General features: G+C 37.4%; 2 protein-coding genes and 1 long non-coding RNA gene across 17 annotated transcripts; 1 reads left to right on the top strand and 2 right to left on the bottom strand.

The window, feature by feature from the left end:
• Positions 1-11482: 11482 nt before the first annotated feature.
• LOC104585970 (transcription factor bHLH144-like) lies at positions 11483-15668 on the bottom strand. 7 transcript variants are annotated; one of them, XM_088901623.1, is made up of 6 exons: positions 15509-15659; positions 15297-15387; positions 15140-15189; positions 14700-14819; positions 14296-14506; positions 11483-13167 (listed from the first exon to the last, which is right to left on the bottom strand). In XM_088901623.1, the coding sequence occupies exon 6, from the start codon at positions 12841-12843 to the stop codon at positions 12127-12129; it is 717 nt and encodes a 238-aa protein (XP_088757749.1). In that variant the 5' UTR covers positions 12844-13167; positions 14296-14506; positions 14700-14819; positions 15140-15189; positions 15297-15387; positions 15509-15659; the 3' UTR covers positions 11483-12126. The 7 variants fall into 7 exon arrangements, with proteins under 7 accessions (XP_088757749.1, XP_088757747.1, XP_088757745.1 ...); XM_088901621.1 differs by having other exon boundaries at positions 15156-15189; XM_088901619.1 differs by having other exon boundaries at positions 15156-15189; positions 15297-15409; positions 15509-15647.
• An 18196-nt stretch (positions 15669-33864) lies between these two features.
• On the bottom strand, positions 33865-114502 carry LOC104585971 (putative callose synthase 6). Of its 3 annotated transcripts, XR_733382.3 has the most exons (44): positions 113632-114502; positions 112494-112594; positions 104501-104610; positions 104281-104368; positions 104062-104172; positions 103818-103958; positions 92881-92955; positions 92682-92773; positions 92434-92557; positions 91250-91384; positions 91095-91168; positions 90915-91002; positions 88553-88675; positions 88310-88427; positions 87596-87927; positions 87445-87497; positions 87304-87364; positions 79572-79653; positions 79437-79486; positions 79266-79352; positions 78922-79026; positions 78743-78811; positions 78205-78293; positions 78037-78118; positions 77757-77920; positions 77532-77655; positions 77335-77432; positions 77100-77250; positions 76828-76979; positions 71686-71795; positions 71482-71595; positions 71324-71392; positions 70995-71184; positions 70802-70904; positions 70304-70426; positions 70111-70229; positions 69880-69963; positions 67785-67897; positions 67484-67713; positions 37275-38072; positions 37128-37178; positions 35454-35639; positions 34714-35128; positions 33865-34358 (listed from the first exon to the last, which is right to left on the bottom strand). XR_733382.3 is itself a non-coding variant. In XM_010243036.3 (43 exons), exons 1-43 carry the CDS (start codon positions 113840-113842, stop codon positions 34820-34822), a joined length of 5889 nt encoding a protein of 1962 aa, XP_010241338.1. In that variant the 5' UTR covers positions 113843-114502; the 3' UTR covers positions 34504-34819. The 3 variants fall into 3 exon arrangements, 2 of the variants coding, with proteins under 2 accessions (XP_010241338.1, XP_088755734.1); XM_010243036.3 differs by lacking the exon at positions 33865-34358 and having other exon boundaries at positions 34504-35128; XM_088899608.1 differs by lacking the exon at positions 33865-34358 and having other exon boundaries at positions 34504-35128; positions 78205-78296; positions 113632-114501.
• A 10271-nt stretch (positions 114503-124773) lies between these two features.
• LOC104585972 (uncharacterized) lies at positions 124774-129705 on the top strand. Of its 7 annotated transcripts, none has more exons than XR_016083480.1 (6): positions 124774-125093; positions 125245-125362; positions 125724-125859; positions 125963-126020; positions 126148-126358; positions 129104-129705. It is a non-coding gene; the product is annotated as an uncharacterized LOC104585972 (long non-coding RNA). The 7 variants fall into 7 exon arrangements; XR_016083481.1 differs by adding an exon at positions 128454-128563 and having other exon boundaries at positions 124774-125366; positions 129119-129705; XR_016083479.1 differs by adding an exon at positions 128454-128563 and having other exon boundaries at positions 124774-125366.
• Positions 129706-131493: the final 1788 nt, after the last annotated feature.

The following is a 131493-nucleotide window of genomic DNA, read 5'->3' as shown; positions in this document are numbered from 1 at the left end:
AGCTGGCTATGCAAGCACCAGGCGATTACTAGTTGCTAGCGAAACTACACGATTTCTCTAGGAGAGAGAAAAGGTGGCAAAAATTGAAGAGGAAATCTGAAGAAATTCTGAAGTATGAATTGATTAATAATTCTGGGAAATAGCAGTATTTATAATATATTGAGAAATTATAAAAGAACTAGGAAAAGAAATTAGATTTGATCTAAACATCTCAAACTTGTAGATAGGATCGAACTCTTCTTGACTTGATCTCCACCGTCCGATCTCCTTTGACCTTATCCATGCATGAATCTTGGATTATCTAGAATTCTTGAATTCTTGATGAGTCTTGGATTCTTTGAATTCTTGATGAGTCTTAGAAGAGTCTTGGTCTATCTTGACTTCTTGGATCTTACTAATCTTGGATTCTTGGTTAGACTTATCCTTATCCTTGGGGCTACCGCCCCTAGGGGTGAGATGGGCCTTGTGATGGGCCTCCATCACACAACCTTATTGACCTTTTGGTTTGGAATTACAAGTTCCCTTGAAAATAGAGACTTGTTTCTTTTCATTTTTCTATATATTCTTCAAACTTCCAAGTCGTTTGAACACAAAAACTCGTGGCTTTATCTCCTCTTGGCTGAAAATAGACTTTTCATGTTTTATGAACATAAGGATTGTTGAGGTTGGTGCCGCATCACTACATGTAGGATTATAGTGGTGGCTCAATGGCTTGAACTTTTGGAGAACTATCATTTTATTCTTTCTTGCCTTTATAGGAAGGGAAGTTGACACAACCAATTGAGTGTGTGAGATGGATTGATCAATCTTCCTAAGTGGACAAATGTAACTACTTATCATCAATGTTGCCATTGTGGTCTCTTGCAATGATGTAAGAGCCTATTGCACCAATTTCCTTTGGCTTTTTGAAATGTACTTAAAGGTAGCTTTAGGTTTTGAGTCAATGTAAGGTTTTTGCTTCCTTTTGGTTTCCTGCTGTAATGATACAACAATCTTAATCTTTGAAGTTGATGGTTATTTGCATTCTTGAAGACTACTTTTAACATTCTCTTTAACTTCTCCCTTTGAAGAAGGGAAAGAATGAAAATTATCAAACTTGTAAAATTTAGCATCCGCATAATGTATTTCTTCTCCTTAAAATGAATCTGTATCTGCAACCACTTTTTTACCTCTCCATCTTTATTGAATTTAAAGCATTGATGACACAACTCCATATGTGTATAACCATGTATGTCCTAAAATGATATTATACAAAGTATCTACATCAATGACATAAAACAAAGCATCGGAATATAACTTCCCAATTTCAATCTTCAGAGCAATGGTACCCATTTCTTTCTGCCCCTCTTGATTAAACCCTTAAATGGTCAAACATGGGGGGACAATTGGCAAGGTGTCATACCCATAACCAATAAAGTTTTCAAGTGTAGAAAGTTAACAATAGATCCACAATCTAAGAGAATTCTATTGATGGGAGTATCGCTTATTACTCCTGATACATACAAAGGGTGGTTGTGATATTCCGTCCCAAGTTGTAAGTTTTCATCATAAAAAAGATATTCATGCCATATACGAAGCACAAACCTTTGGGGACTCTGGTTGTACTTCAATTCGATTAACTTCATTTTTAAATTGTTTAGGATTAAGCAATGCTTGATTTAATGCCTTTCTCAATTTTAGCGAAAGTTGGAGAGCATCATAAACACTTACTAATGCAGGAATGCACTTCAAATGGGCAAGAATGTCATATTTAATGTGCAATTTTGTTTCTCGCAATGCTTTCTAACTTAAGGCCGAACCTTGATTAGATTCTCTAATCTATGGCCTTCTTCCTTGTCTTGTTGAACTTGTTGAGTCAATTCTAACTCATTTTTCTCTCTTGGTTCTTCATTCTCTACTATGGAGATATGACCATCTATATTCTTTTCTTTCTTATGTATTTGGCTATATAGCAAAGTAATTTGATCCACCTCATTTTCAATAGTGGTCCTTTCGTTTTCTTCACATGAAGCCACATAACATAGTGCTACTTCCAATTCATCAAAACTTTATTCCAAGATTTCTTTTGGGATGTACTCTTTCAATGTGATCGAAAATCTTGGGGGTTATTCATACTCTTCTTCAAAATCAACTTGAACTTTTTTCTTGTGTCTCCTTTTATTTTTATTCTTATTGTTCTTTGTGAAGGATCTTTTCCCCCAAAATTTAATGCTTGAAGAATTGAAGAGTGTAATTTGTATGGGCTTGACTACCCCCTTTTGCCTCCTTGATTATAGTTTGCCAACTTTTTTCATCCTCAAATATAGAAGAATCAATGAAGCACATCACACTTGGTTCTTGCATCAATTCATATAATGGAGGGTAGGAGCCTTTTCCTTTAATAGAGAAACATTATTTACAACTGCAATAGTTTCCTTAGGAGGAGGTTCGTGATTTCAATTTCTCTCTTATTTATCATTAATTGGATGATATCTTTGAGAATGAAGCAATCTTTGATACTATGGCTAGCCATCCTATGATATTAACAATACTTTGGATCATTTATCTTGTTTACCTCAGATGGTCTCTTTGGCTCTAGCAACTTAATTGCCTTTAATGCTAAGAGATTCTTCAAAAATTCCTTCCACATCCTCATTATCAAATGAATATTTCTTTTCTTTCTTTTCTTTAAGGGTTAAGGTTTGAGATGGATTTTTCCCTTTTCCCTTATATTTCTTCTTGAGATAACAAAAGAGGTTTTTGCTTCACCTTTCCATGTAGGCTTCTTGTTGTATTTTTTTCATTTTTAGAAGTGAATTGGATTTCTTTGCAACACCCTTTTGCCTAGCAATTTGTCTTTTGACATTATTGACCTTGGAAATCAATGCATCAAATGATTGTGGTTCAACAATACCTACAAAAGTTGTAATCTCCTACAGAAGATTATTGGCACACATTTGTACTACTGAAATTTCCTTTAACTATTCAACACATTGAAGATTCATGTTTCTTCAACGTGTAATGAACTCATTTACACTTTCATTTGGCTTTTGTTTTGTTTCATCTAAGTCTATAATAGAAAATTTCCTCTTAAAACTAATGAATTGTGCTCAGAAAACATGCTACATATCATCCCATGTGATAATTGATCCCAGTGCCAACTATGTGTACCAGGTAAAAGCTTCCCCTTTTAATGATTGTACAAATTGTTGTATTAATAATAAGGCGTTAGACATTGTTGACTCACCGCATGCAAAACAAAATGAGCCAAGTTTTCATGAGGAGACCCATTTATTCCATTAAACTTCTCAAAACTAGGCTTTTGATATCCTGGAGGGAATGGGAGTGTATCATAATGGGTAGGATATGGTTTCTTGTAATTAGGGACTAGCAGTGTGAGAGATGCCTAGAATTCCTTTATTCCCTCTACGATAAATGTCTTTAGATTTATTTGAGGAGCAGGAGTAGAAGTTGATGTTTGTTAAGACTACTTTCTAACAGATGTGCTTGCTTGACCCGCTAACTGAGCAACCAGAGATGGAATTTCTGCATCTTTTTCTACCATCTTTCATTGTATCTCTTGAATTTTCTCTTCTAAAAATGAAGTACCAATCACCATGACCGTCATAGGAGATGGCTCTTGGTCTTCTCCTGAGGACATAGCAATTCATTGCAATTGGGATATAAGTTCATTCATAGATTCATCTTCTTGAATTGAAGATTTATGATCTTCTTGGATTAGATTAACTTTGGAAGTGATAGACTCACCAGTCAAACTTGAACTTCACATGCCTTAAGAAATTTGCAACAATTGAGCTCTTATTGTAGTGATATGGCATTTATAAGGCTTAAGTTTTTCATTGGGAATAGTATATGCCCTCGATGCAAAGTAAAAATATGCTTGTTTAGCAAGCATGTATTCAGAAATAAAAGCCCATGTTTTAGCTTCCATGTTGGATTTTGCTTTCTTTGATCTTTCTGCAACAAAATCAACAATGAAAATGGGAGCACTACTTTATCACTTTTTAGCCTTTGGAGGTCTCTTGAACCTAGGCTTATGATGGAAATTAGAGATTGTTTTGGAGATCCTTCAATTCTAGTTGAAGGCTTCTTCTGATTAAAAATAACCTGCTTCCCGCAAGAGGAAGAACCTTTTCCACTTGAACTTCCGAGTTCAATTACCCGAGGCTTCAGTTGTGCAAATGAAGGAACATTTGTTGCCTTTTTCTTCTATAGCCTCATCAAAGGCTTGAAGAGTAGATTTTTCTTCAGAAATAGTTATCATCATGATTGATGTTGTAGGAGGAATCATAAGATTCATTGGAATAGTTCCTATCATGATTTGGGTAGGGTAAATGACCTTAGCCCTTGTTTTACTGGACTTCTTTGGGGAAGTCACCATTGATTTTGTGATATTCAAGATTGACGAGTTAATCTTTTTGGAGGAATTTGCCTTGGGTAGCTTGAAACCTTCCTTCCAGGCAGAGTTGAACATGGCTTGAACATGTAGACATTTCCTCACAAGAGGGGTCTTAGTGACCTTCCTCCTTTTATCTTTCTTAATATTTTTCTCAACTTTAGTGACTGAAGACATAGTATTTTATTATTTTGGGTAAGGTCCATTCAGAGAATCATATGGATTGTTCCCCTTAATTACATTTCCACAAGAAAGTAGAAAACACCTTTTGATTCTAACTTGGAGAAATGAATGCATAAAACAAAAGAAAAGAACAACAGAATACTTAAAATGAACTTTTCATTTGCATTTCTTTTACATCAAGTGTACAAGAAAGAGAAGAAAAAAAGAAAAATATAATTGAGAAACTATACAATAATACATTTCTCTCTTTTCTTTTTGATACAAAGAAGATTTCCTTCTCACTCCTTTCTTCACAATAAATTGTAGTCAGACTGTAAACAACCTTAATCCTTTGTTTTTTTTTTTTTTTTTGCATACAAAAAAGGGAACCATAGTCAATCAAACTAAATATTTAATTGTAGACAATTATTATCCCTCTATTCTTCATTTTCATTTGAAGGGAACGATAATCAGCCCTTGAGAATTAGACTGTAGATGGTTTAATCCCTAACTTTATCTTGAAAGAATGACCATAATCAACCAAGTAGAGGCACTTGGTCATAAATGATTTGTTTCCCTCTATTTCCTTTTACAAAAAGTGAAAATAAAAGAGAGAAAAAGAATGATACATAGCAGAAGACGTGGACTTTTCTTTTCCTACCTATATTAGTGAGACTTCTTTTTCCTTCCCTGTCTTCTCTTGAGCAATTTCCTTTTCTTCTCCCTTTATCTTAGTTTTTCTTTAGAATCTCTTGAGACAATTTTCTCTGAAGAGTGTCAGTGCCTCTAGCTTCCCTTAAGGAGCTTAAATAAGGAGTGGGGTTGTTATGTAACTACTTCTTCCTCCTAGGTGAAGGACACTTGTCCCTCCCACTTAAAGAGAGGGAACTCCCATGCAGGATACATTTTTATAGTTTTGATGATTTGGCTAAGAGACTAACCAACCCACTTATTTGGATTATTAAATTATTAATATTATTTGGATTAAAAAAATGCCTTCAACACCCACAAGTGCCCCATAACACATCCCAACCGTGTATTGGGAACACCTCTCATACTTGCCATCGAGAGATACTCCCAATACATGGTTGGGATGTGTTATGAGACACTTGTGGGGTGCCCTGCATGGGGTGTAGAAGTGAATTCGGAGTCCACAGGCCCTTTAAATATGCAAGTGTGCCACCTATAATGGTAAGGTTGCCTGACTTTACATGGTCAATTTACTAGTACTGCTTGGGCTTGTAAATATCTCACTGCTTCCTTGCCTCAATCATCAACAACTATCTTGTCATTTGCAGATGTTTCTAGATGTCCCTTTAGGAGGTTTAAACACATTCCTCCTAGAGCCCGCTTGTTTTTATGGAAATGCATCATGAATTGTATTCCAAGTAAGATTGTGTTTGGTACCGTTATCACTTTTATTTGTAACATTTTAGGTTGGTCAATACAAATATATGAGAAATTATTTCGTTGTATCATATCATATAACCACTTCCACTAAAAAATATAGGCATTGGATTGGGTGTGGGCATTTATAGTAGAAACACCAAATTTGATATATGAAACATCAATGATACCAAATGTTGTATTGGTAATTCAAAACAATTGTGATGGAAAAAATATATTTATCATAAAATTTATACTGACTAACCTAAAACATTACAAGTAAAAGTAAGAGTGGTACAAAACACAACCTGAATCAAAGCTAGTTAAAAAAAAAAAACGTTTCAATTAACGCCCTTTGCAGCATTCGTGAGGAGGAGGAAGAAACAGTCCTCCATATCTTGGTCTATTGCCCAATTGTCCAACATGTGCGGGTTGCATCTCTAGTGGGATTGAGGGTCAGTTCCCATATAGAGTGGAACCTAGTAGATTGGTTGAAATTTTGGTCACAATTTGATTACCCAATAAGCACCAATTATATTTCTATTATTGCATGTTGTTGTATTGTTCTTTGGACCATCTGGTAGACTAGATGTAAGTTTGTCACGGAAGGGGTTGCATTTGATCCTTTGCATGTATGGTTAATGCCATTGCTTCCCAGATTAGAGATCTATAATGTTCACTACACTTGGCTCATAATGTTACAGGGTAGCCCATGCCATGCCTTGTCTCTAAGGCTGTGTTTGGCGGGGTTTCTTGCCTCTAAATAGAAGCGCTTGTAAAAAAACGCTTAAAATCCACTTGGTAAGGTGTTTTTTTGGATGCTTTTTTCTAATGAAAAAGGCACTAATTTAACAATATTGCTTGGTTCAAAGTGGGCTTTCCAAGGGAGTTTCAATCATGTATAAACCTAAAAAACATGTATAACATTGTTTGGTTCAAAATGGGCTAATGGCAAGGGAGTTTCAATCAATCCATGAATAAAACAAGAAAACATATGAATTATACTTGGTTCATGGCAAAAATCACTGCTGTAGTCAATGGAATCGGAATCGGAATCAAAATTCTTTAGAATCAGAATCAGAATCGGAATGGTCCATTCCCATAGTCTATTTGGTTCAAATAAGAATGGGAATAGGAATTAGAATCAGCAAGAATGGGATTTCATTCCCAAGGGAGGGAGGGAATGGCCATTCCCTCAAATGGGGGAATGTCATTCCAACAAAAATGGGAATGGCATGGGATTCCAATTACGCCCGTTGGAATCGGAATAGCCCATTCCGAATCCGATTCTAGACCTCTATTCCTGCAAACCAAACAGGGCCTATTTTTCTTTTAAGCCAAGTACACACACTATAAAATTAGAAAAATGTTTTTACATAAGTAAAATGCACGTGTGTATTTGTACATTTTGTGCGTGGATATTAATTTAAATTAATCATATACATGTTGGAAATAACTAGATATAGCTTGGGATGTATGTGATAAATAGGTAATATACATATATATGTTATAAATACACAAAACTATATGTGTATGATTAGGGTGGCTGGGCTTGGACTATTCAAGGCCTCAATTCAAATACACCATGGTTTTTAAAACTGGACCCGACCAGAAAACCAGAACCGTTCGAGCCATTCAATAGTTTTGATTGTTTTTAATTTTTTTATTTGTTGTTAAAACAGGCCGACCATTCAACCCGGGAGCCGAACCCCTGACGATTTCATTATCCGGGTCGAGGGGTTCATATCTGCTTCAGGTAGTGCCAGATCTGCCTAGGTTGCGTTCCTACCTCAAGCTCCCATAAAACTTTGTAACCTCTCTCTCTCTGTGCGTGTGTGTTCATGAAGAAAAAGCAGAGTGAAGACTTTCATCCAATGCATAGGATCCAATCGATTGGTGCGCAGGCAAATAAAGATTCTGTAAGACAAAACAAACATGCTTGTTTCTCATTATTAGCATACTTTCTATTTGTTGGTTGCATTTGATCTATTCCTGTTTCCTAACTGGATTTTACTGCTTATTTATTTTTCTGCATATTGGGTTTATCCTGCTTCTCCACTAAAAGGCAATGATTCCTCTCTCTGTTTGAGATAATTCTTACCTTTTCATTCCTCCAATTCTCCAAGTTACACCTAGTTGTAACTTATATCAGAGTAAGAATTTATGTTAATTTGAGCTAAGTACCTCAAGTAACAACCTTTATGTTACAGCTAACACAGTACAACCTAATTGTATCAGTTTCTGCTTAGATGTTTGGGAAAAAAAAACAACCTGGGTTGTTTTGGAGCTCCCTGTACATGATGACGCATTATCATGGTGTGGGGTAAAAAAGGATATTTGCAAATTGCAACCAATATTCTTTTAGTAATAAACGATAAGGAACTGAAATAACATGTGTGCACAAAGCTCATAAACAGTTCAGGCTGTTTTTCCCCAACTGCTAAAGATTTTTCATTACCGTTTGCCTTTGATTGGGTAATTTTTGGGTTGGATGCTTTGCCATGTGGCAACTTGTAATTGGCAAATTGTAATGATAGATTCAACTCCACGTGGCAGTCATTGACCTAAAAGCCTTGTGCCATGTGGGCATGCAAAAAGGTGGGATGCATAAATTGTGATGGTGTTTGGCATCGGAGCTGTTTTCTCAAGAGAATGCCATTTCAGTGCCATGTAGGCATTTCAAACAGCTTCTTATTTGGTTGGTTGATTTCAGGTAAAAAATGGTTACAACTTACAACTCTTTACCTTGATTCTATGAAAGCAAGGTTCAAAATATTGATACGTCTCTATGTATTGGCAAAGGCGTACCAGTATTTAGATACACGTGAAAACATAGTCTTTTAGTTTTCTTTTTTAATTTGGTTTTTGGGGAGTTAAATAAAGGTATTTTTTTATTAAAAAATAATGAATCCCGAAACACCTGTAAACAGACATATTGGGACCCAAAAGATACCATAGACTTCGTATCAAAATTTTGAACCTTGTATGAAAGTGATTACAACTCCATGTGGCATTCATTGCCTTAAGAGCCTTGTGCCATGTGGACATGCAAAAGAGTGGAATGCATTAATTGTGATGGTGTTTGGTATTGGAACTATTTTCTTGAAGAGAAAACCATTTCAGTACCATGTAGGTGTTTCAAACAGTTTTTTATTTGGTTGATTGGTTTCAGGTGAAAAGTGGTTAATCCTTTACCTCGATTTATGTGAAAGTCATTTTTCTAGAAATAGTCTTTTTCATGTTTTTGTTAGAAGACATTTTTTACTGTCTCAATGTGTTTTGAAATGAGAATAAACAAAAAAGTCATTTACTAAAACACCCTTATAGTTTCATGGATTTATTAAAACCTATCTTATAGACTATAATTTTCATTAGATGACTGAAAAATGACAAATTTTTCGTTAATGTCCATTTAAATAAATTTAATCAAAAGAAAATAAAATCGAAAATACCATTTTTCCTCTAGTAAGACACAAATAAACATTCTATTCCGCTCTATTTGATCAATTTTGTTTTTTATACGAAGTAAGTATTAGGGGTACTTTTGGAATATACAATCACGAGCCCATGCTCTTGAACATTTTCCACTATTTAGATGATCATGTTACTATTTTCAGATGGCAAAACAAATACTATGATACCTTAAGTAAATAGGCTGCAACCTATTTAAGGGCCCATTTGGCATGCCTTTTCGTATGGTTTTTCGGCTGTTTTACAAGTCGAGTAGTTCGATTTTTGGTCTATTTCCTTTTGGTTCACAGAAGATCTAGTTGCCAAAATCTGGAGCACTAAAAAGACGGAAGAAACCCATTTTGGGCTGATTTTGGAAAGCTTCAAATGAAGTTTTTCGTGTTTTATTCTCGTGTAGAAAGATACGGAAAGACGCACAAAAAGACATGCATATACTAAACAGCTTCAGGCTGCTCAGATGTTCATGCAAAAGCTCAATGTGTCTTGACTGTCAGAGCTACCAGAAGATCTTTTCAAAAAGACTTACCAAACGGGCCCTAAGTAAATAGGTTGCAACTTGCAATTCCACCCAAAAAAAAATAAATAACTTGCAAACTATAAGGGGTATTTTAATAAAATAAAAACTATAGGATTCAAGTGGTGCCCAGTTGATACATTAGCTGGTAGTCCCGGCGTATATGCAGATTGAGTTCCGCTATTACCACCTGCTTTCGTGAATTATTAATGTGTTGTGTTAAATAAAAAAAAAAAAAAACGATAGGATAGGTTTAAGTAAGTTTGTAAAATTATAGGTGTTCTAATAAATGACCCAATAAAACTTGGAAGCTGATACCAGATTCAGCTTTTTTTTTCCTGATTTTTTAGGGAAAATCGTTGCCTCCAGCAATGGTTTAGATTCCAAACACCGCCTATAATGGCAGTGGGAGAAAAGGGCAAAACAGGATTGGTGAGAGGTGGCCCATTCTCTAATGTTGAGTGTGTTCCATCTTCCATGAGAAGGGAACATTCACCCTCCCATCCCCAATATGATGAAAAAAAGATTCCCAATAATCAAAGAAGACAGAACTCTGTTCACACGGTGGAGGAAGATGGCGGAGGGGGAGTCTGCACTGAGACTGAGTGCAGAGTGACAACCCGCCACCCATTAAGTCATAACGTTGCTGATTGGTCTTCACAACAGTGTCGTAACTCAGAAGTCAGAACCCATCAGATTGGTACAAGGGGATCCCACGCCCGAAACGAAGGTTGGAGTTTGGACATAGTTTTAAAGGTCCAAAGTGGGGCTCCAACACTGCACGCGAGTGCACCCAATAATAATAATCCACATCCACTTTAAATTTGGCGCTCCCAGCCCCAGGCTCACGTCCTCTCGGACGGTCGGACCTTAAAAGATTAAAACAACCCAGCTTGGCGTCAAACACTCGCACTCACATTGCTTTGTGGGGTGGTCAAAACCCTAAAAGGAACTGAAGCATTGAAGAGAGTAGACAAGTGAACATGGTGAAACAATCCCAAAAGTCCATAGGGAAATCTCTAGTGGGACCCATTGGATGGCCAGTGAGATGATTGTCAAAGTCTACCACCAGTAAGAAGAAAAAGGAAGGACCTTGCGTATCCTCCACTTCCAGCTGAAAATATCAACTCTCTGAAGGTCCAGGTCCAGGTCCAGCATATCCAGCCGAATACAGAGTTTCAGTTGAGGAATCAGGACATGAAAGAGCAGAGGGGACCCTTGAATCACTGGGATAATGGACATGCATAACGTTCCAAAAGCTCAGCCATTAATATCCACCAATTTAATCAAATCCAATCGGAGGGTTTAGGATTGGAGCAGTTGATGCCCGTGAGGGGACAGCACCATGCATGGCATGACCCATAAGCCATAACCACCCTGTCTCTCGATTTCCAGCATATGAAACATAAACATATAATACTTGCAAAAATGAATAATCACAAACAGATTTCAGATTTGAGTAAGTCATGCCCACATAAAGCAATTAAAGTAAAATATCTATTCAAGATAAATTATGAGAAAGAGAGAGAGACAGAGAGAGAGAGACGCCCACATAAAGTAATCAATTCTCATTAAAGCACTTATTAAATTAGTATGGATTTGGATTCCAAACACCATAAAGCGAGCAAAGGATATTTAATTTGGTGAATTGCTTAAGAGATTCCTTATTTCCTTGTCCTAAAGGCAGATAAAAAGAAGAATAGAGTCTGCCAGAAACTAAAAAGAAAGATATTTAGGACATCATGGCATTAAAGGAGATAGTAGTAGTGGCAAAAGTCCAGAAATGAGATTTGACAGAATGTAGGAAAAGCATTCACATTACATTAACTCCCTCAACCCACCCCCACCCCTTCCTTTAATTCAAAGGACCAATAACAACAAACCAAACAGAGGTCAGTGAGTAAAGTCTAAAAGTCGACAATTCCCTCTCAACCGCACCCAACCCAATTGAACCTACCACCCTTACGTCTAGCAACGGCACCCCACCACCAAAAGCATCATAAGCCTTTGTCGGACGACCTTGTGTACAACCGGACCCCCAGTCATCATCATTCTCCCAAAACCTCCATGCCATAAAAGGGGTGAGAGAGAGAGAGAGAGAGAGAGAGAAGAAAGAACCTAATAGGACGGTGTTTATTGATAATCATAAGGAGAAGAAGGGAGAGTTTAATCTTAGTTACCGTGGTAGAGATATGGCTCAGTTTTTGAAATTCCCTATCCCTAGCTTCTTTACTTCTACCTTCAGAGATTTGAGGTATCTAACAGCTTCATCAAGAACAGCAACTGTACTCATCTGTTTACCACCAGGTACAATTCCCTTCAGTGCCTTCATCATCTTCTTCATTCTCAGACGTTTACTTTCACTGTTGCAGCTGCTACCACTGCCAGAAAATGACTTCTGGATGGATGATGACAACCTTCGCTTGCTTGTTTTTGAACCATAAGTTGAGCATGAATCAGGAGAACTGCTTCCGCAGCTGCCATTAGTTCGTGCAGTGCTGACATCATCCCTATCTTCCTCTTCTTCCTCTTCCAAGCTTAACAAAACATTGATATCTTCTGTGTCCTCCTTGAGGGGAGTGGAAAACTCTCCGTTGTCCCTGTTCCTCACCCCATTTTCGTCGGTGTTAACCCCACAGATATCAAATCCAGGGCAATTAAATTTGTTGGCAAGTGTGGGATGGAACATGATCCGGCTTCTGTTGTCAGTCTGGTCAAAAATGATGAAGTTCTTTGGAAAGACTTCAGAAGGTTGAAATTCAAACCCATGAAATGATGTTGTCTGCTTTGCACCCGGTGGTAGAGTTGAACCTAAGCCAGGTGCAACAGGGGCATTATACATATAGCCACTGCTCACTTGATAAGCGAGCGGTGCTACCACCTTTTTAGGGTAGATGTGTTGGTCACTCTGCATGAATGGTCACAGTAAACAGTAGAATACAGGATGTGAATGGATGGATGCAAGGATTGTGTTGAGAACACAGTAGTTTGGTTTCGAATAGAGCAAGGTTTCCTAAGCTAAAGAGAAGACTAAATTGGAGGGGCTTATGCCGCTTATGCTACTGCCATGGTGGCGAGACAACTGCCTATTCCAAGTTAACAACTAATACAAATACTTCATTTTTGCTACTGCCTTCTAAAAAACTAACAAAGCAAGAAGGCAGTCAATTCCTCTTTCCCAGAGTCTGTAATATCTGAACTACGTAACAGGCTTAAGCAGCTGGCGGAAGTACTCAGCCTGCCATGAGAAAAAAGAAAACACATGAAGGTATTGCAAAATGACATCAAAGTAATAAAGATCAGTTAAGAATGCAAGAGACAAAGGTTAGGAAATTGCAAATAGAAATACTCACAGATAACATCCTCAAAAAATATTACATGTCTAGGAACTTTGAATGTAGAAGAATACCAAATTTGAAGTAACAAAATCAATTAAAATTACAAGTAATGGTTGAGAAGATGCAAGTAGAAACAATCATGATAACATTGTCATAAATTCTGAAAATTTTGAATTTGGAAGAAAACCATAAAGTGTACACACTTTCTTATAACATAACATCATCGGGATAAATTCAAAATTTACAATTCTTAACCCAACAGAAACAATTTTTTCTCTGGCGACCAATAAAAATGCCAAAACAAGCTTCCCTTTAGCCATTGCATATTACATATGATATCATCCATTAGCAAGACAAGGTGTAGGCTCACCAATAAAACCAAGACAAGGTGTAGGAAAATGTGGACAACAATTTGCATTCTCTTGTTTTCAGTCCTGAACATTTACTCACCTTCCTACACCTTCACTCTGGTCTCCAAAATAATTCTTTTGATGGTCAACAGGAATAAATTGTATTAAATTTTAAAACCTTGAATCCAAAAGATAAAATAGCAACAAGTACAGAACAGATTAAAGCTGACCATTAACACAGTTTCTTTCAAAAAAATATCTAAAATAGCATTTGCTTAACCAGATAGACAAATGTCATCACCTATAAAGAGGAATAAGAATAACAAAACGACAACAAAAATAATAGGACTATAGAAGTGCTGTTGCATAAATTTCCATTTATTGGCTCATCAAATGACTATTTATCCTAAAAGTACCCATCTTCATGTGACAATCCACCAAAAGCAGATAGGACTTGCTTTGCATGAATTATCAATTAAATGATCCACTTCAAAGCGTTACATGTAAATTGAAGAAAAAATCCAACCAATATACTACCAAAAGGCTAAATATCAAGCATAATTAACACATAAATTGGAAATTAAATTGACTGAAAATATCCAAGGGTTTTTCTCTGAGAGTGCTAATCAGGAAGAAGAAGAAGAGCATTTCAACATACAGACAACAACAAACAGTTACCTGACAAACTTGCATTAATTGGTAGCACGCAATGATCCTCACATTCATTGTAATTTTCCCGACTTTCTTTACTGTTCGATATCTCTTCAGGTTAACCACAATGTACATTCTCACTCCGCCCAAACCGCTTTGTAAATAAGATCGAAATGAGTGAAAAACAATCCCTTCAGAACTCCAAAGTATCTCACCAGCACCAGTAATCCAGAAAACCCTTTAACAGAAACGAAGAGAAAAAGGAAAATGAAGCAGATTGACTGAGAAAATAGCTAAAGCAAATCTAACAACTTGACCATGGAGAAGGCGAAACTTCATAGTTCACAGGTATTAAAATTATGATCGAAATAAATTAAGAAAAAGTCAGTCTGATGTCAAAAACGGGTACAAGTGGGAGAAGAGGATCTTACGACAGGAGCCCTAATATTACAGTATGACACGGAAGAACACCACCAAGCGGACACAGTTCCTGCTGTAATTAACAAAAGAAGATGTCCACGGCATACTGATCAACTCTTTCAGCTCAAACTCTGCAGCAATGACGAAACCAGAGCAATTCAAATTTTGTAGAAAACCCGAGATGATAAGAAATTAAGAAAAGAACGAAGTTCAGTCATTAACTTAAATAAGCAGAAAAAACTATAAGAAAAACAAAAATAAATAAGACAACTGTACTATAATGTTATGTTTAATAAAAACTAAACCAAAAACAATAATAATAATAATAATCAGAAAATCAACGGCACAAATCCTTGAAAAGAAAACTTAAATGAAACCACGAGCGATCAACCTAAAAACGAATTAAAAATGCGAAAGCTGGTGAAATTTCAAATAAATTTAGACCAAATACACATTCCAAGCGCAACCTAGCAAATGGATCTTTTAGGCACCAAAAGAACCCTACAATCATAAGTAAATCATCACAATTAGCATAACAATTCATAAGATGACATGAGAAATTTATCAAAGAAACCAAATCCGAGAGCACTACTAAAAAGACAGCTTACAGAAAATGGGTACAAAAAGGACCAACTTAAAACAAATCGACAGCGAAATATGTTAAAATGAAGCTCGACTCCGCCGTAAAACATGCATATTCTGTTGAAATCCAATAGAATTCCTTCAGAACACAAAAGAATAGTAAGCTGAACGCACTGAAAGCCCTAGAAACCCGGAGAAACTCAATAAAACCAATGAACGAACAGTAACGAAATCAAACCTAGGGTTCCTGAGAAGATCTCGACTTAGAGAATCCAAAAATGAAGCTCAAATCAACATAAAAATCCAAACTTTTTCGTTATGTTCCCGCGAATTTGATGGCCCTTTGACTGTTAGAGATCGCGAAAGCAAACAAGCAAAACACACGCAGCGAGAGATCAGAATAGGAAAAAGAAAGACTTAAATTAATGAGAGAGAGAGAGAGAGAGAGAGAACCCGAGGTTGGGTTAAGATCTAACTACGGTTAGTTATTTAATGCAGTCTCGTGATGTGTGCTCATACAAAGCCACAACGGAGTCAAACCCGGAGAACGTCGGCCGTCGATTATGGCCTTGGAAATGCTTTCCGTTTATTGCGGATCAAACATCAACCGTTTGATCTGGCGCGCGTGACGTGCCAACGAGGCGTTTCTTCTTCCGTGTTTTTGTTGCCTTTGTCTGATAATTTTGACTCTCGAACTATCACCACCCGTCACAGCCAGCCGCTTTTGCAGTCGCATTAACTGTCAAAACTACTCGCCCTAATATGATTACACGTGTAATGGATAATTTAAATTATTTTCTTAATTGCGAAAATACCCTTAAGCATCTAATGATCTAATCCATATCTCTCGCATCTGGAAGAGAGTCGTTGGGCGACTGAAAGAGCGATTGTGGCAGCTTTGTAAACCTTATCTGATGTCTATTAAACGCAGTTAATAGACAGAAAGTGACACGAAAAAACCCAGAGTGGAACATCAATTTGACTGATGACGTAAAGCACTGTAGATCAAGCGGTCACGATCAAATTTCCTGTTGACTTTGCAAAATCTCCCATGTTTGGACCTGGTAGAGATCTTTGATTCTACGATCACAGTAACCAAATGATGGAGGGTACTGATGAATGGAGATAGGGGTATATGATGATCCACGGTAGACAGTGATTTGGAGTAACTTAGTACAATGACCCCGAAGTGGGGAATCGAGGCTAAGCTAGTTTTGTAAATGCGAATAGGATATTCAGGCTAAGCTTCCTTTCCAACGATGTCTTTCAAAAAGCGTGTGTAGGCGTGTTACGCGTGCCAAAAGCACCATGCGCGTACCATTCTTTGGTGGCCCCACCGATCAACGTGACGGGTTGTATAAGATGGAGGATGGTGGGTCGTGTGGGACCGACACCATTTATGTGTTTTTTTTTTCCCTACACTGGAATCAATTCTAGGATAAGCCGAAATCACATCATGGACAACAAGGTACATCAAAGAAAACAAGATCGCGATCCAAGTCGCCAACAAGTACTGTTGCACTATAGCAGATAATCACCCTCTTCTTACCGTGCATCGCATTGCTGTCAGTGGATCGGGTTACATGGGTCGGGTTGAGGTGGGCTCAGCCTTAATTGGATCTGGGGTGGGTTCAAATCCAACCATCCCATGTGTAGCACACATATATTCAACCAAACTTTTATCTTCTATTCATTTAGCCACATCGGGTCAGGTTCAGGTTGGGAAGGACGACCCTGACCCACTGGCATCCCTATTCACATCCTCTACTATGCTATTCAATCGGGTTCGGGGCACAAGGCTATATTTGGTTTGAAGGAAAAGGTAACGAAAAGAAGGGATGATATTGGAAGAGATTTGACCAATTAAAAAAATACTGGTTCATTGTTTACAATTTTTTTTGGTATAATTTATTTTTTAATGCTATAATTGGATTCGTTGGTTATTATTTTACCCCTAAATATTTCACTTATTTTTTCAACATAAAATATAGAATTTTTTTTTTTAAAAACATTTGAACCAAAACGAGTTAGAATGGATGAAAAGAAGGGTTTTCATTGCAACATATGTGGAAATAGTAGATAAAATATTCTAGTCAGAGAAAATTACCTTGAATATGAAGGAGAAGTAATTAAACTTGGGTGTATTTCAAAAATTTGTTACATATTAAATGAAAGTTTCAACCAATCACATTAAAAATATCGTATGGTCTGCTTATTTTTCCTTGGTGCACGTTACAAAAGGAAATTCCCGTTTCACAAAGTGTACTTAGCATTGAAGGCTTTAATAAAGTTGAAATCATCATTGTGACATTGGCTTATTCACATCTGAGTAATGTTGCAGCAATTTAATGCACCATAGATTTTGCCAATCCATTAAAAGACAAGTCCATAAGAAAGTAATGCTTAGTAGTTACCAAGCCATCCTTAGATCTTAGAGAGAGATTAAGGTATATTCAAATCTGATCTGAAATACTATAGGTCTTATCTTATTCGATTTGAAGATCTGATCAGATTTCATAAGTACTGATTTGAATTTGAATCCGATCAAGATGCTAGATATTTAAATCTAATTCGGTCTGAATCATTTTTTAAAAAATTAATAGATTATTAAAAGGAAAAAAAATATAAATATTTAAATAAAGAAAAACAAAAAAATAATAAGTATTTTTTCAACTATTTTCATTAATATATATACATGTTTTTATAAAAATAAATAATACAAAAATGCAATATAAATAACATATATATATATAAATAAATAAATACATAACATATACATCGGATTGGATCATGACCCAATCCATTTGCACCCCTAATTTTGAATTAAATCATACTATTGCCTTAATTCTTTCACTGTCCCTCTAGTCATTCTAATTCCACTACAATGTAGAAATCAAAGACTACATTTCTAGAGTTTGCTAAATTCTTGCCCATGTGCAGAAAGAGCCAAACAGAATAATATGGAGGCTTTTGGAATTGGTTCCTCCAACCCATCATTAATGTCAATTCTACTCTAAAAGTTCCTAATTAGGTAGTGAAAAGTCATCTCTTGCTTTTTGATTATTTTAGGTTGGCTTTTTTTTTTAATAGTCCTAGGCTCAGTTTGGAAGGAATACAAATACGAATATGTATTACACTTTTTATTTTGTATTATTTTGGATGTATTTGTATTATACATATTTGTATTTGTACTCTTTCTAAACCTAAAGATTAAAAGGCTTGGCTTAACACATCTAGGGATGGCAATGGGGTGAGTTCAGGGAGGATTTTGTAAATTCTAAACCCTACCTTCGTAAGTCTCCCAACCCATACCTGCCCCAAAACCTGTAGTGGGTTGGATTTTGAGAATCCAAACCCTCCCCTAACCCTATTCTCCCCAAATTAAAGGGTAGGGCAGATTGGGTTTAGAACCCACGTCTAATTTCCTATTATTTAATTAAAACATGTAAAAATCATAAACTATTAATTATCATTTACATAAAATTCAAAATATTATTAAATTTAACACCTAATACATACAATTTATATGCTTTCTAACAATATATAGGTCGGGAATGATTGGATTTAGCCTAATGCCATACCATACCCATATAAAAAAAAAACCCACACGATCAAAATAAATACCTACGGGATAAGGTATAAATTTTCATCCCTAAACACATCCCAGCAGTTTTGGGGCATTATGCACATTGGTTAAATACTTAATAATTGGTATTTGAAGCCTAATACCACGTGTCAGACATTTTATTGAACCTAAATTATAAAATGCTATTCAAACAGCCGCAAAAGCCTTTTTTATAGTCCACACCTTTTGTTATTGCCAATACTTTTGTTGAACCCAATTTATTATTTGATAAATCTATGACGCTTGACCAATCCCCTACTTGAATTTTAATTTTAATGAATACCACCTGATTGGTAGTTGATTGATTACAAGTTTTTTTTTTTTTATCATAGTTGAACCCTTTAATATAACATAGACTAACAAGGGACAGGGGGTTGTCCATTCTGTGTGTTTTGTCAACAGCAAGAAAATACATCAATAAGATTATGAGTGAACTGAAAACATAAATGTTCTCACCACTGTTTGGGAAGTTCATGAACTATTTCTCCAAAGCTTACTCATAGGAACATAATACCTATAAAGCAATTTGGAGCCATATTGATAGGGACCTTTCCATTGAATGGGTCACACTAGACAAACAAGACCAAAATCCTGTTTGTTTGCATTTTTATTGTACATTTGGATGGTGGAGAATGATTCTATTTAACTGTTAGAAATCTCTCAAAATACTGTAAAAATGAATTGATTACAAGTCATTTGATCATGCTGTTTTTTTTTTTTTTTTACAAATATTCTCATAGGTGGGACCAATCCAATTGAAGGGGTGTTCTGCTACGATAACATGATTGGTTTTACTTTTGAAAACATAAACAACTTCCACATTAGCAAAATTATATTGTTTTTGCTTTCAAAAACAAAATCAATCATGGTGTCAACTCGGAATTGATGCCAATTCACGGGCAGGCATTGGTGTATAGGGTGGGGGTAATTGACATTTTGATTGTAGGTCTGCAGTGGAAATCAGAATTCTGCGGTGCATCTGACCGTACTCTTTTGAAAAATCTAATACATGAATATTTTTCAGAGGTAGACTTTATTCAATCCTACAATCCACATCTTTCCTATACCCCACTTTGTATTGGTGGTTTCCTAAGCCAACATTTGTCCACGCTAGAGGGCCTCTCCTTGCTCCAAATTCCATTCCTAATTTTTTGTTTTATTTTAATTCCACATAATTGCCCATTAAACCAATAAGGAAACAACATAGGCAATAATCCCCTATCTTATTCCTAAAATTTCTCTCTCTCTCTCTCTCTCGCACACACACACAGTCACGTTCCAAATCAACTAAATCATCTCCTCTCCTAAAAGCCTTCTAAAACATCTCCTAACTTATCTCACAATAAACAACCTAATTCTAATGCCTGCAAACCCTCTATACCTCTTTCCCTATCTAAAATACTAATAAGATTAGTAAAAAATTATCTAAAGTACTAATAAGAATAAAATAAATAAGACAATAAGACAAATAATAAAAGTAATAAAATTTAAAAATTAAAAAAATATTATAATTATACATAATATTTTTCATATGGTCATTGAAAATTTAATAATTAATTATAATAATTTTATATTATAATGTAATAATTTTAATTTAAAAATGATTAACATAATAGAAAAATCAAAATAAATTACTATTTTTAAAATTTTAACAATAATATTTGTTAAAATTAATTACAGTAATATTATACTTAATTTATAATAACAAATTCTAACACGATTAAAAATTTTAAATAGTAATAAACTTAGCATAATATCATAACTTATATTATGCATCAATAACAATTTACTGAATAAATTAAAATTTAATAAAAGAACAAATTATTAATTTGAACTCTATTTAAATTTAATTTTAAAATGATGAAAAATAAACACAACAAATCGAGTTCAATTCAAGTTTACCTTCACCCTACCCCCCTCATTTTGCCACATCATCCGGCTCTTAGCCTTTGGCCATGTCACCCTACCTCCCATGCCAATGTTGTAACAAAGTTTGAAACTTCCAAACATTGAACGTATAAGATAATTAAAATAATGAAAATATCAATTTATTTTGATATTTTTGTAATTAATTATAAACAAAATACAAAAAATGTCTAAAATTAATTTGTTTATATCAATAATTATTGAATAATCAAATTTTAATATTTAAATATTAACTTATTATTATATGAAATTAATTATATATTAGTATTATCTGAAATTAATAACTATTAAATGAAAATTTTATCAATTTAAAGATAATTATTTATTTTCAAAATTTCAAAAAATTAATTTTCAGCAATTTTTAGGTAATTTTAGAAAATTATAGATTTTGAATTTTAATTTTAGTAATAAAAATTATTTATTGATATTTTCATTTACACTGGTTTTTGGCAATTGTAAAATATTAAATTGAAAAATTATTGTAAACTTTTAATAATTTTGAGTAATTTACATTGGTTTTTGGTAATAATTAAATTGAAAAATTATTGGGGAATTTTAATATTGGTAATTTATTTTGGTAATTACTAATAATTTTTATAAGTGTCATAATTTACATTCGTTTTTGGTTTTTAATTTAGTGATTTAAATAAATTAATTTTCATGTTTTTGGTAATTTAATTTAGTGAAAGTTAATTAAAAAATCTAAATTTCTATTTTTTAAATTTTTAGTAATTAATTATTCATAAATTCATTTTTTTTTAAATTAATTTATTCATATAAATAATTTTTTATTTTTTTCATGTCAATTGGGAAATTTATTCATAATTTTTTCACGTGTGTTGCATGTGAAAATTTCAGATGACAATAACAATTATTATTATTATTGTTATTGCTGTTGTTGTTGTTGTTTATTACAAATTTTATTTAATATGATGAATATATAATATGAGAGAATATAGAGTTGTAGAAAAAATTTATAAATATTGTATTTTATATATTTCATTTTTTATTATTTAATTATAACGTCATGGGTTGGTCCATTCCGCTTGGATGTAAACCCGTTACTGCCTGACCCATAGCACTTCAATTGTTTTCTAGATTCTACGGTGCCACTTTTTCTATTTAGAAAAAAAGGAATAAAACCAAAAATTACAAGAATACTATGTATACATGCAATGGTCGAACCCGACCCAGGTCAAAGAATTAAAACATTAAGCTGACCCTATAGGGTTGGGTCAAGTCGGGTTTACGGTTTAACCTGACGCATTAACATCCATACCTTTAGGTGGCGGTATTGGGGGGTTAAAGGGATAGGGGGATGGGCTACTCGGCCCTCCTCCCCCTTCCCCATTTGCGTAGCCCCATGAATTAAAAAATAAAGTAAATGCCTACCTATTTTGGTTGCATTAATTTCTTTTCAATAAAAAAAGTTACCACACTTTAAAAGACTTTTGAACAAACATGTTAATGCAAAAAATGTCCTGAATGTGATTCAGAGGGTGTTGTGTTGCCCATTATTCTCAACCACGATGACATCATGCTCCTTGAACTATTGTTTCTATAAGAAATAAATAGAAATTCAAATTGATCTTATTTATTTTTTCACCTCTAAAAGTCCAAAAAATAAGCCAAAATATATTTATTTCCAACTATTCTCATTTTTTGCTTTCCATAAAAAACAAAAGGAAGATTTTATAGCAAGTGGAATCAAAGATAATTTAGCTATAAATTATTAATAATCGACTTTTATTTAAAGGAAAAGTATGGATAGGCCCAATACAGATTTCTGAATTCCATTGTAGAGGTATAAACATTCAAAATGATAAAAACCCTCATTCTATACATCAATGCCCACCTGTGAATTGGCATCAATTCCCAGCTGGCACCTACCCCAATTGTACTTTGGGCCTAGAAATTCTGACCCTTAAATCACATTAACCAAACCAAGTGAGTGGTGGCTCGGTTGGCATGTTGTGATAAATATCCAAAAAAAAAAAAAAAAACGAACCAAAATTTTCCAACTTCACTAGTCAGTCCCATGTGGGATATGGTGTGAATACAGATTTCAATATGATAATGTAAAAACAACCTTACCCCATTAACTCTATTTAGGAATCAATAATTAAATTAATATGGTATTTTTTCTTGATAAATATTGAAGCTTTTAGTAACAAAGGTGTCTGAATAGTCTTCTAATGCTTTGTCAAAAAAAAAAAAAGAATAATCTTCTAATGCGCATTTAGTAGGGAACTAATAGGGTAGTATTATCTTTTAACACAATGTATTAATTAGATTTTAAAAAATCTTTTTTACCCTTTTTAATGTGTATTTAACACTAAAAGAGGAGGTATTTATGTCAAATAAAAATTCCAGAAACAATGCCAGGCCATTTGTTCTTTTTATATTAGTATAGATTTTTTTTTCTGTTGTGTAAACAATAATAAATTATAAATAGATTTTTTATTAATTTAGTTTTAATATCTATGCCAAAGTGTCAATTGGTTGGTTGGTAAGGTCTCCTATTGGTTGTAGTAGAGACTTAGGATCAAATCCAGCTTGCATTAGGGTTGTGAAACTTTAGAGGTTTGGGGATGATCCCCGGTTTTATAGACCCATAGAAAAACAATTTTTAAGCCTTCCCTATATTTTAACCTTTGCCAAAAAAGAAAAATCCTTGATATCTTTCAAATTATATGATTTTCCAGTGCATCGCACAGGGCCCTACTAATAAACGCCTTGTAGCCTAGGCACCCAACTAGATTGCCATATGGAACTAATAGAAGATTCTCGATTACTTAAACAATAATATTGCGTTTGGCATGCTTTTAGAGAATTAATTCTGATGATCCTTTTTACATTTAATTGATATCTGAACTTTTTGTTTGGGCTAAAAAATATTCAGAAAATTAATTCTTTGGAAAATTTTTAATTTCAGAAAAGAATATTTATTTATTTGCTCAAAACTCATTCTTCAATAGTGATTGGTTATAGCAGAAATTTAACCAAACAGTAGCCTAGACTTCTTCACCAAAAACCCCAACATACCATACCATTCTCTACCATGCACATACTTCTATGCGTGGATATGGGTCCTACTGGAGTACATGTTTGGCCTTGATGAGCTCTTCCCAATCAATAAGAATGTGAGTGGAGCAAAATTGTGCTATGTACCAATCAGTATTTCAAGTAGAATTGCTGAATGTTCTCACCAATGATCTGCCATGTTCATGAACTGTTTGAGATCATGACGCCCCTCAAATGAGCTAGGGCCATAACTAGATAGATAGGGACCCCTCCCTCAACGAGTCCCACCATAGAGACTAATTATGTCAAAATTCAGCTTGAACAACTGTTTTTGTCTCTATACAAGTCATATTGCATATGATTGCACATGGAATCACAGAGAGAGACAGAGAGAGAGAGAGAGAGAGAGAGAGAGAGAGGGAAAGGGGGATTGGTAGAGATGAGAGATAGAGAAGTGAAGAATGGAGGATGGGTAGGGATGAGATAGGTGAAGGGTGGAGGAAGAGTAAGGATGTCAGTGGGTTTGGTTAAATGGTAATCCACCTTGGCATAGAGACATAGTGGCACTAAGAAAATTGTATATATAACCCCCCTCTTGGTAACCTTATTACATTTTCATCTGTTAGGTTAGGTTTGGGTTGGAATAACTTTGAGTAGGGTTCCGGTTGAACCATAATAGGAGAAAGAGGACACAAAAGGAATAAATAAATTGCAAGGGTCATAAGTAGAAGGAAAGGAAACGATATGAAACTCAAGGAAGGAGAGAATGAAGTTGGTAGCAGATATTTTGGAGTAAAAAGTATCTATTAGAACTATTAGAACACTAAAAATATCTGAAAGGGCCATTTACTAGAACACTCCTATAATTTCCTAGTTTCACGGATTTACTTAACATATCCTATAGTTTTCATTTTATTAATACAGTAAACACCCCTATAGTTTGCAACCTATTTACTTAATCGACCTTTTCACTAAAATGTGTTTCTTTTTCCACCTAAAAATAGTAACACCATCACCTAAAAATAGTAACACCCCTAACACTTCTTCGTATAGAAAACGAAATTGACAAACTAGAGCTAAATAGAGTGGTTACTTGTGTCTTATTAAGGGAAAATTAGCATTTTTATTTTTATTTTTTTTATTAAATTTATTCAAATGGGCATTAGGGTTAAGGTCAAACTTGTCATTTTTTACTGTCATCTAATAGAAGGTTGATTAAGTAGATTGATTGCAAACTATAAGGGATGTTATAGTAAAACACAAACTATAGGGTAGGTTTTAGAAAATCTATGAAACTATAGGGGGTGTTTTAGTAAATGGCCCTATTTGGAAATAATGCATACATGAAATGGTTGAAAGTCATTGATATTGTACCATATTTCTAATTTTATTTTCTCTTAATTAAGATTTATCCTATGTATACGACATGGGAATTATAAGGGCCCCTGTGTTAAAACCATATTTAGATCGAGTCATTTTACTATAGTTTTAATGTTAGCTTTAATAGCTACTATAATGGCCATATTTGTGTATTTAATCCATCTTTAATTATAAGGGTTGAAAATGTAACTTCAATTATTACTTTCTACCAAGGTTCAAAGTATCAGCATAGGCCGATACGTCGGTTTGTATCGGTGCTTTTTTTTTATATATTTTTATTTTTTCTCAAAACTGGTTTAGAGGAGTTGGTTTAAGTCACAACTACCCTCTGAACCATGGTTTGACCTGATACAACCTCCTGTAGGGGCATATCAGGAAGCTCCCGACACGATACGTATCAACCGATATGGGCCGATACTTTGAACCTTGCTTTCCACCTTATTTAATCCCCTCTCATTAAGTCTTATACTTAAAGGTATTAACTCCCATTTTCTCTTATTAAATCATATATTTAAGTTATTTTTCACCAATAAATGGTACTACTAATTAGATCTATCTCAATATTTTTAACAATATAAACTCATATATTTTAAAACTATTTGAAAAACAAAAACATTCTTTATCCAACTGATGACTAAGCAATTCAACCATTCCAATCAAATTGATAAACCTATGAAGTCATAGTTAGATAATAAAATTTCTAAAATTGAAATAAATATAGAAAATTATTAAAATATAGAAAACATTAGACACATTTATGATATTTTTATTAATCAAATTTAAAAAATAAGTGTAATAAATTATTTTCATTGATAATAAAAATGAAATACATACTTTAAAACTGACAAAAAATGAAATTATTTTACTATTTGGCAAAGATCAATAGTTCAACCTTTGGGTCAAATGTATTAACATTTAATGTCATAAATAAATAATAAAATTTAATAAAATATAAAAAATACATAAATATTGTAAAAAACATTCGGGCACATGTATAATATTAATTAATTATCATATTAAACAAAAAGTAAGTGTGATAGATCGGAATTATTTTTACATAGAAATATAAAACAAATATAGAAAAAATTGAACACATATATAATTCTATATTTACACTACTATTAAAAATATAAATAAGATTGTGGAATTTTCTTTTGACTAAAATTAGTGTTTTAAAAATCGACCAAAAAACGAAACCGCTTTGGCTTTTAGTTTCCGAATTAGCAGTTCAACTGTCGCTACAACACTGCTTGCCCTATTCTTACATCTCTCTAAATCTCCCTCAAATTCCAGATCATTTGATTCATTGGTGTACCTCAGATTTTAATATAAGATTGGTATTTGATATCTCATCTCTTGCATCAATTTTTCAATTTCTTCATTGGAGTTGCAATTTTTTTTTATTGTTACAACTTAAAAAGAATCACAAAAATGAGAAAACTCAAAATCAAAATAGAATAACCAAAAACCCTATCTAATGTTGGCAATTGGGAATAATCAAACAAGATTTTGAGATATGAAAGTTTTTTATCATTTTTTATTTTTTAATTTCTATTTTAAAATAAATAAAAAATTTAGAATTAGTTTGAAAGCAACCTGAGAACCGTTAACTAGGTTGAACATTTTAACGGTTAAACTGTCCAGATCAACAGTTCTCTAACCATTTCAATGTTTTTTTTTTGTTTATAAAAATAGCGGTTCATGGCAAAAAATGAAACTAGTGACTTGACTAGTTCTCGGGCCAAAATATTTCGACTGTTCGATTTTTAAAACATTGACTAAAATACTCACTTTTGAATTTATTCCCTATTTAATTATAAGGTTAAAATTGTAAATTTAATTACTACTTTTCACCTCATTCAATTCTCTCTATATAAATCTTACATTTTTCTATTAAACGAACAAAAGAAAAAAGATCTATACTATATAAAAGTGCGGATGTAGAGTGAAAGTTTTTTGGACTAAAATTACCCTCTATTTCTTTGTTTGATAAAAGGTATGAAAATCATAGTATTACAACTTTAATGCCAACTTTTGATGGTTTTTAAAATACCCATATTTGTCTATTTATTACATCTCTAACTATAAGGGTTGAAAATGTAACTTCAATTTTTTACTTTCCACCTTATTTAATCCTCTCTCATTAGGTCTTATACTTAAAGGTATTAACTCCCATTTTCTCTTATTAAGTCCTATATTTAAGTTAGTTTTTACCAATAAATGGTACTAATTAGATCTATGTCAATATTTTTAACAATATAAACCCATATATTTTAAAACTGGATAAAAAACAAAACAGTCTTTATCCAAGTGATGGCTAAACAATTCAACCATTCAAATCAAATTGGTAAACCTATGAAGTCATAGTTAGGTAATAAGATTTTTAAAATAGAAATAAATATAGAAAATTACAAAAATGTAGAAAAAATTAGACACATTTATGAAACTTTTATTAATTAAATAAAAAAATAAGTGTAATAAAAAGAATTATTTTTATTGATAATAAAAATGAAATACATACTTTAGAACTAATAAAAAGTGAAATTATTTTACTATTTGACAAAGATCAATAGTTCAACTTTTGGGTCAAATGTATTAACATTTAATGTCATAAATAAATAATAAAAATTAATAAAAAATAAAAAATACAAAAATGAAAACAATACATAAATGTTGCGAAAAGAACATTCAGGCAAATGTACAATATTAATTAATTATCATATTAAACAAAAAGTCAGTGTGACATATCAAAATTATTTTTACACAGAAATATAAAAAATACAAAAAAAAATGAACACATCTATAATTCTATATTTACATTACTATTAAAAATATAAATAAGATTGTGGAACTTTATTTTGACTAAAATACTCATTTTTAAAATTAGTCTCTATATAATTGTGAGATTTAAATTGTAAATTGAACTACTACTTTTCACCTCATTCAATTTCCTCCATTTAAACCTTACAGTTTTTTAATTTTGATTTGATTTTGTTTAGAATTAAGTGGGATTTGGGATTCAAATAAGTCTACTTTTATTTATTTATATTTTGTTTTGTAGATTTATACCAATTTATATAGATTTACTAAGTTTAAAATTTATTTCTTTGGAACTCCTAGAATTTTATGGATCTGATTTTAATAATACCCCTATATCTGAATTTGATCCAATCTCTTGCAGCCCTAATGTTGCTCATGTTTGAGAGAATCTTAAAGTTAGCATAATAACATGGATTAGATGGTCATGATTTCCACTAATCCATGGTTCTATTCTCCTCCAATGAAGGAATGAAGGTGAACTTTCCATTGCTAGTTTGAACTGTTAAATCATCTAGGTTTCTATGGTCATCAAAACACTAGTTCTCATGGTATAGGAATGGCAATGAGGCGGGTTCGGGGCAGGGATCATATTCTCTATCCCTGATCATGATTTAGAGATAAATCCCCATCCCCAATCCTGACCCCCATCAGGGATAAAAATTATCCTCCATCCTTGATCCCCGATGGCTATGGTTAGACTGCAATTTTGCCAAATAGGTCAAGTCATTTATCCTAGTCAAACCCATTTTTGTGTATAATTAAACATGAAAATTAAATACAATTAAAGATAATTTTATGACATAAGAAGGAAAACTTGAGAAAAATGTATCTTTAATTAAAACATTAGTGAATAGTGATGAATATTAAGGATCCATTTGGTTTACGGTCAGAATTGGAATCAGAATAATAATCAGAATCCCTCAGAATCTAAATCATAATGACCTATTCCCCTCACCTATCTGGTTCTGACTGGAATCAAAACCGGAATTAGAATTGGCAGGAATGGATTCTCATTCCCAAGGGAGGGGGAGGGAATGACCATTCCCACAAATGGGGGAATGCCATTCCACTAGGAATGGGAATGGGATTCTGATTTTGCCCAACCAAACAGTTGGAATTGGAATGGACCATTCCAATCCCAATTTCGAACTCCTATTTTTGCAAACCATACGGACCTTAAGATATTGAATTAATAGAAATTAATCCTATCTCCTATTGCAAATTTGCAATAATACCAGTCTATCTCTATCTTGTGAAACAATGGATTTTTTTTTTTTTTTTTTTTTTTTACAAAAGAAAAAGCCAAGATGAATGAATTTGGCTACGGGTGTTTCAAAATAAATAAATAAATAATGTGTAGGCTCTGAGAGAAGTTCAGATTCAATGCTTGGGTTCATTTTATTTGCATTTTTAACAAGGAAACTGGTTTAATTAACTAGGATAAAATAGATGCTCAGTGGTTCGAAGCCTAAGCTCTTATGTAGAGCAGCTAGAGTCATCCTCATTAAAGCAGCAACAAGAAGTGCCATCTCCCAATTCATGAGATGTTTTATAGCTTCTCAAAGGCAAACTTATGAACATCATCCAAATAAAATTCCTTTAAAGAGGCGTCCAAGATATAAAAGGCTATGGCATTAATATATAGGTCGGATAGAAGTTTGCAATCCAGTCTAAAAAGTATGTTGGGCATTAAGAGTATAGATATAGATAGTGCCTATATAGCCAAAATCTTGGTTCAACGATTCTACTTTCTCCCACAATAATTGGGTTGAGTTGATTAGAAAAGAAATATTTAAATAACACAAATTTCTCTCAGATAATCCCCAAGATTTTTGTGCTGTTTGTAGAGGGTTCATTTCCTGGTGCCCAGTAGTTCCTCTCTGCTTGATTAGTGGTTTGATCCATTGCCTCGTGGTGGGTTTTCTCTATAGTTCTTTGTTACTTCGTTTAGATTTTTCTTTATTGATTGTAGTATCTTGGACTGTATATTGAGCAGTTTTGAATGAAATTTGCCTTTTCAGGCTTTAAAAAAGTAATCCTGAAGCAATGAATTGATCTTGGACTTGGAGAAGCATACTGAACAAGCAGAACCTTATCTTGAAAAGTAAGATGGTTAATTAAAAAGGAGAGAAACCTCATCTTGTAAGGGTCTATAACCAATCCTTACATCTAAGAAGGTCAGACAAGCTATATAGGCTTAACTGAAAAGGTGTGAGACTACATAGATAAGGAAAGCAAAACAAGATATGGAATACTACCAAACTCTCAAAAGCATCTTCCATGAGAGGACAAAATGTGGTGGAAGGCTAGCTAGATTAAGTGGAATGTTCACAGTCATGTCATCCACACAATTTGCTGCCGAGATTAAGGAGGATAACATTGAAGTTAGCAAGATGTCTCAATGATTTTGAAATGTGGATTGTTCTACTAAAATTAGATGCTTCCTTTGTCTCTTGTTGAGAGATAAATTGTTTAGAAAGGCATGAAAAAGATTTGTGACAATCCTTCCTTTGTCTCGAATCCCACCTGCACTAGGGTTGGGGGGTTTATGGGTCTGGGGGATGGATTACCCCCATTATATAGCCCTTTCGAGCAAAACAAAACAAAACAAAAAAAGAAAGAAAAAAATGGGCCCATATATATTTAATTACCTATTAAAATGTTTTAATTCTCTATATTTAACATATTGATGACCCTGAAAACTGATACGTATTATATGATACAGTGTGATACATATCGATACTTTAAACCTTGGTTCTAGGACCTAGAAGAGAGGATAGGCCAGTGACAACATGGTGGACTAGAATTACCTCCATCAGAAATGATAATAAAGTGAAGGAAGAAGTATCTTGCAATTTGAACAAATAGGAAGAATATTGTCTTCTGGAAATCCATTCCCAATTCCACAATTATTTCAGATAATGATGTAATTAATAATGTCCATTGAGTTCATGAATGTCAAATATAATTGCAAGGGAAGAAACTTAGGAAGAGAAGGATTGTAACGGTCTGATGATAGAATCATCCTTGATACCCAGAAATCAAAATCAAACTTGATGCCTTTCAGTTGGAGCTAACGGGAGGCTACAATAGTAGCAGCTTAGTAGTAGCTTAGAATTTTAGAGATAATAAGACACACTTGGGAAATGGCAAGGAACACTGGCATCTCAGTTAAGACAAGTATCTAGTTCAAAGAAGGTACAGACCTGAGAGCTAACCATTAATTGTTGAGAAATCAAGGGAGATGGAGAGAACGAAGGAAAAAATATGTAAATGGCTAAGGCTGCATTTGGCCTTTCTTGTTTTAAGGAGTTATCTCCTTTCTGCAGTTAAAAATTTATTGTTTATAGGGGTATTTTAACTGCAAAAAAGAGATAAGTCCTTAAAATGAGGAATACCAAATGCAGCCTAAGCTACTCCATCTGCAAGGATTTGTGGTAGGGCTGTCAATGGGTCGGGTCTGGGTTGGGACAAGCTAGAATTGGAATTGACCAGATAGGAAATATTGGAGACCCAGAACTGAACCGGACCCAATAGGGTCTCTAATTTCCAGACCCAGAACCAAATTGATAGGTTCTCAGGATAATCAGGTCTTATCTGACGGACCTGATTATAATAAATAAATAAATATATTTAGTATATATTAAATATTAAAAATTATGTATATGTATGTATGTATGTATGTATTTTATGAATATGACTCAGGTTGGGTCTGAATCGGTTTGGGACTGGGTGGAATCGATTCCAAACTGATAATAATCAGCACTTATATCAAGATCTGAAACCAACACATGGGTTCCAATTTCTGAAACCAGAACTGGTCCAATCAATTCGAGTCCATCGGATAGTGAAAAGATTGATAACAAGGAAAATATCAATAATGTAGTAGGGTAGGGTGGTGGGTCATCTAATGAATAGACCCAAATGACCCATTAGGGAAATGGAAATCCAGATAGCAAAGTGAAATTTTTAGACACTAGTGAATGCAAAAGTAAATAGCCCAACATCCACTCATTGTTGGGTTGCAAGTTATCTAAACCTCCGCACTTCAAGCACTGGTGGTTCTTCTATGTTGATCATGTCCACTATCACACATTCACAGATGTGGTTAGCATCCACTCTTCAGGGTTTCTGAATCCTACTGTGAAAAGACTATGGAAGAAAAAAAGGTTCTCCATATGACCCAAATGTGGAATTTGCTTCCAAAATCCAAACAGCAGAGTCAGTGTTCTCTCAAATTTTGAATAGTGAATGCAGAAAGCCATGAAGAGAGAGAGAGAGTCATTGTAAGCATTCACTTGACTCAATCCCTGCCATATTAATGCCCATCTTTTCTCCTCCCACATTGCCATGTGCAAATTTTGAGTGCAGAAGTCAACCAAGAAAAGCTATTGTGCATTGAAATTGAATCTTTCTGTATCAATATGCATTCTTAGTTAATTTAAGGTAAATAAAATCAAAATGAAACCACCAAATTGTTATGGTGCAGGGTAACGCGTCCAAGTACTGAATATCAGAATTGGCATGGTTTGCCTTTGGGGAGAGTGAATATTTCCCAAAACAGAACTTGAATATAAAGGCATTGAGTGTAGGTATAGCAATTTTCCCCTTTCCCTCGAGGGATCCACGCTTCCAATGGGGCGGGGATGGGGAGAGCACTCCCTAATTATCTCGAAATCCCCATAGGTATCTATTTGTGTTTTTCTTATGAGTTAATTAATGAATTTGTGTTAATATCTTTAAAATATGATTGAGCATGTTTGAATATATTTGGATCGATTTTGACAGGCTTGTAAATTGTAAGTAATTTTTTTTTTGTTTATTTTTGTAGAAATAGAAACAAAAAATGAAGTGAATTTGACATCATAAAAAATTAGAAGGAATGGGTATCCCCGTGGGAATAGGGAAATCCTATATTTAAGTCTAACTTGTTCATTAATTAATTAATTACTCCTATATTTAAGGCAAGTTTAAATTTAAATTTGAATTTTAGCACCTAACTATAATTCTCTCATTAGTTCTATTAATTAATGATTCTCTCTCATTAATTTCGTTTTCTTACTGTAAAAACTACAAATACTAACAATAGCAAGATATGAACCATAGTCACTAGATTTTAATGCACATAATTTCACCACTAAACCACTCCAATTTGTTTGTTGTAATTATATGCATTTTTAGTTTTAAATCAATTTTCCCTTTTCTTAGTGGTGCTTATTAATAAATGCTGAAGTTAATTATTAAAATTTATATACTAATAAATATTAAGATAATTATTTTGGTTATTTGAAAATTGATGTATATACATTCACGTTTTAGTTTTTTTTTTTGTTTTTTTTTTCACATTTTAGCTATTCCAGCATTTTTTCAACAGTTACTAATTATATCTCGATATGTCACATTTTATATAAACATTAAATTATGATTTTTTTACATTTAAATGACTTATTTACAATCATATAAAACTTGTAAGCATTGTTAATAATATATCTTTTTATGATTTATTTGAATTTCCTAACATATTTATGCGTATCTTGATTTTTTGTCCGTATCCATGTGTATCCAAAACGTATCCCGATACATCTCTTAAAATTGTCTTTCCAATAAATACACCTTGTATTTCCGATACTTTGAACCTTGTTCCTTACCACCACTTAGACAAAAATATGGTTTTGTTTCTGGGTCGATTTTAAACTATTAAAAATGTTATGTATTAAACTATTAATTTTAATTAGTGAAATTTAGTGATGAGAAACAAAAATGCCTTAAATATATAATTCAATGAGGGAAAATGAGAGTTAATACCATAAATGTGAGACTTTTTTTTGATAAGCCTGTAGGCAATTTCATTGCAATGAATGTTTCAACAGTACAGGTAAAGGAAATGAAGGAGAAACATTCAAATAGAACAGGCATGTTTGGCCAAACAATGAGCCACAACATTACTCGTACGATGAATGAAGGAGATGCGATATTGATCAAAATCATGCAACAGGTTCCTGCAATCGGCCAAAACATGATGTAGCCGCCAAGGGATCTCTAAGGATTGGTCCAACAAGAAATTAATAATCTATTGTGCATCTCCCTCTAACCAAATTAATTTGATTCCTTCTTCAATGGCCAGCCTCGGACCCTCCCTATTGGGATTATGCCTTGCCATCATGTTAGCACTGTTTGGTAAACAATGATTTAAGCATGTCCAAAGAAATGTGAGAATCCGTGGTGGTAACTGGTAAATCGATCATTGATGCTCCACAACTCTTTCCAAGGCCCAACTGCTGTACGAGGAACTAGCTTCACGTAAGATGTATCCCTAAAGAAGGGTATTTTAATCAAGGCCCAACTCCCATCATTTAAAAAGAAGGGTATTTTAATCAAGAGAATTCCAAAAACATAAGACTATTAGTAGTATAGATATAGATATAGTTACGTAATACAATCAATAACTCCATTCAATATGGATGACATTCTAAATATTATCATTTCTTTCTAAAATAACCTTTGCATTAGGTAGCCAAAGAACAAGTCTAGGAAATATTCATATCATGGATTCTAAAAATAGTGTTGCCCGTAAATTCAACCATGAAATTTCTCTTCCTGTTTACTACATTACAGTTGCATTTGCTACCATGTAACATCAATGATCTGAAAATAACCATACTGATCACCTTGAGTCAATGATCCGAAAATAACATGTGATGTCGCCTGCGCTTGCAAAGAATATGAAACCACTCTAAGGAGACTGAAATGAATGTACATCAATAAGACTGAATCTCATTTGGATGTTTCCTTGTGAGCCACCGCCTTACTAAGACTGTCATTGATTTCTGCATTAATGTCACTTAGCTCCGTGGATGCTTCATCTTTCCTCCCTGCAAGAATCATAGATATCTGCAGACCTCTACTGAATGCTTGGTTAAAGAGTAAACGTGTCTGGAACTCTGAAACAAATGGGAACCATGATAAAACGACTATTGGCATGAAGACTATGATCCCCATCACATATTCGTATGCTCTTGCTAGCTCCTTTATTGAATCCCAGAAACCAACTCCCTTCATGCAGGGTCTGCATGCTTGCCCAATCTTGAAAGGACAAAAAAGACAAAATGACGTCAATAAGAATATTCCTCTAATTAATACTCTGGTTTTTATCAGGTTGCTAACATGCTGCCAGATTAATGCTGCATTTGGCATTCCTTATTTTAAGGACTTATCTCCTTTTTGCAGTTAAAATGCCCTTATGAATACTGAGTTTTTAACTACAAAAAGGAGACAAGTCTTGTGAGCACAAACCAATGCATCGTGTCATTCATTGTGCTTTACAAAGTAGTAATACGATTTTTTACTGTAGCTTGTGATATAACTCCTTTGTCCTTGGAGAGCATATAAAGTGAAAAATGGCACTTACAAGTAGAAGTGACCACCCAGTGGGCATAAATCCAAGAATTCCAGCAAATACATCAGAAATTGTGAGGCTACAGACTACAAATAAGACGGTCATGACAGACACGAAGCCAAGGAAGAGAAGCAACTTGAGGATTCTGAACATGAGCTGAAAGTCGGTACCAAATCTTCGTCTACCCATTGATACCATCTGATGAGAAAAAGAAATTATCAGAAGGGATAAAAGTAAAACACAAAATATCACACCAATAGAGTATGTTCACTTCCATTAGTTGTACCCACCCATCCCACTCATTTTCTCTATTCATGTGGTCAAATTATGTTCACCCATGCACTTAGGTGGAGGGTTTGAAACCAATTTTTTAAGACTTGGACTGGGCTAAAAACTGGAATGCTCAACGGGCCACATGTTTACCAATTAACCTGGTGGTTAGCCCATTCAACTTGTGAAAGCTGTTATTTAACTAGAACCTGGAAAGGTCACTGATTCCTGGTTTTTAGGGTCTGATCATCTGCTTCGGTCCAAATCTTATGACACTAAGAAGCAGACCAAGCTAATTCCTTCTAGTTCAACTATCCTATGCCTAAACTTGTAGAGCATGTGAATGTGGAACTATTGGCAAGTAAAAACCATGTCCCTGGTGCCAGATCTTTCCAGGATCTCTCCATGGTGCTGTTGAGAAGATATAGGCTCCTGTAGAGATAAAGAGAGTTAGCTAAGGAGGCTATTTTTGTAATTTTACTTCTTGTATTTTATTTTTTCTTGTACACTAAGGACTTTGTGGTCCTTTTACAGATTAATATAAATATCTTTTCTTAGGGTGTCAATCACCCACAAATCTGTTGCTGTCTCTTTCTTCCTCTGATTTTACAGACTTAGATCAGACTCTGACAGCTCCATGGGGAACACTATTCAGCTATGCCAAACATGTTATACTAAATAAAACTTTAAATATGTAAATATGAATAAAAGTCTATACACTAGGGGCATTGCACTGTTCACAAACACTAATTTTAACCACAGATAGCCTTGTACCCTGATATTTGGGGGTCAAGTCTGACACTATAACATGAGAACAAACTATAAAATCATGTTAAATTTCCAATGAAAAGAAAGCAGTTGATGTGAGACTTATATGCTTACTTTCAAAACCACCAGAACAGTTACCATCACCAACCAGGAAAGTCCAAGCACCTAATAGAGAGGTTTAAAGGAAAAAAAGAACCTCATCCCTGGTGGCAGATTCTTTCCAGCTCTCTCCATGGTAACCCTTGAGAAGATATAGGCTCCAAGGGAGACATTATTCCGCTATGTAAAACATGTTATACTAAAGAAAACTCTAAAGATTTAAATATAAAATAAGTTTAGAAACTAAGAGACATTGTACTGTTTACAAACATTTTTTTAAACCATAGATAGCCTTCTACCCTGATATTTCAGAGAAAAGGTAGGCTGTTTGGAAAAAAAACGTCTTTGCTGTTTGGGAGCTTCCTGCACGTAACATGTCAACCCATTCAGTTCCTTGTGTGTCTTTGATACTAAACTCTTCTACCCCGTACCCATGGTAAGGTGTAATGCACAGAAAACTCTCAAACAGCTCAGGCTGTAAAATCAAGTTAAATTTCAAAAAATAAAAATTAAAAACACAAGAACTTCATGTAAGACTTGTATGCTTACCTTTAAAACCACCAGAACAGTAACCATTACCAACCAAGAAAGTCCATACACCTAATAGAAAGGTTAAATATAAAAAAGAATGCTGTTAGGCATTATATGGCCATAGTATTCTAAGAGCACATGCATCATTGCAGAAAAGAACCATACCAAAAGACTCTGGCTACGATGGGATATATTAAGATGGTAGACAATGCCATATTGGTAGATCAAGAACCGACATGCCAGTAGTATTTCAAGCACTCGCCCACGGATATCTGTGTGTTTTAAATGATCCTGCTCTCCATCCCACCAGGATTCCCAACTTCTATCTTGTGGGATCCCAATACCACCACGATTGCCCATCCACCTTTTCCAGTCAGTCCAGTCATCTACAGTCTTTTGCCACTCAAACCCAGAAGGATTGAAAACAAAAGGAGCAAATAACCATGAGGCAACCAAGAACCAAATGGAGTAAGTAACAAACCAGTATTGACTTGAAATACGATATGACTTCCCATAGACTTCATACACTACCAGCAAAATCGTCAGTTCCAACCCCTTTACAAAGTGACTACGAGAATATAGCCTATAGTTATCAGCAAACTTGGCATGAAAGACAACAAACCCGCGACCAGTAGCTCTATATTTTGAACCTCCATGCAGTAGTGTCCTCCCATAATAATGTGCTTTTGTTCCAAGCTGGAAGGTAAAGAACACAGAGGCCAGCTGAAGCTGCATAATTATAAAATCACCCAATGCAGTTCGGAACCCTCTTTCTAGGCCAATTTCCATCACCATGGGCAGCACCAGCAGCAGGCCAAGCTGGAAGACAGACTGCGTAGCCAATGCAGCTTCAAGAGATTTACTTTGCTGGACAGTTGGATTCAAAAGAATATTCTTTTCCAAACCACTGAGTACCATATATAAACGCCCATACAGGAATACATATACAGTAAGCACAGTAACCTGAAAAGCAGAACAACAAAATAAAGCTTTTAAGATCTTATACAACCTACAGACTCAAATAGCAAATTAACTTGCAAATGGGAACTATATGATTTTTTTTTTTATATAGGTGAACTATAAACAACTGTTAAATATGGATAAAAACTTTGATCTCAGCTAAGCTTGTAGAAATGAATGCTAAATACCAGTATTCAGTTTGTATGAGGAATGCAATTGTTTTAGGAAGAAAAAGTTAATAGTTGGGGACTTTAATGCAATATCAGATCAATTATTATTATTTTTGTAATTCTGGATACTTTTAATATTATATAAAGAATCTCTCTCATTAGAGAGTAGAGACAGACATGATGGGCACAAGGTTTGTAGCTGTAAGTTTCCTCTTCTCTCTACCATCGCTCTCCTTTTCTTTCACTTCTCTCACCTCGCTCAAAACAAGATGATATCAAAGCAACAAGAAGATTTTTATGATGATGATTCTAACTTTGGATCTGTAAATTAAATGTATCAGTCCTCCTTTTTCTTCTACAATTCTTATTCATTGTTCTTGATCAGCCTTCTTTCATTTCTTGTTTAGTGCTTTTGGATTTCTATCAACAGCCTTGTTATCTTGATCTCCCTAAATCTCAGTTTTTCTTTTTGGTGTTCCCGTTATCCTATGTGGTTTTTCCATGAATAGTATGTAGAGATGTAAAGGATTGGGACTTCAGTCAGATCACTCTAGCATCAAGAGAGGGCTTGTCAATCTTAAGAAAGGATAAAAACCTTTCTAAAAACAGGTCGGGACTTCAATCAGATCACTCTAGCATCAAGAGAGGGCTATGGCGACACAAACTCTGGAGCCTTAGACTGATCAGATCAGTCGATTGAGAGAAAACAAGAAATTACCAACATTTTGGAGTCTTTTCCAGGAAAACTGTAACTCCTTAGGCTGATCGAAACGGCCTTCAGAAAAGATCTCAAACCAGTGATTGAAGGTAGATTGGAATTTCCTTGAGCAACCCTTCCAAATCCTAGTTTTCAAACTGAATCAACTAATCTACTCTGATACCATGTTATTCTACCAGTTCGAATAGAGTGAGAACACAGTTTCAAGGGTGTCAATATAATGAATTGACCCCCACCCTCAAAGAAGACATTTACAAGAATATCCATATAGGGCTGAAAGAAAAGAAACAAAGAATAAAACAATTATGTACAACAGGGACTATAGTAATACTATGCACCAAGACATAAATTCTCCACACATGGGAACTTCTTACTCCCCCTGATGACTCAACTATTGGCAGTCGTTGGGCATATTCAGTCAAGCTTAAGTTTGACGGTAGTCTTGATAGATACAAGGTCCACTTGCCCCTTGTTATAAAAATGACTATGGTTAGATTGCTTTTAGCTAGGAGTGAGCAAGAAAAACCGAAAACAGAACCAAACCGACAAGACCGAACCGAAAATTCCGGTTAACCAAACCAATTGGTTTGGAATTTTGGAAAAACCAAAAGGTACTGGTTTGGTTTCAGTGAACCAATATAAAAAACCAACAGTTAACTGAACCGGCTGATATACATATATTTATTTATGCTATATACATATTTATGTACATTATATATATTTTTCGTGTATATTTTATAGTACCTATATATTATAATATATATATATATATATGTATTATATATTATAAATATATATTTTGTAATATATTATATTATTTATTATTTTTAATATAATATTTATATTTATTATATATAATATTGTGAAAATCAAAAAACCAAAAAACCAATGATCCGAACTGGCGGTTAACTGAACTGATCAACCAGTTAACCGATTGGCTTTGGTTACCGATTTTCCAAAAACTAGTACCACCAATTTTGTTTGAAAAAAAGCCCATGGTTCGGTTAACCGAATTGTGAGCACCCCTACTTTTAGCTATTCCCATAGTAAAAAAGATTGGGTGCCTGGGTGGTACATAGTTAAGAATGCTTTCTTCATGGGCATCTTAAGGAGACAATTTACATGAAACCACCTCCTAGTTATTCCTCTAATCCTCACTTGGTATGCTGGCTTAAGAGTCTTTATGGCCTTTGTGATAGAACAAGAATTGGAAGAAATTGATATCTTTCAATTGAGAAAATAGTACATATATATACAGCCTTGTAGATACTAAAAAAGGAAGAAAACCATACAGCTTTGCAGATACTAAAAAGGAAGAAAGTCATACAGCCTTGTAGATACTAAAATAGGAAGAAAATCAAAGAAAGAATAATTCCTATAATCAAGCTATTCCTAATTGGGCCAATACTACATATTTACAGCCTATAATTACAACCTATAATCTTGTAACACTCCCCCTCAAGATGGAGCATAGATGTCAATCATGCCCAGCTTGTTACAAATATAAGAAACCCGAGCTCTATTAAGAGCTTTTGTAAAGATATCTCCTAACTGTTCTCCAGTCTTCACATATGCTGTAGAGATCAAGTTTTGTTGAATTTTCTCACGAACGAAATGACAGTCTATCTCAATATGTTTTAGTTCGTTCATGAAAAACTGGATTCAAAGCAATATGAATTGCAACTTGATTATCGCACCATAGCTTCGTTGGAACTGAGACTTTAAGACCGACCTCAGTTAAGAGTTGAGAAACCCACATAACCTCACACGAAGCTTGTGCCATTGCTCTATACTCAGATTCTGCACTAGATCGCGGCACCACATTTTGCTTCTTACTCTTCCATGAAACCAGATTACCACCAACAAAAACACAATAGCCAGTAGTGGACCTTCGATCAATCTTGGAACTTGCCCAGTCCGCATCAGAAAAACACTCAATATTACTGTGACCATGATTCCGATACAGTATCCCTTGTCCAGGAGCTCCTTTCAAGTAACACAAGATTTGTTCTAAGGCTGCCCAATGATGCACTGTAGGAGAGGACATAAATTGACTTACAATACTAACTGAGTAAGCAATGTCAGGACGAGTCACTATGAGATAGTTCAACTTTCCAACTAATCTTCTATATCGTTCAGGATCATCAAAAGCATCTCCATCCTTTGTGAATTGCTGGTTAGGAAGCATTGGAGTACTGCATGGTTTGACTCCCAGTTTCCCGGTTTCTGTTAATAGGTCCAAAACATACTTCCTTTGAGACAGGAAAATGCCTCTTTTACTCCTTGCCACCTCAATCCCCAAGAAGTATTTTAGGTGCCCCAAATCTTTAGTATTGAATTGGCTCTGCAAGAAGGATTTCAAGGATGAGATTCCCTTTGTGTCACTCCCAACGATAACAATATCATCTACATATACAACAAGTAGAATGATGCGAAATGTGGACTGCTTATAGAAGGCAGTATGGTCAGATTTGCTCTTCCTCATCCCAAACCTCTCTACTGCCTGACTGAATTTTCCAAACCAAGCTCGAGGACTCTGTTTTAGTCCATACAGCGATTTTCAAAGACGACAAACTTTTCCAGACTCCCCCTGAGCAACAAACCCAGGTGGTTGCTCCATATAAACCTCCTCCTGAAGAACTCCATGCAGGAAAGCATTTTTAATATCAAGCTGGTAAAGTGGCCAATCATATGTATCTGCTAGAGAAATAAATAATCGAACTGAAGTCAATTTTGCCACAGGGGAGAAAGTATTAGAATAGTCCACTCCATATGTCTGTGCATAGCCTTTTGGCCACCAGGCGAGCCTTTAGGCGAGTCATTGATCCATCAGAATTAAATTTGACTGCAAAGACCCACTTGCATCCAACCGCTTTCTTACCAGCAGGTAAATCGACCAGATCCCAAGTACCATTCTCAGTCAAGGCATTCATTTCCTCAAGCATGGCATCATGCCACCCAGGATGGGATAAGGCCTGGTGAACAGATTTGGGAATCCCTACAGGATCAAGAGAGGCAACAAACGAACAAGAAGTAGAGGACAAACGATCATAGGTAACATAAGAGGAAATTGGATAAGTACACTGGCGTTTACCTTTCCGAAGAGCAATAGGTAGATCAATATCACTGGGCATTGGATCCGATGACGAAGAAAAGACCGGTGCCGGACTTGTCACAGGAGGATTAGGTCGTCGAGAATAGACTTGAGTAATAGGTGGTTTTGGTTGAGAAGGTGGTGGGGGGGGGGGTATTGGAACAACACTAGCGTCTGGACCGGTGACATGATACACTAGTAGATCATCCTCCTCTTGTGGACACATAGGTGTAGATGGAGCAGTAAAGAAAGGAAGATGTTCATGGAATGTAACATCGACTGACACAAGATACCTGTTCAAGAGAGGAGAAAAACACCTATACCCTTTTTGGAGATGAGTGTATCCCAGGAAGACACATTTTAATGACTTGGGGTCCAATTTGGAAACCTGCGGACAAACATCACGAACAAAACAAGAACATCCAAAGGTACGAGGTTCAACAAGAAACACAGATTTATTAGGAAACAAAATCTTATAAGGAATTTGATCATTTAGAACAGTGGAGGGCATGCGATTAATCAAAAAACATGCTGTAGAAACATCATCAACCCAAAACTGTTTAGGAACATGTGTTTGAAATAAAAGAGCCCTGGCAGTTTCAAGAAGATGTCTATTTTTTCTCTTAGCCACTCCATTTTGAGATGGAGTATCAACACAAGATGATTGATGGAGAATTCCATTCTGAGCCATGTAAGTCTGAAAAGAATCAGAGAAATATTCTTTGGCATTATCACTTCGCAATGTTTGTACAGACACATCAAACTGGGTTTTTATTTCAGCACAAAAGGTTTTAAAATGTGAAAGTAATTTAGAACGAGATTTCATTAAATAAAGCCAAGTCATACGAGAAAAATCATCCACAAGGGTAACAAAATATCGAAATCCAATCTTAGACATAATGGGACAAGGTCCCCAAACCTCTGAATGTACTAACTCAAAAGCATGACTAGCCCTTTTATTAACTCGAGAAACAGACGATAGACGATGATGTTTTGCAAACTGACAAGACTCACAATCTAAAGAAGATACATCATGAAACTAAGAACATAACTTCTTTAACAAAGGTAAAGATGGATGCCCCAACCGACAATGAGCTTCAAAAGGAGATAAAGTACTGGAACAGACAATGGTCCGGGGTTCCTAGGTATCCAAAATATACAGACTTCCTGATTCTCGTCCTTTACCAATAATCCTCTTCGTCATAAGATCCTGAAACAGACAATGATTAGGAAAGAATGAGATACAACAATTAAGAGTACGAGTAAGTTGGCTAACAGATACCAAATTAAAAGAAAATTTTGGTAAACTCAATACGGATGACAAAGAAAGTGTTGGTGTGGGATTGATAGTGCCAGAACCAAGGATAGAAGAAATAGAACCATCTGCTAAGGTGACTGAAGAAGGAAAAGTGTGTGATTGGAAAGTGGAAAAGAGACTAGGATTACCTGTCATATGATCTGTTGCATCAAAATCAATGACCCACTGAGAGGAAGAAGAAAGAAGACATGTATTGGTTTTACCTGACTCAGCAAGGGCAGTGATGGACTGAGAGGAGTTCTTTAATGCCTCTTGATACTGGGTAAATTTCGCATACTCATCTGCAGAAATTGTAATGGTCTAGATGAGGAGCATCACTCGTAGTTACAACATGAGCTGACTGAGACCCAGAAGACTCCTGGTTTTTCTTTAGCAATTTCTGGCAAGTCCTTTTAGTGTGACCTGGTTCATGACAATAGTAGAAAACTACTCCCCCTGTGGCCTGAGTTCCAGCATTCCGACCACTATTACTGCCACCTCTGCTACTATTCTGAGAACGAGACCGGCCAGTTGCTCCACTATTCTGACTGACAAGTGCACTAGGTTGTTGTACAGGTGAGGTATGGGAACTAGTATTTGTACAAAGGACCCTAGTAAGGACCTCTTTTAAAGAGGTAATCTCAGGATTAGACAGAATTTGTGACTTAGCACCATCAAATTGAGGATTAAGGCCAGCCAGAAAACTCATAATAGCCATCTGTTCACGTTGAGTCTGTTGAACTTTGATATCAGTACTGAAAGGTAACAAGGCGTTCAATTCCTCATAAGTGCGTTTGAAATTCATGAAATAGGTCTGAAGAGACTGATCCTGTTGTTCAACCCGAGAGAATGTCTTGCAGACATAAAAAATACGGGAAATATTTTCTTCACCAGAGAACAGAAAAGCCAAATATTCCATTAGTTCTTTTACAAACTCACAGTGAGAGACATGACCGAAGTACTCATTCTCAATAGAATTACGGATTTGCAAAAACAATTGAGCGTCAACCCTTAGCCATTCAGTGCGAGTCTCTTCAGTAGAAGGGTCCTTAGTCAGATGGTTGTCCTTAGAGATACTCCGTAAATACAAACAGACAGTCTTACTCCAGTCTAAATAATTAGTTCCGTTTAGTTTTTGTTCAGTGATTTTAGACAGAATGGGGATAACACTAGGCATAGCCAAGTTCTTTTGTTCAACGGCCATCATAAACACAAGAAAATAAACTTTTAACAACCAGCAAAGCCAATAAAACACACTTAAACAGAATCGGCAAAAGATGCAACACCCAAACAACAAGAAATCACAACTGGCAGCACCGAAATATCAACTGTATAAGAAGAACAGAGAAGAAAGACTTTCCTGATTGGCAAACAAACACCACAGGAGTAACACCGAGGCTGAGGCGATTGTCAGAAAAGAGACCGGTGAAGGTGGGTAGGCCGATCTAGGGATTCCGCTTCCACTGGTAGGGGCGGTGAAATGCAGATGTCACTCGGAATGGGTGACCTAGAGATCGCAGCTGCTGCTCACTTGGGCAACGTACAGAATTCAAAGCTGCTCACTTGGGCAGCAAAGGGAAGAAAACCAGAAATTAATTTCAGATTGGAATTGGTGTCTCCAGCTCTGATACCATGTGATAGAACAAGAATTGGAAGAAATTGATATCTTCCAATTGAGAAAATAGTGCATATATATACAACCTTGTAGATACTAAAAAAAGGAAGAAAATCATACAGCCTTGCATATACTAAAAAGGAAGAAAATCATACAGCCTTGTAGATACTAAAATAGGAAGAAAATCAAACACTCCCCCTCAAGCTAAGCATGGATATCAATCATGTTTAGTTTGCCAAGTATGTCCCTAAACTTTGCTGCTGCCAGCCCTTTAGTCAATACATCTGCAATTTGCATCTGAGATGGAGTATAAGGCACATAGAGTTCACTCGAGACAATTCTCTCTCTAACAAAGTGTCGAACAATCTCAATATGTTTTGTCCTGTCATGCTGCACGGGATTGTTGGCAATGTTGATGGCAGCTTTATTGTCACAATACAGCCTGAGAGGACCTTCAGCCTTAATGCCAAGCTCATTAAGAAGAGTTCTGAGCCATAAGAGTTCAGCAACCCCGTGGGCCATAGCTCGATATTCTGCTTCTGCACTTGATCTAGCCACTACATTCTGCTTCTTACTGCGCCATGTGACCAGGTTTCCTCCCACAAATGTACAGTAACCTGAGGTTGATTTTCTGTCTCCAACAGACCCAGCCCAATCTGCATCAGTGTAGGCTTCAATTTCAAGTCTACTGTTTTTCCTGAATAGAATTCCCTTCCCTGGGCAAGTCTTCAAGTACCTGAGGATTCTTTCAACTGCTCTCATGTGAGGGATCTTTGGTGAGTGCATGAATTGAGTGACAACATGCACTGCATAGGCAATATCTGGCCGAGTAAGGGATAAGTATATCAGCTTTCCTACCAGTTTTTGGTATCTTTCTCTATCACAGTAGTCCTCACCCATTGATTCTCGTAGGCCATGGTTCTGTTCTATTGGAGTGTCTGCTGGCCTACATCCCATCATGCTTGTTTCCTCTAGGAGATCTAGCACATATTTCCCCTGACATATGTAGATTCCTTCTCTTGATCTATCAACTTCAATCCCAACAAAATATCTCAGATTTCCCAGGTCTTTGATCTCAAATTCTGAAGCTAAGAACTCCTTCAGCCTCTCCATCTCTTCCAAGTCATTTCCGGTAATCACCATATCCTCCACATAAACAATGAGTGTCGTAAGTTTGTCATCCTGTCTCCTTGTAAACAATGTATGATCTGCACTGCTCTGAGTGTACCCCACTTTCTTCATGGCCATACAAAGTCTCTCGAACCAGGCCCGAGGAGACTGCTTCAAACCATATAATGCTTTCCTTAGTTTACACACCTTCTTTCCAACATCATAGCCTGGTGGAGGTTCCATGAATACCTCTTCATGAAGATCACCATTTAGGAAGGCATTCTTCACATCCAGCTGATGGAGTTCCCAAGAGAAATTTGCTACTAGTCAATTCCTTCCTTTTGTGTAAATCCCTTTGCCACAAGTCTGGCCTTGTACCTCTCGATTGACCCATCTTCCCTATGCTTTACTGTGAATACCCACTTGCACCCAACAGTACCTTTCCCCTCTGGCAGGTCCACTAATTCCCACATTCTTGCTTTCATTAGGGCTTTCATCTCTTCATTCATGGTTTCTTTCCACCTTGGATCAGATGCCGCCTCTGAGTACCTGGGACACATACAGAGGAAAGAGCAGGCACAAAGGAGTGATAGGCAGGAGATAAGTGTGAGTAAGAAACAAAATCAGCTATGGGATGCCGGGTGGTACAAGAACGAACAGGCTTACGGAGAGCAATAGGAAGATCCAAATCCGAAGTGTGTGAGTCAGAATTACCTTGGATTGCAGAGACAGATTGATCTGAGTTCAACTGATTGCAATCATGAGGTTGAGGGCCCTTCTTCCTTCTGCTGTATGTAAGTATCTCTTTCTCTTGCCTACTGGAACCTTCAGGAGCATCTGCTGTATTAGGAGAAGTAACTGGCATAGTGGGAACCTCACTAGGTTGACCCGGAATGTCACAGCTAGGAGTAGTGGAAGGTGATGAAAGGGGAACAAAAAAGAAGGGAGAATGAGAATCCTCTTCCAACCCACTAGTCTCCCCCTGAAGAGGATTCTGAGAAGACTTGAAATAGGGTTGAGACTAAAAAAAGACTACATCTCTGGTGACATACTTTTTCTTGGAGACAGGATCATAACACTTGTACCCCTTTTGTATAGGAGAGTACCCCAAAAATATTCCCTTTGTAGCCTTGGGATCCAGCTTGGTCTTCTTTGGATCCTTCACATGTATGAAGCATGTACAGCCAAAAACCTGTGGGGGAAGAGGAAATTCTAGAAGAGTGGGACACAAAACAGAGAAAGGAGTCTTTATACCCAATACCTTAGATGGCATCCGATTTATCAGGTATGATGCAGTGAGTATAGCTTGAGACCAATATTGGTTGGGCACTTTGTGCTGGAATAGTAGGGCTCGAGTTGTCTCCAATAGGTGCCTGTTCTTGCGCTCAGCAACCCCATTTTGCTGAGGAGTGTTAGCACAAGATGATTGGTGTAACATGCCTGCATCTTCCATGAATGAGTTCAGGGATCTTTCAAAGTATTCAGCCGCATTGTCTGACCGGAATTGCTTAATCTTCTTATCAAATTGTGTTTCAATCATCTTGCAAAAAGCCATAGTTATCCGTGGTACTTCATCTCGTCCTTTTAACAGATAAATCCATGTGCACCGAGAATAATGGTCAATAAAACTAATAAAGTAACGAAAGTCATCAATGGAAACAATGGGTGAAGGTCCCCAAACATCAGAATGAACCAAATCAAAAGGAACTCGAATTTCATTACTAGAAGTTGGATACATTGTTCTACATTGTTTTGACATTTGACACACATCACAAATTAAACTCTGACTTGGAATTCCCTTAAACAATTCGGGAAACAACATTAGGAAAGGAAAAAGGAAGTGTACTGCACATTGTATTTCCAAACACTTTTCTTATAGTTTGCTCTCTCCTTCATATTTTGCCTACCTTTCTTCTGTTGCCTCTAACCCAATTCCCAAGTCTGTGTCAGAAGCTCTTAATATTCCAGAATGGAGGGATGCTATGAGAACAGAAATTGATGCCCTGCACAAGAATGACACTTGAGAAGTGGTTGATTTGCCTGAAGGGAAGGCTCCAGTAGGCTGTAAGTGGGTCTTTACTATCAAATATCATGCTGATGGCACCAATCAAAGGTACAAGGCTAGACTGGTTGCAAAAGGCTATACACAGACATATGGGATTGATTATCTAGAGACCTTTGCCCCTATTGCCAAGATGACTTCTGTGAGAGTTCTTCTATCTTTGGCTACACACTCAGACTGGCCACTTTATCAACTGGATGTAAATAATGCATTTCTAAATGGAGAATTACATGAGGAGGTTTATATGTCTCTTCCTCTAGGGATGTATGAAATAGATATGAAAGAAAAGGTCTGCAGGCTGAAGAGATCTCTTTATGGATTCAAATAGTCCCCTAGAGCATGGTTTGAAAGGTTTAGGGCTGCCCTTGTTAGCTTTGGCTATGTACAGACACAGTCTGATCATACACTCATTATGAAGAGGAGAGGATTCTTGGTTGTTTACCTGATTGTGTATGTTGATGATATTGTTGTGACTAGTAATGATGTCTCAGGAATTAATGATCTCAAATCTTTCCTTCATACAGAGTTTGAAATCAAAGATCTAGGGGAATTGAGATACTTTCTTGGCATAGAAGTTGCTAGATCCAAGGATGGTATTTTTATCTCTTAGAGGAAGTATGTTCTTGATTTGCTCTCTGAAACAGGGAAGATGGGTGCTAGACCAGTTGCTACTCCTATTGATATGAGCCATAAACTCTCTGCTTCAGATGGGATATTGTTAGAAGACAAGGGAGTCTTCCAGAGACTATTTGGAAAACTTCTTTATCTATGCATGACACGGCCAGACATTGCATACGCTGTCAGCTGCATTAGTCGGTTCATGCATGCTCCCAGGGATACTCATATGGCAGCAGCAGAGCGGATTCTGTGTTATTTGAAGGGCTCCCCTAGAAAGGGAATTTTGTTTGCCAAGCATGGCCATATGAAACTTGAAGCCTACACAGATGTTGATTGGGCTGGAAACATTGATGACAAAAGATGTACCTCTAGGTATTGTAGCTTGGTGGCAGGTAGACCTGTTCATGGGCCGGCCCAGCCCCTGGACGGGCTTGAACACGCAAATGAGCCCGCGGGCTTAACCCCGGGCCAAAAAGCTCAACCCGCAATAAATTCGATCTGGGCTTAAGATTTGCCAAAATAGCCCAGCCCGACCTATAGATTAAAGTTAGAAAACCCTAGTCGAACCCCTCTTTCTTTCACCTCTTTCCAGTCGAACCTCTCTTCTCTTCAGTCTTCACATCCTCCTCAGTCCTCAGTCCTCACACTCTCAGGCAGCCACATAACCGGCGAGGCGACGAACGTTCACCGGCGCAACAACTCCGGCGGTGAGTCCTCTCCTTCTCTCTCTCTCTCTCTCTCATTCCTCTTCTCACTTCTCTTTCAAATCTCAGACACTGGCAACGGCAAGGCGACGAATATAGGCACCGACGGCGGCGGTGAGTTCTCTCTCTCTCTTTCTCTCTCTCTCTCTCTCTTAGATGCGAACTGATCACTGTTAAAATCGCAGCTCACAGTCATTGCGAACTCATCTCCGGCAAACACAGTCATCGGCGGTGAATAGGGAAAAATTCCAATTTTTTTATTAGGTCGGGCTTCGAGCTTCGGTCTCTTTATCAGGGCCGGGCTCGGGCCCAAGTTGTAGGCCCGTTGGTCGGGTCAGGCTCGGGCTCGGGCCTAACAAATTTCCATTCATGAAGAGTAAAAGCTCGGCCCGACCCATGAACAAGTCTAGTGGCAGGTAACATTTTCTCTTGGAGAAGCAAGAAACAATTAGTTGTTGCTCGATCTTCAGCCGAAGCAGAATACAGAGCCATGGCACATGGAGTTTCTGAACTATTGTGGCTTAAATCATTGATGGAGGAACTGGGTATTGAGCATGATAAGCCAATGATGTTATACTGTGATAATCAGGCCGCCATCAACATTGCTCACAACCCAGTGCAACATGACAGAACTAAGCATATTGAAGTTGACAGACACTTCATTCGAGAAAGAGTGGCTTCTGGTGAAGTGTGTCTCCTTTCATCACCTCTGAAGGACAGTTAGCTGATTTCCTCACCAAGGGCATTCCCAAGGCTAAACTTTAGCATGATACAGGCAAACTTGGCATGATTGACATCTATGCTCAGCTTGAGGGGGAGTGTAGAGAAGATGGGCCGAATGGGCCATAGGCTGTTTATCCTTTTTTATCTTTTATGTTCTTTGTTGTAATGGGCCTTAATCTGGGCCTATTCTTTCTTATGTTATGTCTTTTAAATTTTCTGCCCAACTAAGGGCTTCTCTGTAAATTACCAAAGTTTAACTTAATAAAATAGAATTAAGGGTGTAAGAGAAGAGATTATGTTTGAAAATCTCTCTCTCTGAACCCAAGTTGTCGCCACCTTCTTCTTCTCTTCTCTCCTCTGGAACTCTGATTTCTGCTACTTTCTTTTTGATTTTTGCATCTTTCTAAACAGTCCTTTCTTCTCAAAAGGTTGTTTTTCTTCTGTTCTTAATCTAAATGATAGTTTAAACAGTGGTGATTGACTGTGATTGGTTGTGAACTTATCATCTATGTTTGGAGACTATTGTAGTGTCTGGAACATCAAACTCCTGACAACAGTACTCAGTTGGTGACTGGGGATTCAGCATTAGAAGTAGCATTGGGAGGGCATCATGGTAGCGACTGGAGATGGTTGTAGTGATAAAAAACCTAGTGTGGTGATTCCCTCTGACTATTTGGGTGTGCAGATGACTTCAATTAAACTTAATGGTAAGAAGTATGTGCCATGGGCCAAATCGGTGGAAGTTTTTCTCAAGGCAAAGAGGAAAGTGAAGCATGTGAAGGAAGATAAACCATCAGCTGACCCTTCAGGGTTTGATGACTGGGAACAGGAAGATGCCCAAATCATGACATGGTTATGGAATAGCATGGAACCCAAAATAAGTGCCAACTTTATGTTCTTAGATACAGCTAAGGACATATGGGAACATGCCAAGAAGCTTTATTCTGAGCAGGATAATACTACGAGGGCATATCAGCTCTATTAGGAGTATTTTGATCTGCAACAAGGGAATAAAACCCTAGAAAAGTACTATGCCAGCATGAAAAACCTCATAAATGAACTAAATGTCTATCATCCCCTAACTCCGGATGTTAAGGTTCAGCAACAACAAAGGGAGCAACTGGATGTCACTAGGTTCTTAGTGGGGCTAAAATCAGAGTACGAACCAGTTAGAGCCCAAATTTTGGGAAGCTCTACTCTTCCTACCCTTGAGGAAGTATTTGCAAGGCTTCACAGGATCTCCTTGGGTTCTATAAAGAGTATCACACCATCTGACAGATCAGGATTTGTGGTAGCCAAAGGAGGTGGACGTGGTAATAGAGGGGGAGGACATGGATCTCAAGGAGGTCGTGGTGGTTCCATATTTGGCCATGGTGGTGGTCGTGACTCAGGGGGAGGCCGTGGTAAAGGAAAAGGTACCTCGACTAGGAAGTGTACCCACTATGGTAGGGAAGGACGTTTGGTGAATTTTTGTTATAATCTCCATGGCCCACCTTCTACATGGGCAAATCATGTAGTTTCTGGTGGGGTTGATGTTAGTGATAACCAACAGCCAGATCTCACCCCTTCCACATCTACATCTGTTTCTGGAAGGAGATGATAAGTGTACCGCGCGATGAGTATGAGAGGTTCCTCCAGGCTACTTCACAACATACTACTGCCACCCTTGCTCACTCAGGTATTGCTTGTTTGACATCCAAACCCTCCCCTTGGATTATTGACTCTAGAGCCTCTGATCACATGACTGGACTCCAGGTGTGTTCTCTTCTCTCTCTGAAACTTCAACATTTCAAACTGTTACCCTTGCCAACGGTTCCTCTTCTCCCATCTATGGTGTTGGTAATGTTGAAACGACTTCTCTTTCTTTATCATCTGTTCTATATGTACCTAAATTTCCATTCAATCTTATGTCAGTTAATAAATTAACTAAGACCCTTAATTGCTCTATTACATTCTTCCCTTCGTTTTGTGTTTTTCAGGATCTCAAGACTGGGAAGAAGATTGGTGGAGGGCATGAAGCTGGTAGATTGTATTATCTTGACGGTGGTGGATCATCAGTTGCAATTTAGACTTCCCTCACTCCTCTACAATGGCATTGTCGGCTGGGACATCCATCCCTCAAGGCACTCAAGATATCGGTTCCGTCTTTGAGTCATTTGTCATCTTTACAGTGTGAGCCGTGTCAATATGGGAAACACCATCGGGTTTCCTTCAGTCCTAGAGTTGATAGTCGTATGTTGAGTCCCTTTGCTTTAGTTCATTCAGATGTTTGGGGTCTAATTAAAATAGTCTTATAATGGTTATAAGTATTTTGTCACTTTCATTGGTGATTGTTCAAGGATGACATGGATTTATTTCACGAAAGAAAGGAGTGAATTATTTTCCATTTTTCAAAAATTTCATGCTGAAATACGTATGCAATTTGGTGTTCCAATCAAAGTTCTTCGTTCAGATAATGGTCGTGAATATTTCCTCACTTCTTTTCAATAGTATTTAGAACATGGCATCATTCATCAAACTTTATGTGCATCCACCCCTTAGCAAAATGGGGTGGTTGAACAAAAGAACCGTCATCTCCTTGAAACTGCCCGGTCTATTCTTCATCAAAGGAGTGTTCCTAAACGTATTTGGAGTGACGTTGTGCTTACTGCTTGTTTCCTTATCAATCGGATGCCCTCCTTAATCCTTCATGGTCGGTTTCCCTTTTCTATTTTGTTCCCCACCTTGTCTCCCTTTCCATTAACACCCCGGGTCTATGGCTGTGTGTGCTTTGTTCACTATCTGAGTCCTGGGTTAGACAAACTAGATGCACGCTCTATTAAGTGTATCTTTCTTGGCTACTCTCAGACCCAGAAAGGGTATAAGTGTTACAATGCCATTACTTGGAAGTTCTATGTCTGTCCTGATGTCACGTTTTTCGAGTCCATTCCGTTCTTGGGACTTGAAGTTTCGTTATCTCCACCTTTGCTTCCTCTCCCTCTTCCAATCCGTGATCCCATTCCGGGTGTTCCAGTTGGGGCTGATCTGTCACCTTCTCCAATGCAGATTCCTACTAAACGACCACCGATCCGGTAAGTGTATACGCGTCAACAGACACCGGCACCTCCTCCAACTTCTACACTGTCTACGGATCCTGTTGTTGCTCTTGTCCCAGAATCTTTCAAGCTTGATCTTCCCATTGCTTTATGGCAAGGTAAACGTAGTTGTACCCAACATCCCATTTCTAATTTTGTTTCAATCTCTCACCTTTCCACTTTACATCGCTAGTTTATTTCTCTTGTCATCTATCTCTATACCTAAGGATGTCAATGAGGCCCTTACTTCACTCGGGTGGCATCAAGCAACGGAGGAGGAGCTCTCAGCTCTTTAGCATACTCACACGTGGGAAATCACTACTCTTCCTCCAGGTAAGCATGTTGTGGGTTGTAAATGGGTGTATACTATTAAATACTTGCCGGATAGTAATATGGAGCGTTTGAAGGCTCGACTTGTTGCTAAAGGTTATTCTCAGCTATATGGGGTAGACTATATGGAGACCTTCTCTCTAGTGGCAAAGATTAGCTTAGTCTATGTCTTAATTTCCTTGGCAGCTATGTATGATTGGCCTTTGTTTCAACTTGACATTAAAAATGTTGTTCTTCATGGTGACCTCATGGAGGAGGTATATATGCAGCAACCACTTGGGTTTGTTGCTCAGAGGTAGGATGGTATGGTGTGTAGACTAAAAAAGGCAATTTATGGGTTGAAACAATCTCCTCGTGCTTGGTTTGGGAAGTTTAGTGAAGTGGTGAAGAATTTTGGAATGAAACAATGTCAGATTGATCACTCAGTGTTCAGCTATGATTCAGAAGCCGGAAAGAATTTATTAGTAGTCTATGTGGATGACATTGTCATAACTGGCAGTGACAAATTGGGGATTGATAAACTAAAGGTCTTCCTGCAAGAACATTTTCAAACAAAAAACCTTGGGAAGTTGAAGTACTTCTTGGGTAAAGAAGTTGCCAGATCAAAACAAGGTGTAAACCTGTGCCAAAGAAAATATGTCCTTGATCTGCTGGAGGAAACAGGACTGTTAGGTGCGAAACCGGCCGAAACTCCTATGGAACCAAATGCTAAGTTTAGTGATACAGGTGAAATATTTGATGATCCTGGAAGATACAAACAGTTAGTGGGGAAGTTGAACTATCTAACTATCACAAGACCAGACATCTCCTTTGCAGTCAGTGTGGTGAGCCAATTTATGTAGAATCCTCGGATACTTCATTGGGATGTAGTTCTCAGAATTGTAAGGTACCTGAAGGGAGCTCCAAGCCGTGGGTTATTGTACAAACCAGGAGGAAGACTTGAGGTAGTTGGGTATACAAATGCAAATTGGGCAAGCTCTGTGTTAGATAAAAGATCTACTACAGGATACTACACATTCCTTAGAGGCAATCTAGTGACATGGAAGAGTAAGAAGCAGAATGTTGTGGCAAGGAGTAGTGCTGAAGCCGAATACAGAGCCATGGCACACACTACATGTGAATTAGTATGGCTAAGAAACCTCCTACAAGAAATTGGATTTGTAGATGTTCAAGATTGCTATCAGTCTTGAGCACAACTAAATTTTAGGTTCGTAAAGAAGAGAAAGTATAGAGGAACGAGGAGAAAGAGTAGTGAGAGAGCAGTAGAACACAAACTTTAAAAGGAAGGACAGAATCTCAATGTTCTGCCACCGCCACTTCAATTTAATATTTATATGTTATGCTAGTTACATGAAAGGACACATCTACCCTTGGTGTTTACATCATAACACATAACAATATAAAACTGAAAAGTAAATAACAACTAGAATAACAGAATAACAGATTGACCATCAGCTATGACTAGATACATTCTACCCTACGGACAGAGTGGGACCACAGCTGTGGGGCCCACATCAATGTTCTCTACACTCCCCCTCAAGTTGGGAGTAAATGTTCATCATTCCCAACTTGGATAGATCCGCTTCTAGCTTCTTTCTTGATACGGCTTTAGTGAGGATGTCTGCTAGCTGCATACTGGATGTGATGTAAGGGAGGCATACTTCTTGAGATGAGACCCTCTCTCGTACAAAATGGCGGTCAACTTCAGTGTGTTTGGTCCTATCATGCTGCACTGGATTATGTGATATATTAATAGCTGCTTGATTATCACAATGCAGCATTAGGGGCTTCTCATACTCTATACCCAACTCCTCAAGTAGAGATCTCAGCCATAGGATTTCAGCCACTCCATTAGCCATTGTCCTGTATTCTGCTTCAGCACTAGATCGGGAGACAACACTTTGTTTCTTACTTCTCCAAGAGACAAGATTACCTCCCACAAGAGCACAATATCCGGAGGTAGACCTTCTGTCATCAACACTCCCAGCCTAGTCGGCATCCGTATAGACCTCCACCTTCATGTGGTTATTGTTCTTGAACAGTATACCCCTACCCGGGCATCTCTTCAAGTATGCTAATATTCTTTCTGCTGCAAGAAGATGTGTGGTTCGAGGAGAATGCATGTACTGGCTGACAACACTAACAGCATAAGTAATATCTGGCCGAGTGAGGCAGAGATATAGAAGCTTCCCTACCAATCGCTGGAACATAACCTTGTCTTCAAGAGGCTCCCCATTCTCTGCACTAATCCTGTGGTTCTGTTCAATGGGTGTATCCGCAGGCTTGACACCTAACTTTCCAGTTTCTGCCAGCAGATCTAGGACATACTTCCTCTGCAAGACAAAGATCCCTTGTTTGGATCTAGCAACCTCAATACCCAAGAAATACCGAAGTGCACCAAGATCTTTCACCTCAAACTCTTGATGAAAGAGCTGTTTGAGGGACTCAATTTCATGGCTGTCATTTCCTGTCACCACAATATCATCAACATATACTGCAAGTAGTGTCAGAGAGGACTCCACCCTCTTGATGAACAGTGTGTGATCTGACTGGGCCTGCACATAACCAAACTTCCCAAGGGCTAGTCTAAATCTATCGAACCAAGCTCTAGGTGATTGCTTCAAACCATACAATGCCTTATTGAGCCGGTAGACCTTCTTACCTGTCTCTGTATCATAGAATCCAGGAGGCAACTGCATGTAAACCTCTTCCTGCAGGTCTCCATTTAGAAAAGCATTTTTAACGTCCATTTGGTACAAAGGCCAATTGTGGCTTGCTGCAAGAGATAATAGAACTCGAATGGTGGTCATCTTGGCTACCGGGGCAAATGTCTCCAAGTAATCTATACCATAAGTCTGGGTGAACCCTTTTGCAACTAGCCGAGCTTTGTACCTCTCAATGGAGCCATCCGCATTGTACTTCACAGTAAATACCCATCTGCATCCAACTGGTTTCTTTCCTTTGGGCAAATCAACTAGCTCCCAGGTATTATTTTTCAACAGGGCATCCATTTCAACTTGCATTGCACCTCTCCACTCCGGGACTGATAGGGCTTCTTGCACTGTTCTTGGAATAGGGACATTAGCAACCGAAGTAAGATAGGATCTGTAGGAGGGAGATAGGCCATCATAGGATAAAAACTGGGAAATGCAGTGGGCTGTAGATGTGGTGCAATATCGTTTTCCTTTACGGATGGCAATGGGAAGGTCAAGGTCGTCTGCAGAGGGTGAAGTGGGAACAATGGAAGATGTCTCTATGGGCCCTGGGACTGTAATACCTGGACTTGGAGCTGCACAAGAGATTGGAGCTGGCCTGGACTGCTGATGACCGAGATCAACCTGCTTGCACCGCCTGTGATAAATCCTCAACTCCTGATCCCTCTGACCACCCTCACCATTGCAGCTCTCATCACCCAATGGAATAGGTAAAGGATCTGCCCCACTCTCACTGCTCTCCCCCTGAGGAGAAACCCGAGGATAATAGGGTGTCTCCTCAAAGAAAGTTACATCCATGGAAACAAATCTTTTCCCTGAGACAGGATCATAGCAGCAATAACCCTTTTGAGTTTGTGCATAACCAAGAAAAATGCATTTGGAGGCTTTAGGTTCGAACTTGGAGTGATGGGGTCCGAGAAGCTGAACAAAACAGGTACAACCAAATGTTTTAAGGGGAACCGTGAACAACTCCTCATCTGGGTATAGAAGGGAAAAAAGAGATAACATATCAAGAACTCGGGAAGGAACCCGATTAATAAGATATACCGCCGTGAGGATAGCATCACCCCAGAAGCGAATAGGGACATTGGAGGTAAACATAATACTTCTAGCCACCTCCAAGATGTGCCTATTCTTCCTTTCGGAAACCCCATTCTGCTGAGGTGTATGAGGGCAAGTGCTCTGGTGAATAACCCCATGATTAAGAAGGTAAGATGCCAATGGCTTAGCAAAGTATTCCTTTGCATTATCAGATCTAAGAACTTTGATCTTGGCATCAAACTGGGTTAGGATCATTTGGTGAAAGTTTTGGGTCAGGGCGGGAACCTCATCTCGTGAACGCATAAGATAAACCCAAGAAAACCGGGTATGGTCATCAACAAATAACAGAAAATATCTGTACCCACCCATGGAAGGAATGTGATATGGCCCCCAAACATCCGTATGCACAAGATCAAAAGGACGATTGCTCCTTTTATTGCTCAATGAATAAGAGTGTCTACAATGTTTAGCAAACTCACAGCTTTCACATTGCAACTGGGACAACTCAACAGACTCAAACAAATTAGGAAACAGACTCTTTAAGGACCGAAAAGACAAATGACCCAATCGGTTATGCCAAAGCATAACCGAACTCACCCTCTGGGAAACAAGTGACTTCTTATCCATTGACTCTTTCCGACAAGAACTCTCCCTGAGCAGATAGATCCCATTCGTCTCACGGCCAGTCCCAATCACCTCCTTCGTCTTCAGGTCTTGAAAAACACACCGGTCAGGGAAGAAGGTTACTGAGCAGTTCATGTGTTTGGTAATACTACTGACTGAAAGAAGGTTAGTATCAAGCTTAGGGACATGTAAGACAGAAGACAAGGAGATGGTATCCGATAGCTTGATGTCACCCTTGCCAGAAATGGGGACAAGAGAGCCATCAGCAATAGATACTTTATCCCTACCAGAAGATAAATGATAAGTGGTAAACAATGAAGGCAAGCTAGTCATATGGTCGGATGCACCTGAATCTATTACCCAACAGGGTTCAGTGGTATCTGGAGCTGAGGCATGGTAGGCTGAGGCTCGAGTACCTGAATGTGCGAAAGCAAATGTGGCAGGGGCTAATGGTGACTGCGGTGGCTGAGCTGAGTTCCCAACTTCCCCTTCCAGCTGTATAAGAGCAGCCCGAACTGCGGCTAAGGTCTCTAAGAATGTGCCTCTTGTGCCAGACGAGGATGCTGAATTAGTATTCACTGCCACATGAACGTTACCCTTCTTGCTTCTTACAATGCCCACATACCACATAACTGCTGTTCCCAAAACTACCTTCGGCCTGATTTTTAAACTCCATTTCGGTCAAGAACCAATAGTCTCAAAATTAGGGTTACTACAGCCAAAGAACCGCGCTTGGACTATATATCACAACCAAAAATCAGTATAGAACCAATCTGTATTCACGGTATATGTGCATGAAACAGGTATAACTGATGATCTGAAACCAACTAGCAACACAACAGCAGCACGCCGTACAGTTCTCACCCCTTAAGAGAGTTCGAAAACCCCAAAAGAATCTGAAGATCAGCTTAGAAGCAGGTCTGATATGCTTGGGAGAATTAGGGTTTTTAATCAGTCCCAAAAGAAAACATTTCAGTTGCACATTCCAATCAGTACCGTACAGATAGACTTGCAGTAGGGTTAATATGAAACCCTAAAAGCTGATCAATGCTGAAAGAAAAACAAACTTTGAGGACAGCTCCAGGTAAACCGCAAGGTTCAGCCTGACATTAGGGCTTGCCGCAAGCTTATTAGGGTTTTCCGCAAGATCACTTTCAGACCTTAAAACAGTTCGGCCCAACAGTAGGGTTTGCATATCACTTTCAGACCCTGAAACAATTCGGCCCAGCAGTAGGGTTTGCTGTAAAACCCTAGAGAATAGAAGGGAGAAAACCCTAGAATGGTTCGGCCGCCCTTTCAAGATAGATCCAACCTATCTTCTCTGATAGTACTTCTCTTAGAGAATAGATAACTTACAAGGAAAAAATTGTTCGCTGCCTTCCAAGGTTACCCGAACCCTAGTCTTCTCTGGTCCTTCCTGACCACCAACACTCTGCAACCATGATAAGCTTTCAACAGCTGCTAGCCCTTCTGGTGATCTCCAAGAATCAGTCTGCGAACTCCACCTTTTCAGCTTCCAGTCCTAGGAGATTCTCATGTGGTCGGCTGATACTAGACTCACATGAGAAACCCTAACTTGGCTCTGATACCATGTAGATGTTCAAGACTGCTATCAGTCTTGAGCACTACTAAATTTTAGGTTCGAAAAGAAGAGAAAGTATAGAGGAAAGAGGAGAAAGAGTAGTGAGAGAGCAGTACAACACAAACTTTGAAAGGAAGGACAGAATCTCAATGTTCTGCCGCCACCACTTCAATTTAATATTTATATGTTATGCTAGTTACATGAAAGGACACATCTGCCCTTGGTGTTTACATCATAACACATAACAATTTAAAACTGAAAAGTAAATAACAACTAGAATAACAAAATAACAAATTGACCATCAGCTATGACTAGATACATTCTACCCTACGGACAGAGTGGGACCACATCTATGGGGCCCACATCAGTGTTCTCTACAGGATTCACAATGGACAGACCTATGAGATTGTACTGTGATAATCAAGTTGCAATTCACATCTCATCTAATCCTGTTTTTCATGAGAGAACAAAGCACATAGAGATTGATTGCCACCTTGTGAGGGTGAAAGTCCTTACTGGAGAGATAAGCACAGAACATGTGGGCTCAGGTGATCAGTGGGCAGATTTGTTTACAAAAGGTTTAAACTCAGGGAGAGTGAACTATATATGTAACAAGTTGGGATTATATGACATATATTCTCCAACTTGAGGGGGAGTGTTAGAGTTAGCCAAATGAGGGGTAGATTAGTCTTTTCTAGTCAGTTTAAGTTATATGCTTATGTAGCAGTTCTAATTAGACTTCCTGTCCCATACTTAAGTGGGGGCAGTTTAGTCTTTGTACTTAATTAAACCCCTAATCCATATTGTGGTCGAATGGTAGGGTTTAGCCTACCAATTTTGACTGTTTTCTTCTTCTTCTTCTTCTTCTTCTTCTTCTTCTTCTAGTTCAAACTGTTGTAGCCACTGAACAAACACTCATCAATCAGATGTCCATGTCCATCCTTGGAAATCAATCACCTCTCTTAATCTTGTTCCCTACTCTTTCTCCATTCCCTCTTACTCCTAGAGTCTTTGGTTGTGTTTGCTTTGTTCAGAATTTAGGACCTGGTTTAGACAAGTTAGATGCGCGTGCTACCAAATGCATCTTCCTTGGATACTCCAGGACCCAAAAAGGGTATAAGTGTTATAACCCTAGCTCTCATTGGTCCTTTGTGTTCTCAGATGTCAATTTCTTTGAGTCAGTTCCATTTTCTCGAGGTCAGCCCTCGTTGACAAATCCTGTGGTTGCACCTCCTCCTTCTGACCTTGATCTTCCTATTGCATTGCGGAAAGGTAAACGTAGTTGTACATCTCATCCTATTTCTCATTATGTTTCGGTTACTCACCTTTCTGCATGCCGTCGCCATTTTATATCTTTGCTATCTCTGTTTCCACTCCTAAGATTGTCCAGGAAGCCCATACTTCTCTAGGTTGGTGACAAGCAATGGAAAAGGAATTGTCTACTTTACAACACAACATACGTGGGAACTTACTACTGTCCCTCCCGGTAAGCATGTTGTTGGGTGTAAGTGGGTCTACATAGTGAAGTATCTTCCATATGGTAGTGTGGAACGATTAAAGGCCATGTTAGAGGCCAAGGGCTATTCTCAGTTATATGGTGTTGACTATACGGAGACATTCTCTCCTGTGGCTAAAATTGGTTCAATTCGGGTATTAATTTCATTAGTAGTGTAGTTGATCAAGACTACTATCAGTCTTGATCACTAAGAAACTTCAGGTCGCAGTCTTGATCACTAAGAAACTTCAGGTTCGAAGAGAAGAGAAAGTGAAGGAGGAGAAAGAGTGGTGAGAGAGCAGTAGAACACAGGTTTTGAGGAGAAGAACAGAATCTCAATATTCTGCCGCCGCCACTTTAATTTAATATTTATATGTTATGCTAGTTACATGAAAGGACACATCTACCCTTGGTGTTTACATCATAACACATAACAATATAAAACTGAAAAGTAAATAACAACTAGAATAACAGAATAATAAATTGACCACAGATGTGACTAGATACATTCTACCCTACGGACAGAGTGGGACCACAGCTGTGGGGCCCACATCAATGTTCTCTACACTCCCCCTCAAGTTGGGAGTAAATGTTCATCATTCCCAACTTGGATAGATCCGCTTCTAGCTTCTTTCTTGATACGGCTTTAGTGAGGATGTCTGCTAGCTGCATACTGGATGTGATGTAAGGGAGGCATACTTCTTGAGATGAGACCCTCTCTCGTACAAAATGGCGGTCAACTTCAATGAGTTTGGTTCTGTGATGCTGCACCGGATTATGTGCTATATTAATGGCTGCTTGATTATCACAATACAGCATCAGGGGCTTCTCATACTCAATACCCAACTCCTCAAGTAGAGATCTTAGCCATAGGATTTCAGCCACTCCGTTGGCCATGGACCTGTATTCTGCTTCAGCACTTGACCGGGAGACAACACTTTGTTTCTTACTTCTCCAGGAGACAAGGTTTCCTCCCACAAGGGCACAATATCCTGAGGTAGACCTTCTGTCATCAACACTCCCAGCCCAATCAGCATCCGTATAGACCTCCACCTTCATGTGGTTGTTGTCCTTGAACAGTATACCCCTACCCGGGCATCTCTTCAAGTAGGCTAAGATTCTTTCTGCCGCAAGAAGATGTGTGGTTCTAGGAGAATGCATGTACTGGCTAACAACACTAACAGCATAAGTAATATCTGGCCGAGTGAGGCAGAGATATAGGAGCTTTCCTACCAATTGCTGGAACATAACTTTGTCTTCAAGAAGCTCCCCACTCTCGGCACTAATCCTGTGATTCTGTTCAATTGGTGTATCTGCAGGCTTGACACCTAACTTTCCAGTTTCTGCCAATAGGTCTAGGACATATTTCCTCTGAGATAAAGATCCCCTGTTTGGATCTAGCAACTTCAATACCCAAAAAATACCGGAGTACACCAAGGTCTTTCACCTCAAATTCTTGATGAAGGAGCTGTTTAAGGGACTCAATCTCATGGTTATCATTCCCTGTGACCACAATATCACCAACATATACTGCCAGTAGTGTCAAGGAGGACTCCACCCTCTTGATGAATAGGGTATGATCTGACTGAGCCTGTACATAACCAAACTTCACAAGAGCTAGTCTGAATCTATCGAACCAAGCCCTAGGTGACTGTTCCAAACCATACAAAGCCTTGTTGAGCCGGCAGACCTTTTTACCTATTTCTACATCATAGAATCCAGGAGGCAAACACATGTAAACTTCTTCCTGCAGATCTCCATTCAGAAAGGCATTTTTCACGTCCATTTGGTATAAAGGCCAAGTGTGACTTGCTGTAAGGGATAATAGGACTCGAATAGTGATCATCTTGGCTACCGGTGCAAAGGTCTCCAAGTAATCTATGCCATAAGTTTGTGTAAACCCTCTTGCAACTAACCGAGCTTTATACCTCTCAATAGATCCATCTGCATTATGCTTCACCGTAAATATCCATCTGCATCCAACTGGTTTCTTTCCTTTGGGCAGATCAACTACCTCCCAGGTTTTGTTTTTCAACAGGGCATCCATCTCAACTTGCATTGCATCTTTCCATTCCGGGACGGATAGGGCTTCTTGCACTGTTCTTGGAATAGGGACATTGGAAATGGAACTAAGGTAGGACCTGTAGGTAGGAGATAGGCGATCATAGGATAAAAAATGGGAAATACAGTGGGTTGTAGATGTGGTACAATGTCGTTTCCCTTTACGGACTGCAATCGGAAGGTCAAGATCATCTGTAGGAGGTGAAATGGCAACAATAGAGGAAGTCTCTATGGACCCTGGGACTGTAGTACCTGGACCTGGAGCTGCAGATGAGATTGGAGCTGGCCTGGACTACTGATGATCAGGATCAACCTGCCTGCACCGCCTGTGATAGACCCTCAACTCCTGATCCCTCTGACCACCCTCACCATTGCAGCTCTCCCTCAACTCCTGATCCCTCTAACTACCCTCACCTGCAGCTCTCATCACCCAATGGAATAGGTAAAGGAACTGCCCCACTCTCACTGCTCTCCCCCTGAAGACAAGGACTCAAACCCCCACTCTCACTGCTCTCCCCCTGAGGGGAAACCCGAGGATAATAGGGTGTCCCCTCAAAGAAAATGACATCCATGGAGACAAACTTCCTCCCTAAGACAGGATCATAGCAGCAATAACCCTTTTGAGTTTGTGCATAACCAAGGAAGATGCATTTGGAGGCTTTGGGTTCGAACTTGGAGTGATGGGGTCCGAGAAGCTGAACAAAGCAGGTACAACCGAATGTCTTAAGGGGAACAGAAAACAAGTCCTTAAAGTGAACAATTCAGTTGCACAATCCAATCAATACTGTATAGATAGACTTGCAGTAGGGATAATAAGAAACCCTAGAATCTGATCAATCCTACCAATAAACTTAAGGGCAGCTCTAGGTAGATCACAAGGTTCAGTCAAACACTAGGGCTTGCCGCAAGATCACTTTCAAACCCTAGAGTAGAGAGAAACACAGTTGAGACAGTTCGGCCTAGGGTTTGCTGTAAAACCCTAGTGAATCGAAGAGAGAAAACCCTAGAATGGTTCGGCCTTCCCCTCCAGATAGGTCCAACCTATCTTCTCTGATAGAACTTCTCTTAGAAAGTAAATAGCTTACAAGGAAAAAATGTTTGCTGCCTTCTAGGGTTACCCGAACCCTAGTCTCCTCTGATCCTTCCTGACCACCAACACTTTGCAACCCTAGCAAGTTTCCAATAGCTGCTAGCACTTCTGGCGATCTCCAAGAATCAGTCTGTGAACTCCTCCTTTTTAGCTTCCAGTCCTAGGAGATTCTCATGTGGTCGGCTGGTATTAGGCTCACATGAGAAACCCTAACTTGGCTCTGATACCATGTAGTTGATCAAGACTGCTATCAGTCTTGATCACTAAGAAATTTCAGGTTCGAAGAGAAGAGAAAGTGAAGAAGAAGAAGGAGAAAGAGTGGTGAGAGAGCAGTAGAACACAGGTTTTGAGGAGAAGAACAGAACAAGTAGCAATGTATGATTGGCCTCTCTTTCAACTAGACATCAAGAATACCGTGGTATGTCATCTACCTGTTGTGAAATCATTTGGCTTAAAGTCCTTATGGACCTAATAGTTGACCACTCATCCGCGGTTCCCCTATTTGCAAATAATATGAGTGCAATAAAGATTAGCCACTAATCCAATGTTCCATGAGTGCACAAGCATATTGAAGTTGATTTCCACTACATTAGAGATTAGTTCCTTGTCGATCACATTTCTCTCCCTCATGGCATTAGTTTGAGGGGGAGTGTAGAGATGTAAAGGGTTGGGGCTGATTTTCCTTTTCATAAAGAAATTTTTCATTAAGAAAATGAGACTAAGTACAAGAGAAAGGTGACAAGATATCACTGTGAGAAAGCAACAACACCAACTAAACAACAACAAGCAGCCATAAAAAACAAAAAAGAACTCCAAGAATACAACTCAATGCCAATCTCCTAGAAGCCTCCAACTTCCGACACCACCCCCGCACCAAGGACAACCACTTGACTCTTCCAAAACAAAACAAAACACAACAAAAAAATGTCATCACTAATCCTCCCCCTAGAGCATCTCCTCTTGCCCATCATCAGCCTCATTCTAGACCTCTCCTCCTTCCCCTATTGCACTCTTCTTTACACTATCTTCCCCCCTTTTCCTTTCGAACTCCCCGATGGCATTTCTAGCAAATGCCTCACCACCTAGAAAGAACAGACCAAGACTCTTGCCAACCTCAACATTTCTCTCAGCAATTTCTCAAGAGCCAAGCACCCTTCTCCCTTTTTCAACAAAGGTTTTACCAACCAAATTTCCTGTATTTTCATCTCCACCATTTTTCCTCTTCTCTTGAGACTCTCCACCATTTTTCCTCTTCTCTTGAGACAAATTCACCAAGCTGGAATCTGAACTGAAGTGGTCAAGTGATTCAACCCTATCCAAAACCTTGGTGCCAACTTCCCCCCATTCTTAAATACACCCTCTTATAATTTTTTGTTGTCCCTGCTCCAATCAGACCATGTTTTAGATGAGAAAAAAGGCGTAGGAAGTGTACACCTAGAGGCACGCCCCCAGGTGAGGCGCCCCCAAAATGCCTTGAGGTGTATGCTAGAGACGCTGACACCTTTGAGGTGTATGCCTCATACACTTTTTTCATGAGGTGTGCTAGAGGCTTACGCCTCAGGCACACCTCATGTAAAAGTACATAAAAAAAAAAAGAAAAAAAAATAAGGAAAGGAAAGAAGAAGAAAGGGAAGGGGAAGAAAAAGAAAGAAAGAGAAAAAGAAAGAAAAGAAAAGGAAAGGTAAGGGAAGGGAAGGGGAAAGAAAGTGGGCAGGGCACTAAGCCCCTGGGCCCCTTGGCTGGGGGGCTTCACCCCCCAGACTCCCAGCCCCCCCCCCCTTTCAATTTCAACTAGTGCTATGCATCTTCATTTTTCTTAATATAAAATATTTTTATTAAAAATAAAGAAAAATGAGATCTTCTTCCTCTTCTTTCTCCTCATCCCCGCTCCTCTTAAGGAGGCTTATGCTTCCTTGTGTTCGGGAGGCTTATGCCTCTTACATTCTGAACTACGCCTCACGCCTCTAGGTAGTGGAATGCCTCGCGTCATGCCTCTGTGTTTTAAAACATTGGTGCAAGTTACTTGGGCTACGAGTTTTGGGGAACCAACTCTCTAACAGAAATCTCATCTCTTTCCTCTACCTTCCTCTTACGACCCAAATCTACACCTAGCTTACCAACCACCACCTCCTTAAAAGAAGAAAAATCCGAAGACAACTTGTCTTATGAAAAATCCCAAATTTCAGGAACAACAACTGTACCTTCTCTAGACCCATCTCCACTTTCTGAAACTCTCAGATGACCAACATTAGCAAGCTCACTCGCCTCTGCCCCACCCCTCCGCCCAAGCTCCTCCTCCCCTTTCTTCTCCCTCCTTTGGACCATTCACCAAAGTCACCACCAAGGCCGAAATGGCATCAAGAGACGGGGCAACATTGGTAATGGAAACACCACAAACCTCTGTAGTAAGTCCAAACTTGAAAATAAATAGTAATTTTGTTTTACTGAAAATAGTAATCTTGTGCTATAGGTTTCTCCATTCTTCAAATGGCTGATTTTTCTTGCAAATTCCTACTTCACTTTTTTTTTTTATAAGTAAAAGATCATTAAATTTCATTGAGAACAAAAATAGCACTGTTACAAGCATCCCATAAGGAGGCGTGAGATGTAGCCTCACTATTAAATCAGAGCTAGCACTGTAATTACAATTGCGCCCAATACAACTGATCCCTAATTACCCCTTGCTTTGCTAAAGAATCAGCCAATGCAATTGCCTCCCTTCCCACCCATTGTATACTTAGATTCATCTGCTGTGTTAACCACTGGAACTTCTTCATTTCATTTCTATAACACCAAATCACTGAATCTGGATTTCTTAGTCATCCTACCACTACCTTGGAGTCCCCTTCAATCACTAGGTTCTCCAAATTCATGTCTTTTGCAATCTGAACACCTTGTAAAACTTCCTACTTCACTTAGAAACTAAGACCTTGTTGCACTTGAATTTTTCTAGCATCTTTCCTAATAGGTCTAACAATGGGTAGGACAGACTTGGGTACAATGGAAATGTTCAAATTTTAAAGATACATGTTCACTTTGCAAACTTTTCCTACTGAATAGATAGGAAAAATAACAAAAATAAAGAACTGTTCCACATGAAATGCAGCTTTCAATATCAGTAGTTACATATATATTAGAGGTCCAATGAGAACTTCACAAGCATTGCACCTAAACCCAAGATCCAGTTAACTTGCATCCATTTTCAGAAGAAAACCTAGTCATGAGAGATTTTTCAAGGCATGTATCAGATTGTCAATTATTTTCTACACTTATTCAAGTCAGAAAAACATACCATGCTACTAAAGTAGAAACCAACTGTGGTAAAGTAGAATGATAGCATTCTATAAAAGTCAAATCGACGTCCTAGTCGATAAACTTCACGGCTCATTGTCTGTTCTCCATTTCCATTTGCCACCTTAGCCTCAAAAAGTGATATTTGATTCATTCCTACATCACGACCCTTTCCGACTTGGATATACTCGTGATGAGTAACATACCCCCCACGAAGAGTTGAATTAAATCCTGTAGAGATTTAAAAGTTAACCATCTAATGACATACATCCACCTGTAATAATTTAAGAATACATATTTACCTGAAAATATATCCTCGCTTAAATTAATTCCTTTTGAAGCTTTGCTTATTCCACCTCTTGTCAGGTGAAAAATTCTGTCAAATATATCAGGATGACCATAATGGAACCTCACCCTATTAAGTTAGAAATGAACATCAATCAGAAAATCGACTTGGTAATGCCATTAAATACCATCCAATTTGAGCTAAAACATTTAAAATTTGAAAATTCCAGTTATTTGGGATTTTTTTTTTTGTAGTGGAATCTGCCATTGTAATATTGGTCACACTATCTTCTCTTGTTAGTTTTATTTGTTCAAGATGTAAAATACATGGGAAAGCTCCCCTCTGTAGGTATGCATATGGATCAGATCCAATAAGAAGCATGCACCTCAAAATTTCATAATATGTCTAATAATAAAAGGACATGTACAATAATAAGGTTTACATACGCAGGAGGGCCTTGCTTTTACAGTTGACCATCACATGGTATTTATTTATTTCTAAGGAGGTGGTGGTCTGGTGATCTTTGAGAAAGAAAGGGGCATCAAGGTAAGTTAATGTAGTCGTATGAGACTACTAACAGCCCAAGCTGTGGTGTATAATCAACAGGAAATTAAGAGGATGAGAGGAGAGAATGAGAAGAGAAAGAGAAAAGAAGAGAAGAAGATTTCAAAGGAAGGATTTCAGAAAAGAAGAGGATGCTTAATCTGCCGCCCCCCTCTTTCTATTTATATTAATTTTGAAGTAAGGATAAGAGTGCTTACATGGAAAAATTAAAATCCTAATAAAAGACAATAATTAAAGTCCTAATAAAAGACTAAAGTCCTAATAAAAGACTAACAACTAATTGTGGACTGACACTTAAATAACTAGTAGTTGTATACGAGTACAATAGAAAGAGGTGGGGACCACATCAGTGGTTTCTACAGTTAAAATGACTAGAAATATGTAGTATAGAGTAATAACTAATGTTAACCCACTTTAGGAAGAGACAACAGAGTTTTTAACCATGGTAAGTCCACAGAAAGGGTTAGTGCTTAGTCCAAATGTTTTTGCATTGATAATAGATGAATTAATCAAACACTTATGCAATGAAATTCCATGCTATAAGTTTTTTGCAGACAAAATAGCCTTTGATTGAAGAGAGTATAGATTGCTAAATCCAAATCTAGAACTATAAAGAGAAGCATTAGAATGAAAAGGTTTTTAGATAAGTCAAACCGAAATAAAACATGCATTGCAATCTTAATTGAAGCAGATAAATAAAATTAATGAATCAATAGATAGCCCAAAGTAACCATTTCCATTACCTTGGTTCAATCATTTACAGTGAGGGAGAAAGTGAATGGGATGTTGCTCATAGATTTGAATACAGGTAAAGAGATGCAAGGATCACATTGATTAATTGGATTAAGCACTTAGACCAAAAGGAAGTTTTCCTTCCAGCATTATATGAAACAATGTGTTGGACAATCAAGAAGCGAGTTCAAATGAGCATAACTGAGGAGAAGATGCTAATATTATGAGTGGCATGACTAGGAATGATTGGATCAGAAACAAGCACATTTTCAGGGATCAACGATTGCCTTCTTCATATAAGAGCCCTTTGTTTTGCAAGTCCACAGCATATATAACCTTTTTCTTTTTTTTTTGGGGGTCAGTCAGCAATTAGAACTTTTTCTAATCAACAATTATACTGTGCAGTTTCCTTTTAAGATTAATCAGCCTATATAACAAATGCGTCTTTCTATTTGTGAATTTTTGTTAAGATAAATCAATTGATGCATATATCCCTAAATCTTGGATGAACGATAATCAATTGCCATTCAATAGAGAATGTCCATTTAAGTCTCTTTGGTCTCAAATCTCATATTCACTTTTAAAAGTTAACCAAGATTGGTCAGGATCTCATATTGCCAGAATGGAGATGCATTTTTCAGTTTATGCAAATTAATCGACACAAATTCCTGATACAGTGGAATAAATGTAATAATGCATAACATCCTTACCTTTCAATGGATATGGTATTAAACAGAATAGAATGAAAAAACAGGATTCATGTAGCCAACCACATATGGTTAGGATAAGGTTTGGATGATGATGATGATCCTTACCTAAGAGGATTTGCTAAAATCCTTTGCCCAATAGTTACAAAGCTTGTCTCCTGATTGGACATGAACCAAGCGAGGGATGAAACACTGAAAACATGAGAGGACAAAACTAAGCACTTCAAATCATATTATGCTGTCAATATGTCTTTTGAATATTACTAGGTTGTATTTTAATCCAGAAGCAGAACTCCTCAAGATCAAACTAAATGTACAGAGAAGTATGATAAGACTAGCCTTCCAGTAAAAATGTGCTCCCTAAGACCCAAGATTGTAGGTTTCCGTTGTCTACGACGTAATTTTACTAACTCTTGTAGAACATTTCTCATCTTGAAGGCTTCCTCAAGGTAATTATCCTAAACATGATGAAGGAAAAAAGATCAGTGACTGAACTTATCTTACCTATGAATGGATACCAAGTGGCTGTTACCTGATTCATGTCTATGGTCTGAAGTGCTTCCCCACGAGTGAAAATTATGGCATGATTTTGATTTTCTGGTTTTCCTTCACCAATATCTGTTGGAGGACCTGGGAGCTTGATTCGATAAATTTCCTATCAAATAAATAGGCAAGCATAATTCATATGTAATAAGTAAGATGCGCAATCTCATATCATCCTAAATCATAGAAGTGATATTAACTTAACCCACAAATCTAACAAGTTGCATGGATCCCAGGAATCATGAATAACCTTCAAAGTGGTGAGCAATCAGAAAATAGTTGGTAAGCCTACTACCATAAGGTATAGAAAACACATATCTGGTAGGAAAAACAGCATTTTGAAGCATAGGAAGTTTTTATCTGTTTTCTGTCAATTGTTGAATAAACTCTGTACATGGATATTTACTTCTGTAGAAGATGCAAGTCATATATATTCAATAATTTATGTTTCACTAGTTGTTGAATAGATTTGTTCACAGTTCTGTACCTCATCTGCTCCCTTGAGAAGCACAGAATAATAAACCTTTTCAGATTTTCCGTTCACTGTATCCTCTCCCTCATCAATGTAAGCAACACGTAATGATGGATACCTGTATAGATTTTGTACAATTGAAATTAATGAACAATTTAACAGGTTTCAAGAAGTTTTGAGGAGTTGAATCGGAATTAGTATAGCTTACTGTTGCATGAGATTCAAAATGTTCTGAGAAGAATTCTTGTCTCGAGCATCACCGGATTTTTTCTGCATACCATAAACCTGACAAGAAACAACATAAGTGAACTTCATATCAGCCACAGCCTGTGAACGGGCAGCAACAGCCTCAGCATGATTGTTATTCATATCAATTGTCCGGTAACCCGAAAAAATAGCTGCATAATGAACATTATAACTCAGGGTTAGTTATTAGGATCAGCAGTTGCTAATCTATGGTACAACAATACAATGTTAACAAAAGGTGAATAAATTGATCTAAAGAATGACAAGACATCCATGGCACAACTTGCTTACCTTCATCTTCTGCCATCTCAAGAAAGCATTGGAGTTCTAGTGCTTGCCTATAGTACATCATCCCTCTCACTGATACAAAAGTTTAATCAGGATGGTAATGCTAATAAAGATGACAAACATAAAGGAAGATAGGCTGAAAAATTCCTCATCATTCAAACCTGTCCTAGAAAGAGTTTGCCCTCTGTGAGATACCCAGAGACGAACCAATTCTGACTTCTCTTTTCCAGCATAAATTGGATCCTTTATACGTTCCATAAAATTGTTCCATTCATCTGGTTTTCGGTCACAGTGAACATTTGGTATTATTTTATACCATTTTCAGTAAAAAAAAGTAAAAAAATGCATGAAGCATCAAGAATTACCAGGATATATTTTCTGTAGGTAAAATAAAGTTGATATTCCATCCTCATTTTCCTTTCTAAGTTCTTCCACAGAATAGAGAACATCTTCTTTGAAATATGGAGTCAGGACACTAAATCAAGAAAAAGACAAGTTATTTGAAGTTAGCATAAGAAGTTAGAAAACAAAAGCAGCCAGTCAACTCTCATCCACAGTTAATAGACTAATATTAAGGAGCACATGGCCATCCAAGCACGGAACAATAAATAGAACTACTTTGGTGTAAGTGGAAGGTCTATTCATGCTTGATGTGTTCCAAAAGTCCTAAGAATTTTGGTGTATCAGTTGGATATATGACAAAAAGAAAGCTAAAAAGAGGGCACCCCCATCCACTCAAACCACCTCTACTTTTTACATCGACTCCATCTGCCTCTCCCTTTATTGCTCTCTACCATTCCATCTCCAACTTCCACCATCCCCTACCCCTACACCACTAAGGCTTTGCCATATCCCAACAAAGTAAGCTATGAACCACTTTAGATAAACCCTCTGAGCTCAACACCAAATCATTATCAAGCAATAGTCTCTCTCCCTTCCATTTTCAAATTACTGACTAGCCTCATGGAGAACACCCATCTGCACCCAACTGGTTTCTTTCCTTCAGGTTGATCCACCAGCTCCCATGTCTCATTTTTAATGAGTGCATTCATTTCCTCCTTCATTGCATCTTTCCACTCAAGCATAGAGAGAGCTTCTTGCACAGTTTTAGGAATGGATATAGCAGAAATGGATGCCAAATAAGATTTATAGGATGGGAAAAGGTGGTTATATGAAAGAAACTGAGATATGCAATGAGCAGTGGATGTGATACATCTCCGTTTCCCCTTACAGGCTATAATGGGAAGGTCAAGATCATTAGTAGAAGACAATGGCTTGTAGTGGTAGTCTCAAGAGTGGAAGGTGAAGTGGTAGTATCTGGATCAGGTGTTGCAGAGGAAACTGGAACTGGCCTAGGCTGATCAAGAGCACCAAATAATTCCTTTTCAAGAATAGGAATAGGAATAGGAAGGGGAACTTCAGGAACAAACACACCCCTCTCTTCTCTCTCCCCTTGAGATGAAACTCCCGGATAAAAGAGAACATCCTCAAAAAAGGTAACATCCATGGGCACAAACTGAGAACTAGAAATTGGGTCATAACAACAATATCCTTTTTGATTTTGTGCATAACCAAGGAAAATGCATTTGGAGGCTTTTGGATCAAATTTAGAATGATTAGGACCCAAAATCTGAACAAAACATGTGCAACCAAAGACTTTAGTAAACAAGTCTTTCTTAGGATAAAGTGAAGGGAGCTTTCATACCCAATATACGAGAGGGAACTTGGTTAATGAGATACACATCCGTATGAATTGCATCCCCAAAAAAATATAGGAACATTTGAATTAAGCATAATGTTTCTTGCAACCTCAAGGATGTGCCTGTTCTTTCTCTCAACTATCCCATTTTGCTGAGGGGTATGAGGACAGGTGCTCTGATGAATAACCCCATATTCAATGAGGTATGAATTCAATGATTTAATGAAGTACTCTTTGGCATTATTAGATCTGAAAGTTTTGAACCTCACCCCAAATTGAGTAAGAACCATTTGGTGGAAGACACGGGTCAAGGTAGGGACCTCATCACGTGAACACATGAGATAAACCCAAGAGAAACGAGAATAACCATCAATAAATAACAAGAAATACTTGTATCCCTCCATAGCAATGATATGATATGGTCCCCAAACATCAATATGCACAATTTCAAAAGGAACAATGCTTCTTTTGTTAATCAAAGTATAGATTGATATACAATGTTTTGCTAACTCACAACTTTCACACTTTAGATTGGACACTTGGACTGATTCAAACAAAGTAGGAAAAAAGACTCCTTAAAAACCTGTTAAAACTGTTAAAATTCTAGAGTTGGCGCTACCAATCAAGTTTTTTGACTCCAAAATATCTCTCTCTTCTCTCTTCGAAATGTTCTTACTTTCTACTGATCTTTACCAAGAAAACATGGTATCAAAGCGGGAGATTTTGGATTAGAGGCAGTTTGCCCAAAATTTTTCTCAATTTTTCTGGTTTTCTCTATTTCTTGTGGATCAAACCTAAGGAAGAGTACATTGGGTTGACCTGAAAGGATATCCTGTGCAATTCTTCCCTTTCCCTCTTGGTCGTGGGCCAAGAAAACACCTAGGGAAGGGAGATTATATGCTGTAAGGGTGCTTTTCTCTATTTTCTCTCAATTTCTATGGATCAAATGATCTTTTTGTATCCAGTTAAGTGGGTTGTGAAAGGGTGATTTCTCAGCTTGTGTGGATCAAGTGATCCTATTTTGTGCCCAGAAAGGTGGGCTGTTCAGGTCTGAATGATCTGGAACAACTATGACAGCAGTTTTCTACTTATTTGTTAAAGACTGCAGTAGTCGTGTGGCCAAAACCTGGTGAAGTGTTACTCGCAGGGACTGTTCAAACCTAGAATTGATTTGTTTTGTCTCTGGAACTGGTTCAGTAGGGTGGTAGTGTGAGAACAAGCACTGAATTGTGATTGAACTGTGGCTGAACTGAGAACAAGAACCTTGACTGAACTGTGGCTTAACTAAGAACAAGTACTATGTCTTCTGAGGATTTTGGTATGTCTGGTGTGTCTTCCAGTCAAAATGGAGTGAATGGAAGATTTGACATGACTTTCCCCATGGCTGTGATCCCTTTTGATGGTCTCAATTATCTAGAATGGTCAACGGGAATCAAGCTTTGCATAATTGCAAGGGGGAAAGTGGGTTATATTAATGGTAAAGTTAAAGAACCAAAGTCTGGGGGTGTAGAACATGATAGGTGGGACTAGGAAAACATTATGGTGATGTCATGGATGTTATTGTCTATGTTGCCACAAGTAAGGAAGACCTTCATGTGGGTAGAAACAACTCATGAGATTTGGGAGCATGCTAAATCCACTTATTCAGAACAATGGCATTATACCAGAATTTATCAATTGCAAGTTGCATCCTCAACTTGTAAGCAGGGGGAGAGGAGTCTCTTTGTTTACCATTCAGACTTAACCTCAATTTGGAAAGAACTAGACCATTATCAGAACATAGACTGGAAATGTGATGTAGATGCCAAGGCCTACAACTCTTTGGTTTCCTAGCAATGGGTTTTTGCCTTCCTCTTGGGGCTGAACCCTACATATGAGTCTATTAGGGTTCAAATATTGGGAAGTAAAGATCTCCCAACAGTGCAAGAAGTGTATGCCCTAAAATAGTCAGAAGAGAGCAAACGGAATGTGATGAATAATTCTGAGAGGGAGCAAATTGCCTTAGCAGTTAAAGGGAGTGTAGTTACAAGAGGTGGTAATTCCGTTAAGAAGAGTGACTTCCGAAAGAAAGTTGATGAAAAGGATAAGTTATGGTGCACTCATTGTCAGAAGTCTAGACATAATTAGGATATATGTTGGGAACTTCATGGGAAGCCAAAGTGGGCCCAAGAGCTGAGTAAAAAATCATATCAAAATAAGAAACCAAGACAGCAAGGTCAGAAGAAGTTGAATGCAACAAACTTAGCCTCTCAGGAGTCTCAACCATCTATTGCTACCTTGAGCCAGGAACGCCCCTCCATGACCGATCCCAAGGAAGATATCATTAATTCTTTTCGTGACCATTTGGATTCCCCTCCACCCCCTCAACTTCCTTTGCATCTACATCAGGTAATGGTAATTCTGCCACTGCTTTCCATTTGTCCTCTCAACCCTCAGACTCCCCCTGGATAATAGATTCTGGAGCCTCGTACCATATGATTGATAAGTCATATTGCTTTCAATCCTATCAACTATTATTTGGTAGGGGCAAGGTGAGACTAGCTGATGGCTCTTTTTCTACCATAGTTGGTCAAGGAACCATCTCCCTTCCTTTTGAACTTCCCTTCTTAATGTGTTACATGTTCCAATGCCTATAAACTTGTTTTCTGTTAGTAATATTACAAATTCGTTAAACTATTCAGTAACTTTTCCTTTTTCTTGTGTGATATAGGATTTGGCCTCGGGGAAAATGATTGATAAAGGTTGTATGGTGGATGGCGTCTACATGATGGAGAACAAAGCTAGCCTTGCAGTTGTTGAGTCTAAGAGTCAATCAAATAACAGTCAAATTTATTTATGGCATAGTAGCTTGGGTCATTTATCTTTTGAGTCACTAAAGTTTTTGTTTCCAGAATTATTCAAGTCAATGTCAATGTTTGAGTTCACATGTCAAACTTGTTAGTTGAGCAAACATTGTAGAAATCATTTTGCTTCAAGAAATAATAGATCTGATTTTCCTTTCCATATTGTTTACTCTGATGTTTGGGGCCCTATTATTTTACCATCTGATACTGGCCATCGAAACTTTATTACACTTATTGATTATTACACCAGATACACATGGGTGTATCCCATGCGGTCTAGAGATAAGGTGCCAAAATTTGTTCAAGATTTCCAATGCATGATATTCACTCAATTTCAGACGAAAATCCAAAATTTTCAATCCGACAACACATGATTAATAGCGAGAAAATCAGCCTAAATAATAATTAATAATTAATTACTAAGTATTAATTCATATTTTATTTTATTAATACTCATTATTAATTAACTTATAAATTTTAAATTTTTGTTATTAATTATTAATCAATTAATATGTTTATTAATTGAATTAAATTATTTTATTAAATAATAGATAATTTATTAATGGTTCATGGGTCTCATATTAACTCTTAAAAATACTACAAAGGAAGTTGTTTTTTATGTTAAGCAAGTTTCCCTCTCCTTTCCCACTTTCTTCCACACCAAGATGGTGGCGATTTCCCAAGAATTGAGAATTGCAATCCCACATTTTTCACATCCCATCCTATGACATCCCCCACAAACCAAACATGGGAAGGAAGACCATTCCTTTTTTCCCTTCCTATCCCACAAACCAAACGGAGCCTACAAAATACAGATTTTGAAAGTACGTTTGAATCTAACATCCATGAAGTCACAATACAAACCCTAGGTTTCAAGACTCAGATCTCAACAAGCTATTAACAAGTCACTGGAAACAAAAACTGAGATTAAGATAGAATGATAGAACTGATACAGAGGATCTAACCTGAAAGAAAGCATTTCACGGACTTTTGGAGCACTTGGCATTTTCATAAATAAGGAATTGGTAAAGAAAGTTATTCGGCGTCGAGCTTCCAAATTCGTGGGAACATTTATTGCTGATTCCTTTACAGTCAAAAGCAAATGAAGCCTAACAACCTGCACAAATAATAAAAGAAACACAAACAGAACAAAGAAAAAATGAATAACACGAGTGATCATACAGAAATATAGAGTACAAGATGTAATGATCCAAATGACAATGAGCATGATATGTACCTTCTCCATCCAATCTCTACTTTGCATACGACTGAGGTTTATTTTTTCAAATTTCTGCTCCATTTTTTCACTGAGGTTTATATTTTCGGATTTCTCCTCCAATATTTCATCTTGACCGTCACCTCCATGTTGATTATATTTTGAAGTAATACTAGTAAAAGGAAAAAAAAAAGGATATATTAATCAAGTCCCAGTCTGTTTATCTGACAAAGTTTTCATCTATGAAGAATCTTACTCGGGTCCATTAACCATAATATCCTCAGCAATGATCTCCATAATATCTTGAAGGACATTGATGATTTGGGTCCGGTATAGCTCAATATCTTTTTCTTTCTGTTAACAAAGTATGAAAACCTCATAGCCAATGAGCATGGATTATTCTCCAGGTCAGCAATAAAAATAAATAAATGCAGCATTGAAGCAAGATGTTACCAAAAGGTTTAGCAATTTTTCCAACTTTTCATTAAGCAGAGGCAGCCCACTCATTCGGAAGTGGTTCAAGAAAATTTTCTTCTTTATGCTAACATCCACGTGCTCACATATGTCACGAATCAATCTGGATGGAAAGAAAAGCCAAAATGTCATGACATCTAATACACAAAGAAATATAGATGAAGAAAAATGATGGGTATACAAAAAGCATTTTCTACTCCTTACTTTTTTTCTGCATCATCATTCATAAGACCAAGTAGTATATCCTTTAGTGTTTCATAACATTCTATCACTGCCGAAAGCATGTAATCATCATTCTTAATCTTTTTAAACAGATCTGCATCATCCTTCCCCTTGAAATCTTTTGCCATATTCAATGCAATAGGTATCTATGTAAAGGCAGAAATTAAATGAAAGAGTCAAGCAAGACACACACACACACAAAAAAAAAAAAAAAACATATCCATCAGGCAAATGATCACAAGAAATAACACATGAGACATACCTTACTGGCAAGAAGAAAAGGTGGCCATTGGACAACAGATACAAAACCTGAAGCATATGGCACAAGAAGCAGGCTTTTCTCCCTGGACAATAAAAAACCTACTCAAGGAGCTGAACTTAAAATTAAAGCCCTATATTGACAATAATGTAAGGAAGATTCAGATTCAACCTATTACTGATTAAGTCCTCCTGTCGCAAAGAATTGATGAATTCATTCCACAGCTGAGAGAATTTTGCAATGTTCTTTCGTTCATCATGCTGCTATTTCAGAGGATTCAGTTTTAGAGGAAAAAACGATTTGTCATTTAAAAAGGCCTGAATTAAGAAGTGGCAATTATTGACAGGACATGACAAGTTAAGTCTTGATAATTCAGATTGGCTAATACCAAAAACAGGTTGCAGTTCAAACCTGATCAAATCTCCTTTTTTTTTCTTGAAAGAGGCAAAAAAGGATTTGGGCAATGCACCCAGACCCTGATATTTTTCCCAACTTACAACTAAAAAATCAATGCCGTTTCCCATCACAGATTCAAAGTTGAGTTTCACTGTCAAGTTGGGCAAATGCAACTCAACAAAGATTTTAAATGAAACTGCATATTGCCACATACACAATACTCACCAAGATCATAGTTTTACCAAGTTGTGAAATGCATCAATATGTAAAATTAAAAATACAAGATAATAATATCTCCCAGTAATTTCATTACCTGGTTTTCATTTTTCATTTTGTCTTTTGATGAAGGCACAAGACATTCCAGAATTCTAGAGAAGATACCCTGTTATATTTAAATATAAGCTCAGAGCTTAGCAAATCCAGAGTTGTGAAATGCATCAATATGTAATATAAATACAGGATAGTAATAATATCTTCTGGCAATTTTATTACCTGGTTTTCACTTTTCATTTCATCTTTTGGTAAAGGCACAAGACGTTCGGTGAAAGCTATTGGCACAGATTCAAATCTAGACCTTAGCATCCCAAGTGTACGTATCTAAGGGTGGCCAAAATGCATAGCTAAAGTTCAGAACGGGGAAAAATAAAGTAAAATGCTTCCTATTCATTATTTCTATACAGAAAAATATAGTAGAATCTAAACCAAGAAAAAGCAAGCAAAGAAGAAGACTTGAAAACTCTTTATCAAGAAACAATAGTGATTGTTCTAGAAGGATCACCAAATGTAATCAGAGATGGCATGTTTCATCAAGGCATGAGAACAAAATGGCCACTAACCTCCCCCAGGTGGCTGAATGCTCCATGTATACCACCAAATATGGTGGAGAAGATAGCATACCATATCTGTGCATCCATGAAATACACCTATACGCAAACAACATCACATAGGAATCTAAAAAAAACATAGTGCAAAGGCAATTTGAATATCATATCTTCTCAGTTGCTTACCAAAACAACAGGTGCCCATATGGAAATGACAACACCAATATTATGCTTTACTGCATCAGTTTTGATATCTCAGTATAGGCAAAATTTTCAGACTAAAAACCCAACAAACTATTATCAGGGTAAATGAAATCTTACCATTGGGAAAGAACTCATGCCAGGTATAACTACTCACTCCTATCTCCATGATCAGCTTTGTTGGTTCAACTAAAGGGAATATCTATTTACAGAAGGTTTCAATCAGGACTTGTACACATTCCAATCCATTGGTTGAAAATATCTTTAAAGAGAGAAACTCCATGATGCTCAAAGTTGACATTGGGAACATAGCAAATGGTTTTCCATAAAGTGCAATAAAGAAGGATTTTTACTTGTTTGATTTTACTGATAACAGTTTAAACAGACTTTACAATGGCAATAGATATTTAGAAACAGCAATTAGTAATCAAATCTGAGGAATTGAAACACAAAATAGTAGAAAAACCACACAATAGCAATATGCTATTGAGAGAAACAGACATTTGCAAATTTTAAATCAAAAAAAAAAAGAGAATTGATATATTAGTGTTTCTCTAAAAGATGCCAGAGTATGTTATATACAAACAAGCTTGCTTCTGTCTCATAATAATCCTAATGCAAAACCACTAAAATCAAAGATATCAAATCTGTGGACTCATACACAACAAATTTTTATCAACTTACCAATTCTACCAAATTATAAAAAAAAGGCCATTCCTAAAATTAGGAAACTGCTCAATTGTGGACTCAACAAAAGAATGACCATAACATGCAAACTACTAATGTTTTTTTTCTTTTTTGAATGATAGAGTGTATTATATTACCCAAAAGGAGAGAGAAATTCACAAGAAGTGATCAGGCCATGTAGGCCATAGCAGAGAAAAGGTATAGTATACTGTTTATGGAGTGTCCACCATTTACTACTTTACAAAATCAACAAAAAGAATCCCCTCCCACAGATTTATGAAATGCTCTCTTTTCACACAAACTACTAATATAAGAAATCAGAATTACTAAAAATAGCAACCCATGGTTTACTATAAATAGTAATTGTGGAAATTACTACAAATATTAAGTAAATCCAGATCAGAATCCGAACAGTATTGATGGAAGCCTTGAAAAACACTCTTCAATCTTGTGTAGAAACCAAAACTCCCATGCTGATACAAATGACCTGCTCTGATACCATGTGAGCAGAACTGAGAACAAGAGAGAGCAGATTCAGGGGTGTCAAGAATAGTCAACCCCCATCCCAAAGAGCCCCTTTTATATCAAAAGATATGTACAGTTACAAGAATGCCCCTATAGGACTGAAAGATAAAAAGAGCAAATAAAATAATAATACTGTATAACAAGGACTATACTAATAATATACATCAAGATATATCTTCACAACTCCAATAGGAAGGAATTGAGAAAAATGATAAGGATAAGGCAAATAGAGGAATGTGTGGGGCTGTTAGCGAAGCTTCAAGAGGTGGAAGTAAATCCTTCACTTCCAGATGCTAGATGGTGGAAAGAAAATAGAAGTGGAAGATTTTCCGTCAAGTCCCTATACAATGCTTTGTCCAGAAATCAGGCAGAGTCTGATTCAATTAAAGGGGTTTGGGGGAAGCCAGTTCCCCCAAGGGTGGAGGCTTTTGCTTGGCTCATTTCAATGGGAAGTATCCAGACTCAAGACAATCTGAAAAAGAAAGGTCATCAGTTTCCGAGTAGATGCCCACGTTGTTTGTCTGAACTCTGAAGAGGAGCTTATTCTTCACCTTCTAGTGCTCTACAGTTTCATTAGGAGTATTTGGGCCTATTTTTTTCAAGCTGTTCAACATGGATGGATGGGGTCCTAGTGACTGCATGGAGATATTTGGCTGCTGGCCAAGGGTGAATGGAAGCATCAGAACAAAAATCATTTGGAGCTGTGTTCTGTTTACTGTATGCTGGGAAACCTAGAAAGAAAGAAATAAGAAGGCAAATCAAGAAGCAATAGAGAGTTAGGGGCTGTCATCAGTTCAAGGATTGTAGGGTGGCCCTTAGTTCTGCCAGAATTCGAAGGTTTAAGCAAAACAAACTTTGGAGATGACTTCTGAAATACTTTGAATCTATAAGTGATGAGGGATAATTTGGTCCTCCGAATTACATATCGACACGTGGCTTTCAAGTGACACCTCAGCACTGAGCAACCGGATCACCTCGGCAAGTCGGTTTGTAGCACCTCACCTAGGCCAACCTCAAATACCTTGGCCAAGCCAGGCTGATAGGTCTCCCAGCGAGTAAGCGACCTACCGGATGAGCTACGAGAAGTACTATTGGCGATCTGCAAGGCAAGCTCGTTGACTTGTCACATAGATCCGTTGCTAGTCCAAGATCTCCGGAGTACTAACGAGTCAACCGTTAGGCCGGCCTACCGCATCGCACGCATCGGAGTTAATCGAACGGACCACAACCCCTGCGCGAATTATGTAACCGACATAATTACTCTCCCAAGTTAACAGAAATGGCTCCCCGAGAACCTAAGACCCGTTGCAAGAGGTCTTAGGTCACTCATGTCTATATAAAGCACCCATTTCACCTGAGAAGGTACGCACAATCAAGCTCTGGCATTCTCTTATCTCTTAAGAACTCTCAACACAACTTGTTGACTTAAGCATCGGAGTGCCCCCCCTGGGTAAAAACAACCTGGGCACTCTAGCTTTACCTCTCTTGCATAACAGTTCAGCTCGGCCATCCTTAGCTCGGCCACCAACAAGGCAAGCATCCGAATCAGCATCCGAGTCATCAGACACATGAGAGTCGCCAGATCGCACTACACCAACAAGTCTAGTTGTAATTTTTTGCTTCTCTTTTGTAAGAGTTGGGGTGACCTCTTGTCACTAAATCATTGTATTTTCTGCCTGATTGAATGAAAAGGGTAAACAGAAAAGAAGTTCAGTGCAGCCCATGTTGTTACTATCTCAACCTCTCTTGATAGTAAGTCCGATCCTGCTTCATCAGCTTCTACCATTGCTACCCAAAGTAATTCTACTAGATCTAGATCAAAGCAGGGTCTACTATGTAGCATACATGATCAATTGGAACAATTTGGTAGGGTTCTACAACACTTGGAAAAGCCCGCCTTGACACTTTCTACATCTTATGTTGAAGGCTCAAGTAAACAGGTCAATGCTCTACATGTCTTTTACTATTCCTTTCAAGGCTTCAATGATTCAGCGGCATCCAACCATATAAGTGGTAAGCCCACCCTTTTTTCTTCCTATTTCTTGGGTATCCCTTTGCTTAAAAGGGGTACAAGTGCTATGACCCCATGTCTCAAAAGTTCAGGTTCAGTTCCCATTACCTATTCCTTCCATGATTCCTACTCCCACTATCCCTCAATAACCTTATGTTTACTCTCACCATCAAAGGATTCAGCCTCCACATGTAGGTGTGGAAATACTAAAGGCAATTTGTGCTACATTGTCTAACACTCACAAGGTAAATCCTACACATAGTCCTCTTCAACAAGGTGATCAAAATGAATTTGACTTGCCAAATGCAATCCATAAAAATGTTTGTTCTTGTACTAAACATCCTATTATTCACTGCACCACTTGTGATACTTTGACCCCATCCAATTGTGCTTAAATTTTTTAATTTTTTGGCATAATCGGTTAGGGCATTTGTCTTTTGCTTCTTTGCGTTTTTTTGTTTCCAAAATTGTTTTAGTCTGTCAGCTTGTCTAGCTTGGAGTGTGAAGGTTGCCAACTTGGAAAGCATTGTAGACATTCCTTTAAAGCAAGCAATAAAAGATGTTCTTCTGTTTTTGATGTGGATGATTATTCTCGACACTCTTGGGTATATTTGATGAGATCCCGTGATGAGGTACCGTCTTTGGTTCAACAGTTCCATTAGATGGTGTTGACGCAATTTGGGGTACGAGTGTAAGTGTTTATATCAGATAATGACAGGGAATACTTTGAAAAAAAAAAACTGACATCATACCTATTGCTGCATGGAGTAGTCCATCAAAGCAATTGTACATACACTCCACAACAGAATGGTGTAGCAAAAAGGAAGAACAAACATATTGTGGAAGTTGCAAGAAGCATGATGTAGCACTCCGTTCTTACAGCAGTTTTCTTAATTAATCGGGTGCCTTTTCGTGTTCTTGGATATAGCACTCCATTTAGTTTTCTTTTTCCTAAGGGGGAGATGTTCCATATTCCTCTAAAGGTTTTTGGATGTGTACACTTTGTCCATGTTCTTGGTCCTCACCGCTTAAAGCTGGACCCTAAGGCGAAGAAGTTTGTCTTCCTTGGGTATGCAGGAAACCAGAAGGGTATTATTGTTATGATCCAGTCTCCGGGAGTCAGCATGTTATTATGGATGTCACTTTTTTTGAGTCCACACCTTTTCTCTCGAGGGGTTCTTCTTAGGGGGAGTGTTTTGGGGAAGGAAGTGAGCAATCTATACCACTTCTTGTTCCAGCTCATTTGTCCACTCTAGTGTCTGACCCACCTACACAACCCACTTTGCCACCTCCATTGTGTCCTGCCTCTCAGTGTTTTACTCGACAACACCTACGATAGCACAGGGAGGTTGATTTCACAGCAGAGGAACCCACATCATTCCCTATCAGCTCATCAGAGATTCCTGGTTCAACTGACATAGACCCAGATATGCTTCTTGTTTCCTCTAATGGTTTAGTTCCTATTGATACTACTATCCATACACCTAACACCATTGCAGATGACCTAGACCTCCCTATTGCACTCCAAAAAGGGAAGAGGAAGTGTATTGCTCATTGCATTTCACACCATCTTTCCTACAATGGATTATCCCCTTCATATCGGGTCTTCCTTTGCTCCCTCAATTCTGTGTCTATACCCAAGAGTGTTAGTGAGGCTTTCTCCAAACCTAAGTAAAAGACAGTTGTGTAGGAGGAAATGAAAGCATTGATTAAAAATCAAACATGGGAGATTATGGATTTACCTCATGGCAAGGAGATAATTGGATGTAAATGGGTTTATACAATGAAGTACAAGGCTAATGGAAGTATAGAAAGGTACAAGACGAGGTTGGATACAAAAGGGTACACTCAGACTTATGGCATAGATTACTTTGAGACTTTTGCACCAGTGGCCACTCTTCCAACTTGATGTGAAGAATGCTTTTCTTCATGGGGACTTGTAAGAGGAGGTGTACATGGACCTTCCAGTTGGCTTTTACAATGATGTGGAATTGTGGATAAAGGAAAGGTATGTAGATTGAAGAAGTCTCTATATGGTTTAAAGCAATCACCCAAAGCTTGGTTTGACAAGTTCAGAAGTGCATTGGTTGTATTTGGCTATACTCAAACTCAATCTGATCATACTCTTTTTGTGAATAGGAGGGGGTCACTGGTGCCAATTTTATTAGTATATGTGAATGACATTGTAGTCACAGGAAATGATCTAAGTGAAATTGAAACCTTGAAGAAGAATTTGCACAAAGAGTTTGAGACTAAGGATCTTGGGGAGCTGAAGTACTTTCTGGGCATTGAGGTGACAAGGTTTTAATAGTGTATGTGAATGACATTGTAGTCACAAGAAATGATTTAAGTGAGATTGATACCTTGAAGAAGAATCTGCACAAAGAGTTTGAGATTAAGGATCTTGGGGAGCTGAAGTACTTTCTTAGCATTAAGGTGACAAGGTCCAAGCATGGGATCTTCATCTCACAGAGGAAGTATGTTTTGGATCTACTATAAGAGACGAGAAAACTTGGGGCAAGGACAATTGATACACCTATTGATCAGAACCACAGAATAAATGCTTCAGAAGGTGAACTAGTGAAAGATGTTGGAAGGTATCAGAGATTAGTGGGCCAGTTGCTATACTTAAGTATGACACAACCAAACATCTCTTATGTAGTAAGTGTGGTGAGTCAATACATGCATGCCCCACGAGTTCAACATTGGGAGGTGATTGACAAGATACTTTCCTATTTGAAGGGACACCTAGGTAGAGGCATATTGTTTGTTGACCATGGATAGTTGAAGTTAAAGGCTTACACAGATACTAATTGGGCAGGGTGTTTAGATGATAGGATATCAGCATCAAGAGTTTGCACTTTTGTTGGAGGTAATCTAGTTTTGTGGAAGAGTAAGAAACAAACAGTTGTGGCAAGGTCAAGTGTAGAAGTTGAATACAAAGCCATGGCACATGGTGTTTCAGAGCTCCTCTGGGTCCATTCCTTGTTAGGGGAGATTGGAGTTGACGCCGAAGAACCTATGATGCTATACTATGACAATCAAGCAGCAATTAACACTACCCACAACCCAGTTTAGCATGATAGGATGAAGCATATAGAAGTAGATAGACACTTTATAAGGGAAAGGATGACATCTAGAGAAATTTGCTTACCATATATTGCATCTGACTTGCAGCTTGTTGATGTTCTTACAAAAGGTGTTGCAAGAAAGAAGCTGGAGCATGATCTACGCAAGTTGGGAATGTATGACATCTATTCCCAACTTGAGGGAGAGTTTTGAGTTTTGGGCTGATATCACTTGTTTTATTTACATAGCATGGTTAGGGAATTATTGGGCCCAAGGCCCACTAGTTTATGCTTAAGTTAAGAGTGTTTATTTAGATCTTACAAGTAGCCGACTTACTAAGGGCATACTTGTCTTTGTACTCTGTTTTTATTTGTGAGTATATAAGCTAATGAAAGGGGCAGCCAGACCTATTTTTGGCTTCTCTCATTCTCTTCAATCTCTCTCCTCTTTTCTTCTCTGCATAAACCTTCTCTTTCTTTTCTTCTTTCTTTAACAGGTTTTATATCAGAACAGATCTTCCAAACTTTTCTACTATACGCAATAATGGCTTCCACAAAGAGGTTTGGGATGCAGCCTCAAAGGCAAAAAAACAAATTTACAATTGAGCCCAAAATAACTAATTCTTATGCACCCCTTGCTTAGCAAAAAAATTTGCCAACCCATTTGTCGATCTCCTTTCCCATTGAAAACTAATTATCACATTTGTGGTTAGCCACTTCCCACTTGAATCTTCACAAAGCCCCCCTATAGGACCAAGCCACTGTCTACAGTTCCTTCAGCCACCCAATTACCAATTTAGAGTCATCTTTAACTAGCAATCTCTCATAGCTCAGCTCTCTAGCAATCTTTCCTCCCTGTAAGATTGCTCGCATTTCTGCATTGACAACATCCCCCACTCCAATGGGACCAGATAATAGTTCAATAACCTAACCTTCTGCATTTCTGAACACTCCTCCAATACCAGAGGACCTAGGATTACCTAGACCAGCCATCAAAATTTAGCTTGATAAAGCCTTCTTCAGGGGGCCTCCAATCTACCACAAGCTTGTCCTTGACAGTAGAGCATTTTGCAACAAGTTCCCAATTCCTCCAAATGTCATCAAAGGAGAAGTGTGATAACAAGTCCGAGGCTTTGGCCCAATTTATAGCCTTGTTAATTATACAATCCCAAACAGCAGCCTCATCCCTCTCATTATCATTGAAGATTCTAGCATTTCTCTCCTCCCAAACAGTCCATAAAGAACATTCCTGATTTGTTCTAGTAGCTTCTTTCTTTGCTTCCAAGTTTGTATCACTTTATTAAGAAAAGAGTCAAAGATACAATAATGTAACCATGGATGGTCTGAAGAGACTATTGGCATTTATACCTTATCTAAGCTTTTGAACAGACTGTTGATGTTAGAGGATGTTTTATCTTCTTCTAGATGCAAATCTTAGCGTTTCATTTTGTTGATGCATGCAACTTTACATTGTTGTCTTGTCGATAAACAAAACAATATAGTATATAAATCTTTTCCTTTTTCTAGTAATGGCACAGATTTTAAAGGAGAACAAAGTCACCTCAACATAATAGCTGAATGCTAACTTGCTGATTAGAAGAAGGATCCAGAATAGAGTATATCTGACCATACAAAATGTTATCTTGTTAGAGAAACATGAATAACTGAACAACCTGGAAATTAGTGCAGTGCAATTACTTACCGGAGAAGTGAGAATACGTCCTCATGCATGCCTCTTCCCACATACAGTTTTGGCTGTAAAACAATTTAAGTTTAAATAAGCAATGATACCAACTAATGAAAAGTATAGGCAACTAGAAAATGAAGAAGAGATGATGGAAGAGATGCCTTGCCTGGGCCCACCACATAAGAAAAGCAATAATCCGCGAACTTGAACGCTCCATGGATCTCCGTAAAAATGGAAACATGAACAGTAGTGCAGCCAATATATTGGGAATGGCATATATCACAATAGCATAGTTATAAAATGACTGGTTTTGCCAATTACCAACCCAATCACTGAAAAATCTTACTAGTCCTGTGGGATTTTGCACAGAGCTAGAATAGCCTATTGGCAGCACTACTACCCAGACAGCTGCAACTATAAATTTCAGAAGGTACCGAGCAATTTGGGTAAACTTCAAACTTCCCCAAGCTTTCCAATTAAGAATTATGTCCAGAGTAGCTGCACATAAGAGATGGTATATCATAATAAGAAAAATGGTAAAGTTACACAAACTATGGTGTCTCAATCAGAAATTGGTCAACAGCAGGAACTTGCAATCGGTGTTGTCAGACTCACACCAGACAAGACAATTAAACCAGTGACCTTGTGAACTATCCTGATCCCAGTTATTTGACAGTTTTCAGTCTGAATGGTATAAACAGCTGATTTACTGGAAAAGCATGAACCAGTGAGTTTTCCGGTTTTCTGTCTGGTCTGTGTCTCATGCACTGGGCTGCCCTCATCTGGTCTATGTCTAACAGCATTGCTTGCAACTGCCACAGAAACCACTAGACAGCTATATGCAGTAGGAGTTCTCAAGGAAGTTAAAGAGATAGTATACCTTGTAAGAAATTGAGCAAAGCAGAAGTTATAAAAATACTCAATACTCTTTTAAATACATCCTCATCAAAGAAAGCAGCAAGAGACCCAGAAGGATTCCAAGCAATAATTAGCATCGCCTGAAGACCAACAAAGAAAATAGACTGAAATACCAAAAAGGGATAACAACATACAAAAAAAAATGGCTTTTTGAATTGCAAGCAATAAGATAAACCGACTTGATTTTGATCCACATTGAGTATACCTGGAAAGCTAATATAAAGAATATCCACATTCGATCAAAACTTCTGAAAAGGTGCCAAAAGGTACGAACTTCAACAAAATTTGTCTTGGGCTTCCTCTTTTCAGCAACGAAAGAATTCGGTCGCTGAAAAGAAATGCATACATTGACTTGAGAAAGTGCATATAAAAGTTATTAAATTCTGATTTAATAAACTGATTCTCCTTTTTGTAGTATTAAGATTATGATAAATTCTGATTTCTTATAAAACTTAATGAATTTATTATGATTTTTAGTACTAAATTTATAATAAATTATGATTTAGTATAAAAGTTATTAAATTTATTCTGATTTTTTATATTAAATGTAGAATATGATTTATTATAAAATTTAATAAACATTTTCTGATTTTAATAAATATTTTAAAAAATACTAACTAGTTAATATTTTATTACTTGAAAAATATTTTATGTTTTATATTATAAAGTAATTAATTTATTCTTTTGTTTTTATATTTTGTTAATTATTTTTTATAAATATTTTGTTTGAAATATTAAATAGAAATTATTAATGGAAATATTATTAATGTACATTAGTTGACATCTTATCGAAATTAGTTGACATCCTGTCAACATAATAGGAAAAACTGCATTTTTTTTGTTATTTGGACCAATTTGGTCGACATTTCCGAATATGTCGGGTGACATTAGCGACATTTGAAACCATGGATCGGGGTTTTAGAGATGCTTGGGAAGTTGTTATATCTTTTCATGACCCGGCCAGATATTTCTTATGCAATGAGTGTTATTAGCCAGTTCATGCATTCCCCCAAAGATATGCATTTAGCAATTACAGAGAGGGTTTTATGTTACCTGAAAGTTACTCTAGGGAAGGGTATCTTGTTTGCTAAGCATAGACACATGAAGTTGGAAGCATACACTAATGCTGACTAGGCTGGATGTATTGATGATAGGAGATCTACTTTAGGATACTGTGCTATGGTGGCAGAGAACACTGTTTCATGGAGTAAGAAGCAATCTGTAGTGGCTAGATCCTCAACTGAGGCAGAGTACAAGGCAATGGCATATGGAGTTTCAGAACTATCGTAGCTTAGGTCACTTTTGGACGAATTGGGTATTGATTGTGAGAAGCCAATGATGCTATATTGTGATAACCAGGCAGTTATTAACATTGCACATAATCCAGTCCAGCATGACAGAATTAAACACATAGAGGTTGACAGATATTTTATACGGGAGAGAGTTGCTTCAAAGAAGGTCTGCTTGCCATTTGTTGCTTCCAAAGAACAGCTAGCTGATGTTTTGACAAAAGGTGTTCCGAAAGGAAAGCTGATACATTATATAAGCAAGCTAGGCATGATTGATATCTATGCTCAGCTTGAGGGGGAGTGTAGAGAGACTGGGCCGTATGGGCCCCAGTGCTTGTTCTCCTGTTAAGTAGTGTTCTTTTTATTACTTATGTGTTAATGGGCCTTTCTTTATGGGCCTGCTAGCTTTTCTTTATTTTTGTTTTAAGGCCGCCCACTTAAGGGCAGGCTTGTAATTAACTTTGATTAAGTCTGATTGATAAAAGATTAGTGAGAGGAGAGAGAGATCTATCGAACTCTCTTCTTCTTCCTCTTCTTCTCAACCTCCTTCCTCCTACTGTTTTTCCCCTTCTTTTCTTTTCTTTTTGTTGCTGTAATCAGAAACTAATCTCAGATTTGGAGGACTGAATAACATCTCTTTGATACCATGTAGTCAAATCTTTAGCAAAAATAGAGAAGAAAAGAAGAGTTAGAAGAAAGAAAAATGGAAAGATACGAGGCAGAAAATTACTCTGGGTGGCCATACTATTAGTATTTATATTATATGATGTTTTAAAGTACAATTATGCCTTTATGCCCCATATTAGGAAGCAGAAAAAGACTAATAAAAAAATATTAAAATAGGCCCAATAACTTAAGTCCAACTACACAAACAAAAGAATAAAACATAATAACAATATATAAGAAGCCCAGCCTAAGATATTTACTCGTTACAACAGCTATAATACCTGGATATACGAGGGTCTCAAATCATGTCAGATACTTCATTTTTATGTGTAAATGTCATATCCAATACCATGTCCAGCCATGTCCTTGCCGTATCCAGGGGACATAGCTTGGTGGTTTGGATGCTTGAGGATTAATGTATAAGAAGTCAAGAGATCATATTCAAGCTATTCATTACAGTTTTTCTTTTGGTTTTTCTAGGGGTTAATGTAAAATTTGTATATCTTGGAGCAGCAATATTTTTACTTGGTCCACAAAGCCTTAATTTTATACTTTCTTCAATAAATTCTAATTTTCTATCAAAAAAGATAAATTTTTGAAAGATTAGAAGACCTCATTTCTAGTTTGTGGCTCATCTGAACGCACAAAAAAATCAGCTTTAAGGTCCATTGGCCACCCAAGCTTAAAACACTTGTCTGACCTGCAAAAGGATCACAGTTTTCAGCAATTATCATCTAATACAGCTGCCTTCCAGTACCACAAAAAAGATAAAGCATCCCATAAAATCCTTACCAAAAATATTCATTTAGATCATCATAGTTCCTCCAATTTGAGTGACTGCTGCCAGCTTTGTTCTTCCTGGCTTCCTTTTTTCATCATCAATGCTGAGGTATGAATATATGAAACTAGGAGTCAAATAACAAAAGAAACAACAAGATGTTCATTACCTTGCGCATAACCTGATAGATGGGCATTACAACCTTCCGCAGAAATGCCTCTTCACCCTGGAGTGTTGATCGGAATGTACCTCCGCTGACCTCATGCACATTGCTATGCAAAACTCCACATAATTCATGTGCCATCTTATTGTTTAAAACGGAAAAGGGTTAGCCAAAAACAGTTTAAAAAACATAATAAAGGATTATTGTTTTTAATATGCAGAATGTCAGGCAAAAAAATCAAGAGTTTGGATCATCAATAATTATCTGGGCATGTATGATTTGTAGAATATAGTCTATTGGACCTTGTCCAATTTGAAGAAGGCTAGATAATTATCTAGAAAGGTTCAGTAAAGGCATTGTTATGATTGTTGTCATAGTCAACAGGTCTATCAAAAGATTAGAAGGTGGGAATTCGTAGGGATTTTATTAGAACTAAATATATAGTATCATTAGTTATAGATGCAAAGCTGTGAAAAAGTTGGAGGATTCAGAAAATCTATAAATTGAGTAATAATTCAAGATTTCATTGAGCAACAGTGATGTACTGATGAGCCATTTTAAGCTTCCATATTCCACATTTCTCAATTTTTTATCCTTCCAACTTAAAACCCAATGTCCTTAAGTTTTTTTTTCTTTATTTTGCAACTTCAAGTATAGTGCAAAGCAAATTCTATATGTTTTGCAAAAAAAAGACAGATTAATTATTTCCATTTTATTATGTTATTTGTTCTTTGTCCTGTTAATTAAATCCTTGGCTCCTTGCCTTGTTAAGATACTTTGTAGCATGAGAGAGAAACTTTTCTAATAGGTAAATTATCAAGTTGATACAAACATAAATTTAAGGAAACCTAGAGATATAAACATTAAGAGTACTAGCCCTTTTATATGAATGGAAATTGTTGTATATCAGGGAAGGCCCAAGAACCAGAAAATCTTTTTTTTTTGTCAGAAAATAAAAATTTATTAATTCATTAATTACTGATTACAGTACAAGAGTTTTACAGTTTCAGCAATGTAGTGACCCAGGTTACAACAGATTACAAATTAGCCCAGAATAAACTCTGCCTGCTCCTTGCTTGGCTAGGACATCCACCAATCACTTTATTGGCTAGCTGAATGCAGCATCGTATCTTAAATTTTGGGATATCAATAAGAACCTTCATGCTCTTTACTAGCAAAAGAAAACTTACATGATGGAATATATAGCAAATACATTCCGGCATGAACCGAATATTTGAAGCTTCACCCCAAATAAGAAGATACAGTCCAATGTAGAGAAGCTGTAACTGTTGCTTGCCAGTATCCTTTGGAAACCTGGAAAAGGAAAACAATGGACTTAATGAATAAGGATATCCAGATTTAAAGTAGTAAAATCATAATAAAGAAAACAGTAACAATTCCAATACAATTTTGAAGGTATTTGCAACAAGCTACTTACTTGAGGTTTGATTCACGATGAACGTAATTACACCATGACCGATAATTTTTGAAGATCTTATCCAACAAATGTTGTACGGTGGCATCATCCAGCTGCAAGAATTCATATTCTATTTCAATAATGAAAGGACCACATATCTAGAAAGATACAAGGTAAATAGATCGCAGCAAAATTAGACATGCACTGAAGGGAGAATCACCTGGGCTTTAGTCCTTAATGCAATATTTGCAAGTAGCAATATCAAGTGTTCCCTCTGGTTTGCCACATTTCCTTTCTTCAATTCCAAAATATTACAGAAAACAGAATTCATTAGAGGACACAAGGCACAAGCTTTTTGTTTTCTATGCAGATGACAATGACATGTAGTAAAAACTTTAGGAGCAAACTAGGTTATCTCAGGGTTGTTTACATGGATCGTGTCCAGGAATATTCCAAAAATGGCCTGATCAAATTCCTTTTATTACACAACTTGGAGAACTCTTTTAAAGTCAAAAATAAAATATGGAATATTCTTCACCATTTAAAAGAAGGTGAAAGATAATTGGGCTCCAATATTAGTGAGAACTCAAACATTGGATCAGTTTTTTTCTGATCAATGGCAAAAGAGTTTATAGTCTGATTGGAAAAAAAGAAAAAACAAAGAAGAAAAGGACAGCTTTGAGAGAATCAAAGCGGTGCCTATTTTGTCTTATATATTAGAGTGTCATAAAAGTAAAATGACTAGTATTATACCCTTGGGTATGCTAAAGTTACAACTACCAACACTCCTCCAGTTGGGTCGTATATATCTTTCATTCCCAACTTATTACAAAAATTAATATAAAAAAGAAGACTCACTACACCCTTGGGCTGCTTTTGGTAAGTGTAAATGCAAATATGTTGGGTTGATGAAAATGCAAACTCGGTTTGGTTTTGCATTGATGAATTTTTGTATTGTGTTTGGCTTCAAGACTAGAATCGTGGTTCGTATCTCAATAAGAACCTTCTTTACATTGACCAATTCTGACCAAGTACATCTCGTCCCAGCTTCATTGCTGCTTCATTTTGGTGGAGAACCTTTTGACCTAAGAATCGTGGTGGAAGGGACTTACCCTAGTGGATGGTTAGATTTTTTGGAATTGTCAAAGGAAGAGGTTGAAGATGAGGGCATTTCCGGAATAAAACTAGCAATTGATGATAGTGGGGTCGGTGGGACGGGGATGATTGATTTTCGAAACATTGGGAAGGTGGGGAGGGGTGACTTGTGGGAGAATTCGAAAGGGGTTGCTGCTGCGGATTCAGCAGACGCCTTAGGTTGTGGCAATGGAGGAATTGTTGACTTGGGCCTGGTTTGCGCCCTTTCCCAAGCTGAAGAAAATGTTGCAGTTCGCTGGCTCCATGAGGAGGTGGTGATTGAAAGATTAGGGGTGGATTTAGGTAGGATGGAGGAGGCTGAAAAAGTCTGGGAGCAGACAAAGCAGTTACCTCAAAAAATCTCGTGGAGTTAATGGAGCATGATACTCTCATACAGGTCATGTCACCAAAGTTTTCTCTCGGCTGAAACTTGGGTTGGTGGGAGCTGGCTCCACGAAAAACTTCAAGAGGATATATAAGAGAAGAGGAAGTAAGATCATTACGTCGACAACCAAAGCATCTATTAACGAGGATTCTCCGGTTGTCTCAAACACGGGTATTCAGGAGGGGACTTCCCATGAAGAAATTAGGGAGAGCGATTCTGCTCTAATTGAAAGAGTTCCTTGTAAGAAATGTAGAGATCGATAAAAGCCTTGGCTTGTTCTTTTGGGGTGGTGAGGAGTTTGCCAGGAAAGCCTTTGAAGACTTTGAGAGGACGAAGAGGGAAGAAAGATTGAAGAAAGGTGCAACTGGAGGTAGGGAGAAGTAGGATGAAGATACAGTTGGGCAGGAGGAAGTGTTTGAAGGGAAGACTAGGGTTCTTGTAGAGATGTAGAGCAATAATTATTAATGTGGTCCCCACTGCTGCATGTTTGTTTTATGTTATTTATGTTTGTTGTGTTTATGTTAGTTGTATTGTTTATGTAGGCATCAGGGACATTAGTGGAACTTCACTATGTTTTTAGATTACAAACATATAAATTGCTGAGTGGGGCGGCAACTCTAACCACCACATTCTTTCTCTATTTTCTCTTCTTCGGTTTTCTCTTCTATTCTCGGTCTTTCTTTTCTTATTGAATGGTAGACTGATTACAGTCTTTATCAGACAAGTTGGTATCAAAGCCAACCTAGGGTTTCTCATGTGTGTCTGATCCAGCCGATTACATGAGAACTTCCTAGGGTTCAATCTGAGGATTGGAAGTGGCAATCAGCTTTTTCTGGGTAAGTTTTGTTTTTCTTTGAGATTGACACCAATCAGAGACAGATTAGACTTATCTGGAAGGAGCAGTTGAAAGATTTCTGGTTTCTCAGAATTTCTTCTAGGGTTTTCCTAGCCCTACAATCAGCTTTCTGATTTCAGCTTTAGTATTCTGACTGTTAGCAAATTCTGGGTGATTGTTAGACCTGTTTCAGCATTTCAAATTGACTGTTAGATCTGTTTCAGCATAGAGAAGGGTTGTATCTGTGGTTTCTTGCTGAGAATTGAGAGATTTTGATAAACCTCTTAATAGAGATGGAAGGAACTAAGTTGAAGACTTGAGGGCAAGGTGTTTTGGAGGCTGGAAACATGACTAAAAACACTTTTCAGATCACCACTGTCAGATTTGATGGCTCTAATTACTCGGAATGGGCTCAGTCAGATTTGATGGCCATTGGGGATAGAGAGAAATTAGGCTATGTGATGGGGGATATTAAGAAACCAGCCAAGGAAGGCCCATCATATGCCAAATGGGTTCAGGGAAACTATTTGGTCATGATTTGGTTATGAAATTCTATGCAGCCCCACATTAGCCGAAACTATTTGTGGGCAAAAAATGCTAAGGAGATTTGGGAAATCATGAAAGAAACTTACTCCCAACCTCTTAATGTTGTGGGGGCCTATGAACTGAAATGTGAAGTAAATAATCTCAAGCACGCAGAGAAACCAATGTCCGTTTACTTCTCTACCTTGAAATCTTTATGATATGAAATTGATCACCTAGAGACAATTGAGTGGGAAAATCAGAAGGATACAACATATAGAAAACCTATTGAAACCAATAGGGTTTTTAAATTCCTAGCTGGTCTGAATTCAAAATATGATATTTTAAGGCAACAACTTCTCACCAGAGAGAGTGTGACTTGTCTTAGGCCAATTCTCTAGTACACAGTGAAGAAAGTAGGAGAAATATTATGTCGTAATTTCAGCCTATGGAATCAGCTTTAGCAGCAGTGAAACCAAAGTTTAGGGTGACAAGGAAAGGGGGATATAAAGAAGGAAGATATGAGGGAGTTAGTGTGTGATCATTGCAAAAAGCCGGAGCATACCAGGGACACTTGTTAGAAATTGTATCCACATCTAATTCCAGCAAAGCTCAAAAACAAAAGGGGTATGCCAATGTGGCTATTACTACTGATGGTGCATCCTCCTCTAGCACAAGATCCACATCCCTAAACACTTTAGCTACTGTCCGAGCTACTCTAACTCAGTTAGAAAGTGAAGTTTGCACTTCAGCACCCTCATCTCAGCCATCGGTTACAACATCTGCCACTCCTACCTCAGCCTTTGCTCATTCAGGTACAAAAGTTTCAGCATATCATGCTTTATCCCTAGGTAACAATGGACCTTGTTGGGTTATAGATTCAAGTGCCTCTGACCATATGACTGGCTTATCCTCCCTGTTTACTACTTATTGCTTATCCTTTGGCAGAGACAAAGTGTCCATTGCTGATGGATCCCTTGTTCCCATCTCTGGCAAGGGATACATAAGATCCCTAACTTAGTTTCAGTTAGTAGCATCACTAAAAATCAAAACTATTCAGTGACTTTCTTTCCTAATCAGTGTGTTTTTCAGGATCTAAAGACAAAGAATGTGATTGGGAATGGTCGTGAGACGAATGGAATCTACTTACTTGGGCATCCACATGGGAAAGATCAAGAAGTTAGGGGATTATTTGTTTCTCAGTCTGTGAGTTAGATTATGCTTTGGCATAATCGGTTAGGTCATTTATCTTTTAGGTCTTTCAAGAGTTTATTTGAGTCAGTCCAGGTGTCTAGTTTAAAATGTGAGAGTTGTGAACTTGCAAAGCATTGTAGAACAACTTATCCTTTTAGCAATAAAAGAAGCATTGTTCCTTTTGAAATTGTACCTACTAATGTTTGGGGGCCATGTCGCATTTACTACTATGGAGGGATACAAGTATTTTCTGTTGTTTGTTGATGACTATACTCATTTCTCATGGATTATCTTATGCACTCTCGAAATGAGGTCCCTACCCTGACTCAGGCTTTCCATCAGATGGTTTTGACCCAATTTGGAGTCAAAATCAAAATTCTCTGATTAGATAATGCTAAAGAGTATTTTTCAAAACCCTTAGCTTTATATTTCCTTAACCATGGGGTTATCCATCTGAGTACCTATCCCAGTACAACTCAACAAAATGGGGTTGCTAAGAAGAAGAACATGCCTATATTGGAGGTGGTTAGAAGCATTATGCTATACTCCAATGTTCCCATGTGTTTTTGGGAGGATGCTATCCATACAGCTGTGTATCTCATCAACCGAGTTCCTTCATAGGTCTTAGACATGAAAGTTCCATTTAACCTATTATATCCCAATAAGGACTTGTTTAGTATTCCCCTAAGACCTTTGGATGTACTTGTTTTGTTCAAATTCTTGGGCCTAATCACTCCAAATTTGATCCCAAAGCTGCCAAGTGTATATTTCTTGGGTATGCACAAAATCAAAACGGATATTGTTGCTATGAACCTGTTTCTAGGAAACGATGTCTATAGATGTCACGTTCTTTGAGAATGTACCCTATTGTCATAGAGTTTCTTCTCGGGGGGAGAGTAGGGATATGGGTTCTCCTACATCAAAAGTTCCATTACCTATCCCAATCACTGAAGGGGAGTGTAGTGAAGAGGGTAGTCAAAAGTGTAGGGATTTGAGGGTGTTTCACAAGCAATGGAGGCAAGTTGATTTCAATCCTCAACAGTCCAGGCCAACTCCAATTTCCTCTACAGCTCCAGATCCAAGTACAACAACTCTTTTACCTAGCACTACAGATGAGATACCTCCCATTGTTGAGCCTTCACCTCCTTCAAATGATCTTGATCTTCTAATTGTAGTCCGCGAAGGGAAGCACTGTTGTACTTCATCTACTGCTCATTGTATTTCCTAGTTTCATTCTTAAGATCATCTGTCTCCATCCTATAAATCTTTTTTGGCATTCATTACTGTTATTTCTATTCCTAGAATAGTACAGAAAGCCTTGTCAATACTTAAGTAGAAGGATGCAATGAAGGTAGAAATGGATGCTCTTATTAAAAACAATACATTGGAGTTAGTTGATCAGCCTGAAGGGAAGAAATTGGTTAGGTGTAAATGGGTGTTTACAGTGAAGCATAATGTTGATGGCTCTGTTAGGAGATACAAGGTCAGATTGGTTGCAAAGGGTTTACACAAACTTATGGCATAGACTATTTGGAAACTTTTGCACCAGTAGCCAAGATGAACACTATTTTTACTATCTGTTGTAGCAAATTTCTCATGGCCATTGTTCCAAATGGATGTTAAGAATGCCTTCTTCAATGATGTTCTACAAGAAGAGGTGTACACGGAGGAGTTACCTCCTAGATTCTATAGTACAGAAGCAGGGAAGAAGGTATGCCAGCTGAATAAGGCTTTATATGGACTGGAATGGTCTCCAAGAACCTGGTTTGATAGATTTAGACTAGTTCTTGAAAATTTTGGCTATATGCAAGCCCAATCAAATCACACCCTTTTCATTAAGAAAATGGACTCTTTGACTCTACTTGCTATATATGTGGATGATATTGTGGTAACAAGGAGTAATATTAATGAGATTAACTCTCTTAAGTAATTGCTTCACCAAGATTTTGAAGTCAAAGACTTGGGAGAACTATGTTATTTCTTAGGCATTAAGGTAGCTCGGTCTAAACATGAGATTTTTGTCTCCCAAAGGAAGTATGTTCTTGATCTTTTGGAAGAAACTGGAAAGCTAGGAGTTAAACCTGCCGACACACCTATTGAACAAAACCATAGGATAAGTGCAAAAGATGGAGAGCCCCTTAAAGACAAAGTTATGTTTCAACGGTCGTTTGGGAAACTCCTTTATCTTTGCCTAACACAATCAGACATTTCTTATGCAGTCAGTGTTGTTAGCCAGTATATGCATTTCCCTAGAATTACTCACCTTCTTGCAATTGAGAGGATACTTACATACTTGAAGAGATGTTTAGGTAGATGCATACTCTTCAAAAATAATGGTCACATGAAGATAGAAGTATACATAGATGTTGATTAGGCTGGGTGTGTAGATGATAGGAGATCTACCTATGGGTATTGTGCTTTTGCAGGGGGGAAATCTTGTTTTTTAGAGAAGTAAGAAACAAAATGTTATTGTCCGTTCCAATGTTGAAGTTGAGTACAGATCCATGGCTAATAGTGTGGCTGAGGTGTAATGGTTGAGATCCTTATTTGAGGAGTTGGACATTGCATATGAGAAGCCCCTAATGTTGTATTGTGATAATCAAGTTGCCATTAACATTGCTTATAATCCAGTACAACATGACAAAACTAAACATATTGAAGTGAATCGGCACTTTATTAAAGAGAGAGTTGCTTCTCCAAAAGTGTCTTCCATACATTGCCTCTGATATGCAGCTTGCTGATCCCTTCACTAAGGCAGTTACAATGATCAAGTTGGAAACAGATTTACGCAAGTTGGGAATGACTAATATCTATTCCCAACTTGAGGGGGAGTGTAGAGATGTAGAGCAATAATTATTAATGTGGTCCCAACTGCTGCATGTTTGTTTTATGTTCTTTATGTTTGACGTATTTATGTTAGTTATGGTAGTTTATGTTAGTTGTATTGTTTATGTAGGTAACAGGAGCATTAGTGGAACTTCACTATGTTTTCAGAATGCAAACATATAAATAGCTGAGTAGGGCAGCAACTCTAACCACCACACTCTTTCTCCATTTTCTCTTCTTCGGTTTTCTCTTCTCCCTATTCTCTTCTCTTCTTCTATTCTCTATCTTCTTTTCTTATTGAATTTACATTGAAAGGTAGACGGATTATAGTCTTTATCAGACAAGTGTTCTGTTTCGCTTGGCTTTTTTTCTTCCGAATCTGGAGGGCATTGTGAGTTAGCGCCTGGCTAAGGGTCTAGTCCTAGAGGTGCTTTTGTTCTTTTCTTAGATTGCTGTAGTTTGTGCCGGTCATGTATTAGGCTGTGCCTTAGTTTTTTCTCCCTTCTCTCGAGCGATATCTTATCACCTTCCTCTTGTATTCTCTGTGTTTTTAATGGAATTTATTTTTACTTTTCAAAAATATATATTTGCTTCTTACTTATCCATGTTACCAAAGTATCTCCAACTCTCCAAGGCTCCAACAAAGGTATAGTAGCCTAGTGGGGATCTCCCATCTGCAACTGATCCATCCCAATCTACATCTATATAAACATCTACTTTCAAGTGCCTATGTTAAGAGAAAAAGATACCTCTCCCATAGTGTTCTTCAAGTATTTAAGAACTCATTCTATTGTTACAAGGTGTGTGGTCCTGGGAGAATGCATATGGTAGCCAAGACCTCTCACAGCATAAGCAATATTTGGATTTGGCCTTTTCATAGAAAGATATCAGTCTACTAACAAGTCTCCAAAATTGCTTAATATTAGAAAGAGGCTCACCAACAGTCTCCCCAAATCTATGATTGGTCTCAGTGGGGGTGTTGGCCAGTTTGATCCTCAACTTTCTAGTGTTCTTAGGAAGATCTAAAATGTACTTCCTTCAAGAAACGAAGATGCCTTTATTAGATCTAACGACTTTGATTCCAAGAAAGTACTTCAGTGGACCTAAATTTTTTACTTCAAATCATGATTCCAAAAACTCCTTTAGTTTCTCTGTCTCTAACTCCTAGCTTCCAATGATGACAATGTCATCCACATACACAAAAACTGCTATCAACTCTTCATCTCTCTTAACAAAGAGAGTATGATCATTATAGACTGCTTAAAACCAACATGTTTAACCACATTACCAAACCTTCCAAATCAATCCCTAGGCAACTTCTTTAATCAATTTAGGGAGTTCTTAAGGCGGCAAGTTTTCTCCTCAATTTCTTTGGCCTGAAAATATGGAGGCTGACCCATGTACACCCCACCCCCTACAATAAGACCCCTGAACATCTTACAACCCCAAACTAGAATACAAAAAGAAGCGAAAACCCATATCTTGAATCAATCTCTTGAGAAAATTGATTGAATCCAAGCACCACCTCAAAGCTGCCAAATGAACTCCAGATCTCTCCCTTCACCTATGACATTACCAACATTTCCCCTCACTCTTCATCAACGAGATTTAAAGCCTCCCATTTCTCACCCCCTTCCCCAGTTGCTTTCCTCTTGTTATTTTCCTGCCTTCTATTTTGTTCAAAGTGTTTGATTGCCTTCCTCACCACCGCTTCTCCCCCCAAGAAGAAAAGGGCAAGAGATTTCCCCACAGTTATCTGTCTGTCTACTAGTTGATCAATGCCCCCTTTCCTTTCTCGGAGCTATTTACCTCGGGGATTCCTTCAACTTTATTCCCCTCTATCTCCCTCTCCCATTCTCTTCTTTCCTCTCCAGCCTCGTCTTGGACTTCGGTTTCCAAAGAATCTTTTGACGTTCCATTTCTCACAATCTTCACCCCTGAATCAACAGTCTTCTCCTTCACAACCTTCTTCCCAACATCTTTCTCTTCCTCCAAATTCCTTTCAGAGGACTTTATCATATTCCGTTTTTCCCTCTCCCCTATAGATGCTTCATCAATTTGAATATTTGAAATTCTGCCCTGAGCCTTTCTGTTTGAATCAGCCTCTAAACAGTATGCATGTCCTCTGTCTTTCAAACAATTCAGGACTCTAGATTTAGCTTTAGTTCCTTTCCTCTTGTACATTCTCTTGAATCTACAGCAGGGACCGTCCCTGACCAATCCTCCCTTGAGATGATGAAAAAGCTGCCCATTGCTGGATCCACTTAATCTTCTCAACTCCCCTGCATGGGGTTCTCGGAATTAGACAGCTTTGAGACACCTTCACCTCTTCTCCTTCCTAAGTCCACCCCCAACTTTCCAACGAAGACCAAAGTTGCCAAACCTGCCTCTTTAGACTCCTTAGATATCGCGTCCCTTGACTCACTTCCCAAATCCTGATTCAGATCCCTGCTGCTAGAATCAAAGGAGATAGTCTTATTCTCAAAGGCGATGAAACACATATCCTTTCTAGGATTTCCTTCCTTACCAGAATTTTCTTCCATTTCGACACTTTCTGACATTCCATCACCAGACTCTACCCCATCTGATATTCTACAAAAATCTTTCTTGGCATTAACGGTTAAGTCCTTGACAGTAGCTCTTTGTGAACCGCCTCCTTCAGTATCCCATAGTAAAACTTGGGGGACTATCTTCTCTGAACATGCTTTAACTTTCAAACCATTAGAATGACTTAAATTTTCCAAGCTCATGAACTTCAAAATCACCCACTCCCTAGACTCCTTCTTCCTCTTGCCATGGCTGCCAAAGGTTCTTGAAATGTTATGTTTAAAAGCTATAACCTTTTCTGCCCTCAAAACCATGGTCATATCCTTCCTCATCATTCTACCTCCATTGACCTGCCAGCCCCATGAAAATTTCTTTTTTGGTCTCCTGAAACTTAGATGAGAAACATGAACAGTCCTCAAAGGGGAAGAAAATGGACCAGAGTTATCGTCCATTAAACTCAACACCTCAACTCCTTAGAGGTCACGTGCAAAGGAGGTGGGTTGTTTACATTAGTTGGCCTTGACCTTTCTCTTTTTGGGCCAATCGACCCCCACGACCTGAATCAACAACCCGATGGATAAGACCCACCCCGCCCATCTATTCTCAGCACCACCGCTCTGTCTTCTTCATAACTACTTTAGAGCAGACAAGACTCATTCACAGAATTCCAACATTCCGATTCAGTTCCACTCCCCTGATCTCAAGCTCCCCACACTCCCTCTCCTCTTCTTCCACCTGGGAGCCGACTCGCCACGTCATCATCTTCCTCAAGCTCTCTGTTGGTCCTCTAAAGCGATGCTTCAGTTTCTGACGCAATCCAAACCCTGTGCCAATGACCATCCACTTGCAACTTCACAGCTCTGGGTATAGCTTCAGGACACACCCTTGTGATTCCAATTCTTGCAGCACGAAGATCCTGAATATCAAAATTAACCAGAGTCCCTCCAATGGCATTCACAATACTCTCGAACCTTCTTACCGCTCAGAGATTGAAAGGGAGGCCCAGGAGCTTCAACACTATCATTTCGACTTTATATATATATATATATATATATATAGAGAGAGAGAGAGAGAGAGAGAGAGAGAGGGTGTGCAAGTGGGTAGGGTGTGCAAGCAAGTTATTTATATCATTTTAGTTAAAGATTATGTGCCAGCTTTATGTATGTGTGGTATTATCATTTTACCCATGTTATTAGATCTTCCTATCTTTCTATACCAGTTCATTGAGGAAAGAAACAGTTTTTGTTCTCACCACCAATTTCTCTCACACCCCCCCCCCCCAACCTGCCCCGCCACAACCTTCTGGTGAAGACAGGATTCCATCCCAAGTCTCTGTTACAACCAACCAAAGACTTTACCAGCAAGCTAGCTTGCACCTTCTTTTCCTTTTTCTCTTCTCTTCAGCTTTCTTCTTTACTTTTTATTTATAAACTAGAATCAACCGTTATAGTAGAATTAATTTGACAGAGTAAAAGATCAATTTGAATCAACAGTTAGCAAGTAAAATTTTTAAGTTTTAGAATAATGATTGTGCACATAGCAGATTGATATTTTGGTTCATTGTTATGGACACCTTACCACTCTAAAGGAAAACATCATGGAACCACACTTTCAGAATTAAGCAAAATAGTAAATATATTGATGATTGATCTGTTGATGTAAAGCAACAATGAAACATTGCATCAATAGGGAATTTGACTGCCAATGCCATTACCTGAAACCCAAAATATAACGAAAGCCAGTCAAGCAAATCATTGATAGATTTATCTCTGTCCTCTGCATCATTAGATGGTGACTGAACACTTGGCTTGGGAAGATGATCCACCTTACGTAAAGCATTGAGTGCTGCTTTGATCTGTGCTTCCAGTGAAAAAAAATGAAGCTCAGTCGTGTCAAAATAAAGAACGAATGTGATCAGGCAGATACAATTGAGAAAACATATGAAACACATATCTAACCTCAGGAAATTCCATAATAGCTGGTTTAGTGCCAATTGCATACAAGGGAAGAATGTTATAAGGTGCATAATGCTCCTTCTTCATTTCAACTTCTTTGCCATATCTGTTTATCTGCAAATACAGTATGCAATTTAGTTTCCTTCAGCTTTGTATACATTTCCAAGTGTGAAAAATGTTAAAAACATTTATATGGCTATGGAATAATTATGCAAATCAGACCAGATCTTCAGCCTTCTCTAGAGGTAAAACTGTTCTCAGTACATCATTCAACACTGTAGCAATCTGATAGATCTTGGCCATCTCCGCACTACAATAGGTTGCAAGAATATGAGTGAGATAAGCATAATAAATATGATATTTTGTTCTGGTCTTCAGAACAGTCAAAGGTATGTCCAGATAAAAATTTGAACAAATCAATTTATTCAATGTAAAGCCTTACGGTTGTCTTTTATGTTGGTCCTTTTTGACTCTCTCTTCATAGAACTTTTGATAGAATCTCTGTAATTCCTTTGGATCATTTTTTGCTAGATAACTTGTCTCCTCTTCTTCCTGCCACCAAATAGATCTTGACATATTTAATATATGTAATACTTGAAATTCAAGCTTCAATTCAATACAATTTTTTTATCACTAAAAATAATCAAAGATTTTTTTTTATCAAGAACCAACTTAAAAACTGAGCCGGGGGAGACAATTACACAGCACAATCTGACCATACACAAATAAACAATAGAACACTATTGCCTCATATTTGAACCCCCAAACCTGGTGCCCCCATAGAAGATCTCTTCTGCTAACCTTATCCATTATAAGAGAGTCAGCTAGATCATTGGTCAACCTAGGGACCCATCTATAAATACACAGCTATGAAATCTGCATCAAATTTTACTGCTGAATACAGGTAGTAGATGTTATAAGATTTATAAAGCAAAGCCCACCAGAGGGCTTCTTCATAAGAAATGTGATCACCTCCGCTTCTCAAAAAAAAAGTACGTACTTCAAAAGGTGTGGGACCCTTTTTTGTTAATAAATAAGAAATAAAGTTCATTAAAAGATAAAAGGCTTTAGAGTACAATCAAACTATCAAAGAGGTGATGAGGAATCACCCAAACAAAATATAAACTTGTCAAAAAAGAAGAGAGATACAATACATCAAGCCCTCAAATCCATTTTCAAAGAAGATATATAATCAATTCCAAATGAAGATCTTGACACCCAAAAATTCTGAAAGAATCAAGACCCAATCTAGAATTCTTTTTCCAATAATTGACCAAAGCTTTTCTTTGTTTCTTGACCAGAGCTTTTCTTTGTTTCTATTCCTCTCCTTCTACAGTTCCCTACGGACCACAAAAGCACACGACCAAACCAATTATGATTTCTAGTTCCATTCAAAACTGGCCATGAAAAGAAAATTTCTGCAGGGGATCTTGGAGACCACAAATCCATACCCAAGATCATTTAAAAGTAGAGGGATTCAAATGGCAAGCAGGTGTTACTTCCGTGGAAATGTTGAATTTCATTAATAATTCATAAAATTTAGTACAGTCATTAAATCATTTCTCCATCTCAGATTACATCATATTACAGTTTTGCCCAAAATAGAAGAGGTCTGTCAATTCCTTGTTTCAGCAGTCCTTCCCAGCTGAAAGTCGCGTTGAATCTTTTTGCTAGGGCATCAATTTCCCCAAAAGTTTGACTGTATTTCCAAGGGGCTGAATTGATTTTCTTTGTCCAAGCAATGACTAATTGTGAGTCTCCTTCAATTTCCAGTTCCTTGAATTCAAGTTGTACAGCAAGCCTCATCCGTTGTAGCAGAAACCATAATTCAGCCTGAACTGAATCTCCAAAGCCAATTGGACCCAATACAGGGCCACTACCTCTCCCCAGTTATTTCTGAATACACCCCCTATGCCTGCTCTTCCTGGGTTGCCCACCGAGATGCCATCAATGTTCAATTCCATACTATTCCCAGCTGGAGGTCTCCATTCCATCTGCACTTTTTCTACAGGTCTATCTGATTGCGCCACAACAGTCCAAGCCCTTAAAATACACTGGTTGAGAACTCACAGAAAAGGTCAATGGTCTTTACTCTTTACCCAGTGTGTTGTCCAAACTGTTATGACTTAATCAGTATCTCCTTAGATTTACTCTTCTTACCGAAGAGTATTCCCAAATACAAAGGAACAAGAGAGCAATAGACAAGAGAGAGTCTCACTACTCTCCTTGCAAAGGAAACACATGTGACTATGTGAGGAGAAAGGCAATTATTTGTCCTTCTTTTCTGTAGCAAGATTGATCTTCCCAAGAAAACTTCCCAACAAAAAGCTTGTACTTTAGGAGGGATAGGTTGGCACCAGATTTCATTTACCAGGAAGTTGACCCCCCACCCCCACCCAGGCTGGGTTAGAACAAGAATGTTAAAGAAAGAAGCACAAGTGAAACAGCCATCAGGCAATGGAGCCCAAACTATACTATCTGAAGTATTTTGATCCAGAAAGACATATTCCAGTTTTGTAAGTAGGAGAATAAGGGACTCACATTCACTATCCCTTAAGCCTCATCTAAAACCAAAATCCCAATTCAACCTAGTTTCCAAAGGCAGTCCAAATTTAGAAATAGGTTCAGCCTTGTGATTGGAGAAAGAGTAAAGTGTAGGAAACCGCAAATTGAGGGGTTGGTCCCCAATCCATAGATCCTCCCAAAATAAGATTCTCTCCCCACATCCCACATCAAACCTAGTGTAAGTGAGAAAAGTTGGTAGTACCTCTGAAATTTCTTTCCATGGGGATTTGAAGAAACATGAGGTGCCAGCTTTGCTTCCCAGCCATTTTCTTTCACACCATGAATACTTTCAATGACCCTATACCACAACCTATCTCCTTCTAAAGGGAACCTCTAAAGCCACTTTCCTAGGAGGGATGTATTTCTTTTGATTATGTTTCCAATAACAAGGCCTCCCAACTCTTTTGGTTTGCACACTTGTTCCCATTTTATCAAGTGGTCTTTTTCTTTTCACCCGATTCCAACATGAAGTCCCTCATGTACTTTTCTAGTTGCTTGCTATGTTAGATGGTATTCTTAAGGTGGATAGGTAATAGGTAGGCAAATTGGCTAAGGTGGACTTGATCAAGGTGACTCTTCCCCCCAGGGATATATAGTTTCTTTTCCACAAAGCTGATTTTTTTTGGAAGTCTTTCTACGACCGGTTTCCAAAAGCTTTCTGCTTTCATATTACCCCCCCCCCCCAAGGGCAGTCCAAGATACTGTAGAGGCCAAGTTCAAACCTCACAACCTAGTATACCAGCCACTACTTGAGTTTCTTGTTCCTCCATGTTGACTCCTGCCACACAGCTCTTACCCCAGTTCACTTTCTAAGTTGAGGTCCTTTGGAACCCATTTACTAAAGCCTTTAGGTTTCTTACACTAGAATCATCACAACCCTTACAAAAGATGATTATGCCACCTGCAAATTGTAGATTGGCAACAACAATTTCATTCCTTCCAATCCTCCTAAACTGATTTTCTAGATCAGCCCTAATAATCAGTTTACTAAGAGCTTCAGCAACAAAAGTAAATAGGAATAGGGAAATGGGGTCTCCCTGTCTTAAACCTCTTTTTACCGGAAAGTAATACATGGCTACTCCTTTTGTCAAAAGTAAGAAATGCACTAAGCTAATGCACCCGTTAATCCACTTTCTCCATCTCTCTCAAGCTAAACTTTTCCAAAAGGTCAAGAAGAAAGAACCATTCCACCATATCATAGGCTTTTTCCAAGTCTAACTTGCAAATTAGGCCTCTCTCCCCCTATTTTCTTTTTTTAGACACACTCATTTGCCACTAGGATTTCGTCTATAATTTGTCTCCCTTCCACAAAGGCTCCTTGATTTTGAGAAATTACTGAGGCAAAACATTTTTCAACCTTCCTGCCAAGACTTTAGCAATAATCTTGTAAAGGCTTCCTATGAGACTAATGTGTTTGTAGTCTTTTGGGATTTTAGCCTCTTTCTTTTTCAGCACTAGAGCTAGGAAGGTAGCATTGTTTCCTGGTGAGATTCTCCCTTTCTAGTGAAATTCAAAAAACACCTCCATCAAATCATCTATTATTATCTCCCAACAATCTTGATAAAATGCCATAGAAAAACCATCAAGTCCTGAAGCTTTAGTTTTTTTCCATTGAGACCACTACTTCGTGAACCTTCTCCACAGTGAAATTCCTTTCTAAGAAATTGCTTGTGTCTCAGATATTGTGTTCCAATCTAGATCCCCTAAATCAAGGTGTCTATTTCCTATGGTTGCAAAGATTGATTTTGTTGAGGATTTAATCAGTTTTGTGTAGATTTAACAGTAAATTTTATATGTTTATTGTTAGATAGGAAGCGGGGACCACAGCATTTATGTTAGGTCCTTTGCTGATTGTTTCTTAAGTCTTTTATGTGTTTTTAGATGCTTGTCGCCCTATAAGGGCATATTAGTCATTGTACTCCACTTTATATTTTTAATATAAATACTAGTGAAGGGGGAGGCCAGAATTAAGCTCTCTTTTTCTTTCTCAAATCTCTTCTTCTTCTTCTTCTTCAAGAAAATATCTTTTCTTTTACAGATTTTTTTTAATTCAGCAGATTTCTACTTGGTATTTGTTGAAATCAGTTAGCTTCTCTTAAGTTTTATTTATTTTTCTGTTCTTTAGTGCCAAAGGGGCACTCTTGTAATTTCTCTTTCTTTTATTATTAGTTGGGTCGCCCTAATATAAAAGCTAATAGCTGGCGCCGCCAGCTACATGTTTTGAATCCAATCTTTTCTTCTCTCTTCTCTCTTCCCTCTTTCTCTTCTCCCTTCCTCCTCTTCTTCCTCTCCTCCGATATCTCTAGCTTGGAAAACATGGTATCAAAGTGGGTTCTCTGGGATTAGAAGCCGTGGGATCAAGCTCTTCTTTCAATTTTCTCAGTTTCTTCTTTGTTGTGGATCAAATTTGTCAAGGAAGTGCATTGGACGGATCTGAAGGTTTATGTGTTCTTTCTTCCCTTCTCTCTTGGTTGTGTGCCAAGAAACAATTAAAGAGAGGGAAGTTTAACACTGTGAAGGCTTTTTTACCTTTTCCTGTGGATCGTGTGGTCCTTTTTTGTACCCAAGTAAGTGGGTTATGGAGGTCTGAATGACCTGTAAGTGCTGTGAATTTTTTCAGTCTTGTGGATCATGTGATCCATTTCTGTGCCCAAATAATTGGGTGATTTAGGTCTGAATGCCCTGTAACTGTAAGACAGTGATCAATTATATGTCTTGGAAATTTTTCCAGTAGATGTGTGGAATCCCTAAGATTTATACCTGACTAAGACTGAACTGAACTGGGTTGGGGATTGAACTGTGGCTGAACTGGGGACTGAACTGTGTCTAAACTGAATTGGAGATTGAACTGTGACTGAACTGAAATTGAACAGTGGCTGAACTTGGATGAACCAATCTGAACTGTTAATAAACTGTGGCTAAACTGATGTTTTTGAACAGAACTACCCTATAACATGTCATCTGAGGACTCTATCCTATCTAGTGGGTCCTCCAGTCAAGGTGGAGTGAGTGGGGGATTTGACATGAGTTTCCCCATGGCTGTGATACCTTTTGATGGTCTTAACTACCTAGAATGGTCAAAGGGAATCAAATTATACATAACAGCCAGGGGGAAGGTAGGCTATATTAATGGTAGAACAAAAGAACCAAAGTCTTAGGGGGTAGAGCATGATAGGTGGGATGTGGGATCAAGAAAGCAGCAATAGTGATGCCATGGCTGTTACGTTTTATGTTACCTCCAAACAGGAAGACCTTCATGTGGGCTGAAACAGGTGTTGAGATTTGGGAGCAAGCAAAATCTACCTATTCAGAGCAACGTCATTATGCCAAAATATACCTGTTGCAAGTTGCTTCTTCTACTTGTAAGCAGGGGGAGAGGACCCTCTCAACCTATTATTCAGATTTGACCTCAATTTGGAAAGAACTAGATCTCTATCAAAACATTGATTGGAAGTGTGATGCTGATGCTAAGGCCTACAAGTCTCTGGTTTCCCAACAACGAGTTTTTGCCTTCCTCTTGGGGCTGAACCCTGTATATGAGTCCCTCAGAGTTTAGATATTAGGAAGTAAAGATCTTACTTCAGTACAAGAAATGTATGCTCTAGTTCAATCCGAAGAGAGCAGACGAAGTGTGATGAATAGCTCCGAGAGGGAGCAGATTGCCTTAGTGGCTAAAGGGAGTATGGGTGTAAGAGGCAATAATTCCTTTAAGAACGGTGACTTCTGGGAGAAAGTGGATGATTAAGGATAAGTTATGGTATACTCATTGCCAGAAGGCCAGACATACTCGAGATACTTATTGGGACCTCCATGGAAAGCCAAAGTTGGCCCAGGAGTTTAGCAAGAAATCAAGTTAGAATAAGAAGACAGGACAGCATAGTCAAAAAAAGTTCAATACAACAAACTTGGCCTCTCAAGAGCCTCAGTCATCTACTGGTATTCACCAGGACCACCCATCCGTTGCCAATCCCCAGGAAGATATCATTAATTCTTTCTGTGACCACTTAGATCTGTATGGGAGAGCAGTCTGCCAGATGGATTCTACTCCTCCTGCCTCGACTTCCTTTGCATCTACTTCAGGTAATGGTAATCTTGCCACAGCCCTCCATGTGTCTTCCCATTCATTTGATTCCCCTTGGATAAACGACTCTAGAGCTTCAAACCATATGACGGGTAAGTTAAATTGTTTTCAATCATATCAACCTTTATCTGGTAGGGACAAAGTGAGATTAGCCGATGGTTCTTTTTCCAACATAGCTAGTCAAGGAACCATAACCCTTCCTTTTGGACTTACCCTTTCTAACGTATTACATGTCCTGAAATTACCTCTAAATTTGTTTTCAGTCAGTAGCATTACAAAATCATTAAACTGTTCAGTGACCTTTTTTTCCTTCTTGTGTTCTACAGGATTTGGACTCAGGGAAGATGATCGGTAGAGGTCGTATGGTGGATGGTCTCTACATGCTGGAGAACAAAGCTACTCTTGCAGTCATTGAGTCTACGAGTCAGTCTAGTATGAGTCAAGTTTACTTATGGCATAGTCGTTTGGGCCATTTATCGTTTGAGCCGTTAAAGGTCTTACTTCCAGATTTATTTAAACCAGTGTCAGTGTATGAGTTCAAATGTCAAACTTGTCAGTTGAGCAAACAATGTAGAACTCATTTTTCTTCAAGAAATAATAAATCGGAATTTCCTTTTCATATTGTTTATTTTGATGTTTGGGGCCCTGTTACTTTACCATCTAAAATTGGCTATAAATATTTCATTACTTTTATTGATGACTATTCCAAATATACATGAGTGTACCCCATGAGGTCCCAGGATGAAGTACTAAAGATCGTAAAAGATTTCCAACACATAATATAAACCAAATTTCAGACAAAGATCCAAATTTTCCAGTCTGACAATGCCAAAGAATATTTCCATAGTGATCTCACAGAGTTCTTTGCTTCGTGTGGATCTATCCACCGTAGCTCTCGTGCCAAAACTCCTCAACAAAATGGTGTTGCAAAAAGAAAAAACTGCCATCTACTTGAAGTGGCTTGTGGGTTACTCATCCATATGAGTGTTCCAAAACGTTTTTGGTTGGATGATGTGTTATGTGCTACCTATCTCATCAACCGTATGCCATCTCGTGTGTTAGGGTACAAGGCCCCTCATCAGCTCCTATTCCCTAAAGCCCCCTCATCAGCTCCTATTCCCTAAAGCCCCCCTCTTTTCTATTCCCATTTGTGTGTTTGGTTGTCGTTGTTTTGTTCAAAACTTGTCTCCTACCAGTGGTAAGCTTGACCCTCATGCTCTTCCTTATGTATTCTTGGGCAACTGCTTTGGAAGTGGAGGGGTGATCAGGGATGGGGAAGAAAACATATGTGCTTTCTTCTCAGGTCCAATTAAGCAAAGTGATGTGGCAACTGCAGAATTCTTGGCAGTTATTTTTGGAGTTAAAAAGAGACAAAGAATTGGGTCTTGAAAGATTAATTATTGAAGGCGATTCCAAAATAGTTGTGGACTGGATAAAGGAGGAAGGAGTATCTTGGCACCTAAGGAATGTTCTCAGGCGGTTCAAATGGCTCTCTAGGGACATGTTTATTCAAGTTAATTGGGTTAGAAGATCTGCCAACAGCCTGGCGTATGATCTAGTTAAGCAATACAACTGGTGTCTACTTGTGTCTTCCACATTTCTTGTTGTTGTGCTTTCTCTTAATCTTAATAAAATCTTTTTCTTAGTTACTGATCAAGAAAAAAATTAATATATGAGACAGAAACGATGCATATTCCATTAAATGTCAAAATCTTCAGGCTATCCTTGGACAAAGAAAGAAAAGTATAACCTTCAAATGGAAATACAAGGTCTAAAGTTATCAGGCTACCTTTTCTAGCCTATGTAGCAAGTAGGTCTTGAACTGACGAACACCACGTCCAGTTGACTTAGAATCCATTTTGTGAGTCTTCTCAAATGCATGAAAGCGACCTGTTTGAACATTTCTATGAGTATTATATATAGTTCAATATAATATCATCACAAACATCATGCCAATTATAAAATGTCTAGATAGATAAAATATAAAACATAGAGCATCTTGATAAACAACCAAACTACTAACACCTAAAAAAGATCAAGATATTTACATATAAGTCACAATTCTAAATGTAGTGAGTGTTATGGAAAGCCATGAAGCAAGGACTAAAAAGATGATTAAAGCAATTCTATAAGAATCAACAAGAATAGATCATATATTGATTTATATGGATTTCTTAACTTGAGGTGGACCTCAATAATTTCTTTAACTTAATGTAGACCAGAGCAATATCGTAGGAATAAGTCTATGAGTAGTAACAACAGATTATTAGAAGCATTCTCTGCTGTTCAACCACCTAGTTTTCTGAAACAGAAAATGAAATCAAAACATGCGACTATATCATATAAAACTTAACCCATTTAATCCAGCTCCATCTCAGAAAAGTTAATTCAGTCATGATGTCAACAAGGTGTACTCAACAAATTCTTGGCAGTTCAAATTGTTCTTATAAATAAAAATTGAAGAAAAAAAGAGGAAAAAAAAAAAACAAATTCTTGGCAGTTCTTACTTCTATTTTCAAATGTGGGCAGCTTATTAATCGTCCATATTAAAATGCAAACATGAATACCATCACAATTTGGATGTCTCTGCAGTTTTTACCTTCAAAGCATTTATCATTAGCAGGCATTAATTGCTTTTCTTGGGCAAGTAATTATTGCGGATGACCCTACTCTTATGAACTCCTCAACTATCTCTCAAATACAGTTAAATTCAAGAATCAATTCAGCGACAATTGTGATATTGTGAGCTTCAATTAAGTGCAGATTCTTCTCTACTGCGAAAATAAAAAACAAAAGTAACCCACAATTGCCCCAATCTAGTCTAAGCCGTAAGTTCATACTTGTATTTACCGTCCACATCTACAATACATATAAAACTACAGAGCTGCCATGAGTACAATGTGAGTGTCCAGGCAAGTGAAGCTTACAGAGGTAGGCAACCCTCGGATTTTCAGCCTCAATCTCATTGGCAACGCGAAGAATCGGCACAATCGCAGAGAGGGACGGCGGAACGAGTGCAATTTCATCCTCTGGAGTCTCGACCATTGTAGTCAACCTCGTCATCTTCCGAGAGATGGCTCTTGGCAACCCATCATTCTTTGTTCCACTGGTACTCGCCATCTCTGGCGGAGTAGCCATCCGTAGAGTCGTCCCTGTTGTTCTTCTTCTTCTTTCCTCCTGGTTGAGCTCGGTTTCAGCTGATAAGCGGATGACAGAGCTTTTGGCGAAATGGGAAACAGAGGGGAAGTCCTCATTTTGTTAGAGGCTGATTGAGAGAGAGAGAGAGGATTATTCTTTTTTGCTCGAGTGGGGCAACTGTCTTTCAGTTTCTCCAACATCAAGAAAAGAATTAGAGAAGCCAACTTTGATCCATTTCTCTCTTTTTCCTCTCACTCGACACTAGCCGCTTTCCTTTTGCTTTAATTCTGCCAAAGAACAAGCTAACCGACGCTTTTCTTATTTTTTTTTTTTTTTATTAAAGCAAAAAAGAATCTCTCTCTCTCTCCCCTCCCCGGTATTTACTAGAGAACTCATAAGCATCGCAAATCGCAATCAAGACTATCGGATGATCACTCTAGATTTAGATTTGCTTACCAAAAAGGAAAAGTGTAAGTACGTGGTTGAAGTTAGGAAAAGAAAAATATACACCAAGCCCATTGTTAAAGTCGGCAAAACTGGAACAGGCTAAAAAGACAAAATCAAATTAGAATAAGCAAAAGTTTGGAGAACAACTGTCATAACTGGTTCCTGCAACTCTGTAAGGACAGATAATATGTAGATTGTAAAATGGCCACTGTAAGGTGATCCTTTATCTCCTTTATTTTTTTATAAGGTGAATTATTCGCATCTTCGATATACCAAGGTTTGGACTTTGGATTCATACCCAGAACATGCTATATAGCCGTCCATCTAAAATATGTTTAATTGATGGGGTTGTACATGTTTTGTGGGTAAGTGATTTAGACTCACATATTTCTTTTTTTTTTTTTATAAAATTTTAGACTCACTTATTCACACCTCTCTACGAAGATCATAAGTTTTTTGGGAGCTCATTTAAACCTATTTTATCATATTCCCAGTGATGGAGTCAGAAAATTTCTTTTAGGGGGCAAGTTATATAGTTTTTCTGTTTATCGTAATGAAAAAGTTATATTAAGTAGGAGTGATTATTATTCGGTTAAAAAAATTGTTCATTGATCCAGCTTTTGTATATTTAGATTTTGGGTTTTGATTTTTATAATTGAAAGTTTGGTTAACAGAAAAGGTGAATTAATAGAATTTCATTACATATACAATATTATATATGATAACTAGCAAGATTCATGCGATGCACAGGCTTTCTTAAATTAATTTCAGGCAATAGAGTTAAAGGTGCAAATTGGGTGTATTCAATTCAAACCCAACCTAATACAATCAAATATAAATTATAGACTCTATTTGCCTAACAGGTTGGATTTTGAGAATCCAAACCCTCCCTATACATGAAAATGTAAAACCCTCCTTGTATTCAAAATCCGTATCTACTTTCCTATTATTTCTTGTTATATAAAAGTAATAAATAAGTAAAATAACATAAATAAACAACAAAATTTCCAATTATTTGATTAAGATGTAAAAGAACATATAAACTATCAATTATCATTTACCTAGTATATAAAGCTTATATGCTTTCCAACAATATGCAAGTTGAGGGATTGGGTTTAGCCTAATATTGTATCCTACCCATCACATGCGGGTTATAGAATCCCAAAACCCGATTTGCCCCAAAACACATCCTTTAAACAGAAAAACCCACCCTGTCGAGGTGGGTAGGGGTGGATACCCACCGGATAGTGTAGAAATTGCCATTCCTAAACCTGAGATGCTTAGTTAAGGTTGAATTGCGCCTAGGTTGGTAAACTCAGAATTAACCTTGAATTGGACCAAGCTTGAGCTTGAGGTTTGAGACTTAGGATTGGATTGACCCTCAACTCGATCCAACCCACTCAAGTTGCACCTAGCGGGGACCCGTGCGATGCATGAGCTTTGTTAAGCAAAAGCTAAACAATAAAAGCACATAAGAGTAGACAATTGTTTTATACTTTATCCTTTTAAATAATTAATAATTAGTTATATTTTATATACTACTTTTAATAATTTTTTACAATACAAAAATAACAATAATTAATTTCAGCTAGGTTGTTCATCAAACCGATGAAATTGACCAACACATCCCAACTCAACTCGAGTTAGTCGATTTTCTAGTATTTCTAGTAGGTTTTAGTTCAACAATTTCCCAACCTAACCAGGTCGAGTCAATTTCGGTTTGGTTATTTGTAAATCGACAAAAACCAAATGGACTATATATATATATATAATTTTTAATATGGAAAAGTGGAAATTTTCCCATATTCTTTAGTCTAAAATATTTTATACTAGTCGGAACATGTGCAACGCACGAGATTTTTTAACTAAATTGCAAATTAGAGTCAATGGGATTTTAAAGAGCCCTAGATATTTATAAACACCTTACCACAAAATTTCAGCACAAATATACCCCATTTAAACTTTCATTGCACTAAGATTTTAATTTGGGTTATCTCATTGGCCAGGATATCCATTTCTTAAATGCCCTTCATCATTCCATTTATGGACCAATCAAACCCCACCAAATGATACAAGAGACCAGTACCTCTAGAAACCCTATTGTCAACACTTGATTTTTATTCATTTTGCCATCGAAACCTCAATTTACCCAAACACCCAATCAAACTGTTCCAATCCTTCCAAAGTACCTAAAAAACCTCGAACACCATCACCAGACTTAGGACCTCTTAAAATATATACCCCTAAAATTTCAACCCTAGATTCTCCTCCATTTATTCTTTTATCAAACCAAGATTCCCTTTCAAACCCTCACATTAGCCTGAAGCACTCACAACCCAAATCTCCTTGATCCTAACACTTAAATCAATTAAACCATACAATTGAACTATAGACACACCAAAAACATCTACCTATAAATTTTCAACCTAAAATTCATCCATTTGCCCCATCATCGAACAAATATTCTATTTCATATGCTCTTGTTGACCCAAATTTCTATGATTTTGGCCCTCGAAAACCAATCAAATGCTTCCATCAGATCCTAGACACTCTGAAAACCCTACCCACAAAAAATTCAACCCAAAAAGCTTTGTTTGCCCCTTCATTACACCAAGATTTTGTTTTAAAGCTTCGCATTTACTGAAAAAAGTCCTTTCCAAATATGCCAGATCTCAACACAATTAGGCCAAACTGACCCTACCAGTCAACCCATAATGCTCAAAAACATCACCCTGCCAAATTTTAACAAAAAATTTCATCATTTTTCCCTCCATCACACAAAGTTTTTGTTTCAAAGTTAATAAATTAATTGAATCACTACCCCTTTAGATCTGCCTAATCCAAGCCTATTTAAGCTAACCTGATCCCACTAATTGATTGAAAATGCCTAAAAACCCACCTTGTAAAACTTTAGCCAAAAATACCCTTGTTTGCCCTTTACATAAAAAGATTCCATTTTGGACAATCTCATTGGTTCATACATGCAATCTCAATGGAATCATTACCCCTCTATATCTACCTAATCCGAGCCTATTTAGGCCAATCTGACCCCACCAATCAATTCAAGACGCTAAAAACCCCACCTTGTAAAACTTCAACAAAAAATACCCTTGTTTGTCCTCTATATAAAAAGATTCCATTTTAGACACTCTCATTGCCTCATACACACAAAACCACTGTATATACTCAAATCCATCTCCACCTTTCATTTTTTAACCCAAAATACCCACCATTATATTAGAATTTTGTTTTGGCCTCCACAAACATGAATTAACTAAAATCCCCCTCAAGCTTACCAAAATTACCAAAATACCTAAATTAAATAATTAAATAAATACCATATTTAATGGTATTTTTAACGATACTTTTTATTAATTACAATACTTATTTAATTTATTTAATTAATAAATAGTATTTATGAAAATATTGTTAATTAACTAACAATATTTAATAATTAATGGTATTTTAATATAATTAATTAGTAATTCTTTAATTAACAATATCTTTATTAATTATGGTATTTATTTAATTAATTAACAATATTATATGTATTTTTTGTAATAGTATTTTTATTAATTATGGTATTTAATTAAATAAATATCATAATTAATTAATAAATATTGTTAAATAATGTATTACTAATATTGTTAATTAATTAAATAAATTAAATAACTAAAGAAATATTGTTAATTAATACTGATTATTAATTAAATTAATTAAATAGTTCATTATGAGAGAGAGAGATGGGAGTGATGAGGTGGCTTCATGAGGGAGCAAGAAAGGTTAAAATGACGTGGCATTTTTCTACTTTAGTGTGTGTATCTCTCTCTCTCTCTCTCTCTCTCTCTCTCTATATATATATATATATATACGGAAAATAATGAAGAATAATAAACGATTATGAACAGTAATGATATGTAGAGAGATGTTATGTAGAAAGATAAACAATACTCAGAAAATTCTATTCATAAAGCATATAATTATTGGAAAACTTCTTAATAGAGATCTAATAGTACTTACAGATATATAGCACACACAGGTACAACAACAGATACTCTTACAAGATTACAAAAAATCTCTCAGAAAGAAAGCACTCACAACACTAAAATAACATTCAAACATGACTTAATACTCTTAAGAACTTATAGACTTCTTTATCAAATTTTACACCCAAAGTCTTGGACACCTTTTGCTTGAGAGAAGAGTGATTTATATAGAGGTGGCCAAGCTTTCTAGAGCGAGACCACTTTATTCGATCTTATCTTTAGGGCATCTATAATTGAGATACCATTTATCTTTTCTTATTGCGCATCTAAATTATTGAGATGCTTCCTTAACACCTTCTTGTCCTATTAGGAACAATTATCGATACTTTTACTGTTTCGGATGAGATGGAATTTTCAAATAGTATCATGACCGTAGTGCAGACTGAGAGAGTAGACACTTTCTGTCTCGAGGTCTTTCAAGATTCCTTTGCTTTTCTCTTTCATCTTTTCGGCCATTCGTAAGGACATTTCTTCGAGATCTAGTGGGTCCAAGTCTAGGAACTTACTTCGAAGCTTGTCCATGTAGGATTCAAAGATGGGCTGGAAGATGTCATCTTCTTCCGAGGTAGGCTTGAGGACGTCTATGAGATTAAATTTATCCCACCATTTTATTTCAAGTTTCATTTCAATAGTTGGAAGCATCCAAGAAATATCCAGGTGACAACTTCATTTTAGAATCTAGGGGAGTCGAAATGTATTGAAGAACTCGAATTGTTTTACATGCTCGAATTCCAAATAAGCTCTTCCTTTACCAAAAGCTCTATATTTGTCCATGAGCTCTTGGTGAGGGAAGATATCATCGGAAGCTCCCCAAGAGGCCCACCAAACATATGCCCAGTCAGGGTATGGGCCTTGAAAGTCTTCGGAGAAACGAATGAACCATGAATGTCTAAAAATGAAATTTTGCAACAGAAAGACTCTATACCAAGCATTTTGATAATCTCAGTAATTGAATATTTTGGGCCTTCTATCAATAGGCTTGGTGATGAATTTTGGCTTGCTTGCATCACCTCAGGCAGACAGAGAGATGAACTTGACTATTACTAGCTTGGAATAAGCTAGTTTAGTTTTATTTGGATCTCTAAAATAGTGTTGAATTCGTGCAGGTCCCGTATGAAGAAGAATTTCTTCATAATATTTCTGGTCCTTATTTTGACCACAGACAGTGAAATGATGCCCATCTAGAATGGAGAGGGCAAGGTGCTGAAGAACTCCTTCTGGGTTAACATGAGTGGAGACGGCAGCAACTTCTTCTTGTGAGATAGTTATCACGAAATCTGATGAATTAGGCATATACTGGCTGGAATTAGCCTCTTCCATCGCTGGAGATGGTTCCTTAATTAAGGGAGACATTAATGGGGACTGATTAGTCCTTGAACTTGCTCCGATCTCATAATTAGATCTTGGATTGGACTCATTAGTCCTTTTAGGGTGCTTGGAATTAGGACTTAGAGGAAGATGAAGTCTTCTGTCGGTCATCTTTAATTAGATAACCTTACAAAAATTCCTTGGTCAGAAAATCTGGCAAATCATTTTCAGATCCTTTAATATGTTTAATATCAAAATAAAAAACCGACACAATAGCTTGCCATCTAGCAAAAATTTGTTTTGAAACCAAGTTTTTCACATTCTTTTCTAAAATATCTTTGGCTGATTTGCAATCAATTTGAAGAGTAAAATGTTGGTTTATCAAATCACTTTGAAATTTAGTGATGCAAAGGACTATGCTGAGCATTTCTTTTTTTACAGTAGAGTATTTTTTTCTAGGTATCATTCCAGGTTCCTGAGGTGAACCGGATTATCTCATATTTTCCATCTCTTCTTTGTTTTAGGATTCCTCCATATCCTATTTCACTAGCATCAGTTGCCACTATCTTTGGGGATTTTGGATGAGGGATATTGAGGCAGGGAAAGGTTTTTACCCTTTGTTTAATTTTTCTCACTTTTTGAGTGAATTGTTCGCTCCATTCTGGAGGATTATTCTTCAATCATTTTTCGAGTAATTGGTGGTCTTGGGCTATTCCTCTATAATAGTCTGCTACATAATTTAGACTGCCTAAGAATCTTTGAAGTTGGGTTTTATCTTTGATCTCGTCAGGGAATTTATCAGCAAACTCTATCACTCTCTGGATGGGCGCTATTGTTCCTTTAGATATCTGGAATCCTAAAAATCTAATCTCTGTTTGAAGGAGTTTCATTTTCTTAGCAGATGTTGTTAATCCATTTTCTTTCATCACCCGGAGGAATATATTCAAATATTTCTAGTAGGCCTTTATAGATGAAGAATAGATCAATACATCATCAATATATACTATTATGAATTGAGTATAGGGGGTGAATATTTCATTCATAATTCTTTGAAATTTAGATGGGGCATTTTTCAGCCCTACATTCCACTCATAGTGGCCGAAAGGCACTATGAATGCAGTCTTGTATCTATCCTTTTCTTCTATTATAATCTACTAATAACCTGATTTTAGGTCGAATTTTGAGAATATTTCTGCGTCATATAGACGGTTTATCAGATCATGCTTATTAGGAATGGGGTATCTAATCCATCTTAAAGCTTTATTGAGGGGTTTGTAATTTATTACGAGTCTTGGTACTCCTCTTTCTATTTCTGTTGCGTTTTCTACATAGAAAGCATGGCAGCTCCAAGGGGATTTGCTTGGTCTGATTAGACCCTTCTCTAATAAATCTTGGATTTCTTTCTTACAGATTTCCAATAATCTGTTATTGCAAGGAAAGAACATTTTTTATGTCTTTGGTTTAATCTTCTTCTTGATAAGAGACGAAGGGGTTTCCAAGTTGCTCATGGCTAACCCAACAATCGGAAAATCATTTGTCGTTTCAATGAGGGGTCCTACTATTCCGTTTGGTTTATTGTTCTTTCATCTTGAAAGAACCTATTCTATGTCTTCACTTTTCTTGGAGAGATTAACAAAGGAAAAAGAAGTTCGGAGAGATTGATGAAATTTTTTAATCAATTGGGTTTTACTTTGAAAATTTGAGGAATGGTAGAGGGTAAATTCAACATTTCATTTTTTCTGTTAGTATTTAACGCTAATGACAATTGTCAGAAATAGTAGGGGTACTTTAAGACAATATATAAGCAGTAAAGGTAGAGTTAGTCAATTAGATAAACAGGAGGGGTAGTTTAAGAAATTTACCTATTTAAATTTATGCTAGAATAAAAAATATGAAATATATTATATGAATATGTTCGTAGTTGTATAAACATATATAATCATAATATAATATGTTTTATATTGTACCTTTTTCAAAAAATAATAATTTGGGTTGGAGTGACTTTTGGTTAGGATTCAGTTGAGCCAAATCGAAATTAAATTCAACCCATTTGATATTCCTAAGTGCCCATTTGGGAGAGGCTTTTTCTATTCCAAGGTAGGCCCCATATGGTAACACCAAATAAGTTGTGTTAGGTGAAAATCCAAAAAGTCGATCACTATGTTCTAGATGCCAAAAATACAGAGGTTTACTACTCGAAATAAGAAACTACTCTAAGTAGCTTTTTTGGAACACAGTGTTCAACCACCACAATTGAATTACCGCACCTCGCCACCATTGTAGAGTCCTCCCAAGAATGAGAGGAGAAACAATCATGCATTTATTCTTTTGCTAACTTTGCCAAGGCTGTCTGGTTTGGTTGGAGATTCTCATTGCGATCCACAAACTCCAACTTACAAACATCATTGGTGAGAGGTGGACAGCAACAAATTTAGGGTAACTAAATACGATGGTTGTTCTATAGGCTGTGGAACCAATTGTAATGCCCCACGGTAGTGATATAATACATGAGGTCTATAGTGAGAAATTAAATGGTTGCCAGTCTCATATATTTTATTACTAACATGGAAAGTTATCATTGATTCCACAATTCATCGAACCGAACATCATGTACTAGCTCAATATGTTGTTAGGCATAATATATAGATCCATGACATGTTTCATACACCTATTTTCTTGACGTCGTTGGTTTCCAATTAGGGCTGCAAATTGGGCCGGGTGGTTGGATTGAGGCCAACCCTAGCCCAACCCTAAGTTCTAAACCCCCAACTCTAACCCTAACCCTAACCCTAACTAAATTCCTTCAACCCTAGCCCAACCCAAAGTCAACTTCGGATTGGGCTAAGCAAGGGTTGGGCCCACCCCAACCTTCTTCTCATCCCTTAAAATCTCGTAAAACTTCTTAATCTTAAATCTTAACTCAACTTTCATTACATATATTAATCCTATGTTTTATTAGCACTTGTTTGTTGATGCTTTTATTGGTTCTTTAAGTACAAAATTCCGAAAAATAAAACAAAAAAGTGTTTGAAATTATCAAATGACTATAGTTTAGTATGGTGACTTATAATGGATCTTTTATGGGCAGCAAGCTATGGGTGGCAAACAAGAGAGAGGAGATAAAGAATAAAATATTCAGAAAACATAAAATATGTTATCAAGGTTTTAGTGTTTCCAATTAGGATTAAGTGAAGTGATCATCTTAAATTATATAAATGATAGTATGTGGTGGTGGCTCTACAACTATCATGCATCTAAACAAATCAATGTACTATAGTGTCGGATTTGGATTGGATCGAGTTGCCCGAGGGGTCAAATTGGGTTCATAAGTTTCAACCCTAACCCTAACCTGAGCATCAACACAACCCAACCCCTGACTTTTTCAAGTTGAGTTCAGAGTAACCCAACCCCAATTTGCAGCCTTATCTCCAATGAGATGTAATTTTTTTCTTGCCTTTGGGCTTCAATATTAATAATAATAAAGAAGTAAAAGTAAAAGCTGTAACAAATTTGAATTTACTGCAGACAAACAATGCATTATGGAGACGCTTTTCTCTATAGTTGTTTATTCTCATCCTGTGAACAAAAATAACCTATCCCACGAGAAAAAGAACCACAGTTGATTTGCACTGGATTCGGGGCTTTATTGGCTGCTGTAGCAAAAGATATTGAAGTTGAGGCACACGCCATCGTCCACGTCGAAGGCCTCCTTGGCGTTGTTTCTAGACGATTTTCTTCCATTTATATTATTAACTATAGAGGGTGATGCTAAACAAGTCACTAAGCTCCTGCAGGTGTCGAGACAAATCCCTCATTAGTCATTATTTTGTTTGATTTGCCCTTAGGATTTGTGCTGTGTAACTTACTCTTTGGCTCAGTAGCAATTGCCCATCCCGGGTTATATGCATGGATGCTCCTTTTCTTTTTAGTGTAAAATACAAAAAAGCCACCACTGAAGTTTCTGACAATTATAAAAAATCTCTCTGAAGTTTTAAAGAACTCGACAAAAACCTCCCTTCTGTCATTAACCCAGATGGAAAACCAATAAATAAAGTTCCGAAATTCCCCCTGGTTAAGGAATTGCCCCAGTTTGTCCAATAGGATCCTCTGTGTGTTTAAGTCTCTGTATGCGACACCATTATCGTTCATGAATTTCAAACCCTTGTGCAATATCAATGGTGATTCTTATAATCTCCTTAGTCTGAAGCTTTTTTGTTTTTTCTTTTCAATGATGTCATGGACAGATCCCCCTTCCATCAGCTTAGTCCCCACGAAGAGCCCAAGATTTTCTTCAGTGCAAATGCCGTAGAACTGTAAAATAATTCCTTCTCTTTGGGGTCATGTGAGAACATACTCCCAAAGTTAGTCAATGCTCCCATTAGAGAGGCCTTAAATGTAATATCCTTGTGGATACTTTCAGACAACATTTGGCTGAGACAGACGAGCTGTTTCCAAGTGGATCCTCCAGCCCAAATGGAGCAAGGTTCACTACCCTGTATATTACATGACAAATCACAACCGAGGGAGGAGTCAAGGGAACAAGATAATACAGGTAAGCAACAAATTAAGCTTTCCTGGATTGAAAATCTTAACTAAATGAGTAGCCTGCAGTCTTAAATGGTGTGAGAAATGTTTCTAATTTCTCATAGCCATAATGTTGAACACATAAACAGAATGCAACTCTCTATTTAACTTTCCTATATAGAAAATCTGTTGGGACAAGACTTGGTTGGACAGCAATTATCTGAACTTTCAGCCTCTTAATTCAGGTTATCTGCAAGACTGATACCTTTGATGTTTCAATTGTAAGACCATAAGTTTCAAAATTCATGCTGAATAAAAGTTAAGGGCATTTATTTATTTGTTACAGCAATCAACCTTCTATCTTTTAGGCCATGTTCGTTTTTCGTGAAGTGAAGGGGGAAAGTTCCATTGACCAATTTACCTGTATTCGAATTCTAAAATTATGTGGGACCCACGGTAAATTTAATTCCCCCGGGTAAACGGTACCCTTACGACACTCGGGTAAATTGGTTTCTTGAGTGGAGGAGGGTAAGTAGATAAAAAAAAAAAAAAGAAAATCTCAAAATTGCCCCCCCACAACATATAAGGTTCAGAGTGTCTCTTCGACCTTTTCCCAGAAATCACCCCTTGGCTCTACGTTTCTCCTCTCTCACCTCTGGGCTCTTCGTTTCTCCTCCTCCACTCCGTTCTGCTTCTCCAAAAATCACCGCTGCGTTTCTCCTCTTCCACTCCATCATCTTGCTGCTGTTGATTCTCTCAGTTGCTACTCTGCTCGATCTAGTCATCGTTCCTGCTCCATCGTTGATTTTCCTCCATTCTTGCTGCTTCATCCTCCTCCACTCTGTTGCTGGCACTATTGATCCTCTAGAGTGCTATTTTGGATTTGAGATTTAATCTATTTTTCATTTCCGGAAATTCTTTTTTGTGTGTGTTTCTAATGCCTGTTCTCTCGGTTCATTTGCTTTTTTCCTCTTCGAGATGCTTTTGAATTTTCTTCTCTAAGATCTTTTTGAGTTCTTGTTCTTCGAGTTTATTCTCCAAGTAAGGAATTGGATTCGGGTGTTTCATTGGTTTTAGGTGCTAAGGATCTCCCAGTTATCGCCAGAACAGCGGGGAGGTTTGCCGGCAAAGCAATTGGGTATATTTAATTGGCTTGTGGACAGTTCGAAAATGTTTTGCAGCACTCTCAAGATAGGCAGGTATTTCTTCTCTGATCTTTTTCCATTTCTGGGTTGAACCCTCTTCCTTCCAAACAAGTGAAATTATTTGTTTGTATTTCTTATAGTGCACAGTTATATTTAACTCTTTAAACTAATTTGGATTGATATTATAAGAAATAATGTTATCCAATTTCTCATAATTAATGCTTCTTTATTTAATATTTACCTAGCTTGTACTTTATGTCTCTCAATTTCATTACTCTGCCACTGTCCTGGTTTTGGCATTGCACTATCTATCTAGTTCAGATAAGAAAGCTCTAAGATCATTTTGGAACTGATCATATTTCTCAGTCCTAAGGAGATGTTGATTCTAAATTATGTTATCTTGACATTTAGGTGCACAAAGAACTTCGAGATGCAATTGCACAACTAGAAGCAATTCCTTATGAAATACGGAGCATATCCGTCATGAATCCTAGTCCAATGACTCATAGGCTGATGGATAATCCAGAGACATCACCTTCTAGTAATGGTATTATAAAATGTTTTTTCCCTTGTCTTTTTCTTCTTATTGTATTTTATTGCATTGCTTCCTTTTATGAGTTTTGAATTGGCTATATTTTCTTTGGTGCTAGGCATTAGTGTGCCTGAGAAGCTTGATGAGAAGACAACTCAACTAATGCCATCCAAAAGGTTCTGCTTATCATACTGGATTTTTTTTCAATGAATGCTTTTCAAACTTATGATTATCATTGAAACTAGGCTTTTGCAAGTGATTTTTCCCAAGTATCTTGATGTATTTATGTACATCCTTCACTAGGACTATACTTCAACAACTTCAGGTTCAGCTGATTTGCACAGTCAAGCCACTACATATGCAAGATTGGCTGAATCTAGAGCTTTGAAGGCCAAGATGAAGGTCAGTTCATTGAAAGACAATAGAAATCTAGAGGAGCTTAATGATGAAGCTGGTCTTTTCACTGTTCTTCCTGTTTCTGCAGAAAGCACAAGGTTACTGCCAGATCGCAAGGGTAATGGTCCATCTAGTTTCATTTAATAGTCAAGCATATTAATTACTCCATGTTACTCCCAAGGTGTAGAAAATTCAAATGGACATTGCAAAATCCCTCTTAAGGAACACAAATTTCCCCAACAGAGGACCATCGCTGCTTCGGCTACCACTGATCCTTCTGACCCAAAATAAACTTCAACAACCTCCACCCAATACCCAACTAGTGATGCATGGACATGGACACAAGAGTTGGAACTCAATAAACTTTCAGTAATCTGACTTGGAAAGATGAAAAATGGATTCATAGACACACCTAAAATTGGAAATTTCTCATAAAAAATTGTCTTGTGAATTCTATCATCATATACTTATAGAAGTTTTCATAAGTAAATTAAAGTTTATTTTTGTTACCTACAGATATTCTATAAGAAAAGATGGAACCGACTGTGTATTTTAGATGTTCATTTATGTTAACTAAACAAGGAGAAAGAAGAAAAGCATTTGTATAAGTGTTCTCCCACCCATTAGAATCTATAGTGTCAGTATTTGACTTGAGTCCAACATAGACACTTCATCTGTTTAAGAGAGTCCATCTAACACTGTACTCAGCCACTTCTAAAACTAACATAGTCTCTGCTTGTGGGACCCTCTTCCCCTATGACCCATTCCTTTTCCCCTTTGTCTTGTTGGTAACCTTCAAAACCCCCTTTTCTTTTCTACTCTTGTCTTGTTTTCTTTGTTGAACCATTGATAACATCTAGTGGATCATATTCTACTCTTTCCTCAGTATTCCCTAAAAGTTTCTTCCTTACCTAAAGGTCCCAAACCAATACTGTTCAAAGCCATCAGACCAACTTCCCAAGGCTCCAGCCAAGCATCATTGTGCCCCCTCTATAATTTAAAATCCATTTCTCTCCATAACTATAATATGCTTGGACAAGATGAAGTTGTTGTGGTGGGAAAGAACCTACCCTGAACCCAGAAACCTATTCTAATAAGACTCAAACATCACGCTTTACCCATTTCCTCGGTGCCTTCGATGTTTGAAACCAAATTTCTTATCCGAAGGTTTTCTTCATCTTCATTCCCTTCTTCTTTGGAACTGCCCCAAAAACTCCCAGCTTTAATCTAGCAAAAACTTTTAAAACTTGCACTGTTTGATTAGTTTTCTGTCCCTCTTTACTGCATTAGGAATTTTCTCCCTTGGTTAAAAAACGTCCCTATCCGCGTTGATCCTTTCTAATTCAAAAATCGCATTCTTTACTATTATGACTCCATTTGTTTCACTGTGAAGTACAAAACATCTTCCAATCTGTAAAATTTCAGTTAACATTTGGCTTTTGTGACCAAAACCTTGTTTTATGTCCATTATACATAGAAATGAATACAACCTCAACTAAGCCTTGCCCCATCAATATGGTATCAACTACATGATGCCCGTTCTGTCATTCCATGCTGTTTAGTAACATATTCATTGTTAAATTATGAACCTTCATCCTCAGACCATTTCTCACCAGTTCAACCTATATACTTTTTGGCCTACCCTTAGCTCATCTAGGCCCTTCAACTTGCAATAGATCATTTCTCCTCACTGATGAACTTGTGCATATTTTGAGGATAACCTCTTTTTTATGTTTAGGCATGGATTATGTAGATATTATAATTTGTTATCCTTTTTGTCCAACAGTGGCTTCCATGTACATGTTAAAATGAAATGTGCTATTCAACTAGGTAAAATATCTGAACTCTTTTCTATTCACAAAAAATCTAGGCAATTCAAGGTCCACTGTGGAATTGTGTAGCATATGTATTAATTACAAATCAAAAGATTCAAAACCTGTGTGCAACACTCTATCTAGTTGGCTGGCTTCCTGTCCTTTTTTTTGTTGGGAGGGGGAGGGGAGGTAAGGACAAGTTGGCTTTCGAGAAAATGGATTAATGGATAGTTGATGGTTTAATTTATTGTTGGCCATACCTTTATCTTTCAATTATTCTCTTTAAAACAAAAGCTTGGCTTATAGAAGTTCATGGCTGCCTTTAGTTCATTGCAACTTCATTCTAATATTTATTATTGACTACCCAAAATAAGTTCTAATCTTTATTATTGATGCCAGAGCCCAACATTAATATAGTACAACATGAATGATGTGATTTCTGTCGTGCAATCAGTTACAGAGACCCATGGAATTTAGGGTTGGAGAAGTACTTAATATTAATCACATGGGTATGTTCAATCATATTCACATAATACAGCATATGCTATACCATGTATATGCATGTATGGTTTTTGTCATGCAAAGCATTCTATAAATTTTTGCTATTGCTTTTGATTCATTTCTTGTTCAAAGACATTAGTACTGTTTATATGATTTGTTCTATTAATTGGGATTTGTCTAGTTATATCTTCTTATTTTAGATGGAATATTCTCAACAGTTTTTGACATAGGGTGCAAATTAGGTTGCCAGATTTACACCAGACTCGGTCACTCAGGTTCAGATCCATTCAAAATTTAACCAATGCTCAACCCACGTGACCCAAGTTACACCCCGATTAGTATGTTTTTTGTATTTCATTCCAAAAATGAAAGAAAGAAACCACAAATGCAATATTGATATATTTACCTTGTATATACCATGTTTTGGTTGAAGCAATTGAAAATTCTAAATTTGATTGCATCTAAATTCTGAAGTGATTTGGCCTTCAAAAAGAAAAATCTGAAGTGATTTTGTACCAACAAGTTCTTCCTAACGTGCTTTATGCTAGGTGGGAATGTTACAGCAGTTCAAGACTTCGAGTGATGCTGTTAAAGCCTCTTGCTAGGTGGCATATCTCACCCACAAGTAATTTGATAGTCACTTTGTTATGCATGGGAAAGCTCATAGGGAAAGAGAGAGGAGTTACATGAGTTAGAGTCGATGATAATGATGATATGGAAGCAAAAGTTGAGCCTAGTAGCCGATTAGCTCAACTCTCTTTTTTATTACAAGGATGAATTTTTGTTTCTTAGAAGCTTGGTTGTCAAATGTTTCTTACAAGGATGAATAATTAGGGCACTTTTTTGGTTGTCAAGTGTTTCAGGCTCATTTTTGGTTGCTGTTTGTGGACCCTATCGAGCTATTTCAGGCTCTTTTATCTTCACAGTTCAATGATGGTTCAAGGATGCTGTTTGATCAAGAAGTCCAGATGCTCCCTTAGTTTTAGTTTTAGTTTCAGTTTTAGTTTTTTTTTTTTTTTTGGTTGTTTTCTTTCTTTCTTTTCTTTGTGCTTGTTCTCTTCTCTTCATCTGTTTTACCAAAAAAAAAAAGAAAAAACTGGAATGTATTTCCGTTTTGAAAGTAGAGGGCAATGAGTGCCTTTATCAAGAAGACTACTTGGTATATCTCTTGAGACGGTTGTAGTTTATCAGTTTTGGAAATTAAATAGTCGCTTGTGAAACCAAAGTGAAATCAGTTTTTTTGCTTCTTATTTATTAATTTATATTTTGAAAGCACCATTCTTTTACTTCTAATACTTCTATGGGCTGTTTGGTATTTGATGGCTAAGATGGCCAAATATTTTGCAGTTGCAATATAAGATCCCCTTCCTAATGGCTGATGCAATGAAAGGGTAAAATTGGAAAGAGATGAAAAAAATAACAAGTTACCCAGGAAAATGGGTGTTGCAAAAGAACATGTGAAAGTAAGGGATTTCATTTACCTGGATAAATCAAACAAAAAACGAACATTGGGTAAATGGAACATGGCCTTAGCGTTTTTCTTTTGTAGAACAGAACTAAACAAGGGAAAACAAAGAGAAAGTAATTAAGGGAAAAGGTAGCAGAGAGAGAGAGAGAAACATGCGTTTGGCGATGAATCTTCAAATCAAGGAACTCGACGTCAATAATGAACTTCCTGGTTAACAAAGTATCGATCACCCAGACAATCGTCGTTATTCTTTATCTGTTTGTTTGTTATTCCTGCAATATCAAGTAACATGAAAAGAGTTCACGAAGGAAGCAAGAAGCTGTTCTTTTGCCATGGATATGCAGTGTAAAAAAAGGGGGAATTTAACTAATTAGGCTCAAGTAAAAAATTAAATAAATATTGTGCAACCAGTGCCTTTTGATCTCCCAAAGAACATACGACTCGAATGATGAAGGATGCAATTGGGGGTTTATGCTTTTCAAAGCAGATTTCAGGGCGGTCTTGACCCAGGTCTTGACGGATTTCTCTTGCCCGGAATGAACAAGAACAAGTACAATCCTGAGAGAAAAACGCAGATGGCCACACTATCAAGTGCCCCCAACATGGCCGACAATAAAATAGAAGAGGTACAGGCAAATGTGGTCTTGAAAACAGATCCTTGAACTTCATCGTGAATAAAAATTGCAGGGTGGTCATTCACTGCTGCCTGGTCTAGCAGGCAAATGCTTCGGAATGCTGGAGATGAGCCTCTCTGGGAGCTCGCTACCGGGATAGAGCTGGACGCTACCTATTTTGGTTGTTTTTGTAATTACCACGTCAGCATCTTTTGGTTTCTTGTAATAAATGCTTATATATATTTAATCATTTAAGTTATGTTTGATTTGAAGGAAAAGGTACGAAATTCTTTACAAATCAAATCTTGTATAGATTTTCTTTACAGTATCCCAGTCGACGGTGGTTCACTAACCGAGTCTAGTTCCTTGGTGATAATCTGCAATGTCCAGCGAGCTTTTGCTATGGCTCCGTTTAGGAAGAGGGTAAATGCAAATAATCATGGTTCATGTAAATGCAAAAGTTAGGCTGGTTTAATGGTCATTTGTGCCCATGGTTGTTTGGTTGGAAGAAAGCAATATGAGAATGCAAAAGCAGGTATCCATTGCAAATCCAGAGAATGGGTCCCGCCATCATGCCATGGCTTTTTTTAGCCATTTCCCCCACCGTTGAAGTCCCAAGTATATTTGTATTCCCATAAATGAACCGTCTTAGCTAGGATATGTGGTCACCAGTTTGAACTAGATTTCACCATATTTTTTGGTTTTCCAATTTAACTTAGCTAGGATACAATAACGAGTGAGAACAAATGAGATTTGGCCTCTGTCGAGCCTTGTTGCCTGTAGCCTTGGGCTCCCCAACCCGACGGGGTCGGGTATGGGGGGTACTTTGGTGGGTTGGGGTCGAGGATGGGGAATG

The sequence above is a fragment of the Nelumbo nucifera genome, chromosome 3 (assembly GCF_055504915.1).
Source record: "Nelumbo nucifera cultivar China Antique chromosome 3, China Antique-T2T, whole genome shotgun sequence".
NCBI classification, from domain to species: Eukaryota; Viridiplantae; Streptophyta; class Magnoliopsida; order Proteales; family Nelumbonaceae; genus Nelumbo; species Nelumbo nucifera.
This window is presented reverse-complemented; position numbering and strand designations above follow the sequence as displayed.

What these genes read in the sequence shown, in the direction of transcription:
- LOC104585970 (XM_010243034.3), bottom strand. Translation starts at nt 12,843, where the DNA reads ATGCAGAGTGACCAACACATCTACCCTAAAAAGGTGGTAGCACCGCTC.
- LOC104585971 (XM_088899608.1), bottom strand. Translation starts at nt 113,842, where the DNA reads ATGGCTACTCCGCCAGAGATGGCGAGTACCAGTGGAACAAAGAATGAT. An exon ending in CATTCAGCTATTATGTTGAG is followed by an intron (nt 79,654 to 87,303) that starts GTGACTTTGTTC and finishes TTCTGTAAATAG; the next exon opens with ATATTCCCTTTAGTTGAACC. An exon ending in GTTTCTACTTTAGTAGCATG is followed by an intron (nt 38,073 to 67,483) that starts GTATGTTTTTCT and finishes TCTGCTTTTCAG; the next exon opens with GTTACTGTGCTTACTGTATA.